General features: G+C 34.1%; 1 protein-coding gene across 4 annotated transcripts; it reads left to right on the forward strand.

Annotated features, from left to right (window-relative positions):
• Window positions 1-50,238: 50,238 nt before the first annotated feature.
• LOC134707597 (platelet endothelial aggregation receptor 1-like) lies at window positions 50,239-119,595 on the forward strand. Of its 4 annotated transcripts, none has more exons than XM_063567536.1 (7): window positions 50,239-50,551; window positions 108,290-108,360; window positions 111,307-111,408; window positions 112,534-112,677; window positions 115,529-115,625; window positions 118,442-118,551; window positions 119,467-119,595. In XM_063567536.1, exons 2-7 carry the CDS (start codon window positions 108,303-108,305, stop codon window positions 119,556-119,558), a joined length of 603 nt encoding a protein of 200 aa, XP_063423606.1. In that variant the 5' UTR covers window positions 50,239-50,551; window positions 108,290-108,302; the 3' UTR covers window positions 119,559-119,595. The 4 variants fall into 4 exon arrangements, with proteins under 4 accessions (XP_063423606.1, XP_063423597.1, XP_063423587.1 ...); XM_063567517.1 differs by lacking the exon at window positions 50,239-50,551 and adding an exon at window positions 110,146-110,204 and having other exon boundaries at window positions 108,282-108,360; XM_063567527.1 differs by lacking the exon at window positions 50,239-50,551 and having other exon boundaries at window positions 108,126-108,360.
• Window positions 119,596-120,599: the final 1,004 nt, after the last annotated feature.

Here is a 120,599-nt window from a genome sequence, read left to right on the forward strand (position 1 = left end):
CTGGTTAAAGAATCTCTACAAACAAACATAAATTTACATTCAGAAGGAATTTATTCTTGGTACTCATTTGCAGATAAAAATTTTAAAGAAATGAAAATAAATCCAGAAAATTACTCTAATAATAATGTACCTTTTAAACAATCAAAAAACATGTTAAAATGTAATATAAAAAAGTGTGTTTCAGAGGAATATGAAAAAAATACTTTAATTAAACTTTCAAAAATGGATTCCTCATCCAAACTTTGTCTTTATGGGAAATTAAAAAATAATTGTCAGTCTGAGGAATATTTAAATTGCAATAATTTTATACATAGGCAGTTACTCTCAAAATTTAGACTAAGTGATCATTCCCTAGGCATTGAATTAGGAAGGTACAGAAACATTCCAAGAGCACAAAGATTATGTAAAAAATGTGAAGTCTTAGATGACGAATATCATTTCTTTTTGTATTGTGACATTAACATATCTTTGCGTTTTAATCTTTTTGTTTATCTAAAAGACTATGTACCATTATTTCAGCATCTTGATGCATTCAATAAACTTAAAACACATTCTAAACCCCATCCCTGAACTTGTTTGTCATATTGGAGTCTTCATTAAACAGTCTTTAGAACTGAGGGAGTCAGACCCGTGTCAGGCAAGGTTATGATGGTGTTTTTTACATACATTTATAATTGAACTCTAATGTTCTATTTTTCCATATATTGTATTGTATTATTTTGTATTTCATTGTATTACATTGTATTTCATTTTATTGCATTGTATAGTATAAAATTATTGTTTCATTGTATTGCTTGACCCTCATGGGTGTAATTTTGCAATAAAGATATTATGATAAATAAATTATTTTTAGAATATTAAGTTGATAAATGGATTAGAAAAAAATCTTCCGTTCTGTCTTTTGCAAGTAAGACCCTTTTCCCTGAGTAATTTGTTTCAAAGTTGATCAACAAATACAACTAAAATCCAGGATGCGAGACATTGATGTACATGACTTTGCTTGTCTTCTTTCTTTATTGTCGTGCCTGTGACATGCGAAAGATACAGATAACAATCATACGGCGTTAGCTATTTGTATTGAGCTTGATATTTTATATGGTAATTGACTTTAACTGGAGGCTTCATACCTTGTGGCTTATACATGTATAACGAGTCTGTATTATGTCTGTTGGCCTTGACCTCATTTTCATTGTCAAGCAACTGCTTGAAAACAAATTTCTATTTTTATTATGTTAATTTCTCACTTACCTATTTGTGAACTACCGAATTGGACTATTTACCGGGTTTGTAATAACATGAGCAACAGGATGGGTGCTACATTTATATGTGGAACAGGATCAGCATACCCTTCAGGAGCACCCGAGATCAAACCCATGGTGGGATTCGTGTTGCTTAGTCATTAGTTTTCTATGTGTCTTGTGAACTATTATTTGTCTAATTTGCACAGGTCATTAGTCAATGTTAAATTTAGGAGATAACTGTATTGTATTTTAAGCTTGGCCTTCGTAAAACGTAGATTTTACTGTCGCAAATTGAGTTTACCTAGCGACGCGGAGCGGAGATAGGTAAACGGATATTTGCGACAGTAAAATCAAGTTTTACGAAGGCCAAGCTTAAAATACAATACAGTTATCTCCATTCTAATGCCACATATTAAAATAAATGTCATTTAATAAATATTTTGGCTTAAAAATGGCATAAATGAAAAAGTCCGCGAAACTGTTGCATTGTATTTAGCATCTAAAAAATGTGACGTCATGTGTTTACTCTGGATGTCAAACATGAATACTAAACATATTTTTACTTTTCGTACGCTTCAGAATGGTTTCTATATAGACTAAAAGAAGATTTTGAGGCTCAAAATGTGAATATCTTGTTTATTTTTTTAGAAATTACATGTCCCAGAATTCAAAATGGTGGCTTTCTTAGTTACGGACTGGTAGAACGTGGAATCTAACCCCTCAAAATATTTATCAACTTCCAATGAAAATTGTCGTTACAAATTAATTGCATTAGAATTAGTTTTTTTGTCTATTTCTTTTAGCAATACTAGTAGATAAAACTAGATATAGTGTATGAAATGATTTTATGATTTAAATGTCTTGTCTAGCAGAGGTCATCTGACGAGTCACCTTGACTTTATTTTTTCATGGTTCATTGGTCAATATGTAATTTTCATTGTTTTTGCTGTTTCTTGTATGAGATAAGCAATATAAAAACTATATTACGTGTGTATAATGATTGTCAGCTTAACATGTATTTCTGACTTAAATTGGTTTATCTCTAATTGACTTCATTTTCATGGATCTTTGACAATGTGTGATGTATGTGACACCTGTACTTAAACTCTTTCCTTGGTCTATCAGCATAAAATAATTCGTGGATATAAAAGCAGGCGAAACGTTTCAGCTTGAGCATTCTCGTTGCATCTTATAAGTTGTATTTGTCTGAGACATTATTGATTAGAGCTTACAGGACTGACTTTAATTGTTGAGGACCAAGAAATTTGAACAACAAGAAAGAAATAAAGAAAGGTTGTATAAAACATGTTCACGACCAAAAAAAAGTCATATTTACTTTCTATAATATTATCTACAATATGTTCAGTTACTGTTAAATTCTTGTGAAGACTCGATTCGTGTCCATTTCCAATTAAAAAAAATCAAGTGTTAGATCGATTCATAAGTAGAAAATTTGTCTGTAGTTTAGATCTTTTACACTAACCGTGATTTTGAAAGTGCTTTAGGTCAAGGACAAAAATCATTTTTTTGCAATTGAACACTCTTTTACTTGTAACGTAAAAGATGAAGAAAACCGAATAAGACTCCAATTAGTAATAGACTGAAATATCTTTTGTAGAAGTGTTACTGTTTTGTGGAGATTTAACTAACATTTCTTTTCATATTTAGAATTATGTATTTTAATTGGATTCTGCCTTACTGCCCTAAAATTTAGTCCAGCTTTTCATTCAAAATCTACTGCTGTCAAAATTCTTATGCTATATAAAAAAACCACACAAATAACAATACGAAGCAAAAGTTCTATTTTCTTCCCGTTGAATAGAAAATATTAGTGTTGGCAAAAATAAGGAATGGTGTTATAATTTGCAATGATACAACTATAATAGTTCACCAAAGTTTTAGGTAGATATACGCAATTGTAGTCGACTGTACGACCTTCATATAGAGTGAGTAAAAGTCGATATAAAAGGTTAAAACATGTGAAATATGAATATGAAACAATTCATATCAGAATATTAACTGCCTAATGTACATGTATATAACAAAACAATTTACAAACAATAAATATGACCGAAATGAACCAACCACAACCACTTGACTACAGGTTCCTGACTTGATCCAAGGTTAATGTTATAAAAATATCTTGAAACGTGTGCTTATTCTTTTAAATTACTTTGAAATTATTACTGATAACAAACTGTCATGGTATCAAAAGAATCTTTTCTATCTATAGGAGAAACGTGAACTATATTAAAGACGTCATTGCATTTCAAGTGCTACAAGAAAGTATGAAAGAGCAACAGTTTTAATATAGACGACTGCATATATATAATCTACATATTTAGTTCTATTAATAAAACAAGGAGATGTGGTATGCCTCCCAAGTTCTCAACTATCAACAACAGAACAAGGATACTATATAAATAACCATAATGTTCAACGTCAGACGTCGACAAAATCGGTTTAACCCGCCATATTTATATGCACCTCTGTCCCAAGTCGGACAAAGTCATGTTATAGATATGTCTTTGTGTAGTTCTAATAATAAAACAAGGAGATGTGGTATGCCTCCCAAGTCCCAACTAACAACAACAGAACAAGGATACTATATAAATAACCATAATGTTCAACGTCAGACGTCGACAAAATCGGTTTAACCCGCCATATTTATATGCACCTCTGTCCCAAGTCGGACAAAGTCATGTTATAGATATGTCTTTGTGTAGTTATACATTTAGTTTGATGAACGATATTCTGACATTGTGCTTTACATCTAGATGACATCTATTTTTTTTCTCGGAGCTATTCAGAACTTCTTGTATGGTGCTGACTGCTTAATATTGAAAAACTGTATTGGTGACCCCTGTCTGATAGTTTTGTATTTGTTGCTAATGTGATTGAATTTGACTGTTTTTATGACAGCTCCTTTTCCGCCTTTCACATAAATCAACAATGAAAACATCATTGCGCATGGAAAGCTGTAAAAGTCATCTTGATAAGTAGCGAAACTAATCGTCAGGAAAAAAAAACGCACTGGTTTACGCCAAAAACATTGAATAACACCAATTATGACATACAACAAATAACGACAATCAAAAATGAAAAGTCGTGGCTTGAAACAGGTACATAAAGAATGTGGTCATACAGTTCATCAAAAGAATCCTCTTTAATGTATTAATGTGTTGAAATGAAAGAATACATATAGCCATGGAGTTTTAAAATAAAATTCTTGTTTTTATCCCAAACCAACTTATGATATTTGTTGATGATTATTTTTTATTGATTGTTGATTGCTTTATGTCCAGTGGCAAATATTTCACGATGGTTCTGGACGAGAACAAGTTAACAATAAATACAACAGGTACTAGTAGGTCTTGTAATAATAGAGGCCTATCCCGATGATGATCAAGGGGAATTTCGACTTCCACTGGAAAATAAAGGTATATAAGTAAGGGACAGAAATTTTGCCATGCAACAGGAAGAGTTGTTGCAAGGGTTCTTAACATGCAGAGATCCTGTCACTCTCTTTACTCGAGGCGTTGGATTAAACCTCGATATATGCATTTTGACAGGACGAAGCTGCAAACTTGATACATCTTTCACAGCCAGACGGACGCCCCACTTTAACAAGCTTTTTACTGCCGGTCGGAACAGGACCAAGTGAGCATATTTCTATTCCCAACTCACCCTTGGGGCTTATGATGTTTGTGATAGCATAACCGAGTTTTTTTTTATTAGGTCTTGAATTTGACTACAACTTTCTGTACTTAAAAATGATTGAATTTTCAGTACTGTAAAATTACTTAAATTTTCAGTACTGAAAAATGACTGAAATTTTCAGTACTGAAAAATGACTGAAATTTTCAGTACTGAAAAATGGCTGAAATTTTCAGTACTGAAAAATGACTGAAATTTTCAGTACTGAAAAATGGCTGAAATTTTCAGTACTGAAAAATGGCTGAAATTTTTAGTACTGAAAAATGGCTGAAATTTTCAGTACTGAAAAATGACTGTAATTTTCAGCACTGTAATCAACTTTTTCCCAACATTACTGAAAATGATATAAAAATTAATGTACTGAATAGTGATGTTTCCTAAAAGTACTGTTTATATAGCGGCATTTAATGTACTGATTAGTAATGTTTCCTAAAAGTACTGTTTATATAGCGGCATTTAATTTACTGATTAGTAATGTTTCCTAAAAGTACTGTTTTTATAGCGGCATTTAATGTACATGTAAACGCTAGTCAAATTGTTGGTAGTGTAACTGAATACTGCTCCAAAAAATAAATGTGAGTTAGAAAATATGAGTGGTAGCCATGGTAACGGAAACTCTATTTTTTTGTTGTGAATCTTTCCAAAATCAGCTAAATCACTACAATTCAGAGCATGATTATGAATAGAATCAAACATTTATCATTAATTTTCATATGTAACATTGATACAACTTGGTTTAAGCTTAATTTAGTTAAGATTGCATGACAAATTTTGCCAAAAAATGCATATTTGCAACTTTTCTGAGTTTGGGATTTTTGCGAAATTCTCAAATTTTCTCCGGTGTTTTTCCAGAAAAAGGCAAACGTGTACAGCATAGTTAGCACTGTAGTTATGAAGATTGAATACTACTTTACCAAATTAAATTAAAAAAAATGTGTGACCCTTTCTTTAGTTTTAGCAATCATTTTTTTTTTCTTGAAAACGGAGTTATTATTTGCAGAATATTGCAGTTTTAGAGCTGTAATGTACCGAATTGATCCATAACTGATAAGAATATACATATAAGCATAAGATAACTCTAAATTACCATAGTTTAGAGTTGCCGACTTCAATAGTTAACATGAAAATAGATATTACCCAAAGCAACATCTATTTTGAAAATGTATCAATAGAAATTTATGTAAACAAAAAAAAATTAGAGGGTATTTATATTCAAATTGACTGCATGATTTGCTTCACTCACAGTCTTGTCTGTTCTTTCAGATGGTTCAATAATTGTAATATATAATATATGATGTAACATTAGGGTTTGAATCGAAGGTTTGAAAAAAGGGGGTTAGGTTTATTCCAAAAAAAATCAGACATGTAGATTCTTGAAAAGATAACGTTTGGTTGGAGAGCCTGATCATGAAAAGATTTTTGTTAAAATATACTAAAAACATTCATTGTTCATAAAGTATTGTGAAATTATCAAATTTAGTCGTGTGTTTTTTCCGAAAAATGGAAATATGTAAATCATAGCTGGCATTGTAGTTACAACGTTTGTATACTATCTGACCAAAATAAAAATAAAATACAGTTCGTGGGGCTCTCTTGAAGTTTATCCCCATGTTAATGAAGAGTTACTATTTGTTGAATTCTGCTGTTTCCAAACCTTAATAGAAAATACATAGACGCATTAAATTGTTAACTCTATATGGCCTGGGTAATTTTAGTTGTTTCAATTTTCAAAACTATATGGGCCAACTATTTTAGAAAAGCTATGTTATTACCACGTTGATACAGCGAGGTTACTCTTTAAAAAAATGGTTTTCATGAGAAAAAAAGTGGTAGTCTGTTGATTTAAAAGTTAATTGCATCACAGTAGTAACCAATTGTCGAAATCAACGTTATCTTGGCATGGTGTGACTGACAGTAGATGCAGTTATACAACATATTTTCTACGAAACATATGAGACAGTTTAAATTGAACATACGGTCTTCACTAATAGACAGAATGAATTGATTGCCATACAATATGTCAACTTCATTTTCTCCCCTGAGTTTTTAAAAGTTCTAAATACATTTAACAAAGGCTGTCCGTCACAAAGCAAAATGTCCCTAAAGAACAAAGATAAGTCAAATCATGACTGAAGGCAACCAATGTCGAGACTGGTACAGGGAAGTTGTTTTTAAAATATATAATGCTTTATATTTTGAAATTCAGGTACAACAGAACCAGATAGATTTTTTAAGATTATCTCATTTCATAGCGTATGACAAATAGCTAGCCTATAAAAAAAATATTCCTGGTTTCCATTGTGTTACACAAAGTAACACGAGTTGTATACATTCTACTTGTTCTTAGCTTACTTTTTCTTTGTTTGTTTTTTTAGATATAAAACAACGAAAATTGATAGAAGAAAAAAACATTCGTAAGAAGGTAGGTACTAGAATATTTATTTACGAAGGCTTGACAGGATGTCATATGTATTCAATCAACGATTAAAAACAACAATGTATTTTTTTATTGCTTCAATTGATGAGTTTGGATATCCTTTCGATAGCGTTTACCTCTTTTTCACTGTGTTGGTCAAGAACTATTTCATTATATATTGTGTTTCTGTTGTTATTTTTTATCACGTTTGACTGTTTTGTATTTATATAACATCATATTATGGACAACTGAACATTCACGAATTTAACATAACGTATTATTAACAATATATAAATACTAGTCTTTTCTTTCTCATGATCTCACAGAAAATATTCATCCAGTGTTAACAGTCCATTTGTCAATTTCCGATTTGATTCTGTTATTACACACTTTTAAACAAATTACTTCCCTTTGTCAATGGTAGACTGGTTCCATACCGGACGAAATTGGCTTTATCCAAAGCAGAGTATGATGAATTGTAAGTGATGTATTGGCGGTTTAACTAATTTTTCTTAAAAAATAATTTCTGATGTCAAAAGTATTTAGATTAACAAAACAACAAATTAATGTAATTAAAAGAATTGAAAGAATTGAAAGCCTTACATATTACTCACATTATATACAGGTAAATTTGTTCGTTCTGCTAGCTCTCCATCATAAATGAAAATTAATGTCCCTCATAACGGAGAGAACTGAAAGAGGGATCTCTAATTGCAGGGTCAATACGAGAATTGGTAAATAGCCTATTCATCAGGTGGAGTACTAAAGTGTCACATATATACGAACAAACAAAATAAGAAATCCATTAGTATCCTCTATCCTCTGAGGTAGACGTATACAGAGACATCAATCTATAAATTGTTATCCAAAAGTTATTCGGAGACAGTATCTAAAATATGTTACTTATTACATATCTTGAAGAAATTAAATCAATATCTACAAAACAATTAATAAAATTAATATTGAACAAAATAGAAAACAAAAACCAGTGTTCAACGCTAGATCATAAAACACTATTTAAAAATAAACTTATATGATTTTGAAGCTTACTTTGTAAGAAATACGATAGTTGAATCTGGGTCACAAATGTAAAAAAAACAGTTTATCTTAAAAGATTTTTAACATATCATTGGCAATTAGCTGTTGTTTCTTTAAGGTAAATCTTGAACACAGTAAGAATGATAATTAGAACTGTAACTGTGAAAACATCGTCACTTAAACAGAACACTCTAAAGAATTTCAAGAATCATTCAGAAAACAAATCGAATTAGTTGCAAAGTTAGAATTAAGAATGTGCTGATTCTATCATATAGGAGCAAAATATATAGTTTATGAACACTAAAAGCCTTCAAAATATATGCTTCTTAAACAAAAGACTCAATTTTTCTAAATTTAAAGTTAGAGTAAAGTAAAAGAAAATATCACAACAAACAAATTATTCGTGTATATGATATATTTCTAGCAATGTCGTAAACTGCAAGAAAACTTAATGATTTACACTTATTTCGCTTGGAAGAATTGTACGTTTGGATACACTATTTCTTAAATTAGAAAAATATTTCAATACAAACAATAATCAAATAATCAAAAACACTTATTGTTTAACAAAAAAAAATTGTACTTGGTGCACATTCTACTTCGATTATGACCATTATGCACTTAAATATCAATAATAAAGAATGCATTGCGACATGTTCGATTTTGTATTGTTTAATTAAAAAGACACTAATAATGACGTCCCATTTAAAACGATTTGATGAACAAAATATGAAACAGAGAGAACCGCTTTCGAGTGAAATAAAGATAATGCCTTTTTAGTATGACTTTGAAACATGTGAGTTCTACAGAATAATTTGGTTTCATATGTGTCATACCACCCATTTAAAAGTCCCTATCGTTCAACCAAATTTTTCAAATTTCCACAGCTTTCTAAATATTTTAGCTTAAGTTTAATTTCAATGAAAGTAGGTATATCATGAATCGTACATGTATCAGCTTTCTATATGCTAATTTTCAACAGATGTTTAAAGTCGTATTACAAAGAAGAGGTCTTCCAAATAGAGGTACCACTAAAAATAACCTCTGGTTTTATGGAAATCTTAAATTAGTATACTATGGAGTGCATTAATCCTCAATTTTGAATGCAAGCTCATAAACAAGAAATTTTTTGCTCAAAACGGTCTTAATATATTTCTCTTTCACCAAAAGTTTCATTTCTGCCAATTTGTTGATTATTTTAAGTTAACGTGACATCAAATGCACTATTTTTGGTCCGAGTACGCCTAGTTTCACATACGTTCTAAATTGGAGGGAGTAATTGGTGGTGTGACACCTTCATACCATTGATAACATCTACATTATTTATTTTTATGTTCTAGTTCATAACTTTAAGCGAACTTAAATTATTTACAAATTAAACTTTCAACAACTTAGTATGGGATCATGTCGCCTGATAGTCTGCAGCAAAGATTTAGTTTTATTAAAGACAAATTCAATATTCCTAATGTGCATCTGTAACTGTCTATATAGGCCGCTGCAAGTAACAAACACAAAATCCAATCTACAAAAAAACAGTTGTCACTATGTACATCTTATGAATAAAATTAAATATCTTCTTACACACATTATTATTCATATTAAAATAACACAAGAAAAAAAAATTAAGTCGGCTAACAGGGTGGGATACTTTACTGCACCAAAAGCGAACACCAAATGACAATATCCTAATTTCATACAACCGCCAAAAGTATCGAAGAAAATATTTGAACTGACCTTTATCAATTTTTATTGTCAGTTCCAACTCGACCTATGACAAATAATGAAACTATTAGATACTTTCCACATGTGTATAATTATAAACAAATACACGTGGTAATATTTACATACCGTTGTACATAACTTAATTTGATATATGATATCCATGAAAGCAACACGCTTAGACTATTGCATGGTGTCGCTATCAAAAGGCTATCCACTACACTTTCCTAAAAAATATCAATACAGTGATGAGTAGATATAATTTTGAACACATCTTACAAAAAAATAACATATGAAATATTTCAATTTGTTTTAGTGTTTTACAATTAATGAATTATATCTACACGTCCTGTAATTCAGCCACAACAGTACACGTCTGATGCTAATTGACTGTGTTCAATTCAAATAAAATAACAATGAATATGATTGTGTTGCTTATTTGTAATAAGCAATATGAAATACATGTAGTTCAAAACCATGAAAAAGCAAAGTTATGCAAACCGAAATTCCTATGTAGTACTTTGTGAGTGCAAATAGACCAATTTAGAGTTATGTCCATTCACAGTGAAGGAAGAAATGGAATCCGCATGCAATGTTGCCATGGTTTTAACTTACTAATCATTAGCTCCTATCTGAATATGGTTCCAAATAAATGTTATCTTGATTAATTTTCGAAGTTTATACGGCTAAGCTTAGCCTGATTTGCCTCAAATCTCCTTCAGACTTCCGTACTAAGCCGAGGAATTAATTTCACTTCTTTAACGTGACTTTCGAACTTTTTTTTATTAGTCTGGATTCATCTAAAGTTCACATAAATTAAAAGAAAATCTACAATATGTTTCAAAATTTTCTATTTGCTTACTCCTATACAGTTTTTGATAATTTAACATGTCTTATGTTTGAAGTAAATATATCAAATATATTAAGGAATCCATTGTAGGTGGTTACTTCGATTATGACCGTTATGCGATTAAATAGTACGAAGAATGATTACATTGCGACATCTGAAATTTTGACGTGTTTAATTGAAATGACGCTCAGATTAACATTTTCTGTAAAACTAGTTGATGCTCAAAAACATAGAAAACAGCCTTCGAGTGATTCAAGATAATAAATTTTTCAGTTTGAAACATATGAGTTCTTCATGCAGTCAATCTAATTAAAAACCGATCTCTCATCTCTCCCGTTTTCTGATCTGTCGCGTGGGAGATCTAACGAAACCCGCTTTGTGCTTCCATTTTTTCTTGGTTAATAAAAATACTTTGTTTTTATGATTTATAAATAAACTCATCATAGATACCAGGACTGAATTTTGAATATACGCCAGACGCGCGTTTCGTATACAAAAGACTAATCAGTGACGCTTGAATTCAAAAAAGTTTGACGGGCCAAATAAAGTACGCAGGCCTAGAAAGGCCAAATAAATTTGAGTACTTCTTTGAAGAGTTTTATGTTGATATACATTCCTCCTCTATCCATTTTTCGAAATCTTTGATTGTCCTAGGTTTTTTTAAGAATGATTTTAATAACCCTTTTCATCAAAAACATTTAATTTCATCGATCTGTCAGTAAGACTGTTTGTGTATTTAATTTTGTTTTTGTTGTCATTGAAACAGACGTTTGACCGTATATTTAATAATATACATCTATTGACTGGGTGTGAGGATAATAGCAAGTTTGTTGTCCCTGAGGTACCATATATTGCTCGAGGCAAAGGCGAGAGCAACAGTTGGTATGAGAAAAGACAACAAACTTGTTTTTACCCGCACAGCCAGTCTTTAGGTGTTTTATTATACTGAACAAGACAGCCATTAAGTGTTTTATATATATACCAAAATACCAAAAAACCGTTTTCTAAACGTGTATTTATATCATCTGAAAGAAAACAAAAATGTCACATAACTTTATATGCACATGATGAACTATACTTTTTTTATAATTCGTTTTGTATTAATGAATATTTCATTAATTTCAATCAAGACTAAAAATACTTGTTATAAACTTTCCGTGCTTATTAAAAATTCTAGCTAAAGTACACCAAACGCAAATTCACTTTTAATATACGGAGAGCGAACCCGTATTATGAATAATGTACTATATTTTAGATCTTTAAAAAATTCCCCATGAAGATTTTTTTTTCTTGTTTATAATTGCTTCTTGTAAGTGAAATTACAATCAACACAAACAGATCCCACCGTTTACAATATTAGAGGGAGTTTGACATTGCAAAGCATACGCAACTAAGCAGAATAGTCAATGACATCATTATCGTCCAATGAAAAATAAGCATGAAAAAGTACTGGAAAGATGATCATGGAACTATTCACCGGGGAAATAGTCTTTGAAGTTATTGACTGGCAAATGGTTTTCTGGAATGAAATAGCACAACTGTTTCAATACTTTTAAGATAGAAAAAACATACTGAGGTAAAATAACAGCTTCCGGAGCACCTGAGATCACCCCTAGTTTTTGGTGGGGTTCGTGTTGTTTATTCTTTAATTTTTTGTATGTTGTGTCATGTGTACTATTGTTTTTCTGTTTGTCTTTTTCATTTTTAGTCATGGCTTTGTCAGTTTGTTTTAGTTTTAGGAGTTTGGCTGTCCCTTTGGAATCTTTCGTCCCTCTTTTATCATATGTATGTATATACAATAAAAAGGGTCAACAGTTGCGCCTTGACAAAAACAGAATCGATGTATGATATGACGAAAGAAAAGCGCTATTGAACAACGTAGATACTCGCAAGCTAACCGGCTGCACAGATAAACAATTGAAGATAAGATGTAAGGTATAACAAATCTTACAATAGTAAAACAACATATAATTTATTTCAGTTTGATTTGTTTATAGCAATGATAAGTATATCTACACGTCTAAGTATTATATTTCTACAAAACATTATCAAAAAAAACCTTCTGAGACTGAATGAGTCACAGTGTTTTATTCAAAATAAACAAACTGTTACATAATTTTATCGAAGTATTATCTACCTGTATTAATCGGTCAGAATCATTTTGTAACCATTGCGTGTACAGATTTCTGCGTAGTACTGATTTACCGAAACGAAGGAATGCTACTACAATTTAGACCGCTAAAAAGTATAAATGAATATTCCCATCTTAATGCCTTTCATATCTTGTACTGCTGTGTCGTACTAGATAAAAACTGACAATGAAAAGTAACACCCAGCCACCAAAAGCTTGATTTTAGTCGAGCTTAGCTATATAGGTGGCCGAGTGGTCAAGCGCGCCGGTCATAGTGCATTGAGATTTGGTGCCACGACATCTCAGTAGCAATAGCTCGACTAACAGCATTAACAAAACAGATCTTACATTGTTGGGATGTTATTAAGCGTCTTGATAGCACCACAACAATGTTAGATTTTTTCTCTTTTTCGCCGAGATTCCAACTAATGCTACTGAGATATTGTGGCACCGAATCGCCTTGCACTTTGCTCGGCGCAAAAGAGCATTTGAACACATAGGCTTGATTTTTTTGGGTTTTTCAGAGGGCAAATCTTGAACAGCATTAGATGAATAATTGGAAACTCTAACTGTGAAAAAAACGTCACGTTATTTAGGGCACTCTAATGAATTTTGAAAGAAAATTCAGAAATTAAATCTTATTAGTTGGAAAGCAAGAATTTAAGTAGAAATATAATCAGAATAAAGTTACTAATTATTTCATTAATTATTTATAAGCAATTGGTGGATTTATTATCATAGGGCAAAATTTATAACTAATTAACACTAAAAGCGTTCGAAACGTATGTTTTTTTCAACCAAGGACTCAATTTTCCAAACTTGCAGTATAAGTAAAAGAAAATCGCAACAAACTAATTATTCTACTCTATGCCAATTTTTTTTCTTTTTAAGACGTATATATTTCAAACAATTTCTTAAACTGCTAGAAATCTGGTTGTTTAATGCCTGTTTTGCTAGGGAAAATCGTACATTAATATACACAACTCATCAAAATGGAAAATTCTTTCAAAAGGATATTCCAGATACAACATACCAAAGACTTAAAATAAACTGACTGTTTATAAAAAAAAAAACACATTGTACTTGGTGTATCAAATTACTTCGATTTTGACCATTATGCACTTAAATATCACAAAGAATGAATGCATCGCGACATGTTCTATTTTGATGTAATTAATTGAAATGACGTTCCATTTGAAAAGAATTGATGACAAAAATAAGGAACATGAGATAATCTCTTTCGGTTTTAGTAAGATAACAAATTTTCAGTATGACTTTGAAACATGTGAATTCTGCTGTATAAGTAAGCTTGATTACCATAGATAACATCATAAGTGTAAATAAGTTGTAATAAGTTTCTTATAAATTGTTATCTCTTTAATATGTTTGCCAAGGGTATCTGTTAATGGTAAACTTTGCGTTATATACATACATACTAAAGAAACCTGAATTAATACTTTTTAGGTGGAGCAGGATCTGCTTATCATCCGGAGCACCTGAGATCACCTCATATTTTGGTTGAGATTTGTGTTGCTTAGTCTTTAGTTTTCTGTTTCATCTGTACTTATTTGTCTGATTGTCGTTTTCATTTTAGCCATTGCATTGTCAGTTTATTTTCGATCTACGAGCTTGACTGTCCCTCTTTTGCACCTCTTTTTCAATAGATTAAGTCATTTTATATAATGTCTTAATATCGGTTAAACGAATATGTCAGTAAAGAACTCATAACACGAACAACCATCGTAAGTGTTTATCAAAGACCTTTGATAGGTTATGTCACGGTAATTGAATTTTCCAACCCGCATCATAATATTTGTATGACATGGTAGACTAGTGCGAAGGGACACAACGCTGGTAACATTAAAGAAGGCACGAAACCTAACGCTTTTTGCAAAGACGAAAGAGAAATTCTGAAATCGATATGTTTTCCGAATTATTCTAAACCAAAATCCAAGCGAATGATTGTTAAGAAGGTTAAAAATCTTTGGTCTTCGTAGATAAAAAAATATGTCTTTATGATTTCATAAATTAAGTTATTTTTATCAAACCTTCTACATATGTTTTGTGTCCGTAAACATCCTCCCTTTATACATTTTTAATTTTTCTTTTGATTTACCTCATTCCTCTAGATAATTAGTTTAATGGCCCCTTTTCATCAAATTGATTGTGTTTTGTTGATCTTTCTTTTGAATTTTGTATAAAAAGAGACGTTTAATCGTAGATTTAATAACAGCAACTTTATTTATTTATATGCAGTAAATACGATTTAATAGTCGCGCCAAAAAAAACCCTGATTTGATACATATTATCAATGAAAGCAACAAGCTATTGCATATCTTAAATACACGGAAGCAAAAAATAGCTGCACAGACATACACAAACTAAAACACTGAAGATTAGATGGACTGCATAACAAATCTTTCAAAAGTAAAATAACAAATGAATTATTTCAGTTTGATTTAGTGTTTGTTTATAATACCGATAAGTATATATACGTCCTAGTATATGTCTACAAAACAAACAAAATAAATTTCAGAAACTAGATGAGTCACTTTGCTTCATTCATGATAAACAAACTATTATATAATTGTATGGTGGTATTGCCTACCTGTATTTATCGGTATGAATCATTTTAAAGTGCACAGATTTTCCTGCGTAGTAATGATTTACCGAATCGAAGGAACGGTATTAAAACTCTGACAGCTAAGAAGTATAATTATACGAGGCTCTATAGAATGAACGTCACTTTTTGGTATCTTTTGCCTTTCTTTGTTTGTATTACCAATGTTATTTCAACTGATCGGGCGGAGCTTACGTTTTAATTAGCATGTGGACAGTCTATTTGAAGATGTGTGTGATAAGGATGATTGCCGTTATAATTAATACTGATTTCTAATCACTAATCAGTGTCATCGAAGGAATTTACAAAAGAATGACTAGACACTTCATTGATGAGTTTACCCAAAAACACCTATCTATAGATGGACTGGTTTATTATGAGCGAACAGGTTAGACTCCGCCCAGTCAAGTGAAATAAATTGAGTAATACTATCAGCTAACGATTCATCAAAATGTAAACAACATTTTGATATCAATACATTGGATGGTCAATATTAAAATGTTATCAGGATACAGGGATAATACTGTAATAGTCGACTAATATTTATTTTCGAACGTATCGATTGATTGATTGATTTATAATGCCATTTTCAGCACTATTTGATATATCGTTGCGACCGGTTTTTATAAATGGCGGAAAATAGAAAGAATAACCAATCTTTTAGATAGAAACTGGTAATCGTAGTTGATTAGCGATTGATCGCAATTCCATCGTGAAGAGCGATTTGGTGCCACGCCATATCAGCTGCAAGAGTTCGAATCCCGGCAAAATAAGAACCAAAGATTTGACTTCGCAAATTTACAGATGCAACATTGTTGAAGTGTTATTTAGGCCGTGTTCACATTGACCTAAATTCGGTGTTGTGTTATTGTAACTCACACGTTAACTAAACAGAATTGTGTTCCCATTGATAATCATGTTTTGTCTACACACAGTCGATACTAAATGTAGGCCTTTTGTAGGTTTAGTGTACACAAAACTAGTCATTTAGGACATTAGTTTAACCGTGTTGATATTTAAAGAATAAAATTGATAATTTCAACAAGTATTGATAAAGTTCTTTACAGAAATTGTTGTCTAAAATGTATAATATGTTTATTTGTTTAAAAAAAAATTAACGTACTTTATTTACCCCTGATCAAGACTCAAAGCAGCATCATTGCCAAACCAATAAGGCAGCACTCATTGATTTTCGGGGGAATTGGGGGGGGGGAGGGGATTTGCTATGGAATTTTTTGGAAAAAAAGTAGTTTCCAGGTTTTGGAGAAAAAAAAATATTTTTTTTACACTGATTTTTTTTTTTTTTTTTTACGCTCTCAGCTGCCAATATATTTCATGCTAAAATTGAAAGAAAAAAAGTGTTTTCGACTTGTCACCAAAATTTGTCGTGAAAAAATCCATACCCCCCCCCCCCCCTAATTACGAAAATTAAATAGTTGCTGTCTAATTCATTTGAACAGGTCTTCCCGAATCAACTTAACGTACATAGAAATATGCGCCACTGGTTTTTACTCAAATAACGATTCACGCATATATGCAATTACTAAAAAAAAGTGTGGAGTAAATGATATGTTTGTCTAGTATCTCAGATCCGTTAAATTACCCTTGAAATAAAAAAAAAAACATTACTCTCTTCCTTTGCCAAATACATCTTGGAGAAGAAATATCATTTGAGACAAACAGAAAAGATAAAAATGTAGTGATCCCTAATATCTAAATCCTTTTTTTCGTCTGTAAGCACGCTGCTGCAGCCTACGTTTTCTAATGCGCAATTGAGACATCTTAAGTTTATTTAAACTACTGCAAATCATCAAAAGAACATTCCCCATTTCCATTCTCAATTTTATTTCATAAAGGAGCAACCACTCAACTTCAAAATGGGGGGTGGTGGTGGGGGGCGGGCGATATCTGAATCAGAATTTTTTTAGCGCGAACTTTTAAAAAACAATCTCAATATTTTACTCTATAATTTATGAGCTTGATTCAGAATATTTATTTTCATCATCTGTGTGATCAGATTATTTTTATCCAAATGGGAATCGGAATATCTCCATCCCCCCTTTTTGAAGTCAAATGGTCGTTCCCTTAGTGCTACAAAAGTTGTCCGAAAACTTTGCATTCGGTTCTACGTAATGAACATAATTTTAAATGACATATAGTTTACAAGTGTGAAAAAATTTTATGAACATGTAATTAAACAAGGTGTATAGATGTGAACAAATTTAATGTGAAACCAGTGTCCATTACATTAAACTAATTGTAAACATGTTTACTGTACACGGCGTTTGGTGTGAACACGGCCTTAGATGAATTACATCTACATTGTTCAGCTGTTATTAAGCTTCTTAAACACCACAATAATAATATAAGATTTTTCCCTTCCTAAAATTGCTTCCTAATAGAAAGTTAAAATGTTTTAAATCACCCATGACAATTAAAGAAATAGTACTTTATGAGTTTGAATATCCCCTCGGTATTTCACCGCTCGTTCACTATATTTCTCCACAAATTCTTCGTTATTTTTGTATATCTGTTGTCCTTTCTAGATTTCGTTTTGACTGTTTTGTGTTAATATATTATCATAAGGAAGTAAGATATATATTTAGGACAACTGTACGTAGTAAAAAACTAAAACCGAGGGAAACGCATTAAATATAAGAGAACATCGACACAACACTAAAATTTACCACTCACAGAAACGGACCAAGCATCAGACGAAATCCCATAAGAAAAACAAATATAACATCAAAACCAAATCAATGAATTTGGGATAGACAAGTACCGTAACACGTCTAATGTGAATTTACACTCAAAAATAAGAGAAAAGAAACGACGCAACATTAAAATGTAACACACACAGAAACGAACAATAATATAACAATGGCCACATTCCTGACTTGGTACAGGGCATTTTCAAAGGAAAAATGGATTGTTTAACCTAGTTTCTGTGGCATGCCAAACCTCGCACTTTAATGGCAATGTTAAATATAATATTGACATGACAACATTATATTACAGGACCACAATACAAATAAATAGGAAAACGTATTAGACAAAGAAACACATGCTTAATAGATTTCAAAAAGCATCAGGTTTAAAATTCAATACGCCAAAAACGCGATTCGTCCACACAAGACTCACCAGTGACGCCCAGATATAAAAGATAAAAAAAAGTACAAAGTTGTACAGAACTGAGGATCAAAAGTTGAAAAAGGTTGTGTCAAATACGGCTATGTTTTTAAGCCAGGGATAAGACAATCCTTATTATTCAGAACAATTAATGCTATTGCAAACAGTAAATTTTATCAAATGAATATAAAAGATATACATAATGAAACTGAAGTATTTAAAACTAATTACAGAAAACAAAACCCGAATACATAATGCAAAGACCAACACAGAATAGACACACGCGACTCAGTCCAGGCCTCAACGCAATAAATCATAAAAATGACGTCACATACGAAGTGGTGAAAAGGCACAAAAATTACGTCACATTTGAATTTATGAAATTTCATAAACAGCACAAAAATGACGTAACATATGCAAAAGCTATATCTCAAAAGTAAGATAGAATTAGGATTGATTTAAGATTATAATAGAATTAAATACTGATATTACATTTAAACACAATGCATATTGCAATACTTATTAATAGCAATTAACTAAAATATACCAGTTTAACATAATGAATAATAAAAAATATAGGAGTATTAGTCTTCTTATCTACTAGTTATTTTTTTAGCAAATACTCATCATAAATAAATTTATCTATATCTACAAAACAGTTAACAAAATTAATATTAAACCAATAAAAATAAATTCAATAAGCAACGCTACATCATCAAACACGGAGTTTGAAGCCTACTATTTAGAAAATACGATAGTTTGATATAGGTCAATAATGTCAAAACAAAATTTTATCTTCCAAGGATTTTTAACATACCAATGGCAATTAGCTGTTGGTTTTTCAAGGCAAATCTGAAACTAATGAATGAATGATTAAAATTGTAATTTTGAAAACATCTTCACGTTTGCAGGACACCCTAAGGAATTTTAACAGAACATATAGAAATCAAATTACATTAGTTGCTAAGTAAGAATTTATGTAGAAAATATCCTTATACATTTTCGCATTTAACGTAAAAAAGTATAAAATTAGTGAACACTAAAAACCTTCAAAACATATTTTTTTCTTAAACCGAGGACTCATTCTTTTCAAAATTTTAAGTTAGAGTAAAACAAACAAAAATATTCATGTTGGTGACAATTCATTTTTTAACAATTTTATAATATTTTTTCAGTAATGTCGTAAACAGCAAGATGAATAATTAACCAGTTTCGCTATGGAGAATTGTACGTACAGAAACACTACTCCTTAAAATAGAAACTTATTTCAAAAGGAGATAGCTGTTACTATATATCAAAGACTCAAAAACACTAATTGTTTATAAAAAAAAACATCTCTACATAATCTGTGCACAATTTTACTTCGATTATCACCATTCTGCACTTATTTATCACGAAGCATGAATAATATCAACATGTTCGATCGTTTAACTGTTGAATTGAAAGGACGATCTTAATCAAATGTAACGTGTCGAGAGCATGGTTATTTTGTCTTATGTAGACGAAACGCGCGTCTGGCGTACTAAATTTGAATTATCATCCCGTACCTTTGATAACTATTTACACCACTGGGTCGATGCCACTGCTGGTGGACGTTTCGTTTCCGAGGATATCATCAGACCAGTAGTCAACACTTCAGTGTTGACATGAATATCAATGTTGTGGTCATATTTATAAATTTCCTGTTTACAAAACTTCAAATTTTTCGAAAAACTAAGAATTCTCATCCCAGGCATAGATAACCTTAGCCGTTTTTGGTACAACTTTTAGGAATTATGGATCCGCAATGCTACTCAACTTTGTACTTGTTTGGCTTTTTAAATATTTTGATATGAGCGTCACTGATGAGTCTTATGAAGACGAAACTCGCGTCTTTTAAATCATAATCCTGTTACCTGTGATAACTAATTATGTAATTGCAAAGAATATATGTTAATGGGAAATCATGCGTTATATATATACATACTAGAAGTAACTCGCGAGAAAACGAATATGTCCGTAATGAACATTTTCTTAGATCTCAAACAACCATTGTAAGTGTTTATCAAAGACATTTGATAGGTTCTATCACGAATATTTGAACCTTCCAACCCGTATCATAATATTTGTATGACATGGTATATGCAAAGGAACACCACTATAAAAACATTTAAAGGAGGCATACAATATAAGACCGATGGTAAACACGGAAGGGAAATTCAGAAACCAATATGTTTTCCGAACTATTTTTTAACAAAACCAAAATGATTGATAGTAACGTAGGATAACAACTTGTTGTCTTTGTAAATAAAAATATCATTTATTATGATTTATAGATTTTAGTTCTATTATCACTCCTTTTATATAAGACTTTAAATTTTTATTTTCTCATAAATCCATCCTTTATCCATCTTTCATATTCTTTTGGTTTCCTCATTCTTCGAAATAATTATATTAATGATCTCGTTTCATCAAATTAATTAGGCTTCATTGATCTGTTTTTTTAAATTTTGTTTATGTTGTCATAAACAAGAGACGTTTAACCGTAGATTTAATAACAGTATCTACATTATTTATGTAAATAGGTTTTAATAGTTGTGCCCTGAATAACACTGATTTGATGTATGATATCAATAAAAGAAACTAGTTATTGCATAACGAAGAAACTCGGAAGCAATCCCGCCGCACAGATATAAACTAAAATTGATAAAACAATTGAAGATTATATATAATTTACAAAAGTAGAACACCATCTGAATTGTTTCAAAGTGATTGAGAGTTTGTCATATTTAGAGTTTGTAAACTTATATCTTCATTTCCTGTTATTTACCCACATAATAAAAATACGCCAGATGCTAATAGATATAGGAAGAATTGGTATGAGTGCCAATGCGACAACTCTCAATCGAAGTCCCAATTCATATAAGTAAACCACTATAGTTCAATGTACGGTTATATAATTCTTTGAGCATTTTTCATTAAACTTTTGTGCCTGATTATAATAATATCTGTTTAGTATTTTTATAAATTTCTGATAAGACATTGAGAAGTTATTGAACTTAATTCTTTGAAAACGTGACGTGCGTATCATGCGCTCTTGGCGCAGCTGTTTATTCGTATTGATTCGCAGTATTGTCTGTTTGTTTCAATTGATGACTTTGAATGTCGTTTGATATCTCTCACCTCTCTATCAATGTGTTGCTCCAGAAATACTTCGATCCTTTTTTTTTATTTTATGTATGTGTGTGTCTAGCTTTCATTTTTGAATGGCGTTCATTCTGTCATTACCAACTAAGATGCATGTTTTGCCCAACTGTACATATACGAATTAAATTAAATGTATAATGAAAAAATACAGAAGTATTGGTATCGTTCTTCTCATCTTCTTACAGCAAAGATTTTTATTCATCGTATTGAGTAGTACTAAATTGTAAGACACATAAGAAGCGCATATCATTTGAGGTGAATGTATAAAACGACACCAATCTATTCATTGTTACAAAACATGTATTTGGTATTTAAATTGTGTAACATATTACACATCTCCAGTAAATTGAATTGATATCTACAAATAAAAAAAAAGATTTAACAAACAAAAAACAATTTCAGTTATCAAAGCTAGCCAAAAAATACTAAATAATTTTGAAGCTTACTTTGCAAAGAAGAGACAATATTTTATTAAAGTCTCACCTCAAACAAAACATTTTCATAATATAACAATTTCACATATAAAACAAGAGCCCCTCAAAAAAGAGTTAAGAAAGACTATAAAAATTATATATAAATTCACAAATATATAAAAACACATAAAATATAAAACATTAAACATAATTAAAATAAAAGATTATACATTTTCAGCATGTCTTTAATACATGTGAGTTCCACAGTATAAGTCGGCATCTTCTTTTACCATAGATAACATAAAAAAACTGAATACGATGTCATAAGTTTCGTGAAAATTGTTATCTCTGTTATATGTTTTCCAAGTGTATTTGTAAATGAAAAATTTCTATTATATATATATATATATATACATACTAAAAGTAACCAGCAATAATACTTTCAATAGATATTTGTGAATACAGCAGTCATTTTTTTTTATTTATTAATATCGGTTAAACGAATATGTCAGTAAAGAAGTTATTCTCATATCTCAAACAACCATCGTAAGCGTTTACCAAAGACCTTTGATAGGTTCTATCACGAAAAAAGAATCTTTCAATCCGTATCATAATATTAAAATGACACGATAGAACGGACACAACGCTCATTAGATTAAAGGAAGGCATCACATCTGACACCAATGGTAAAAACGGAAGAGAAATAAAGACAAAATGTGGTTTCCGAATTATTCTTAAACAAAACCCAAAATGTATGAGAATTACGAAGGATAACGCCTTTTTGTCTTCGTAATTAAAAATATCTTTTTTTATGATTTTATAAATTTTAGTACTTATAATCAATACTTTTACTCATTGTTGACGGCCGTACGGTGACCTGTAGTTGTCAATTTCTGAGTCATTTTGGTCTCTTGTTGAAAGTTATCTCATTGGCTATCATACCACATCTTCTTTTTTATAAGAACGTATACAATTTCCAGGGCAATATTGCGTCAGAACCGCTATTGCCTTAACAATATTTAATCGGCTTGGATTTAACTGTTTTAAGACCTCCTTCCCAAAAGAAACTTATAGTAGTTGAAACCCATATGAAATAAAAAGGACGGGTATATATATGATTATGTTTATTTGGTCTATGCCATGACAACAGTTACAGAAAAAAAACAAGTTTTGCATATGCATGTTTACCATTCATGGTATAATTCCAGCAGAAGAGATTTTTTACCTACCTCCTAATAATCATCACTTTCAAATATTTGATAAAGATAAATTCAAAAAGCGCGTTGGATTCTAGCCATGTGATCATCAGTGTGTTAAGCATATTGTGTTGGATTCCCCCTTCCCCCTTTTATTGTGACTCTCCTCGCATACTTCAAACAGCGGGATTTTCTTTTAAAAGATTTGGCTCGTAAAACAATGTTAGTCTATTAAGGTGGTACCCAACACTTTCACTAAAATTAATTTGGCTCGTTTAATTTTCATAAAATTTTGACAAAATATTTACTTTGACCCTTTATCAAACATATAAAAATTTCAAAAACTTTGAACCAACCGTTTTGTCAGAAAAAATACACTGGTTATATAGCAGTTTGACAAACACCAGTTTTGATCATTGAGAAGCTTAATATTTCTCTTACAACACAACGTTATTAAAACGTTTAGCTGACTTTACAGAGTTATCTCCCTGTAGTGTTGGGTACCACCTTAAATGTAAACTTTATATCGTCGCAGTGTCAAACTCAACGCTATCTTGGTATTTATTAAAAGAGATACGAGTATACAAGCAATTTTCTACGAAACGTATAAGACAGTTGGAGTTCAACATAAGGTTTTCAATACTAGACAGACCAAATTGATGTCCATACAATATGTCAATTTCATTTTCTCTCCTGGATTTTGAAAAATTCTTATTACATTTTAAAGAGACTGTCAGTCACAAAACCAATTTTCCCTAAAGGACAAAGAAAAGTGAAAATACGACAAATGCAGCCAATGTCGAGACTGGTTCAGGGTAATGATCTTTTAATATATGAAGTCTATCTTTGGACTAAATTCAAGTACAACAGAACCCGATAGATAGCATGTTGGAGTTTACTTTATTTAGATACGATGTTTCATTAAAGTACAATATAACATACATCTCTAGTGCATGAAACATGACCGACTTGTAAATAGATTTCTAAGAGAAACATTCATTCTGATAAAGTCTACAGCTAGATAGTCTGTTTATAAAGGCGTGACATGCTGTCATTTACATCTAAATGAACAGTGCTCTTTTGTTGTTTTTCGTGTTTTGCCATAGTTCTGTCAGTTTGTTTTCGATTTTTTAGCTTGCATATCATCTCCATATCTTTTGCATCTTTATTACCGTCTTTCTCAAGAAAAGTTTTGTTGTTTTTCTTTGTTTCTGTTATCATTTTTTTATGGCGTTTACACATACATACTGAGTGTTCATATCTTATCATGAGGAAGTACGATGTTTATTTGGGAAAAACTAAATGAATTCAACATGATATACACAGATATCATTTCTCACATGAATTTCATATGAATCTCAAATGAATCTCACAAGAAATTCGCGTGAAAGATTTCATGTCAGATTCACCTCATACAAGCTTATGCATGAAATTAAGTTGAAATGGTCATGTGAATTATACGCGAATGGTTCACATGAATTTCACATTAGTTTTACAAACAAACATAAATGATAATTTTCATGACTATAATAAAATTTGAAAATTAAGAAGATATTTGAATTACTCTTTTTTTTAAATTCACGCCATTTTTACGTGAGTTTCACGTATAAGCTCGTTTGAAATGAAATTCACTTGTAATTGATGTGAGTTTTTACTAAAGGTGTAGAAGTATTAGTTCATTTCCTTCTTATTTTCTATCAACAAGGATTTTTGAAGTGGTCATTCACCAGATGAAGTATAAACATTATCACATATAGAAACAAACGGACAAACGACACTTAATCTATCGATTTTTTACCCAAAAATTAGTTCTGTTTTAGTATTTAAGGTAGATAGGGTGTCTTCCTGCATCTTAGATTTAAAAATACCAGAAAGCAAGGTCTAGATCTTTAATAGAATTTGTAAATTTTTAGAGAAGTAGGTAATTCATGTGTAGGAACTTCTACTGCGATATAGAAAATGACATGTTTTATCATATTTATGGTTGTATTTTACACAAAAAAAAACAGAAAACTTTTGTTTGATCATATGTTTTCCCAACCTTGCCACATAAGGGGAGGCTACTCAAATACCAGGGCATATTATTCAGATTAAGGTATTTTTACAATAGAATGCGTTAGGAATTTACCTATTTTATAATGTAGCAAGAAAACTGGTCTGGTGACCCTATTGTTTCTTTTTCTTAACTGAAAGCACACTATTAAAGCCATTTTCTCATATGTTATCTCAAAATTCAATGGTGTAGACTACGCTTTATTGCAGAAAATTGGGTTTTCCATGCATAATTTATACAAAATTTTGAACACCGTGTAGCGTGAAAAAAAGCCCGGTGACCCATTCTTTTTATTATTATTTTTTGAATAAGCATGATATAAACTACATTTTGGCAAATTATCAAAAAATATAATTTAGACACCCCATCTACCTAAAGATATGTAACTTTACGTCACAGTGCCTAAATTGTACCGGGACTTCCCAAATTGTACCGACTTCCAAAATTGCACCTGCTGAACAAATATAGCTGCGGAAATCTAACGAGATCTATTTAAAACTAAAATATTTGTATTTGTATGAAGTGACATTATAACATATTTAAGCATAAGTAAATATATTTAAATATGAATAAAACGTTTACAGTTTATCTCAACAGATGTATTTACTGTAAATGTAAAATCTAATGAAATGTTGTCATGCGACGTTCAGAAAAAATTAACAAATAAAATATGTTACAAACATTCATTACTTATAAAAAAAAGAAAGAATAGAAAGCATTGACTAATGTTAAATTGTTCTAAATATTTGAAGAATAAGAAAAAAAACATCTGTTATTTGATTTTTAAGGATGTGAATTTAAACATGGAGGCAATTTTGGTACTCCCCATTACCGAATCATTGATCATTTGAAGGTCAATTGAGATGCATTTTTGCATGATTTGATATGAATTCAAAATTTAATAGGTGTTCTTATAAATAAAATTAAGATAAATCTACAAAATAAAACCATAATGGGTACTTTTGTTTGGAGCACAAAAAACATCTGTAAAAAGAGTCAAAATATGTGCAATTTGGATACTCTCAAGTTATACATTTTTAAGGAAAAAAAGAAGGCCAAGTACTGAAAAGTTAAATCACAAAAATCCTGCACTCCGAAGAAAATTCAAAACGAAAATTCCCTTATCATATGTAACACAAAAACAACAAAATCAGTAATCAACGTTAAACCAACAAACACGTGATAAACTAAATGATTTTGAAGCTTACTTTGCAGGAAAAATGATAGTTTTTATATAAAAGGCATAAAAGACAAATGTTTAAATTAATCAAAGTTCCGTTTATGTTCAAGGATTTTTAACATATCGATTGCAATTAGTTGGTGTTGGTTTTGTTTAGATAAACCTGGAACATATTAAGATGAATAATTAGAACTGTAACTGTGAAGTCATTGTCACGTCAATACGACACTCTGAGGACTATTGACAGCAAGTTTAGAAAACTTATCAAATTAGTTGCAAAGTAGAGCTATTATGAGAATAAGATTAATCAAAAGCGTTAATTATTTCCCTTAACGTTTTCATGCAATCTGTGGATTACATCTCATATAAGCAAAATGTATAAACACTAAGAGCCTTCGAAACTATGTTTCTAAAAACTATAAAAAACAGTTTTCCAAATTTGCAGTTAAAGTAAAAGACATATCACCCAAAAAGAAAAATCGATTTTGAGACAATTCATTTTTTATTTCAGAAGTAAATATTCCAGCACTGTCGTAAACTGCCATAATACTTAATGTTTTACGCTTGTCGTTTAGGATAATTGGAAGTAATAATAATAATAATAATTATAAATAGCATAACACGATATAAAAGAAATAAAGAAGAAAAGTGACATATCGGCAGCATAGATAATATAGATCTGGGTTTTCAAGCATGACTGAAAAGTTATTAATTGTCAAATGCGCGTCCGGTGCATAAACCAATGAAATCGTTATGTTATTTCTGTAGGATCTTCATTTTCTCATTTATGAATCTGATATTTCTAATTTATAAGGAATTACATTATAAAAAAATAAGATATATTTAAGACACTATGAAGATCAATTTTGTTAATTCGTTGATCCGTCTATTTGGCAATTGTTAACGACAGTCACCAGGGTTTTATGTTTTTTTATGTTTTCGATTGAGACTTGTTTATATTTTTCGTTTCGTCTTGTTTTATTTATGCCTTCGGTTTTATATGATCTGTTCATACTATTTCGACTCAAATTCAAGTGTCTATTCTTAATTGAGTTAAATCAAAAAGCCTTCCAAATACCGTTTCGATTCCAAACATCACTGAAGGGACATTAATTGTCAAAATGCAGATATGGTGTACAATTGTATAGCCTCATAATAGCGGTATACCATTTTGGACGCAAGTTTATTGTTTTCAGTTTGGCAATTGATTTTAAAATAATAAGATCCATTTTGTTATATCTTTGATCCGTTTATTCAGCAATCGCCAAAGGCAGTCAGCAGGGTTAGAGAACATTAGTTGTTTGACCTGCTAGTCAAATGCGTTTTGCAAAAATATACTTTTTCACTTTTTTTTTCTTTTGAGAAATGTTGTTTGCGCTGTATCTACTAAATAAAGGCAACAGTAGTATACCGCTGTTCAAAACTCATAAATCCATGGACAAAAAACAAAATCGGGGTATCAAACTAAAACCGAGGGAAACGCATTAAATATAAGAGAACAACGAGATATCACCGAAACGTAACACACACAGAAACGGACCAAGCATCAGACAAAACACCACGAGAATAACAAATATAACATGAAAACCAAATACATGAATTTGGGATAGACAAGTACCGTGCCACGTCTTATCTCAATATCTCAAAAATAAGAGAAAACACAAACGACTCAACGTTAAAATGCACACACACATAAACGAACAATAATATAACAATGGCCATCTTCCTGACTTGGTACAGGACACTTTTAAAGGGGAATAAAAGTGGTGGGTTGAACCTGGTTTTGTGGCATGCCAAACCTCGCACTTTAATGGCAAAGTTAAATATAACATTGAGATGACAACATAATATTACAGGACTACAATACAAATAAATAGGAGAACATATTAGACAAAGAAAAACATGATTAATAGATAACAAAAAGCATCAGGTTTAAAATTCAATACGCCAAAAACGCGCCTTGTCCACACAAAAATCAACAGTGACGCCCAGATATAAAAGATCGAAAGTAAAAAAAGTACAAAAAAGTTGTACAGCACTGAAGATCAAAAGTTGAAAAGGTTTTGCCAAATACGGCATTGTTTATATGCCCGGGATAAGAACATCCTAATTATATAGAACAATTCATGCTATTACAAACAGTAAATTTTAACAAATGAATATGAAAGAGATATACATAATGAAACTGAAGTATTAACTAATTACAGAAAACTGAACCCGAATACATAATGCTATTAAAGTTTAACACAGAATAGACACAACCGAATCAGTCCAGGCGTCAAAGTAATTAAAAAAAATGTGACGTCACATACGATGGCGAAACGGCACAAACGTTATGGCACATTTGAATTTATAATTTATGAAATTTAGAAACAGCATGACGTCACATATGAAAAACTATCAAAGTGAGATAGAATTAGGATTGATTTAAGATTATATTAGAACTAAATACTGATAATTCATTTAAACAAAATGCATATAACAATACTTATTAATAGCAATTAACTGTAATATATATATATATATATATATATATGTCCAGTTTGTTATGAATCCAACTTCAAACGTAAATAATCGTTCAAAATTTAATCTATAATACTAAAATTACGAGGTCCAATTTTTCAGCCGTCATCACGTAAAAACGACGAATCAAAGAATTCAACTTTATATATAACTAATATAGTACAAATGTGTAGATTAAAAACTACACCACTCTATCTCCTTTTGTTTTCCAAGTAATTAATATTGCCAATAATTAAGAAGTTCCGTATCGAGTCCGATACCGATTCCAATAGTATATTCACCTGTTACCTATTACCTTATCGATACGTTCCTCATCTGGCAGGCGCACCACCAAACGGTGTATTTAGGACTATGCTATTTACACGGGTCATAATCACAGGGTTGACACTACTAAATTCTAACAACCATTGTCAAATTATTACCTATTGTAGTATTTTAATCAGTTAGACTTTCTAAGATAACAAAACGAATACTAATCACAGTTCCAGTTCGACGGGTTCACACAGAAAGATTTGAAAGCAGAGAAAACTGTGTATCTTATAATCAGCATGACTTAATCAGATGACCATTATAATACTGAAATAAGGCTTGCGCATAGTTACATACTTTAATGCAGTCACGGACCCGCGATATAACGGGTGTGTTCTAGTATAATTAATAAAGGCGGTGATTAATTTTTCTATCCGTAACACCTAAATATAATAAAAAGACGACTACACATTTGACAAAATCCGATGAGAATTACAAATATAACATTAAACATGTAAACTAAATACATGAATTTGGGATAAACAAGTACAGAAACACGTCTTATAGTAATGCGAATTCACATTCAGCAAAACAGTCACAATCGGGAATAAGTCACGTTTGGTAATTAAAAGATTAGACGACATAATGACAAACCATAATCTACCATGTGGTAAAAATGTCCTTAGCTAGTTTGGTTAAAGAGACATCATATGGATCCACCAATTCGTGATGGTGTCCATAAAATTTACGGAATGTCAATTTTAATCTGTCCTCTTCATAACTTTGTTGGAGCAGTTTCTGCGTAAGGAGCACACTCCTGTATATGAAGTCCATATAGTGTGGACAAGCACGTGAATAACGTATCAATTGTGATATGTAAACACCATACGAAGGGGCAGAGGGTATATTACTGCTGAGAAATGGGAAATTGATAATTGGGAAGTTGAAATCGTCCCGTTTATCATAGATTTTCGTGTGAAGTCGTCCATCTACGTCAATACTGAGGAAAAGATCAAGGTATGAAGCAGTCCTTCTAGTATCAGTAGTATCCTTAATTTCAAGCTCACTGGGATAAATTAGATGTAAGTATTGGCTGAAGTATGGGTTGTTCAATGATAAAACATCCTTAATATATCGGAAAGTAAAATTAAAGAATTTCGCAAGGTGCTTTTTCTTTTTGTCTTTTAGAAGGTTCTGAATAAATTCTGCTTCATACGAATACAAAAACAAATCAGCCAGCAGGGCTGCACAATTAGTACCCATTGGAATACCGACTGTCTGTTGAAATATAAATCCTCCAAACTCAACAAATATATTGTCGATCAAAAAGTCCAGCATTTTAATAATATCATCTTCAGTATATTTTCTGGAAGATTCAGTGTGATTCTTCACAAAATATGAATTATTGTATCCCAAAACAAGAAATTTGTATCTACGATTCCCATTTTTATAGAAAAAGCTCTGTTTAATGAGTTGGTGAAGTCGATCTTTCAACTGAGCATGGGGAATATTAGTATATAGCGTAGAAAAATCAAAAGTTTTTTATGTTGCTGCAAAATTGCAAAGATTGTGATCAAAGGTTAAGCAGTAGATCTTTCGAATTTTTGAGAATACACATCTTGTTAACACCACTGGTAGAATATATCTCCTCACAATATTTTTGAAGCCCATCTTTAACTGTAGAAAGAATAGTAGTCAATACTTTAGAAAGATGTTTAGTCGAACATTTTTAAGACCCAGCTATGTATCGTTCTTTACATGGAGTTTTGTGTAATTTAGGTATCCAATATAATGAGGGCAAGTTTTCTTCGTTTTCTTTGATGTTGATACCAAAAGAAAGAAGGACAGATTAATTTCCGTTACAAAACATTTGTTTTGCATGCAAACGTACCGACGCAATCATACGTTTGAACTATGTTTTCAGTTTTAACAGTTGCGTCCTAAATAAAACTGATTTGATGTATGATCCTGATGAAATCAATGAAAGTAACACACAATTGTATAACGTAGCTTCTCGGAATCAAACCCGCCGCAAAGACATAAAATACATTAAAACAGTTAAAGATTATATGTAATTTATCACAAATCTTACAAATGTACAACATCTTTTTTTTCTGAATTGTTTCAATTTGATTAAGTATTTATGTGTAAAATAATATCTACACGCCCTGTTATTTAATTTAATAAAAAAAATACGTCAGAGGCTATATAACAGTATTTTAATTCAAAATAAACTTACTCAGTAAGGAATTGTGTTGCGGATTTGAAATAAGCAATGTTAGGCACACCGAAATTCCCTGTATGGCACTGAGTGACTGAAACTAAGACAGATTGAAAAGTAAATAAACATAAAAACGAAATATATGATGGTGTAACAGTGCTCAAGGGTTACTTTATTCAAATATTTTAGATTGATAATCCCCCCCCCCAAAAAAAAAAAGATGCAGATAATTTCAGTCAATGTTATCTGATTTCCAACGATGGGTTCTAGTTTTAGCCTTTACAATGTTTTAAAGGACGATAGGGATGTGGTCCCTACTCCATACTGCTAGAGTAATCATTCGTTTTCCAACAACAAAAATGTAAAATACAGATTGTTTACACATTGTTTAATAAAATGAGAACGTGCACCCTTTCTAGGGCGATATTGCTTCAAAATCGTTATTTCCTAAACAATTTGAATCTGTCCTAAGTCAGGAATCTGATGTTCAGTGGTTGTCGTTAGTAGATGTGGTTCTTACGCGTCTCTATTTTCTTGTTTTTTATATAGATTATACCGTTCGTTTTCCCGTTTGAATCCTTTTAGACTATTCTTTTTTTAGGGGGAGCCCAGGCTCCGTTTTGAAGTCTGGCCTATAATTTCCGTTACAAATTGTGACTTAGATGGAGAGTTGTCTCATTGGAACTCATATCACACCTTCTTATTTCTTGTAAATCATCTGGTCTTTATCTTTATGGGACTCTCTTCCCCAAAATGAGCTATTGTGTTTTAAATCACCTGTAACAGGAGACGGTTTAACCTCAGTATTTTTCTATGTATTAAATATCTTTCTTTTATTATCTGTGGTTTTTTTTTGTTAAAGTCAGCTATAATGTTAACTCAGCCTCTAAAGCTACTGGTATTTCTACATTGTAATGACGAGTTCCCTTTTATCGTGTGTCTAAATCAACAATACCGTTAATACGTGTGTCTACTCTTCGAACACACCTTTACCTTTAAGTACACCGACCAATCAATACTTGACATTGACCTCAATATCTCTAAGTTAACTAAAAATTCACCTGTAATCGGACAATTATATTAAATCAAGCGTAATTGGTCTTATGGTTCGGAAATAATTAATTCCCGAAACACAAGTCTACTTGATATTTCCGACTATAAATTGTATAAAACCGTCTGTTAACCTTATGTAAAGGTTCGAACCACTGGGCCCTGAGTCTCCTTGGCTGAAGAGATCGAGATAAGTAAGTTTATATAATTTAATAAGGTCTCTCAAAATATCAACAGATGTAAATAATATTGCAATAACAATACAAGTATCAAAGTCACATAAAATATTACATTGTAAAATAATGTAAAAGCTCCTATCAAAAATGTAAAATGAATATTAAGTTTCGGCTTCTAAACAAATGGCATTTTACCGTAAATACCCTAAACTGTTAAACTCTATCGTAATCTCATTAAATCTTAAATTCAAACCCCCCAAAATATAAAAGCTTCTTTACTCAATTCTTACTAGAACACGCTATGGACTAAAACCTGACAAAATAAAGCAACGAAGTATCACCCTAAGAAATAAAGCATATCGGTTTTATTCAAACCAAGTTGCAGTGTCTTATTCAGACATCGGGGTATAATACACCCGTAAGCCCTTAATAATAAAGATAAACAACGGCGGTTTTATTCAAACCAAATGTCGATTATGTCTTATACAGACCTTGGCTTTATACGATCAAGCGGCCGAATTATATATATATGGAAGTGTTTAACGACCTTGACTGGCTTTTCAGCCCTTGCATGGTCGGCTCGGTGCCCGAAGACGTTTGGTGAGCTTTATCATATTTTGTTGCCGTGGGTCAGGAACAAGTAGTGGAGGTCGCAATATGGAGGCCGCCATCTTGGTTTTGGTGAGTTGTTTTTGGTTTTGTTGACTATTTTAGATTTTACTTCTTCACAACGGCTGCTTTCAGGGCCAGTTTGGTCAGCTTGGCAGCCCGCTAACCTCGATGATGGAGTACTGTTAGATGATCTCGGACGTAGTTCAAAAGATGACAGGAAGCATTATCAGGACCAAAGCCGTGAGGCAGTGAAATGTAGGTCGTATCACCCAACAGCCTAGGATACAGCCCTCGGACGTTAATCGACATAACACTCCCCATGATACAATGGTTTTGGAGTGCATGTTAACGCGGGTACGCCAACTACTACGTCTATCTGTACGGCATGGATTGGTTTCTGTCATCTTAAGTAGTAAGTCGTTGATATCTAACTGTAAACCCTCATCGAAGATAGCGGGTAAAGGAGAGCTGGCTTAGCACGTCCGTTCAGCTGTAATGACTGAGACGCGGCCGAATTAATAAAATATCTACTTTATATACTAATTACAGGTGAAGAAATAACAACTTTAACCAACCGCGTACTTCGATACAAACTTGTATATAAAGGTGCACTCGAATATATTTTAATCCAAACAACTATTGATTACTACCGAGAAGAAAAGAAAAGCTTTTAATCATTTTCTTATGTAAAACACCGAGAACCCTTAGTGATTAACCAGTAGAAATCAACTACACTTTTTAGTTTACCTTGGATACGAACATGTAAGTAAAATAATAACAATGAAAATGAATTGTAAATTGAAATAAACCATCTAACATATAATTTTAGATATATAAAAACCGATTCCGCTACACACCTATCACAGTTGACAGAAGAGTACTTTCAGATGCTTACGTATATTCGGTCTATTTACTAACAACAGTAGCAGAAAACATTTTTTTTTCATATTGAATGTACACCATTAATGATATAAATTCAACAGATGAGATTTTTTCTTACCCCTTGATGAATTTAAAACACTTTCAAATATTCGACTTTCATCGTTCCTTATGAAGGTAAAACAAAAAACGCGATTCGGACGTATAAACTTTGTAACATAATGTTTTTATTTTTTTACATTCTGGTTTACTTTGATTATTTAAAAATTGTTAAATCTATATGGGTCAATCTATTTAGGATGATATGTGAGCACCAGTGTGATAAACATTGGATTGGATTTTTTTCGGTCTATAGTGACATCTCTCAGCACACTTGGAACAGTGAGATTTCCCTTTTAAAGATTTGGTTTCATGAAGAAACTTTGGCAAATATATCATCAATAATTTGTTGTTGATTTTACACAAGAGTTCCAAAGGGTGAAGTTGAAATCATCCCTTCGTAAATTTACGGACGCCGTCACGAGTTCGTTATTGAATAACCGTTTCACAAATGATATCGGATATGTTCCTAACGTCGCAACTACAATCTTCTTCCCTTAAATAAATGTGACCTACCGATTTAGACTATTTACCGGATTTGTTATAACATTAGCAACACGAAGGGTGCCACATGTGGAACAGGATCTGCTTACCCTTCCGGAGCATTTTCATTTTAGCCATGGCGTTGTCAGTTTATTTTTGATTTATGAGTGTGTCCCTCTTTTTTCTCCCTCTTTTGCACCTTTGGCGGTTTGTTGATTTAAAACTAAAATGCATCGTAGTGTTACCAATTGTCGAAATTTAGCGTTAGCAAGGTATAACTTAAAGTAGATAAGGAGTTAAATACAAAATGTAATCCTGGTATCTATGATGAGTCTATTTACTATGAAACACATACGACAGTTAAAGTTGAACATAAGGTCTTCAATTAAATACAACATGAATTGATGTCCATTTAAACATGTCAATGTATGTTTCTCCCCCGAGTTTTTAAAAGTCTTAATACATTTTACAGAGACTGTCCGTCAACACGATATGACTAAAGGCAACTAATGTTGAGACTCGTGCAGAGCAATTATCTTTAAATATATAATGATGTCTAAATCCAAGTACAACATAACCAGATAGATTATGATTGTATATTTAATTTCCTAGTACATGGTAAATGGCTAGTCTGTAAATAGATTTCTGGTTTCATACAGCAACACGAGTTGTTAAAATTCGACTTGAACTTGCCTTATTTTCTTTCTTTTTTTTTAAATTGAAATAACAATTAACAAGAATGTGTCCTCAGTACACGAATGCCCCACTAGCACTATCATCTTCCATGTTCAGTGAACGTGAAATTGAGATAAAAACTCTAATTTGGCATTAAAATTAGAAAGATCATATCATAGGGAACAAGTGTACTAAGTTTGACGTCGATTGGACTTCAACTTCATCAAAAACTACCTTGACCAAAAACTTTAACCTGAAGCGGGACAGACGGACGAACAAACGGACGGACGGACGGTTAGAGGTAATACAGTATACCCCCCTTTTTTCAAAGCGGGGGTATAAAAATTAAACATAAATTTACATATATATAAACACACATATAATATATAATATTGTAAGAATATGATAAACATTTTCTTTTTAAAGATTTTATATGGGATTACAAGACAAATATCAAATCTTCAAGAATTTTTAACATAGCAATTGCAATTAGCTTTTGTTGGGTTTTTTTAAGCAAATCTGGAATATAGTTAGATGGATAATTAGAACTGTATTGGTGAAGTCATTGTCACGTTAACATGTCACTCTAAGGAATTGTAAGAGGAAATTCAGAAAAACAAACTAAATTAGTTGCAACGTAAGAATTTGAGTAGAGCTATAATAAGAACAAAGTTACTCATTTAACGTTAATTATTTCCCTAAACATTTTCATGCAATTTGTGGATTTCATCTCTTAGGAACTAAATGTTTAATTAATGAACATTAATAGCCTTCGTAACAAACTGTTCTGAAACCAAAAACTAAATTTTTAAATTCGCAGTTAAAATAGAATAAAAATCACAAATTTTAAAAGGAACTTGTTGGTACAATAAACTTAACAGTCATAGACTGAAACATTAATTGTTTAAGTGTAAAGATATGAGAAATGGGAAGTTGACAATGTTGTAGCTGCAACTATCAGATTTATAATTTCTCTTAATTCAAGACATCTCTTATTGAGGCAAAGTCAAGAAGGGGTTTCAAGTATGAGGCTTAACTTTTAGATGTTGTGGTTTTTCAAGTTCACTTAAATATATAAAATTCAAACTCTCACTCGAACGCGGGTTATTAAGTGACATGTCATCATAAATTGGTTTGGGGAGGGTTATTTGTTGTTGTTATTTTTATAATCTAATGTAGTGTGGAAACCACTATTAGCTTAGCGGTCCTGCTTTCAAATAAAAACAGACACAAACAAAAAAACACCAAAAAACGAGCAACAGTCCTAAAACAAAAACGAAGAAAACTAGAGATTGTGGAAGTAGAACTGCACCAAAAAACTAGGTAAATTTTGTGATCCGGAGTGATAGGCAGATCATGATGGCGTCCAAAATTACGCAATGTTTTTTCATTGTGTGTTTTACTCTTAGAATATAGTATTTCGATTGGCAACAGAGGGGGTTCGTGCTGACATAAAGCCTGTTTCACTTCATCCCATTGCATGGTTCACGACTGTTTCGTTCAAAGTTGAAACATTTTTTAAACCGTCGCCCTTATCTTTGTCCCAAGAAGTAACATAACTAACTGGTGAAATGCTATGTTATTACAACATTTAGAAATCTATTTGATAAGATAAATTGTTTTCGTAGGGCAACAACAGTGTAGGGGAAGTAAGCACTAGAATGTTTACAAATCGTTTGATTATTAATATTGTTATATGGTGCTGAAGTGTGGGGTTAAGAAAACAATGATATTATTGAATCTTTGCATATAGAATTTTGCAAGTATATTTTGAACATTAAAATATGAACCAAATTGTATTGTTTATGGAGAGCTTTGTAGAGTACCTATGTCTATTTGTATTAAATCCAGAATGGTTTGTTTTTGGGAACGTATTTTAAATAGTAAAATAAAAGAGAAAATATCTCGCACTTTATAAGAAATTTTATATACTTGACGAAGGTGATGTGTATCACTCTATATGGTAATCATGTATCAAAGAAAAAAATTGTACTTAAATGTGGTAATAACCATTTGTGGAATAACCAAACTGTAGAAAGAAATGATATCCTGTCAAGACAAGTTAAACAGTTTCCAGGTGAAAATTTTTTGGACAATTTAAAAGCACAAATATTTAACTCACCTAAGTACGGGGCGCCGAATGGGACTCTTGTGGTTTTGTACAAAATTCAATTCTGTCATAACAAAATCATTTTTGTCTTACAAAACTATGTGCTACAGACTTGTTTTGTGAGAACTTCAATTTTGTGATGACAAAAATTCATTTGTGTAGACAAAATTCATTTTTGTAGACAAAATTCATATTTGTCATGACGAAAGTCAATTTTGTCAAAAAGGTATGCAAATATAAAGATATGTGCATACAAAATTGACTTTTGTTACCTGATATGGAAATTAAATCACAAAAGTCAATTGTGTGAGGTAAGATTCATTTTGTGAGACAAAATTGACTTTTGTGAGACAAAATTGACTTTTGTGAGACAAAATTAACTTTTGTGAGACAAAATTGACTTTTGTGAGACAAAATTCAATTTTGTCAATTTTGTTGAGACAAAAGTAAATTTTGTTAATTTTGTTGAGACAAAAATCAATTTAGTCAATTTTGTCAATTTTGTTGAGACAAAAGTCAATTTTTGTGACGACAAAATTCAATTTTGTTACAACAAAATTGTTTTTTATGAGACAAAATTGACTTTCGTGAGACAAAAATCAATTTTGTCAATTTTGTTGAGACAAAATTCAATTTTGTTGAGACAAAATTCAATTTTGTCAATTTTGTCTCACATTGGTCAATTTTGTCTCACAAAAGTCAATTTTAGTGATCGTATGGGTAAATTTTGTCTCACAAAAGTCAATTTTGTTGAGACAAAAGTCAATTTTGTCAATTTTGTTGAGACACAACTTCAATTTTGTTGAGACAAAAGTCAATTTTGTCTCACAAAAGTCAATTTTGTCTCACAAAAGTCAATTTTGTCTCACAAAAGTCAATTTTGTCTCACAAAAGTCAATTTTGTCTCACAAAAGTCAATTTTGTCTCACAAAAGTCAATTTTGTCTCACAAAAGTCAATTTTGTCTCACAAAAGTCGATTTTGTATGCAAATTAGTTCACAGAAACCAAAGTAAACTAATTTGAATACAAAATTGACTTTTGTCGCCCAATTTTCAAATTAGGTAACAAAAGTCAAGTCTGTGTAACAAAAATGAATATTGTCATGACAAAAGTGACTTTTGTCCGCTGATAGATAATTTTGTATGACAAAATTTTAAATTTGTAGTATGATACAAATTTTGTTAAACTGAACTCATTTTTGTTGAACAAAAGTCACTTTTGTCCGTACAAAATTGAAATTTGAGTACAAAACCATAAGAGTCCCATTCGGCGCCCCGTACTAAGAGTATTGATTACATAATTTATGAGACTGAATTTGGTTGTGAGAAACATTTCTCTGTTCTCCCACCTGATTTGATGTATAATATTATTAGATTTATATGTGGAAGTCACAAGTTGCCAATTGAGGCTGGTAGATATTGTTTCTATTGATAGATTTGAAAGAATTTGTGATCTATGTGATAAGGAACAACTAGGTGACGAGTTTCATTACATATATAATTGTAACTTTTTTAGTGCTGGAAGACATAAATTCATACCTGTTCATATCTATAGCAACAGTAACATTATCAGTATGTCTGAGTTTATGAATAGTCATGATAAATATACACTTATACGCTTGGCAAAATTTCAAAGTTTCATAGTAAAATCTTCAATATTTCATGCGTGTTGACATCACAAAAGAATAATTATGTATGATAATCTAAATATCATTTATATTATATACTTCCAACACATTTAACCGGATATATCAAAGGAGAGACGAAAGACTACCAAACAGATATTCCTACAACCGAGTTAAATTGACAATGCCATGACAAAAAACGAAATATGGGATAAAGCATATTATTATGTTAAGGTACGGTGGTGATGTTTACCGTATCTTTTGAATCAATAATAAATCATAGCAAAATGGGGTTAACAAACCTCCAAACCATCCATGAGTGATCTTTCTGTAATGAGTAATGAGTAGTACCTAAATTAAATCTATTCACATCCTTGAAAATCGAATAAAAGATGTTTTGTTTTATTTCTTCAAATATTTGAACAATTTTACATAAGTCCATGCTTACTATTATTATTTTTAGAAATGGATGCTTGTAACATATTTCATTTCCTCATTTCTTAATTATTTATTTTTTTAATATAATACTTTATATGGACGTTGCATGTCGATGTTCTGTAGATTTTACTTTTTTCTGTTGATATATACTGTAAACGTTTTGAGTATATGCTATCTAGTGAAAGGCGTGTATAATGTCAAATCATAATGATACCAATTGTTTAATCTCAAAAACACTAGTAGATTTCCGATGCTTTTATCGATAAATAGGTTTAGTTTGATGTAATAGACTTAGACTTTGGCTTGTCATGTTTACGTGTTTTTAATTCAAGTAATAACTGCGTGAATTATTTATGTAAATGTATATTTTATTATTTTAAAGTCGATTTGAAAAAAATCCATAGAGCGTGTGATTGTATATTTAAGTATACGACACCAATAAAGGTTTTGTCGTTACCTAGAAGCTGAGTATTGCTATTTCATTTTAGTGTTGTAACAAAACTGATGTTTCAAGTTCGAATCCGGCACTCGACTAAAATATAATTGACTATAATATAGGATTGTAAGTTTTCCTAGTAAAGGTCGGTGGTTCTCTCCTCGCATTTCGGCTTCCACCACAAACAAACACTCACCGCCACTTAATAGCACAATAGTTATCAAAAGTACCAGGATTATAATTTTATACGCCAGACGCGCGTTTCGTCTACATAAAACTCATCAATGACGCTCAGATCAAAATAGTAAAAAAGCCAAACAAATACAAAGTTGAAGAGCATTGATAGTGCTGAAAATAAATAAACCCATCATAGATAACAGGACTAATTCTGTATAAAAGCCAGACGCACGTTTCATCTACAAAAGACTCATTAGAGACGCTCGAATCCAAAAAAAATTAAAAAGGCCAAATAAAGTACGAAGTTGAAGAGCAGTGAGGACCAAAATTCCTATAAGTTTTGCCAAATACAGCTAAAGTAATCTATGCCTGACGTAGAAAAGCCTTAGTATTTAAAAAAAAAATTTTTTGTAAACAGTTAATTTATATATATATATATATAACCATATCAATGACAATTCGTGTCAGAACAAAAGTGCTGACTGCTGAAAGAGTGTAAAACACTAAAAAGTAAAATCACAAAAATACTGAACTTAGAGGAAAATCAATTCGGAAAGTCCATAATCACATGGCAAAATCAAATAACAAAACGCATCAAAAACGAATGGACAAGAACTGTCATATTCCTGACTTGGTACAGGCATTTTCAAATGTAGAAAATGGTGGATTACACCTGGTTCTATAGCGCTAACCTCTCACTTTAATGACAGTCTCATCAAATTCCGTTATATTTACATTGATGCGTTAAATAATCAGACACAATAAATAAAATAGTCAAAATATGGGTACATCAGTCATCATCGTATAACAATATAACAATTTTAAAGGGAACAATTTAACAGAACACAAAAACATCTACTATCTACGAACACATTTGAGTGTCTGACGTCAGAAAATTTTATATGACACATAAATTTGTCGTTCAATGTGCATACAAACAATTTCAAAATTTACATAGGCAATGGTAGCATACAGGGTTAAAAAATCAAAAGTATGTAAGAATAAATTTCAAAAATAGACCGAGATTTAAACTACTCCAAAAGTTAAATATAGAATTTATAAGGATCCACAAATAGTTAATTCCGCTACGTGATTGAATGATTTTGACGTTTGTGGTTCAACGTATATTGTAATTCAGAATAGAAATAAATCATAATGACATATAATAGAACAATATCATACTGACGGGATCTTTTCAAGTACAGAGTCACGATATAAGAACAAAAGAAATACAAAAATTCGCATATACAAAACAAACCACAAAAAAATGAAAGCCAATACAAACACATTGACGAGATGCATAAGTACCGAGCCACGTAAAACGGATATCACATAAAACCATTCAACAGTAAAATACTAATAATAGAACAAAGACAAATGAAAGAACTATAAAACACGTTGTTAAGATGATAAACAACATCAGTACGCAGAATCTATACATCAAGACCATCGTGTATTATTTGAGAATATTTATCAACAAGGTGACTTGGTACCTTCCGATGCTATCAATCAATCAATGTAACAAATATGCGTCCAATCCTGATACTTGTAGATTTTGCTAAGATGGATTTCTTTTCAAATATATGTCTATTAAGGATAAGCAATCTTTTTCATTTCATATATCAACGTAAGCCTCTTTGTAAAATTTAAGAAAGAAAAGAAAATTAATGCTTTACATTGGCGTTTTACAATTTTGCAATAATTTGTTTGACTACTAATCGATTTTTTAACCAAGTCATTGCATGGCATAAATATATTATCATTCATCCTTTTCCTGGTGTTAATTAAATTTATTTTAATGAGAACCCAAATATATTTGACAAGTAATGAATGAAATATTCAGTTTCTGCATCAAATTAAAGCTTCTGCAAGATAATTTACATATAACTGATTAAATAATAATAATTTCTAGGTGTTAAAAGAAAATATCTTGTTTTGCTTTTAGATGTGTTTCAAACAACTTAATAAAATCCAGCTCAAGTTTTGCAAATTGTTATCCGTAAAAAGTAATGTAATTGCAGTAATATAAACAAATGCATGTCTCGAAATTTTACCATTTGATATATGAAGTCAACAGACGAAAGTTTAAAAAAGAAAATTAGAAGTTGCGGTATTTTTGCCCATGACATACCTTTTCACCAGATATCAAATGAGATCTTATTTAACTATACAAAAATAAATATGTTTTTTCGTCAAGACTATGGGTAGTATTTTCGTCCAACAAATTGTTTTGGAATAAATGTGTTTGTTATATAGTTTGTAAATTATTAGTAGTGAATACAGGTTAATTGTATATGTAATATGGTCATAGACAGTTAATCGTGTTCTTTCAGCTATCCGTGGTGATATCGATGCAAAATGTAACAGTCATGGTTGCAAAAGCTTAATGACACCTTTAAGCTAAATGACGTCTCGTCATTGATGTCAGTCACTGTAACAAAGGCTTTATCAAACCACTAATCTGTATCACTATGACGTAATACCACATAATGTATATGAAATGGCTTTTTTCAATATCTCATACCGTATTAACCCTCAGTCAATATAATCACTCGAGCAGAGCTCTTGGGATTGTATTGGTGTCTCGAATAGATACGGATGTGATATTAAAAAAATATATGATATTCTCGATTTATTTCCGATGCAAAGACCACTACCAAAATATGCTATCTTTAATAATATGACAACTGTATTGTAACTATATCCTTTCTGAATAGAGGGGAATGTCAACATATTTGTGCTGTGTAAAGAATATTACCATAAAGGATCAGTTGACTGTTCGTAAAACCTAAAGAAGTAAAGTAAAGAATAAAAACGACTTACGTAAAACCAAAATGGCAGCCTCTTGCTTAACCAAGTTTTTGACAACAATATATCCAAATGCTCAACTAACGCCCCAAAGGCACTAACTAACTCAACCTTGTGAGGATTTTATCGCAAGTCAAGGTTGTTTAACACTATCGAAGTACAAATAAGTCAATATGACTTAAATCGCAAAACAACTCATTACAGTCTTAGAACAATAACCTTTTTAAATAACAATTTCACCAAATGTTGCGTTTTATGCTATTATCGGGAAAGCTTTGAAAAATAGAGTAATTTTTAGTTTAAACATATTTATTTATAGTGGATTGGGAAACAAGTTTTGCAACTTATATTAATCCCTTTCTACTGTGCAGGTGCGAGTGCTGCCTTGTAGCGGCATTTGCCTACTCTTTTTCGAAATCTACAAGGGTTTCTTTAACGTGCAAGAGATATGGCTCTCTCTTAACACGGTTCAGCCATTTATCGTTCCAGTCCGACGGACTATCATCGTTTCCTCAAGACCATACTCGCAAATGGTGTCAAGGGACAGCCGAAAATTGAATTTCTGAAATTTTCATCCCAAACGGGAATCGAACCAGAAACCTTTGTGTTAGTAGTTTGGTGCACTAACCACTACACCACGGATCTCTTTTTGAAAGCCAAAATCATCAAAAAGGCAAAGTCTTAAATTAAACATGACCACAATTGTTAAAAACAGCTTTCAACTTTAAAACTATAAAAGATAGAAATTTAAAAATAAAAGCAATAATGATCCACAAAAGTACTGTAAGACGACTCCTTATAGGAGTTATCACTTTTAATTGACGATTTTATCAATGATTTCCCATAGCCAGAAATTAGTAGTGGTTTTGCAAATTAAAATTCATAATATGCAAATGAGAATTGTACCACGTAATAGTAGTTTGAACTGGACTGGCTTGATAGGCTTGAAATCATTAAAATCTTTAAAACACGGATATTATAAGTTGCCCGTCACAGAGTCCTTATTTACAAATCACTTTGATATTTCCGTAAAGTTGTCAGGCGGTCAAAATCAAAACAATGAACGCGAATTAGTGAATTTTTCGTGCTTTCGTGAGTTTATTCTTCTTGAAATAGTGACATTTTAATTTTACGTGGGAACCTAAAGTTCAACGACTACACATACAAGGTTTGGACTTGCTTATTCTTTGGAAATTCAAGTTTCAAATTTCACCCCGGCAACCTGTTTTTCTAATGACCTTGTAAGCCAATTTTCAACACGAAGTTTGCCAATTTGACGTTTCAGCCATTTTAGCCTGTATTTTATACTGCAATGTTAAAAGCCTCTCGCTTCGATTTTTAAAATAGCTCAGGAACCTGCATGTTTGCAACCACAGTCATTAGGTTTCGTTTAAATGGTGTATATTGTTGTGTATATTCATTTTCTGCCCCGGCAACCTGTCTATCATTTAAATTAATATTAAAACATTCATTTTTCCAAAATTCCCTATCATTTTAATGTAATTTCTGTGACCCGTATCCGATTTCTTTAGTATAATATTCAAATAAACAAATCGGCGTTGATTTCTGGATATGCTTTTTTTAGGCTATTATCTCTGAGAGAAATGTAGTATCAGCTATCACTAAGACAAAATCTACAAATAAGTCAGTTTGATTTATTTAATTCCCTGAAACTGCGATGTTTACTCCCTTTATTTTAGTTATATTCTTGAGAGTATTATTTTGTAGTCTTTTTGAAGAACTACTGATCTTTTACGACGATTTTCACCAATAAATTAACAGGTAATGTAATAACCGGATTACGATGGTAAAATGTTTACTTCTGTATAAATCCGCTTTTCGAATACAGGTATTTTTATAATAGAATAATTTGCATAACAGCGTAGACAACCGCGATACTTATGTTGATATAGATTCCACAACTGCAATAAGTGTATTGCGATATTTCTTCCCTCGAGACAGTTAAATATTTGAAGCGCGAGGCTTGTCGAGCTTTTTAAATAATTGAATTTTAACTGTTGAAGGTGAAGAAATATCGTAATACACGAACTACAGTGGTGGAATCTGTTTTCTCTAATGATTGTTATCCTTCTTTTTCAAAGATTTGAGGAAAGAAGTGTCCTTTTGATGTGACGTCATCAGACAATGTCGCCTTTTTCATGACGTCACAATTAGAAAATTCAGAAGAAAAAATATTCAACGTCACAATCAAATTCCAACTAATCATTTGCCGAGAACAGATTTTTCACTAGTGGGGAGAAATATTTTTCTCACAACGGTCAGGAAATTTGAAAATAGCACAAAAATTAGAGAAGTAATAATACTGAATCATTTACCTTGAACTTATTTGTCATCGGCTATCGATAATAGTTATCAAAGGTACCAGGATTATAATTTAGTACGCCAAACGCGCATTTCGTCTACATAAGACTCATCAGTGACGCTCATATCAAAATAGGTATAACCCAAACAAATACAAAGTTGAAGAGCATTGAGGATCCAAAATTCCGAAAAGTTGTGCCAAATACGGCTAAGGTTATATATGACTGGGAGAAGAAAATCCTTAGTTTTTCGAAAAATTCAAAGTTTTGTAAACAGGAAATTTATAAAAATGACCACATAATTGATATTTATGTCAACACCGAAGTGCTGACTACTGGGCTGGTGATACCCTCGGGGACGAAACGTCCACCAGCAGAGGCATCGACCCAGTGGTGTTAATAGTTATCAAAGGTACCAGGATCATAATTTAGTACGCCAGACGCGCGTTTCGTCTTCATAAGACTCATCAGTGACGCTCATATCAAAATAGTTATAACCCAAACAAATACAAAGTTGAAGAGCATTGAGGATCCAAAATTCCCAAAAGTTGTGCCAAATACGGCTAAGGTAATCTATGTCTGGGATAAGAAAATCCTTAGTTTATCGAAAAATTCAAAGTTTTGTAAACAGGAAATAAAGAGGATTTTGCGCACGCTCAGTTTATCAGAGGCCTCCCAAAGTTCATTTAAATAGCAGTAAAAAGTAATGTTCATGGCGGTTCACAAAGAGAAAAAGGGAGTTTAAGTATGTAACATTGTATTGTAGTCCTGTAATGTTGTGTTGTCATTTTTTTTTAATGTTTTATTTCACATGGCCATAAAGAGGGAGGTTTGGCATGACACAAAAACAGGTTCAACCCACAATTTCTTTTCTTTTAAAAACTGTTCTGTACCAAGTCAGAAATATGGTCATTGTTTTATTTTAGTTCGTTTCTGTGTGTGTTACATTTTAACGTTGAGTTTCTTTTATGTCGTTTGATTCCTCTTATATTTGAGTGTGCATTCACATTTTTATAAGACGTGTCACGGTACTTTTTTATCCCAAATTCATGTATTTAGTTTTGATGTTATATTTGTAATTCTCATCGGATTTTGTCTAATACTTAGTTCGTTTCTGTGTATGTTACATTTTAATGATGTGTCGTCATTTTCTTAAATCTATTGCGTTTCCCTTGGTTTTAGTTTGTGACCCAGATTTTTTTTTTTCTATCGATTTATGAGTTTTGAACATCGGTATACTACTGTTGCCTTTATCTAAATCAACACACACAGTTTAGTCCTCTGTTAGGTATTCGTATTATTAGATTGAGGCATTTAGAACCTTTGTCGACCCCAAAGCTTAAATGTTTATTAAACGTACGAAATGAATTGGGATTCACAGACATCTAATCTGAACCAGTCATTTGATGAATTTATTGATAACATGAGAGCGCCAAGAAAATGTCTTGTCCACACTGTTATGGAAATGATTAAATCATAAACTTCATTTGGAATGATTTTTTTATTAATGTAAGATTTTCCATTTGAACCTTTTTGACACAACAATGCGACTTAAAATATTTCAAAAAAAATGACAGGATTCTGCCTTCAAGTATTATAGACGTTATTAACCACATTGTAAAGAAGTCTAATCGATGTTAATGTACATATGAAAACTGATGACCTATCCAGCTGTTCTCTAACTGGATGTTTTTATTGCAAAATATCATATGAAATATAAATGTGTGATATGATTGCTAATGAAAAAAACACTACACCTTAGATCATTTGACCATAAAGTAATCCACAGGTCATCACACGGCCTTCAACAATGAACAAAACCAATATTAAATAGTATTAAAAGCATGTAGAATCCCGCAATTACTAATTTAAAACAATTCAGAAGGGAAATCTAGCAGCCCGATAGTTGTACACAAAATTAAAATAATTTGATATACAGTTACAAATCTGCGACAACCACTGAATTACAGGCACATACAAGTACATGTGATTTGTTTCGTGTATGAAAGAAAATTTACAATGAAAGTAATCATACATTATAAAAATCTATTGGAATACCATAAAACAGGTTATATTTTGTGATGACCTATACTGCTCTATTCTCCTATTTCACGGGGGATAAACTTTCGCCGTTTTCTAATGTTGTTGTTTTTGTTTCTATACGAAAAGATATAAATGTTATATATTTGTACGTTGATTTTTTGAAAAATAAATCGATCCTTTTTTCGAAAATAAGTCGTTAACAGTTAATTTAAGAAATTAGCATAATGGAAATACGCATGTATTATATTAACAAAACATGGGGATAATATATATTAATGCGTTTCATTATCATTAATTAAAATTGTTTTATTTTGCAGTATGATTGCCAAATCAAGTAAGAATAATGTCTTTGACTCATGAGTGCGTATAGATACCTGTTCACTTAGAGTCTCTGGTTTTAAAGTGCTGATGGTTTAAATCTTTGAGATACATTATTGATTCGTTAGAAGATATCGATTGAAGAAATATATAACATCAAAAAGATTTAGCATAAGTAAATTCGATTCAAATATTTAAAGCAAAACCGATAAAGAAAGTTCGGTTTAATTTTGTGAAAATTGTATATGCCTTTCCTTCGAAGTGAAACGATTCAGAGTTTGATAACTGTATTCAGCATGGAAAAGATGACAGTTACTGCTTGACTTCCTTGAACGACCTGGTATCCTAGTACATGTACCTTTATAAAAAGTAAACCTTAAGGCAGAAAGGTAGATCGCTTCATGAATTGTTGAAAAGCAAATGTTTGCATTATAAATCAATCATTGAGTTGCATTTGTCATCCAGCATCGATTTAATGGTAAAGTTAATCTAAAAAGGATGCAGTGACTATATAGCCGTTGGTACTGTTTTATGTAGTTATTATTAGGTTTCAAAAGCTTTTTAATGGCACAAAATATAACGGCAACATGCAGTTTTGTATATCTCCAACTGACAGATGTTAAAAATACAAATTGTAATAAAAACTTAACATTCTGAAATATACTTGTAATCAATGGTTTTTAATTGGATCTTTTTTCCCAAAGAACATAAATTTTTCGTGTCATTGCATCTTCTTTGAAAATTTACACTGTACAACTCTCGATGATTTTGATCAATCAAGTACAGAGAATTAGATAGCTGGTTCATCATTGATTTACCTGTTACAAATATATACGTAGTCGATCAATTCAAACTAGACTAGACATTCAATAGGTTTTTCTGCCCAAAGAAAAAAAAATTGGGATAAAAGATAGAATTATTACAACCCGTTCAATTTTATCTAGAATTCCTGTGGTTTAAAAATGTTTCATAAAAATGAAGCGAAATGACGATAATACATGTGACTGTGATATTATTACAGTTTTTCATTCTAGATGTTCATGATAAGATTATACCACGTTCTTATTTCAACGTAGGCGTTTGTCATGAAAGCTGGTATTTCTGTACACAAATAAATAAAAGTAAACTATTTTAGCACAAGATATGTTAGCACATGATATCCTAGGCCATCTCAAACGTAGAAACAGTAATGGATGAAGTACAGTTCTATGGATATATCTTAAAATCTAGTAATATTCTTTACCATTTGAAGGCTAAAGCAAAAAAAAAAATATTATAACACGAAAATACAGTCTACGACATTAGAATTTATATTTTTGTTAGGGGTTAATAAAAAAAATGTTACATATTTCTCAAGTGTTTGGTAGCCGGCTAAACCGACACAGTATGTTTGGTTGTGTTCTATAATTGCTTACATCCAATTCCTTTGAACTTTGGTGGATTGTTGTCTCATTTTCAATCAAACTACTTCTCCTTAGGACAGATAGGGCGAGATATAGAGGCATAATCATGGTTTGGTATCGGTTAGTCAACACGTTTCTTAATTTTCTTACTTTATTTAATATTATAATTCTTGTAATCTGAGATCGGTGCACCTGAGATCACCCCCAGTTTTTGCAGGGGTTCGTATTGCTTATTTTAGATTTTTTTTGTGTTTTGTGTACTATTGTTTGTCTGTTTGTCTTTTTCTTTTTTAACCATGGCGTTGTCAATTTATTTTCTTATCTATGAGTTTGGCTGTACCTCTGTTATCATTTGCCCCTCTATTGTAATTAACATGTAACAGGCATTTGACGTAGTGTATGCAATGACGTGATTTTCCTTATAGAAGACATAATTTATAAATGTGGAATAATATATTTTTCATAATTGATATGCGGCAGAGGTCAGGCAACACCATTAGAGAATGACACTTGCTAATAATCTCTATAAAAGTTCCTTAACTTCTAATTAGTATCCCCTCTGCGCCTTCAGAAATAATCACTCAATATTGTTAATGTCTGCTTATTCTGGTGAAACAAATCACTTTCTGATATCATTTCTACCCCGATATTATGGCATCAATATCAATAGAAAATCAATAATTTTTACCTTATGTAAAACAAATCTCCGTTCCCATTACTTAGAAATCACATAAACAGGTGCAAGACTTCATTTTAATGTGTTCAAACGATGGAAAAAAAATAATAGGAATTTTACGTATAATGTGAAATAATTATGATATAGGTTTGATTTGGATGAATTATTTAAACACCCGAGGACAGACACCCGAGAAAGTCTTTTTCAACCAGATTGATATTTGATGCTGATGTCTTCATTATATTATAAGTACTGAGAAATATGAAATGTGAATGACGTTAATTTCTCTTCAAGGATTTTGGAAATGTATTTTAAGGTTTACATGGAAAGGAAGTTTAGGGTATGTACTGATAAGTCGATTTGTGTTTTTCTAAAGCAGACAGCTAAATCAATGTTTACACACTGAATTAGTATTAATTCAATCATTCTTTTACAAATCCACATACATATTGAACAAGGAAGCTTATTTATATTTACCGAAGTAGAAAATATAATAATATTCTGTCAAGTCTTTGTAACCTCTTATTTGAAAGGAGGGACTGAAATACTGCAAATAAACTTGCATACAAGTATTATAAGTATTTACTGTGACAAAGTTGCATTATGATTACGCAGCCTACAAAATTTAGTGTGTATTCGTAAAAAAACGAAACGGCTCCATCATTTAGTCTATATTTATAACAGGGGAACAGAATATTTCTTTTTTTAACATTTAACTCGATTTTTAACGTTAAATTCAAACTTCAACAAAGTAAAATAAGCCCATCGAATAATTATGCTATTATGGTCATAATGAAATTTGTTGGTGGTGCGGGATTCCACTTGTCTTAAAACCAATCAGCTCTAGGTAAGTAAATCTTTCTTTTTTTATTCGTCATATTGAAAAAACATATTGTCGTCTGATATGTACTTCATACGTGTTTCTCGTTTCACGTTTTTCGTTTTTGTTACCCCGACTTTGTTTTTTGTCCATGTATTTACGAGTTTTGAACAGCGGTATACTACTGTTGCCTTAATTTATATAGATTAGGCCGTTGACGGTGATTTTTGCTGTTTGAATTGTTTTACACTTGTAATTTTTGGTGCTCTTTATAGCTTGCTGTTCGGTGTGAGCATAGGCTCCGTGTTAAAAGCCGTACCTTAACCTATAATGGTTTACTTTTATAATTTGTTACTTGGATGGAGAGTTGTCTCATTGGCAATCATACCCCAGCTTCCTATATCTACCTACAATAATAAATAAAACGAGGTATCCAGTATGCAAATAAATTGTATTCTTTTGATTCATGTGGATTGATTTATTTTCGTGGGGACCAACTTTCGTGCATGTTCGTTGATATATAGTTTCGTGATTTTGCCGAATTCTACATACAGGCCTAAGGAAAATTTGTTATTCGTTGGAACATTTAGATTCGTGGTTCACCTGAATCTGAACCTGAACCTGAATCCATGAAATCCACGTAAATTGGTATCGAACGAATAATAATGAATCCACAGTAATAAAACAGCACCAATTTACTCTTAGTCTGGCATATAAATTTGTATATTGCTAACTCTCAAAGCATATATATGAAGCACTAAGACATATAACAAAAGAATAATTATAAAAATATGCATCTATAAATATTCAGTAAATTATTTCAATGAAATAAAATATTTAAACTGAAATAAAAGCTCTTTATTTAGCGTAAAGATACATGAAAAATATATCCAAGATTACCTGCAGACCGATCCACTTTAGAACTAAACAAGACCTCTAAAATGTGGTATTTCCAAATTGTAACTTTATCTTTAAGAATATTTGGTGCATTTAAGGCAGTAGACCAAGGTTAAGGGAAATTACTCTTAAAATCATCAGAACGTTTGTGTCAACCATTTTCATAAATATATTCGTAGCTTCTAGGTTACATAGATGATTTTCAAACGGTTTCAGGTAAGGGCTTAAAATACATTAATGAAACTTGACTTTTGCAAACGCATTACTGATTTAAAGAGTTATCTCCCTGAACTAAGGTCTACTTCCTAAATGTACTTTCCTTATAACTTGTGGACACTATACATGGGAAATCTAGAAGACCAGAACAGAGAGAAAACTGTATTTTGTTAGGACACAAAAACACATGAATCGTCAGTCATGTTTCTCCTTCTTTGGTTTGAATTAAAAGTAGCACGCCCCAAAACTTTGAACATAAGGAAAAAGTCAACTTAACCTTATGATAAAATCCCATTACGTATAGTACTGCTAAAATTATACTATGAACAAATGATAGTAATTGGTGGAAGTGATTTTGTACTTAGAAATGTAGATGGCAGCTAAGGCGACTACCATTTGATTTTCTATTTGCTATGAAGGCAGTAAAATTTCGAAAATATGTATCGTTGCCTATATTTAACTGGGGGTCCTGTCCCACCGAGAATATTAAATCATTGTCGCTGACATTAGTGTGTTGTAAGAAGGGTCAATTCTTTTTCAACCTCTACATATGAATGGGTGCCTTAGTCAATGTGGCAAACACATTTGAATAATATCCTAAACACAGTTGATTTCTTATTTTAGATAAACATGACCTTAAATAATTTCAGTGACTATTCGTTTTAATAGACTGTCCCTGTTTTATGCTCTAAAACTTCTTTTAGAATGCAAATCCCGTGGAAACATTTGTCTTTATCCTTTGTATAACTTTTTCTATTTTTGCCTATTTTAATGTTGAACTACTTTTTCTTTAATTTATTTATTTTCGTTCTAGAGACCATTGATAAAAGTGTCTGGTTTCATATTCTTTAAACAAGGACTGTTTGTATTCGAAAGTTGATTATTAAAATCATTGCTTAATATTTGTACATTGTGCTTACTTTGGATTTTGTTTAAATATTCTCAGTTCTTTAAAATATATCTTATTGCATGATTACATTTAATAATATTGGGAGGGGTGTAAAATTATTGTATATGAGCTTTAAAACCAGGAATAAAAGACATACTCGTTTAAATGACAGATTTTTAAAAGTTACTGAAAGGTAAGGGGGTTCAGAACATATCTATTTTTACTTCTTGCATTAGTAATTATGATTAGATATATTGATTTGTAAATTAACTAGATTGAAGACGTATCAATTAGTATATGTAAGTTTAAATCGGGCTATATTAGAAACATCGGTTGCTTAACAGAAGGTTCGGGAACCAGGCAGAAGCTAGCGAACAATAGCTAGCGAACAATAAGCCAGCGAACAATAAGGCGATATATCGAGAAACCAAAAAACAGAATAAGACAACAACGGCCGTTAAATAAAAAAGTATTCAAAAAGGCAGAAAATCAGTTAAAATATAGCAATTTTAACTCAATTTTGAAATGGTTTTTATCCAATCCATTGATTTAACAAGTCGCATTACTTTTTAGGCTAATATTCAGTACCACAATAACTCTGCATCTATCAACGGATTATTTGTAGGTGTAGGGCCACCAATGCACCCACTTCAATTTAGAACGTATGTAAAAGTAGTCCTACCCTGTAAATTATAGCACCTTTTATGTCATTGTTTAATTTAGAGCTCAAAATTTGAAAAAAATGTCAAAAAATTAGGGGGGTCGGCCTATTCCAGGGCTTCTAGAGAAAAATAATGAGGGGTGTCACGGGGAATGACTATATAGGTCTTGTAGAGGAGAAACAGGCGCTTCTTTTGCGCTAGGTATCGAAGGGCGCTATGTTCAAAAATCTAAAACTAGGGCTCAAAATTTGAAAAAAATGTCAAAAAATTAGGGGGGTCGGCCTATTCTAGGACTTCTAGAGAAAAATAATGAGGGGTGTCACGGGGAATGACTATATAGGTCTTGTAGAGGAGAAACAGGCGCTTCTTTTGCGCTAGGTATCGAAGGGCGCTATGTTCAAAAATCTGAAACTAGGGCTCAAAATTTGAAAAAAATGTCAAAAAATTAGGGGGGTCGGCCTATTCTAGGACTTCTAGAGAAAAATAATGAGGGGTGTCACGGGGAATGACTATATAGGTCTTGTAGAGGAGAAACAGGCGCTTCTTTTGCGCTAGGTATCGAAGGGCGCTATGATCAAAAATCTGAAACTAGGGCTCAAAATTTGAAAAAAATGTCAAAAAATTAGGGGGGTCGGCCTATTCTAGGACTTCTAGAGAAAAATAATAAGGGGTGTCACGGGGTATGACTATATAGGTCTTGTAGAGGAGAAACAGGCGCTTCTTTTGCGCAAGGTATCGAAGGGCGCTATGTTCAAAAATCTGAAACTAGAGCTCAAAATTCGAAAAAATTGTCCAAAAATGGGGGTAGGGTTGGCCTATTCCTGGAGTTCTAGAGAAAAATAATGAGGGGTGTCACGGGGAATGACTATATAGGTATTGTAAAGGAGAAACAGGCGCTTCTTTTGCGCTAGGTATCAAAGGGCGCTATGTTCAAAAATCTGAAACTAGGGCTCAAAATTTGAAAAAAAATGTAAAAAAAATGGGGGTAGGGTCAGCCTATTCCTGGAGTTCTAGAAAAAAATAATGGGGGGTGTCACGGGGTATGACTATATAGGTCATGTAGAGGAGAAACAGGCGCTTCTTTTGCGCTAGGTATCGAAGGGCGCTATGTTCAAAAATCTGAAACTAGAGCTCAAAATTTGAAAAAAATGTCAAAAAATTAGGGGGGTCGGCCTATTCCAGGGCTTCTAGAGAAAAATAATGATGGGTGTCACGGGGAATGACTATATAGGTCTTGTAGAGGAGAAACAGGCGCTTCTTTTGCGTTAGGTATCGAAGGGCGCTATGTTCAAAAATCTAAAACTAGGGCTCAAAATTTGAAAAAAATGTCAAAAAATTAGGGGGGTCGGCCTATTCTAGGACTTCTAGAGAAAAATAATGAGGGGTGTCACGGGGAATGACTATATAGGTCTTGTAGAGGAGAAACAGGCGCTTCTTTTGCGCTAGGTATCGAAGGGCGCTATGTTCAAAAATCTGAAACTAGGGCTCAAAATTTGAAAAAAATGTCAAAAAATTAGGGGGGTCGGCCTATTCCAGGGCTTCTAGAGAAAAATAATGATGGGTGTCACGGGGAATGACTATATAGGTCTTGTAGAGGAGAAACAGGCGCTTCTTTTGCGTTAGGTATCGAAGGGCGCTATGTTCAAAAATCTAAAACTAGGGCTCAAAATTTGAAAAAAATGTCAAAAAATTAGGGGGGTCGGCCTATTCTAGGACTTCTAGAGAAAAATAATGAGGGGTGTCACGGGGAATGACTATATAGGTCTTGTAGAGGAGAAACAGGCGCTTCTTTTGCGCTAGGTATCGAAGGGCGCTATGTTCAAAAATCTGAAACTAGGGCTCAAAATTTGAAAAAAATGTCAAAAAATTAGGGGGGTCGGCCTATTCCAGGGCGTCTAGAGAAAAATAATGAGGGGTGTCACGGGGAATGACTATATAGGTCTTATAGAGGAGAAACAGGGCGCTTCTTTTGCGCTAGGTATCGAAGGGCGCTATGTTCAAAAATCTGAAACTAGAGCTCAAAATTTGAAAAAAATGTCAAAAAATTAGGGGGGTCGGCCTATTCCAGGGCTTCTAGAGAAAAATAATGAGGGGTGTCACGGGGAATGACTTTTTAGGTCTTGTAGAGGAGAAACAGGCGCTTCTTTTGCGCTAGGTATCGAAGGGCGCTATGTTCAAAAATCTAAAACTAGGGCTCAAAATTTGAAAAAAATGTCAAAAAATTAGGGGGGTCGGCCTATTCCAGGGCTTCTAGAGAAAAATAATGAGGGGTGTCACGGGGAATGACTTTTTAGGTCTTGTAGAGGAGAAACAGGCGCTTCTTTTGCGCTAGGTATCGAAGGGCGCTATGTTCAAAAATCTAAAACTAGGGCTCAAAATTTGAAAAAAATGTCAAAAAATTAGGGGGGTCGGCCTATTCTAGGACTTCTAGAGAAAAATAATGAGGGGTGTCACGGGGAATGACTATATAGGTCTTGTAGAGGAGAAACAGGCGCTTCTTTTGCGCTAGGTATCGAAGGGCGCTATGTTCAAAAATCTGAAACTAGGGCTCAAAATTTGAAAAAAATGTCAAAAAATTAGGGGGGTCGGCCTATTCCAGGGCGTCTAGAGAAAAATAATGAGGGGTGTCACGGGGAATGACTATATAGGTCTTATAGAGGAGAAACAGGGCGCTTCTTTTGCGCTAGGTATCGAAGGGCGCTATGTTCAAAAATCTGAAACTAGAGCTTAAAATTTGAAAAAAATGTCAAAAAATTAGGGGGGTCGGCCTATTCCAGGGCTTCTAGAGAAAAATAATGAGGGGTGTCACGGGGAATGACTATATAGGTCTTGTAGAGGAGAAACAGGCGCTTCTTTTGCGCTAGGTATCGAAGGGCGCTATGTTCAAAAATCTAAAACTAGGGCTCAAAATTTGAAAAAAATGTCAAAAAATTAGGGGGGTCGGCCTATTCTAGGACTTCTAGAGAAAAATAATGAGGGGTGTCACGGGGAATGACTATATAGGTCTTGTAGAGGAGAAACAGGCGCTTCTTTTGCGCTAGGTATCGAAGGGCGCTATGTTCAAAAATCTGAAACTAGGGCTCAAAATTTGAAAAAAATGTCAAAAAATTAGGGGGGTCGGCCTATTCTAGGACTTCTAGAGAAAAATAATGAGGGGTGTCACGGGGAATGACTATATAGGTCTTGTAGAGGAGAAACAGGCGCTTCTTTTGCGCTAGGTATCGAAGGGCGCTATGATCAAAAATCTGAAACTAGGGCTCAAAATTTGAAAAAAATGTCAAAAAATTAGGGGGGTCGGCCTATTCTAGGACTTCTAGAGAAAAATAATAAGGGGTGTCACGGGGTATGACTATATAGGTCTTGTAGAGGAGAAACAGGCGCTTCTTTTGCGCAAGGTATCGAAGGGCGCTATGTTCAAAAATCTGAAACTAGAGCTCAAAATTCGAAAAAATTGTCCAAAAATGGGGGTAGGGTTGGCCTATTCCTGGAGTTCTAGAGAAAAATAATGAGGGGTGTCACGGGGAATGACTATATAGGTATTGTAAAGGAGAAACAGGCGCTTCTTTTGCGCTAGGTATCAAAGGGCGCTATGTTCAAAAATCTGAAACTAGGGCTCAAAATTTGAAAAAAAATGTAAAAAAAATGGGGGTAGGGTCAGCCTATTCCTGGAGTTCTAGAAAAAAATAATGGGGGGTGTCACGGGGTATGACTATATAGGTCATGTAGAGGAGAAACAGGCGCTTCTTTTGCGCTAGGTATCGAAGGGCGCTATGTTCAAAAATCTGAAACTAGAGCTCAAAATTTGAAAAAAATGTCAAAAAATTAGGGGGGTCGGCCTATTCCAGGGCTTCTAGAGAAAAATAATGATGGGTGTCACGGGGAATGACTATATAGGTCTTGTAGAGGAGAAACAGGCGCTTCTTTTGCGTTAGGTATCGAAGGGCGCTATGTTCAAAAATCTAAAACTAGGGCTCAAAATTTGAAAAAAATGTCAAAAAATTAGGGGGGTCGGCCTATTCTAGGACTTCTAGAGAAAAATAATGAGGGGTGTCACGGGGAATGACTATATAGGTCTTGTAGAGGAGAAACAGGCGCTTCTTTTGCGCTAGGTATCGAAGGGCGCTATGTTCAAAAATCTGAAACTAGGGCTCAAAATTTGAAAAAAATGTCAAAAAATTAGGGGGGTCGGCCTATTCCAGGGCTTCTAGAGAAAAATAATGATGGGTGTCACGGGGAATGACTATATAGGTCTTGTAGAGGAGAAACAGGCGCTTCTTTTGCGTTAGGTATCGAAGGGCGCTATGTTCAAAAATCTAAAACTAGGGCTCAAAATTTGAAAAAAATGTCAAAAAATTAGGGGGGTCGGCCTATTCTAGGACTTCTAGAGAAAAATAATGAGGGGTGTCACGGGGAATGACTATATAGGTCTTGTAGAGGAGAAACAGGCGCTTCTTTTGCGCTAGGTATCGAAGGGCGCTATGTTCAAAAATCTGAAACTAGGGCTCAAAATTTGAAAAAAATGTCAAAAAATTAGGGGGGTCGGCCTATTCCAGGGCGTCTAGAGAAAAATAATGAGGGGTGTCACGGGGAATGACTATATAGGTCTTATAGAGGAGAAACAGGGCGCTTCTTTTGCGCTAGGTATCGAAGGGCGCTATGTTCAAAAATCTGAAACTAGAGCTCAAAATTTGAAAAAAATGTCAAAAAATTAGGGGGGTCGGCCTATTCCAGGGCTTCTAGAGAAAAATAATGAGGGGTGTCACGGGGAATGACTTTTTAGGTCTTGTAGAGGAGAAACAGGCGCTTCTTTTGCGCTAGGTATCGAAGGGCGCTATGTTCAAAAATCTAAAACTAGGGCTCAAAATTTGAAAAAAATGTCAAAAAATTAGGGGGGTCGGCCTATTCCAGGGCTTCTAGAGAAAAATAATGAGGGGTGTCACGGGGAATGACTTTTTAGGTCTTGTAGAGGAGAAACAGGCGCTTCTTTTGCGCTAGGTATCGAAGGGCGCTATGTTCAAAAATCTAAAACTAGGGCTCAAAATTTGAAAAAAATGTCAAAAAATTAGGGGGGTCGGCCTATTCTAGGACTTCTAGAGAAAAATAATGAGGGGTGTCACGGGGAATGACTATATAGGTCTTGTAGAGGAGAAACAGGCGCTTCTTTTGCGCTAGGTATCGAAGGGCGCTATGTTCAAAAATCTGAAACTAGGGCTCAAAATTTGAAAAAAATGTCAAAAAATTAGGGGGGTCGGCCTATTCCAGGGCGTCTAGAGAAAAATAATGAGGGGTGTCACGGGGAATGACTATATAGGTCTTATAGAGGAGAAACAGGGCGCTTCTTTTGCGCTAGGTATCGAAGGGCGCTATGTTCAAAAATCTGAAACTAGAGCTTAAAATTTGAAAAAAATGTCAAAAAATTAGGGGGGTCGGCCTATTCCAGGGCTTCTAGAGAAAAATAATGAGGGGTGTCACGGGGAATGACTATATAGGTCTTGTAGAGGAGAAACAGGCGCTTCTTTTGCGCTAGGTATCGAAGGGCGCTATGTTCAAAAATCTAAAACTAGGGCTCAAAATTTGAAAAAAATGTCAAAAAATTAGGGGGGTCGGCCTATTCTAGGACTTCTAGAGAAAAATAATGAGGGGTGTCACGGGGAATGACTATATAGGTCTTGTAGAGGAGAAACAGGCGCTTCTTTTGCGCTAGGTATCGAAGGGCGCTATGTTCAAAAATCTGAAACTAGGGCTCAAAATTTGAAAAAAATGTCAAAAAATTAGGGGGGTCGGCCTATTCTAGGACTTCTAGAGAAAAATAATGAGGGGTGTCACGGGGAATGACTATATAGGTCTTGTAGAGGAGAAACAGGCGCTTCTTTTGCGCTAGGTATCGAAGGGCGCTATGATCAAAAATCTGAAACTAGGGCTCAAAATTTGAAAAAAATGTCAAAAAATTAGGGGGGTCGGCCTATTCTAGGACTTCTAGAGAAAAATAATAAGGGGTGTCACGGGGTATGACTATATAGGTCTTGTAGAGGAGAAACAGGCGCTTCTTTTGCGCAAGGTATCGAAGGGCGCTATGTTCAAAAATCTGAAACTAGAGCTCAAAATTCGAAAAAATTGTCCAAAAATGGGGGTAGGGTTGGCCTATTCCTGGAGTTCTAGAGAAAAATAATGAGGGGTGTCACGGGGAATGACTATATAGGTATTGTAAAGGAGAAACAGGCGCTTCTTTTGCGCTAGGTATCAAAGGGCGCTATGTTCAAAAATCTGAAACTAGGGCTCAAAATTTGAAAAAAATGTAAAAAAAATGGGGGTAGGGTCAGCCTATTCCTGGAGTTCTAGAAAAAAATAATGGGGGGTGTCACGGGGTATGACTATATAGGTCATGTAGAGGAGAAACAGGCGCTTCTTTTGCGCTAGGTATCGAAGGGCGCTATGTTCAAAAATCTGAAACTAGAGCTCAAAATTTGAAAAAAATGTCAAAAAATTAGGGGGGTCGGCCTATTCCAGGGCTTCTAGAGAAAAATAATGATGGGTGTCACGGGGAATGACTATATAGGTCTTGTAGAGGAGAAACAGGCGCTTCTTTTGCGTTAGGTATCGAAGGGCGCTATGTTCAAAAATCTAAAACTAGGGCTCAAAATTTGAAAAAAATGTCAAAAAATTAGGGGGGTCGGCCTATTCTAGGACTTCTAGAGAAAAATAATGAGGGGTGTCACGGGGAATGACTATATAGGTCTTGTAGAGGAGAAACAGGCGCTTCTTTTGCGCTAGGTATCGAAGGGCGCTATGTTCAAAAATCTGAAACTAGGGCTCAAAATTTGAAAAAAATGTCAAAAAATTAGGGGGGTCGGCCTATTCCAGGGCTTCTAGAGAAAAATAATGATGGGTGTCACGGGGAATGACTATATAGGTCTTGTAGAGGAGAAACAGGCGCTTCTTTTGCGTTAGGTATCGAAGGGCGCTATGTTCAAAAATCTAAAACTAGGGCTCAAAATTTGAAAAAAATGTCAAAAAATTAGGGGGGTCGGCCTATTCTAGGACTTCTAGAGAAAAATAATGAGGGGTGTCACGGGGAATGACTATATAGGTCTTGTAGAGGAGAAACAGGCGCTTCTTTTGCGCTAGGTATCGAAGGGCGCTATGTTCAAAAATCTGAAACTAGGGCTCAAAATTTGAAAAAAATGTCAAAAAATTAGGGGGGTCGGCCTATTCCAGGGCGTCTAGAGAAAAATAATGAGGGGTGTCACGGGGAATGACTATATAGGTCTTATAGAGGAGAAACAGGGCGCTTCTTTTGCGCTAGGTATCGAAGGGCGCTATGTTCAAAAATCTGAAACTAGAGCTCAAAATTTGAAAAAAATGTCAAAAAATTAGGGGGGTCGGCCTATTCCAGGGCTTCTAGAGAAAAATAATGAGGGGTGTCACGGGGAATGACTTTTTAGGTCTTGTAGAGGAGAAACAGGCGCTTCTTTTGCGCTAGGTATCGAAGGGCGCTATGTTCAAAAATCTAAAACTAGGGCTCAAAATTTGAAAAAAATGTCAAAAAATTAGGGGGGTCGGCCTATTCCAGGGCTTCTAGAGAAAAATAATGAGGGGTGTCACGGGGAATGACTTTTTAGGTCTTGTAGAGGAGAAACAGGCGCTTCTTTTGCGCTAGGTATCGAAGGGCGCTATGTTCAAAAATCTAAAACTAGGGCTCAAAATTTGAAAAAAATGTCAAAAAATTAGGGGGGTCGGCCTATTCTAGGACTTCTAGAGAAAAATAATGAGGGGTGTCACGGGGAATGACTATATAGGTCTTGTAGAGGAGAAACAGGCGCTTCTTTTGCGCTAGGTATCGAAGGGCGCTATGTTCAAAAATCTGAAACTAGGGCTCAAAATTTGAAAAAAATGTCAAAAAATTAGGGGGGTCGGCCTATTCCAGGGCGTCTAGAGAAAAATAATGAGGGGTGTCACGGGGAATGACTATATAGGTCTTATAGAGGAGAAACAGGGCGCTTCTTTTGCGCTAGGTATCGAAGGGCGCTATGTTCAAAAATCTGAAACTAGAGCTTAAAATTTGAAAAAAATGTCAAAAAATTAGGGGGGTCGGCCTATTCTAGGACTTCTAGAGAAAAATAATGAGGGGTGTCACGGGGTATGACTATATAGGTCTTGTAGAGGAGAAACAGGCGCTTCTTTTGCGCAAGGTATCGAAGGGCGCTATGTTCAAAAATCTGAAACTAGAGCTCAAAATTCGAAAAAATTGTCCAAAAATGGGGGTAGGGTTGGCCTATTCCTGGAGTTCTAGAGAAAAATAATGAGGGGTGTCACGGGGAATGACTATATAGGTATTGTAGAGGAGAAACAGGCGCTTCTTTTGCGCTAGGTATCAAAGGGAGCTATGTTCAAAAATCTGAAACTAGGGCTCAAAATTTGAAAAAAATGTAAAAAAAATGGGGGTAGGGTCAGCCTATTCCTGGAGTTCTAGAAAAAAATAATGGGGGGTGTCACGGGGTATGACTATATAGGTCATGTAGAGGAGAAACAGGCGCTTCTTTTGCGCTAGGTATCGAAGGGCGCTATGTTCAAAAATCTGAAACTAGAGCTCAAAATTTGAAAAAAATGTCAAAAAATTAGGGGGGTCGGCCTATTCCAGGGCTTCTAGAGAAAAATAATGATGGGTGTCACGGGGAATGACTATATAGGTCTTGTAGAGGAGAAACAGGCGTTTCTTTTGCGCTAGGTATTGAAGGGCGCTATGTTAAAAAATCTGAAACTAGAGCTCAAAATTTGAAAAAGATGTCAAAAATTTGGGGGTCAGCCAGCAGCGGCATAACGCAAAAAAACTCATCATAAATACCAGACGCGCGTTTCATCTACAAAAGACTCATTAGTGACGCTCGAATCAAAATAATGGTTGAAAGGCCAAAATAAAGGACGAATTTGAAGAGCATTGAGAACATAACATTCCTAGCAGTTTTGCCAAATACAGGTAAGGCAGTCTATTCCTGGTGTAGAAAAACCTTATTTTTTTTCAAAATATTCAAAGCGGTGTTAATTTATAAGATTATATCAATGATAAGCCAAGTCAACACAAGTGCTGACTACTGGGCTGGTGATACCCTCGGGGAAATAAATCTCTACCAGCAGTGGCATCGACTCAGTGGTTGCATTTTAAGTTTTAACTCGTCATAGATACCAGTATTTTAATTTTATATTTACGCCAGACGCGCATTTCGTCTACAATATATCAGTGAATGTCCTGTGAAGGGAAAACAGGCGAACCGTTTGCGTAAGTCTTCAAATGGTGCTATGTTCAATTTTGTCGAAAGGAACTTAAAAAATTTAATGAAAAACTCAACTATCAGACAAGAACGCGAAAACCAAAAAAAACCAACATATGATAGTCAGCAAAGACTAATTTTCAATTTCTTGTCATAAAAAGTCATAATTTCCCCATCCGAATAACATGATAAAAGAGTTTGTAAAATGTGTTATGTAAATACTGATAAAAAAATGCTGATCTGGCTGTGAAGGTTATGTCGAACAGAAAACAACGAAGATGAAAGAACTTTAGTGCGAATGCCAGATGGTATATAACCAAATTGGAATTGAAATTAAAAAAACACTCTTTATTTTTTTCTGATATAATTTGTTAAAATTGAACTAGTTAAACACTATTTAAATATCACCGGAGTTTGATCAATAATTATCGACTCGATAAGTTCTTATCTGCACATGCAGCTACTGTACCCGTACACAGCAAAAAATGTGTTTCATCCTCATTGTTTTCAACACTTTAAATAACCAAGTTTATAAAGTTGTGTGATTGACACCTTGAAATTGGTCCTCCACAACTCTTAACCGCAGCAAGATGGCAGATTATCAGCATGATAAGAGGCAGGAATGTCGCGGTGACAATTGCACGTATTGTCGGTCATCACTTTTCCACTATAAGTCGTTTAGATAAAAAAAAAAAAATGAGGCAATACACGATATAAAAGACTATCCGAGATCAAAAAGACCCCCTATGCCACCTGCTAGGGAAAATCAAGCATGATAAAGCTTAGTCAGTAAGAAACCCATTGCATACAATACAATCCTAAAAAGAGAGGACTGGGCATACAGGAGCCTTTTAACAATAATTTTTCGAGATTGAATCAACCCTTGTGGTTATTGTGCGACCATTTCAGGGACGTTTGCTTACGAACAGACACACAGTTATCCGTATCCAATGTAGTGCAGAGCTCGCCAAAATTGGAAATTAGCATCGTGGAGGAAAATCCATTGTTCAAATTGAATTCGGTTCATCTTCCTTGGCCAGATCTTAGCCCGGATTTGAACCATATCGAGCATATTTGGGACACTATTGGGCGGAAAGTGCACAAAAAGACACACCAGTGCAAACACATCATGAAATAAACAATGCCCTTCATCAGAAATGGTTGCTGCTACCTTAACAACATATTAGCCGATTTATTGCAGGAATCAGAATACGGTGAAATGCGGTAATCCGTTTGATTGGAGGCTGCGCACAAAGTACTAATTCTTTGGCGTATAACGACCAACCATGATGCGAACAGTCATCTGAAGATTAATTTTGAAATACCTGACATTGTAAAGTTCGACTACAGTACAAGTTGAAAATGCATTTTTTGTACAAAAGACACTACATTTTGTTATTAAAATTGTGGTTGCCAATGTTATCATAAACTATGTTTCAATAATATCATACACATATGTTATTATATTTCATCCAAAAAAATAGGCTGATTTTTCAAGTTTTAAAAAATCAAGGTGTTGCAATACTTTTTTCTATGTGTATATATAATACAGCCGTGCGTAAGATGGGTTAATTAGGGTGGTTAACTTAACGTCTTTTTGAAATAAGTCACTCGCCTATTGCAAATAAGCAGTCGATGCTCAACATTAGAATACAACGACTCGCAACTATGTAAGTTAAAGAACAAGGGTTGTTAACTATGCACTATATAACCGACTTCATCTAGTCAGCCGATTAACAAACCTCATCTTCACAAAAGTACAAATCGGTCTAGGTGTCTCTATAGAAAAGTTTGTTAAACGGATAAAATATTTCGACTTAAATTCGAGAAACGATGCTTGATCGTTGTTCGTTTGAGTGAAACTTGGATTACAGTTCTGTTTCAACAGAATAAAGAATTCACGTTTATTCTTCGCATCATTTATGTCATACCATATGCAAGTCAAGTATTTTCATAAAACTATGGACGGAAAAGATTACCGAATTCAACAACAAAGAGATCAAAGTACTATGTATAAAACACTGCGTTGATGTCTACTCTATCGATCCCGCAAGATTTGAGGAAACTCGAGTGTTTCTCGACCACTGAGATCATACCATGATGGGGAAGATGAAAAAATACTTTAAAGCCAAAAATATTCGCACTTGCGTGATTAGTACTTTAGATGATCTCATTAACCAACAAAAGCACCACCAAACAGGAATCGACTTAGGACATATGGCCGCAACTTATAAGAAATATGAAAGATAATAAGTTGAAGTGTAACTTGTATGCAGACATACTAACTATACAGCAGGGTCAGTTCCGCGTGATTACCAATTCCAGAATTTTAACAATGAGGAAAAACAGGGTTCCCGAACTTCTGAATACCTCGTATCGCATCTATAATCGTATAATTGGGGTGATGTAAATGATCTCTTGGAGGAATGGAAAGGTATTCTCAGTCATTCATTTCTTGGTTCAAACAATAAGACATGGAGTCACAACCTCTATTTTCAAACACAAAGGTTCGTGATTTTATCTCCGTTTCTGGGAGACAATTTCAGGGACCAAATTGTCGGCTCTTCCTTCACACCATTTGCGAGTATTGTCTTCTGGAACAACGATAGTCTGTCAGAAGGATACGCGACTGATCACGTGTTAAAAGAGAGCAATACCACTTGCACGTAAAAGACAACTTGTTAGCTTCCAAAAAAGCAGGCTAATGGCGCTGCAAGGCAGCACTCGCACAATAAAAGTAGAAAGGGGTATGATTAATTTAACTCATAATAACTTGTTTCCAAATACACTTAAAATAACTATGCTTAAACTAACATATCTAGAAGGTCTATATTCTTGTTGATTCTCCAGGACTGTAAAGGTTATGAGAATGTAAAGGTTACTACTAGTAACCAATGATTCAGCGGTTTTCTCTGATAAATCAGAGTAACTACTATGAATATATGATGCATTCTATTAAACAAGAGATGTCGACGTGCATCAATTTAAATGGCGTGCCGGTGATATTGAGAGGAGTGACTTGCGAGTAGACATTGTTTGTAGTTGAAATTATAATATGTATTTGTGTATTAGAGGTAGTAACATTGCTACCTAAAAAAACGATAGTATTGACGGGTAAGTTATAACTAGATGATTGTGAGGATTGAATAAAAAAAATCTAATTTGACGGATTTCTTAATCTGAACGAACATTTACTGATTTGTTTCCTAAATCTCTTCCACCACCTTTTTATACCAGAAATCTTCTGCAATTTTATCATGATGACCTATATAAATATCACTTTTTTGTGAGTATGAATCTAAAATTCCTCAATTTTTATATCGAAACTATCTAGTTATGTATCAAAAATTCTTCTGAAGTCTTGTAAGTGCTCGTTCATTTCCGGAACAAATGGCTTTAAGCTTTGTATTACTTTTCCTTTCTTAAAATAGAAATAAAGGACTTCTTAACTATGTGAGAGACGTATTATTCATAGAAAGATGTCAAAGTGACGTGACATTACATTGAGTGCGGCACATAGTAAACGCCATGTGTGTGGTATTTACGAGAGGTATGAGTATGATGCAACGTATTACCCTAAATTTTTAAGGTTTCGATATCTACTCTAGTTTGTCTCAACACATCTCACTCCGTAAATCTATTCAATTTCTCTTTCTTGTTCTTCTTGTTTTGCTTACCAAACATTCATCACCTGGATCTCAGCTGTCGTTTTATTTTCGTGAAGTTAACAAATCAATGGTTCTGCATGTTTGAATTTGTGGTCATACTTGTCCAGCTTGTTCATTATTTTTTCTCATGTTCTTTTATTGCTGCATCATATTCTATTTGCATCCATTTTATATCCGTTTCATACGTGCTTTTGAATGAACCAACATTTCATTACAGCATCCGAAATGGCCCTCAGAGCTTTCATGATGGTGATATTGTGGTCATTCATGTTCCAGTATCTGAAGAAACTACACTTGATCGTCCCTTTTTATCAATGACCCTTTCTGTTGTTATTTTCCCTGAAAAGTGTTATTCAAGTTGGATGACCGTTTCCGATGGATTTGGGCTCTTTTTGGTGAGTCGTCCAAGTTCGTCCCAAAAGATGTCCCATTGGCGATAATCTGAAGACATTACTGGCCACGGCAACACTCGAATGCGATTATTCTCCAAAACTCATTAAAATGTGTTTACAACGGGCGTTTTCTGTTATAAATGTAGTTTAACGATGCCTTCGGAGAAACGGGAGAACTAGTGGAGCCAGAATTTCGTTTCTATACCTTTTTGCATTTAGGTTTCATTCACTAATTGTCAGATCGGGGCGTTCCTGGTAGGTTATCCATTTCATACCATTAATTCGCCACCCTAAAGCCAATTTGTTTCCTGTACGCACGCATCAAAAAAAGCATGTCTCTGCCGTCGATAAATGTCAAGTTGAATTTCGATTCAGCGGTAAAAAGGATTTGTCTCCATGTTAGTCTATATGTCATCGAAACCGAACCCCCCTTATTTAACTCGCGACATCCTTCAATTCTGCGTAAGGATAGGTCACTTCAACGAACGACGAGCTCTTAGACTGCCTTAAATAAAGTCGGTTACAAACTGTTTGCGCATATAGCCTATTTTTGTTTCTTCCATGAGTTTCTCCAAATCGATTATGGAGATGAATAATGCGGATTTGCCAATCTTCACACAACCTCGTTTCACGTGAGTTGCAACCTCGGGGACGTTAAAATGTTGTACCAGTATCTCTAAGACGAGTCTTTAGCGCCTTTCAAAGTCATTCTAGACATTGAATAGTGCTCGATACATTTAATGATCAAAAGGAAAACTCAGTTCCATCTCTATAAAGGTAAATGATTGAAAAAAAATGCGTATTTGTTTGAAATCGGAAAATGGAGTAAAGTTATCTACGAATTTAAAAAAAAAAACTAAATGATCAGGAATAAATTATTCAGGTCATTAGTTTTAATCGTGAAAATATTACAAACTAATATATTAAATATATTTTACTTAAAAAGTAATTTTTCTTTTTTTATATATACACATGGAAAAAAGTATTGCAAAATATTGATTTTTTAAAACTTGAATAATCAGCCTTTTATTTTTGACGGAATAAGATAAAATATTTGTAAAATAATATTGAAACATAGTTTATGAAAATAATGGCATTTTAACGAACAAAAAATGATTGAAAAAAAAATATTTATCTAACCACAATTCTAAAAACAAAATGAGGTGTTTTTTTTGTACAAAAAACTGCATTTTACCACTTTTACTGTAGTCGAACTTTACAATGTCAGACATTTCAAAATTAATCTTAAGATGATTGTTCACATCATGGTTAATCGTTATACGCCAAAAAAAATAGTACTTTGTGCGCAGTCTCCATTTAAACGGTCAATCGCCTATTAACGTCTTATGATTTCTGCCATAAATCGACTAATTTGTTGCTTAGGTAGCAGCAACCATTTCTGATGAAGGGCATTGTTTATTTCATCACGTGTTTGGACTGGGGTGTCCTTTTGTGCACTTTCCGCCCAATAGTGTCCCAAATATGCTCGATATGGTTCAAATCCGGGCTACGATCTGGTCAAGGAAAATGGATTTTCCTCCACGATACTTATTTCCAATTTTGGAGAGCTCTGCACTACATTGGATACGGATAACTGTGTGTCTGTTCGTAAGCAAACGTCCCTGAAATGGTCTTATCGCACAATAACCAGAAGGGATGATTCAATCTCGAACAATTATTGTTAAAAGGCTCCTGTATGCCCAGTCCTCTCTTTTTATGGTTGTATTGTATGCAATGGGTTTCTTTCTGACTAAGCTTCATCATGCTTGATTTTCCCTAGCAGGTGGCATAGGGGGTCTTTTTGATCTCGGATAGTCTTTCATATCGTGTATTGCCTGATTTTTATTCTCTAAACGACTAATAGTGGAAAAGTGATGACCGACAATACGTGCAGTTGTCAGAGCGACATTCCTGCCTCTCTCATGCTGATAATCTGCCATCTTGCTGCGGTTAAGAGTTGTGGAGGACCTATTTCAAGGTGTCAATCACACAACTTTATAAACTTGGTTATTTAAAGTGTTGAAAACAATGAGGATGAAACACATGTTTTGCTGTGTACGGGTGCAGTAGCTGCATGTGCAGATAAGAACTTATCGAGTCGATAATTATTGATCAAACTCCGGTGATATTTAAATAGTGTTTAACTAGTTCAATTTTAACAAATTATATCAGAAAAAAATAAAGAGTGTTTTTTTTAATTTCAATTCCAATTTGGTTATATACCATCTGGCATTCGCACTAAAGTTCTTTCATCTTCGTTGTTTTCTTTTCGACATAACCTTCACAGCCAGTAATCAGCATTTTTTTTATCAGTATTTACATAACACATTTTACAAACTCTTTTATCATGTTATTCGGATGGGGGAATTATGACTTTTTATGACAAGAAATTGAAAATTAGTCTTTGCTGACTATCATATGTTTTTTTTTTTGGTTTTCGCGTTCTTGTCTGACAGTTGAGTTTTTCATTAAATTTTTTAAGTTCCTTTCGACAAAATTGAACATAGCACCATTCGAAATGCGCATCTGGTGCAACAAAATTGGTACCGTTGATTTTATTACTACCACTGGGTCGATGCCTCTGCTGGTGGACTATTAGTCCCCGAGGGTATCACCAGCCCAGTAGCCAGTACTTCGGTACTGGCATGAAAATACGGATTTTTTGTGTTATTAAAATTTGCTGTTACAAAATATTAGAAATTATTATAAATTAAGGAATGTATCTCCCTCATGCAAAGCTCTGATTCCTTTCACGAATTTGGTTATTCTTTTTGGACCTTTTGAAATATAGCTCTTCATCTTTTATATATGCTTTGGATTTCAAATATTTTGGCCACGAGCATCACTGAAGAGACATGTATTGTCGAAATGCGCATCTGGTGCAACAAAATTGGTACCGTTGATTTTATTGAAGACTTACGCAAACGGTTCGCCTGTTTTCCCTTCACAGGACATTCACTGATATATTGTAGACGAAATGCGCGACTGGCGTAAATATAAAATTAAAATACTGGTATCTATATATGATGAGTTAAAACTTAAAATGCAACCACTGAGTCGATGCCACTGCTGGTAGAGATTCATTTCCCCGAGGGTATCACCAGCCCAGTAGTCAGCACTTGTGTTGACTTGGCTAACCATTGATATAATCTTATAAATTAACACCGCTTTGAATTTTTGAAAAAAATAAGGTTTTTCTACACCAGGAATAGACTGCCTTACCTGTAATTGGCAAAACTGCTAGGAATGTTATATTCTCAATGCTCTTCAAATTCGTCCTTTATTTTGGCCTTTCAACCATTATTTTGATTCGAGCGTCACTAATGAGTCATTTGTAGATGAAACGCGCGTCTGGTATTTATGATGAGATTTTTTGTGTTATGCCGCTGCCGGCTGACCCCCCTAATTTTTGACATCTTTTTCCAATTTTAAGCTCTAGTTTCAGATTTTTGAACATAGCGCCCTTCAATACCTAGCGCAAAAGAAACGCCTGTTTCTCCTCTACAAGACCTATATAGTCATTCCCCGTGACATTCCTCTATATTTTTCTCTAAATCTCCTGGAATAAACCGACCCTACCCCAATTTTTTGGACAAATTTTTCGAATTTTGAGCTCTAGTTTCAGATTTTTGAACATAGCGCCCTTCGATACCTAGCGCAAAAGAAGCGCCTGTTTCTCCTCTTCAATACCTATATAGCCATACCCCTTGACACCCCTCATTATTTTTCTCTAGAAGCCCTGGAATAGGCCGACCCCCCTAATTTTTTGACATTTTTTTCAAATTTTGAGCTCTAGTTTCAGATTTTTGAACATAGCGCCCTTCGATACCTAGCGCAAAAGAAGCGCCTGTTTCTCCTCTACAAGACCTATATAGTCATTCCCGTGACACCCCTCATTATTTTTCTCTAGACGCCCTGGAAAAGGCCGACCCCCCTAATTTTTTGACATTTTTTTCAAATTTTGGGCTCTAGTTTCAGATTTTTGAACATAGCGCCCTTCGATACCTAGCGCAAAAGAAGCGCCTGTTTCTCCTCTTCAAGACATATATAGTCATACCCCGTGACACCCCTCATTATTTTTCTCTAGAAGTCCTAGAATAGGCCGACCCCCCTAATTTTTTGACATTTTTTTCAAATTTTGAGCCCTAGTTTCAGATTTTTGAACATAGCGCCCTTCGATACCTTGCGCAAAAGAAGCGCCTGTTTCTCCTCTACAAGACCTATATAGTCATTCTCCGTGACACCCCTCATTATTTTTCTCTAGAAGCCCTGGAATAGGCCGACCCCCCTAATTTTTCGACATTTTTTTCAAATTTTGAACCCTAGTTTCAGATTTTTGAACATAGCGCCCTTCGATACCTAGCGCAAAAGAAGCGCCTGTTTCTCCTCTACAAGACCTATATAGTCATTCCTTTGACACCCCTCATTATTTGTCTCTAGAAGCCCTGGAATAGGCCGACCCCCCTAATTTTTTGACATTTTTTTCAAATTTTGAGCTCTAGTTTCAGATTTTTGAACATAGCGCCCTTCGATACCTAGCGCAAAAGAAGCGCCTGTTTCTCCTCTACAATACCTATATAGTCATACCCCGTGACACCCCTCATTATTTTTCTCTAGAACTCCAGGAATAGGCTGACCCTACCCCAATTTTTTTTACATTTTTTTCAAATTTTGAGCCCTAGTTTCAGATTTTTGAACATAGCGCCCTTCGATACCTAGCGCAAAAGAAGCGCCTGTTTCTCCTCTACAAGACCTATATAGTCATATCCCGTGACACCCCCCATTATTTTTCTCTAGAACTCCTGGAAAAGGCCAACCCCACCCCCATTTTTTGGACAATTTTTTCGAATTTTGAGCTCTAGTTTCAGATTTTTGAACATAGCGCCCTTCGATACCTTGCGCAAAAGAAGCGCCTGTTTCTCCTCTTCAAGACCTATATAGTCATACCCCGTGACACCCCTCATTATTTTTCTCTAGAAGTCCTAGAATAGGCCGACCCCCTAATTTTTTGACATTTTTTTCAAATTTTGAGCCCTAGTTTCAGATTTTTTAACATAGCGCCCTTCGATACCTAGCGCAAAAGAAGCGCCTGTTTCTCCTCTACAAGACCTATATAGTCATTCCCCGTGACACCCCTCATTATTTTTCTCTAGAAGTCCTAGAATAGGCTGACCCCCCTAATTTTTTGACATTTTTTTCAAATTTTGAACCCTAGTTTCAGATTTTTGAACATAGCGCCCTTCGATACCTAGCGTAAAAGAAGCGCCTGTTTCTCCTCTACAAGACCTATATAGTCATTTCCCGTGACACCCCTCATTTTTTTCTCTAGAAGCCCTGGAATAGGCCGACCCCCCTAATTTTTTGACATTTTTTTCAAATTTTGAACCCTAGTTTCAGATTTTTGAACATAGCGCCCTTCGATACCTAGCGCAAAAGAAGCGCCTGTTTCTCCTCTACAAGACCTATATAGTCATTTCCCGTGACACCCCTCATTATTTTTCTCTAGAAGCCCTGGAATAGGCCGACCCCCCTAATTTTTTGACATTTTTTTCAAATTTTGAGCTCTAGTTTCAGATTTTTGAACATAGCGCCCTTCGATACCTAGTGCAAAAGAAGCGCCTGTTTCTCCTCTACAAGACCTATATAGTCATACTCCGTGACACCCCTCATTATTTTTCTCTAGAACTCCAGGAATAGGCTGACCCTACCCCAATTTTTTTTACATTTTTTTCAAATTTTGAGCCCTAGTTTCAGATTTTTGAACATAGCGCCCTTCGATACCTAGCGCAAAAGAAGCGCCTGTTTCTCCTCTACAAGACCTATATAGTCATATCCCGTGACACCCCCCATTATTTTTCTCTAGAACTCCTGGAAAAGGCCAACCCCACCCCCATTTTTTGGACAATTTTTTCGAATTTTGAGCTCTAGTTTCAGATTTTTGAACATAGCGCCCTTCGATACCTTGCGCAAAAGAAGCGCCTGTTTCTCCTCTTCAAGACCTTTATAGTCATACCCCGTGACACCCCTCATTATTTTTCTCTAGAAGTCCTAGAATAGGCTGACCCCCCTAATTTTTTGACATTTTTTCAAATTTTGAACCCTAGTTTCAGATTTTTGAACATAGCGCCCTTCGATACCTAGCGCAAAAGAAGCGCCTGTTTCTCCTCTACAAGACCTATATAGTCATTCCCCGTGACACCCCTCATTATTTTTCTCTATAAGCCCTGGAATAGGCCGACCCCCCTAATTTTTTGACATTTTTTTCAAATTTTGAGCTCTAGTTTCAGATTTTTGAACATAGCGCCCTTCGATACCTAGCGCAAAAGAAGCGCCTGTTTCTCCTCTACAATACCTATATAGTCATACCCCGTGACACCCCTCATTATTTTTCTCTAGAACTCCAGGAATAGGCTGACCCTACCCCAATTTTTTTTACATTTTTTTCAAATTTTGAGCCCTAGTTTCAGATTTTTGAACATAGCGCCCTTCGATACCTAGCGCAAAAGAAGCGCCTGTTTCTCGTCTACAAGACCTATATAGTCATATCCCGTGACACCCCCCATTATTTTTCTCTAGAACTCCTGGAAAAGGCCAACCCCACCCCCATTTTTGGGACAATTTTTTCGAATTTTGAGCTCTAGTTTCAGATTTTTGAACATAGCGCCCTTCGATACCTTGCGCAAAAGAAGCGCCTGTTTCTCCTCTTCAAGACCTATATAGTCATACCCCGTGACACCCCTCATTATTTTTCTCTAGAAGTCCTAGAATAGGCCGACCCCCCTAATTTTTTGACATTTTTTTCAAATTTTAAGCCCTAGTTTCAGATTTTTGAACATAGCGCCCTTCGATACCTAGCGCAAAAGAAGCGCCTGTTTCTCCTCTACAAGACCTATATAGTCATTCCCCGTGACACCCCTCATTATTTTTCTCTAGAAGTCCTAGAATAGGCTGACCCCCCTAATTTTTTGACATTTTTTTCAAATTTTGAACCCTAGTTTCAGATTTTTGAACATAGCGCCCTTCGATACCTAGCGTAAAAGAAGCGCCTGTTTCTCCTCTACAAGACCTATATAGTCATTCCCCGTGACACCCCTCATTTTTTTTCTCTAGAAGCCCTGGAATAGGCCGATCCCCCTAATTTTTTGACATTTTTTTCAAATTTTGAACCCTAGTTTCAGATTTTTGAACATAGCGCCCTTCGATACCTAGCGCAAAAGAAGCGCCTGTTTCTCCTCTACAAGACCTATATAGTCATTCCCCGTGACACCCCTCATTATTTTTCTCTAGAAGCCCTGGAATAGGCCGACCCCCCTAATTTTTTGACATTTTTTTCAAATTTTGAGCTCTAGTTTCAGATTTTTTAACATAGCACCCTTCGATACCTAGCGCAAAAGAAGCGCCTGTTTCTCCTCTACAATACCTATATAGTCATACCCCGTGACACCCCTCATTATTTTTCTCTAGAACTCCAGGAATAGGCTGACCTACCCCAATTGTTTTTACATTTTTTTCAAATTTTGAGCCCTAGTTTCAGATTTTTGAATATAGCGCCCTTCGATACCTAGCGCAAAAGAAGCGCCTGTTTCTCCTCTACAAGACCTATATAGTCATATCCCGTGACACCCCCCATTATTTTTCTCTAGAACTCCTGGAAAAGGCCAACCCCACCCCCATTTTTTGGACAATTTTTTCGAATTTTGAGCTCTAGTTTCAGATTTTTGAACATAGCGCCCTTCGATACCTTGCGCAAAAGAAGCGCCTGTTTCTCATCTTCAAGACCTTTATAGTCATACCCCGTGACACCCCTCATTATTTTTCTCTAGAAGTCCTAGAATAGGCCGACCCCCCTAATTTTTTGACATTTTTTTCAAATTTTGAGCCCTAGTTTCAGATTTTTGAACATAGCGCCCTTCGATACCTAGCGCAAAAGAAGCGCCGGTTTCTCCTCTACAAGACCTATATAGTCATTCCCCGTGACACCCCTCATTATTTTTCTCTAGAAGTCCTAGAATAGGCTGACCCCCCTAATTTTTTGACATTTTTTCAAATTTTGAACCCTAGTTTCAGATTTTTGAACATAGCGCCCTTCGATACCTAGCGCAAAAGAAGCGCCTGTTTCTCCTCTACAAGACCTATATAGTCATTCCCCGTGACACCCCTCATTATTTTTCTCTAGAACTCCAGGAATAGGCTGACCCTACCCCAATTTTTTTTACATTTTTTTCAAATTTTGAGCTCTAGTTTCAGATTTTTGAACATAGCGCCCTTCGATACCTAGCGCAAAAGAAGCGCCTGTTTTTCCTCTACAATACCTATATAGTCATACCCCGTGACACCCCTCATTATTTTTCTCTAGAACTCCAGGAATAGGCTGACCCTACCCCAATTTTTTTTACATTTTTTTCAAATTTTGAGCCCTAGTTTCAGATTTTTGAACATAGCGCCCTTCGATACCTAGCGCAAAAGAAGCGCCTGTTTCTCCTCTACAAGACCTATATAGTCATATCCCGTGACACCCCCCATTATTTTTCTCTAGAACTCCTGGAAAAGGCCAACCCCACCCCCATTTTTTGGACAATTTTTTCGAATTTTGAGCTCTAGTTTCAGATTTTTGAACATAGCGCCCTTCGATACCTTGCGCAAAAGAAGCGCCTGTTTCTCCTCTTCAAGACCTATATAGTCATACCCCGTGACACCCCTCATTATTTTTCTCTAGAAGTCCTAGAATAGGCCGACCCCCCTAATTTTTTGACATTTTTTTCAAATTTTGAGCCCTAGTTTCAGATTTTTGAACATAGCGCCCTTCGATACCTAGCGCAAAAGAAGCGCCTGTTTCTCCTCTACAAGACCTATATAGTCATTCCCCGTGACACCCCTCATTATTTTTCTCTAGAAGTCCTAGAATAGGCTGACCCCCCTAATTTTTTGACATTTTTTTCAAATTTTGAACCCTAGCTTCAGATTTTTGAACATAGCGCCCTTCGATACCTAGCGCAAAAGAAGCGCCTGTTTCTCCTCTACAAGACCTTCATAGTCATTCCCCGTGACACCCCTCATTATTTTTCTCTAGAAGTCCTAGAATAGGCTGACCCCCCTAATTTTTTGACATTTTTTTCAAATTTTGAACCCTAGTTTCAGATTTTTGAACATAGCGCCCTTCGATACCTAGCGCAAAAGAAGCGCCTGTTTCTCCTCTACAAGACCTATATAGTCATTCCCCGTGACACCCCTCATTATTTTTCTCTAGAAGCCCTGGAATAGGCCGACCCCCCTAATTTTTTGACATTTTTTTCAAATTTTGAGCTCTAGTTTCAGATTTTTGAACATAGCGCCTTTCGATACCTAGCGCAAAAGAAGCGCCTGTTTCTCCTCTACAATACCTATATAGTCATACCCCGTGACACCCCTCATTATTTTTCTCTAGAACTCCAGGAATAGGCTGACCCTACCCCAATTTTTTTTACATTTTTTTCAAATTTTGAGCCCTAGTTTCAGATTTTTGAACATAGCGCCCTTCGATACCTAGCGCAAAAGAAGCGCCTGTTTCTCCTCTACAAGACCTATATAGTCATATCCCGTGACACCCCCCATTATTTTTCTCTAGAACTCCTGGAAAAGGCCAACCCCACCCCCATTTTTTGGACAATTTTTTCGAATTTTGAGCTCTAGTTTCAGATTTTTGAACATAGCGCCCTTCGTTACCTTGCGCAAAAGAAGCGCCTGTTTCTCCTCTTCAAGACCTATATAGTCATACCCCGTGACACCCCTCATTATTTTTCTCTAGAAGTCCTAGAATAGGCCGACCCCCCTAATTTTTTGACATTTTTTTCAAATTTTGAGCCCTAGCTTCAGATTTTTGAACATAGCGCCCTTCGATACCTAGCGCAAAAGAAGCGCCTGTTTCTCCTCTACAAGACCTTTATAGTCATTCCCCGTGACACCCCTCATTATTTTTCTCTAGAAGTCCTAGAATAGGCTGACCCCCCTAATTTTTTGACATTTTTTTCAAATTTTGAACCCTAGTTTCAGATTTTTGAACATAGCGCCCTTCGATACCTAGCGCAAAAGAAGCGCCTGTTTCTCCTCTACAAGACCTATATAGTCATTCCCCGTGACACCCCTCATTATTTTTCTCTAGAAGTCCTAGAATAGGCTGACCCCCCTAATTTTTTGACATTTTTTTCAAATTTTGAACCCTAGTTTCAGATTTTTGAACATAGCGCCCTTCGATACCTAGCGTAAAAGAAGCGCCTGTTTCTCCTCTACAAGACCTATATAGTCATTTCCCGTGACACCCCTCATTTTTTTCTCTAGAAGCCCTGGAATAGGCCGACCCCCCTAATTTTTTGACATTTTTTTCAAATTTTGAACCCTAGTTTCAGATTTTTGAACATAGCGCCCTTCGATACCTAGCGCAAAAGAAGCGCCTGTTTCTCCTCTACAAGACCTATATAGTCATTTCCCGTGACACCCCTCATTATTTTTCTCTAGAAGCCCTGGAATAGGCCGACCCCCCTAATTTTTTGACATTTTTTTCAAATTTTGAGCTCTAGTTTCAGATTTTTGAACATAGCGCCCTTCGATACCTAGTGCAAAAGAAGCGCCTGTTTCTCCTCTACAAGACCTATATAGTCATACTCCGTGACACCCCTCATTATTTTTCTCTAGAACTCCAGGAATAGGCTGACCCTACCCCAATTTTTTTTACATTTTTTTCAAATTTTGAGCCCTAGTTTCAGATTTTTGAACATAGCGCCCTTCGATACCTAGCGCAAAAGAAGCGCCTGTTTCTCCTCTACAAGACCTATATAGTCATATCCCGTGACACCCCCCATTATTTTTCTCTAGAACTCCTGGAAAAGGCCAACCCCACCCCCATTTTTTGGACAATTTTTTCGAATTTTGAGCTCTAGTTTCAGATTTTTGAACATAGCGCCCTTCGATACCTTGCGCAAAAGAAGCGCCTGTTTCTCCTCTTCAAGACCTTTATAGTCATACCCCGTGACACCCCTCATTATTTTTCTCTAGAAGTCCTAGAATAGGCTGACCCCCCTAATTTTTTGACATTTTTTCAAATTTTGAACCCTAGTTTCAGATTTTTGAACATAGCGCCCTTCGATACCTAGCGCAAAAGAAGCGCCTGTTTCTCCTCTACAAGACCTATATAGTCATTCCCCGTGACACCCCTCATTATTTTTCTCTATAAGCCCTGGAATAGGCCGACCCCCCTAATTTTTTGACATTTTTTTCAAATTTTGAGCTCTAGTTTCAGATTTTTGAACATAGCGCCCTTCGATACCTAGCGCAAAAGAAGCGCCTGTTTCTCCTCTACAATACCTATATAGTCATACCCCGTGACACCCCTCATTATTTTTCTCTAGAACTCCAGGAATAGGCTGACCCTACCCCAATTTTTTTTACATTTTTTTCAAATTTTGAGCCCTAGTTTCAGATTTTTGAACATAGCGCCCTTCGATACCTAGCGCAAAAGAAGCGCCTGTTTCTCGTCTACAAGACCTATATAGTCATATCCCGTGACACCCCCCATTATTTTTCTCTAGAACTCCTGGAAAAGGCCAACCCCACCCCCATTTTTGGGACAATTTTTTCGAATTTTGAGCTCTAGTTTCAGATTTTTGAACATAGCGCCCTTCGATACCTTGCGCAAAAGAAGCGCCTGTTTCTCCTCTTCAAGACCTATATAGTCATACCCCGTGACACCCCTCATTATTTTTCTCTAGAAGTCCTAGAATAGGCCGACCCCCCTAATTTTTTGACATTTTTTTCAAATTTTAAGCCCTAGTTTCAGATTTTTGAACATAGCGCCCTTCGATACCTAGCGCAAAAGAAGCGCCTGTTTCTCCTCTACAAGACCTATATAGTCATTCCCCGTGACACCCCTCATTATTTTTCTCTAGAAGTCCTAGAATAGGCTGACCCCCCTAATTTTTTGACATTTTTTTCAAATTTTGAACCCTAGTTTCAGATTTTTGAACATAGCGCCCTTCGATACCTAGCGTAAAAGAAGCGCCTGTTTCTCCTCTACAAGACCTATATAGTCATTCCCCGTGACACCCCTCATTTTTTTTCTCTAGAAGCCCTGGAATAGGCCGATCCCCCTAATTTTTTGACATTTTTTTCAAATTTTGAACCCTAGTTTCAGATTTTTGAACATAGCGCCCTTCGATACCTAGCGCAAAAGAAGCGCCTGTTTCTCCTCTACAAGACCTATATAGTCATTCCCCGTGACACCCCTCATTATTTTTCTCTAGAAGCCCTGGAATAGGCCGACCCCCCTAATTTTTTGACATTTTTTTCAAATTTTGAGCTCTAGTTTCAGATTTTTTAACATAGCACCCTTCGATACCTAGCGCAAAAGAAGCGCCTGTTTCTCCTCTACAATACCTATATAGTCATACCCCGTGACACCCCTCATTATTTTTCTCTAGAACTCCAGGAATAGGCTGACCTACCCCAATTGTTTTTACATTTTTTTCAAATTTTGAGCCCTAGTTTCAGATTTTTGAATATAGCGCCCTTCGATACCTAGCGCAAAAGAAGCGCCTGTTTCTCCTCTACAAGACCTATATAGTCATATCCCGTGACACCCCCCATTATTTTTCTCTAGAACTCCTGGAAAAGGCCAACCCCACCCCCATTTTTTGGACAATTTTTTCGAATTTTGAGCTCTAGTTTCAGATTTTTGAACATAGCGCCCTTCGATACCTTGCGCAAAAGAAGCGCCTGTTTCTCATCTTCAAGACCTTTATAGTCATACCCCGTGACACCCCTCATTATTTTTCTCTAGAAGTCCTAGAATAGGCCGACCCCCCTAATTTTTTGACATTTTTTTCAAATTTTGAGCCCTAGTTTCAGATTTTTGAACATAGCGCCCTTCGATACCTAGCGCAAAAGAAGCGCCGGTTTCTCCTCTACAAGACCTATATAGTCATTCCCCGTGACACCCCTCATTATTTTTCTCTAGAAGTCCTAGAATAGGCTGACCCCCCTAATTTTTTGACATTTTTTCAAATTTTGAACCCTAGTTTCAGATTTTTGAACATAGCGCCCTTCGATACCTAGCGCAAAAGAAGCGCCTGTTTCTCCTCTACAAGACCTATATAGTCATTCCCCGTGACACCCCTCATTATTTTTCTCTAGAACTCCAGGAATAGGCTGACCCTACCCCAATTTTTTTTACATTTTTTTCAAATTTTGAGCTCTAGTTTCAGATTTTTGAACATAGCGCCCTTCGATACCTAGCGCAAAAGAAGCGCCTGTTTTTCCTCTACAATACCTATATAGTCATACCCCGTGACACCCCTCATTATTTTTCTCTAGAACTCCAGGAATAGGCTGACCCTACCCCAATTTTTTTTACATTTTTTTCAAATTTTGAGCCCTAGTTTCAGATTTTTGAACATAGCGCCCTTCGATACCTAGCGCAAAAGAAGCGCCTGTTTCTCCTCTACAAGACCTATATAGTCATATCCCGTGACACCCCCCATTATTTTTCTCTAGAACTCCTGGAAAAGGCCAACCCCACCCCCATTTTTTGGACAATTTTTTCGAATTTTGAGCTCTAGTTTCAGATTTTTGAACATAGCGCCCTTCGATACCTTGCGCAAAAGAAGCGCCTGTTTCTCCTCTTCAAGACCTATATAGTCATACCCCGTGACACCCCTCATTATTTTTCTCTAGAAGTCCTAGAATAGGCCGACCCCCCTAATTTTTTGACATTTTTTTCAAATTTTGAGCCCTAGTTTCAGATTTTTGAACATAGCGCCCTTCGATACCTAGCGCAAAAGAAGCGCCTGTTTCTCCTCTACAAGACCTATATAGTCATTCCCCGTGACACCCCTCATTATTTTTCTCTAGAAGTCCTAGAATAGGCTGACCCCCCTAATTTTTTGACATTTTTTTCAAATTTTGAACCCTAGCTTCAGATTTTTGAACATAGCGCCCTTCGATACCTAGCGCAAAAGAAGCGCCTGTTTCTCCTCTACAAGACCTTCATAGTCATTCCCCGTGACACCCCTCATTATTTTTCTCTAGAAGTCCTAGAATAGGCTGACCCCCCTAATTTTTTGACATTTTTTTCAAATTTTGAACCCTAGTTTCAGATTTTTGAACATAGCGCCCTTCGATACCTAGCGCAAAAGAAGCGCCTGTTTCTCCTCTACAAGACCTATATAGTCATTCCCCGTGACACCCCTCATTATTTTTCTCTAGAAGCCCTGGAATAGGCCGACCCCCCTAATTTTTTGACATTTTTTTCAAATTTTGAGCTCTAGTTTCAGATTTTTGAACATAGCGCCTTTCGATACCTAGCGCAAAAGAAGCGCCTGTTTCTCCTCTACAATACCTATATAGTCATACCCCGTGACACCCCTCATTATTTTTCTCTAGAACTCCAGGAATAGGCTGACCCTACCCCAATTTTTTTTACATTTTTTTCAAATTTTGAGCCCTAGTTTCAGATTTTTGAACATAGCGCCCTTCGATACCTAGCGCAAAAGAAGCGCCTGTTTCTCCTCTACAAGACCTATATAGTCATATCCCGTGACACCCCCCATTATTTTTCTCTAGAACTCCTGGAAAAGGCCAACCCCACCCCCATTTTTTGGACAATTTTTTCGAATTTTGAGCTCTAGTTTCAGATTTTTGAACATAGCGCCCTTCGTTACCTTGCGCAAAAGAAGCGCCTGTTTCTCCTCTTCAAGACCTATATAGTCATACCCCGTGACACCCCTCATTATTTTTCTCTAGAAGTCCTAGAATAGGCCGACCCCCCTAATTTTTTGACATTTTTTTCAAATTTTGAGCCCTAGCTTCAGATTTTTGAACATAGCGCCCTTCGATACCTAGCGCAAAAGAAGCGCCTGTTTCTCCTCTACAAGACCTTTATAGTCATTCCCCGTGACACCCCTCATTATTTTTCTCTAGAAGTCCTAGAATAGGCTGACCCCCCTAATTTTTTGACATTTTTTTCAAATTTTGAACCCTAGTTTCAGATTTTTGAACATAGCGCCCTTCGATACCTAGCGCAAAAGAAGCGCCTGTTTCTCCTCTACAAGACCTATATAGTCATTCCCCGTGACACCCCTCATTATTTTTCTCTAGAAGCCCTGGAATAGGCCGACCCCCCTAATTTTTTGACATTTTTTTCAAATTTTGAGCTCTAGTTTCAGATTTTTGAACATAGCGCCTTTCGATACCTAGCGCAAAAGAAGCGCCTGTTTCTCCTCTACAATACCTATATAGTCATACCCCGTGACACCCCTCATTATTTTTCTCTAGAACTCCAGGAATAGGCTGACCCTACCCCAATTTTTTTTACATTTTTTTCAAATTTTGAGCCCTAGTTTCAGATGTTTGAACATAGCGCCCTTCGATACCTAGCGCAAAAGAAGCGCCTGTTTCTCCTCTACAAGACCTATATAGTCATATCCCGTGACACCCCCCATTATTTTTCTCTAGAACTCCTGGAAAAGGCCAACCCCACCCCCATTTTTTGGACAATTTTTTCGAATTTTGAGCTCTAGTTTCAGATTTTTGAACATAGCGCCCTTCGATACCTTGCGCAAAAGAAGCGCCTGTTTCTCCTCTTCAAGACCTATATAGTCATACCCCATGACACCCCTCATTATTTTTCTCTAGAAGTCCTAGAATAGGCCGACCCCCCCAATTTTTTGACATTTTTTTCAAATTTTGAGCCCTAGTTTCAGATTTTTGAACATAGCGCCCTTCGATACCAAGCGCAAAAGAAGCGCCTGTTTCTCCTCTACAAGACCTATATAGTCATTCCCCGTGACACCCCTCATTATTTTTCTCTAGAAGTCCTAGAATAGGCTGACCCCCCTAATTTTTTGACATTTTTTTCAAATTTTGAACCCTAGTTTCAGATTTTTGAACATAGCGCCCTTCGATACCTAGCGCAAAAGAAGCGCCTGTTTCTCCTCTACAAGACCTATATAGTCATTCTCCGTGACACCCCTCATTATTTTTCTCTAGAAGTCCTAGAATAGGCTGACCCCCCTAATTTTTTGACATTTTTTTCAAATTTTGAACCCTAGTTTCAGATTTTTGAACATAGCGCCCTTCGATACCTAGCGCAAAAGAAGCGCCTGTTTCTCCTCTACAAGACCTATATAGTCATTCCCCGTGACACCCCTCATTATTTTTCTCTAGAAGCCCTGGAATAGGCCGACCCCCCTAATTTTTTAACATTTTTTTCAAATTTTGAGCTCTAGTTTCAGATTTTTGAACATAGCGCCCTTCGATACCTAGCGCAAAAGAAGCGCCTGTTTCTCCTCTACATGACCTATATAGTCATACCCCGTGACACCCCCCATTATTTTTTTCTAGAACTCCAGGAATAGGCTGACCCTACCCCCATTTTTTTTACATTTTTTTTCAAATTTTGAGCCCTAGTTTCAGATTTTTGAACATAGCGCCCTTTGATACCTAGCGCAAAAGAAGCGCCTGTTTCTCCTTTACAATACCTATATAGTCATTCCCCGTGACACCCCTCATTATTTTTCTCTAGAACTCCAGGAATAGGCCAACCCTACCCCCATTTTTGGACAATTTTTTCGAATTTTGAGCTCTAGTTTCAGATTTTTGAACATAGCGCCCTTCGATACCTTGCGCAAAAGAAGCGCCTGTTTCTCCTCTACAAGACCTATATAGTCATACCCCGTGACACCCCTTATTATTTTTCTCTAGAAGTCCTAGAATAGGCCGACCCCCCTAATTTTTTGACATTTTTTTCAAATTTTGAGCCCTAGTTTCAGATTTTTGATCATAGCGCCCTTCGATACCTAGCGCAAAAGAAGCGCCTGTTTCTCCTCTACAAGACCTATATAGTCATTCCCCGTGACACCCCTCATTATTTTTCTCTAGAAGTCCTAGAATAGGCCGACCCCCCTAATTTTTTGACATTTTTTTCAAATTTTGAGCCCTAGTTTCAGATTTTTGAACATAGCGCCCTTCGATACCTAGCGCAAAAGAAGCGCCTGTTTCTCCTCTACAAGACCTATATAGTCATTCCCCGTGACACCCCTCATTATTTTTCTCTAGAAGTCCTAGAATAGGCTGACCCCCCTAATTTTTTGACATTTTTTTCAAATTTTGAGCCCTAGTTTTAGATTTTTGAACATAGCGCCCTTCGATACCTAGCGCAAAAGAAGCGCCTGTTTCTCCTCTACAAGACCTATATAGTCATTCCCCGTGACACCCCTCATTATTTTTCTCTAGAAGCCCTGGAATAGGCCGACCCCCCTAATTTTTTGACATTTTTTTCAAATTTTGAGCTCTAAATTAAACAATGACATAAAAGGTGCTATAATTTACAGGGTAGGACTACTTTTACATACGTTCTAAATTGAAGTGGGTGCATTGGTGGCCCTACACCTACAAATAATCCGTTGATAGATGCAGAGTTATTGTGGTACTGAATATTAGCCTAAAAAGTAATGCGACTTGTTAAATCAATGGATTGGATAAAAACCATTTCAAAATTGAGTTAAAATTGCTATATTTTAACTGATTTTCTGCCTTTTTGAATACTTTTTTATTTAACGGCCGTTGTTGTCTTATTCTGTTTTTTGGTTTCTCGATATATCGCCTTATTGTTCGCTGGCTTATTGTTCGCTAGCTATTGTTCGCTAGCTTCTGCCTGGTGGTTCGGGAGGTCAATGTCCTTTCTTTACAAAATATTCTAGCGGAAGCGACTATATATCACAATAAAATATTTTTATACAAGTTCTTTTTTTCGATATATATGAAAAGCATTTGTCACCTACATGTAATAATGAAAGAACATATTGCATACAAATCTGACCATCAAAAGAACTTTATTATTTGATATCATAATAGAAATTAGCGTGTATGGAAACGAGAAATGTGTCAAGGAGAAAACAACCCGACCAAAGTCCAGAAAAGGCAATATACCTATTGTGTACAATTATCATACGGGTTTGACGAGGTAGGCATATTTGAATTGTTTACAATCTGTTTCTATAGTCTTTTAAAGTAAAACGCTGCTGTAAAAATAACATTGTTGAATATTATATACTGGTTTAACCTCGAATTATAATATAAAGCTTAACATTGAAATTCAGAATTTTTTTAATAGGGACAAAAAAAACACAAAACAACTGACTTCAGTAGGTGCAAAACATTTTGAATCTTGAAGATGAATATTCATAAATTCCATTGAAGAATATTCACGGAATGATAAATATAAAGCGTTGATATATCTCTCTGGTCAGCTAAAAGAAATCCCGAGAATAATCTTATTTATATTTTTCTATTATATTTTGGTAATATATAGCTACTGTTTTCGCATTTCTAGAAAACAAAATAAATGTACAAAATGAAATGTCTTTCAATTGAGTCATCAAGTGTTCTCTGACACCCATTAAATTTCCACCTAAAACCCTGACGACAGATTTTGACTTTTATCATTAAACCGCATTAGTTTAAAAAAAAAATCAAAAGTTCAAGTATGGATCGTAAAAAAATGCAATGTGTATTAAATTAACGGGTATCATTTCTACAATGGTCTCGCTGTTCTCAACTGAAAAAATAATAAAGGTGTCATACCACCAATTAAAAGTCCCTATCTGTTCAACCAAATTTTGCAATTTTCACAGCTTTCTAAATATTTTACCTTAAGTTTAACTTCATAGAAACTAGGTATATCCTGAATTGTACAGGTGTCACCTTTCTGCATGCCAATTTTCAGCATACATTCAAAATCATATAAGAAGAGAGCTTCCGAAAGGAGGTACCACTAAAAATAACCCCTGGTTTTCTGGAAATCTTAAATTAGTATACCATGGAGCGCATTAATCCTCAATTTTAAATGCAAACTCATAGACAGGTAAAATTTGGCTCAAAATGGTCTTAATATATTTCTCTTTCAACAAAAGTTTCATTTCTGCAAATTTGTTGGTTAGTTTAGGTGAACAATGACATCAAATGCACTATTTCTGGTCTGAGTAGGCTCTTTCACATACGTTCTAAATTCGAGGGAGTAATTGGTGGTATGACACCTAAAGGGCAACGCATTTACACGTAATACGGAGATAATTCTGACGACGTAGACATATGCCTGTTACAACAGAAGGAATATAGGAAAATTTTAATATATCACGTTAGAAGCATAGAAAATCCTCTTATACTTAACAAATACACTGATATACAGACATGCATGTATCTTTGAGATGACCCTAGTACTTTAACCAGGGAATGTGGTTTAACGGCATCAAACTGAAAGGCTAATATCTAAAACAGAGTTTTTCAATCGCAAGCAGTATTCGGTTCGTTATACAGGACAAAAAAACACTACAATACAAATAGAAATGATCGAACAACACTTACTCCAGTACGGAGACTAAATGGTGCAGAAGATTTACTGAGCATCACTGGACCATGCCATGTTTCAAATTGGCATTTTATAACGAAAACAGTGAAAAACTAGAATGTGTCCATAGTACATAAATGCCCCACTCGCACTTCATTTTCCATATTCAGTGGACCGTGAAATTTGGGTCAAAACTTTAATTTGGCATTGAAATTAGAAAGAACATATCATAGGACACATGTATACTACTGTGAGTTTAAAGTTGATAGGACTTTAACTTCATCAAAAACTACCTCGAAAAAACTTTAACCAAAAACTTAAACCTGATTTTAGCACCTGATCTTAGCACTTTCATTTCTATGTACATTGGACCGTGAAATTTGGTTAAAAACTGTAATTTGACATTAAAATTAAGATAATATCATTGGGAACATGTGTACTAAGTTTCCGGACGAAAGGACGAACAAACGAACGGACGGACGCACATACCAGAAAACATAATGCCATCTACTATCGTAGTTGGGGCATACAAAATTAGGAACTAAACAATTAAAATTGTAAGTATATGTCAGCGAAAACTTGTGACCAGAAACGTGAAGTCTGCTAGATCGTGCATGGTGGTGGGCATATTTTAAGTTCCCTATCTCAGAATGAAAATCTAATTAATGAATGAACTACTAAGATTTGTACCAGACTCAAGCTGGCAGTCTTTTGCGAATTGAATAGATGACAAGACATCAAGCCATTTTCTCAATTTTTAAAAGATATATTATTCTGCTGATCAAAAGCAAACGTTCTTTTGTTGCTGAAATGAACTTAGCACTAATTGCTCCCACTTAATTATAAGTTAATAGCAGACGAGTTCTTGTATCATTCATTATTAATCCAAGTCTATGGCTAAACTCAGTAAGGATCCGTCAAAATTCGATTCAGTAGAGAATTATAACACTTACGATGACCTTGATGGGATTTTTGCTTTAATTAATTAAGAATTCCCATTTTGATAAAGCTAATATTATAATAAACAACTACAACTGACCATCTTTGTCATTTGATTTTTGGTGGAGAGTTGTCTTATTGGAAATCATTACACATTTTCTTAATTTTATTTTTTCGAGATTTTTGATATTATATAAAGTTCGCATAAGAGAAACCGCATTTAAAAAAAATTGATAAAAGAGATGATTTTTCATTTCGTTGTTTAGACGGCTTTCTTTCTGTGGTTCCCTTTTATTGTGTGTACAAATAAAAAATAAAAAATGTGATATGATTGTCATTGAGACTGACAACTCTCCACAAGAGACAAAATAACATGCATACTTCCCAACGCGTTCTTAGTACTTCGGTACTGGCCTGAAAATACGGATTTTTTTGTGTTATTAAATTTGCTGTTACAAAATATTAGAAATTATTATAAATTAAGGAATGTATCTCCCTCATGCAAAGCTCTGATTCCTTTCTAGAATTTGACCATACTTTTTGGACCTTTTGGATTATAGCTCTTCATCCTTTATATAAGCTTCGGATTTCAAATACTTTGGCCACGAGCATCACTGAAGAGACATGTTTTGTCGAAATGCGCATCTGGTGCAACAAAATCGGTACCGTTGATTTTATTAAACCTGTTTCTGTTTAACTCGACGTTTTTTAAAAATTTCAATTAACTTAATTGCATGTAGAACTGATAATCCGCTAAAATTTAACTTAAATTTGTCGAAGAATTTGAAGTGACAATTAGGTATACATATAAATGTTTTATCTATTTATTTATATTCTTGAGACAACTTTCCGATATTCTGTCTGTATTGAAAAGGCTATGCAAGGGTTACACTATATTAATTTATATATTTTACGTTTTGAACTAAGCCCAACACAATTTTTATACATACACCTAAAACGTCTAGTTAACACATGGCATGAGTAAAATCTCTTTGTTCTTACTGTTGTATAATCTGGATAATGCACCGCTAAGGTGTGCATTAACTACCTCAGATATACTGCACAGTTCAAATCTATTTTTACCTTTAGGGGCGGTTCCTAGATTTTGAAGGGGCGTTATTCTATAAAATTAAAAAAGATATCGCCGAGTGTAGCGAGACCAAGAACAATATTAACAATATTGAGCTAAAACACGATACTTTGTCCAATACTAGGGTGACGTCTGTTTGCCCCCCCCCCCCTTCCGGAATCAACCATCTGCCTTGAAATTACAACAAAGTTGAACTTTGTACAAACATCGTAGTTTCAAAGTAGGAATCTTCGTCGTTCGGGTTAATAAGGGTCACCTGAGCTGTGCAGATTAACTTCTATATACCGACTTGCTTGGTGAATAACTATAACATAATGCAGCGATCACACGTCACTTCGGTGGTGATGATGGAAGTATTTAACGACATTGATTGGCTATACAGGCATTGTATCATACATGTATGTATTTATACTTCCTTGATTTAAAATTTATGCATCCCATATGTGTTGTAAGATAAAAACACATGTATGCCAAATTGTAATTACATATATGGAGTGTAACTATGCAGGATGAATAAATACACGGACACGCGAAGTTTATTCTAGTTATATAGAACTGTTATATCTGTGGTATAAGGGGGAGGTCTTGAAATCAAAGATCTCTTCTGTTTCAGGACTAAGATAACTAAGATTATTATACCTTACATATATTTTAAACAATTCTATTGGGTAAAACGTTATCACGTGACATGGAATAATTCAGTTGCGCCCTCATTGAAATAATCTTCTCGTGTTGACAATTTTGGATATTCACCTTTTCAACGGGCCATAATTGTATATTGTCAATTGCCAATTAATCCAACGTAAATATGTTAAAGAGATTTTCTAGAGGTGACCATGCATGCACATTATAGGTACATGTACATAGGATGTGGACATTTACATCTTTGTAAGGCAAACCTTTAGTTTTGGTATTTTTGGGCATATAGTTCATAGATTGTATTCTATTGATTTATTCTCCAAGAAGGTTAAGCCTTTTCTAATTTGTTTTATTGGTATTAAATTTGTATGACTTAAGATTACAGAAAGTGAAGAGATCGATGTTTGCTTTGTAATATGACGGTTCAAGATTTTTAAACCGTTAGTTTTCATTTTACATCGGGCATTAAGAAGTTTGTTTTGTAAAGTTTTAATCATATACCTTAAGCTAGATTCACACTGCCGATCAGATCAACTCGATCAAGCCCGATCAAGACAAAGTACGTGATCGGGAGACTGGTCTGATTCAATCGACAAGGATGTTCGGGATAGTCTACCTTACTCGTCATCGATCTGACTTTCTACCCGAGAGTTTTTGAAATGTCAAAAACAATCGAGAAGGACCGAAAAGCATGCCACTCGAGAAGAGATCGAGAATTCGTCTGGTAGCGGTCGAATTGATCGGGAAAGAAGCGTGAAGAGATCAAGTTCGGTCGGAATACAACAAATTTACCGATCAGTACTCGATCATTTCGACCTTTGCTCGACTAAAGTCCGATTATTTCCAGATTAACTCGACCAATGATCGATCTCTTCCAGATCACTACGACTTCTATATTTATTTTATCCCAGACCAACTCGACCAATACCCGATCTCTTCGCGACCCCATTCGACCACTCTTCGATCTCTACTTGCCAATACACGAGAACACATGCCTGCTACACGATTCTCTAAAAATGTGTGTAGAACTCATTAACTCTCATAACTCTGTCTCCGCAAAAATATATTGGCAACATCATATTTGACTGTACAAAAATTCCTCTATGTACAGTACGTGTCTTTACTTTTGCAAGTAGAGGTAACATTTTAAAAGAGAGATAAAAGACACCAAAGGAACAATCCAACTCAAAGGTCGAAAACAAAGCGACTCAGTCATAGCAAAAAAAAAACGACGAGAAGACAAACAGCGGGCCACATAACATAGAAAACTTAAAACTTAGCAACACGTAACCCAACAAAACCTGGAATGAAGTCAGGTGTTCCGTAAGGGAAGAATATCCTGCAATTTTGGCACCGGCGGATTTTTCAAATACGAATTTCAAAGTAATTGAGCAATAACATTCATTATTAGACTGCTGACGACTAAGTTATCTTTCGAAGTTGGTTATAAAAGCATCGATCAAGTTTATATTTACCTGTTTTATGGGATATTTTCTGTGTTATCTGTCCGTATTTTTCGTTTGTGTAGAAATGTTTTTAATAATATAAAAAAAATATGTAGAAAGCTCTTCACAGAACATCAAATGACATAGAATTGATTAATAACAACTATAGGTCACATTACTGTTTGCATTCGAACTTTTTTACGTAATTTCACACAAAAAGGAGACGAAAGACAAATATTTGTTTTTATTTGGTGCGAATTTCGTTCTTACACTAGCGATACAAACAGTTCAGCGTGCACATGTTTTGATCATTTGTTTCTAACATGCTTTCGCAAAGTTTGCATAAAGCTTTTCCCCCGCGTAATTAGTTCAAATAACATCAAAGTGTGCTTGCGTTTTTGACAGTTCAAACAGGGTCAGCAAACTCCGATGAAACGATGCATTTGTTTCTACTAATGTTACGTTAAACAAACTATAACAAATGGCACTCAACGTTTACTAAACTTTGGTTAGAAAGAAATGCACTCTTGATCTCTTGATAGATATATGTAAAGTTGTAAACAGTTTCAGATAAGGTATCACTCCAGAGGATTGAAATTCTACTTTGGGTAAAATTTTGGGGTAGTATATTACGTCTTTGCCCTAGCTCTTTTTGCAATATGCTTAAGCAAATACATGGAGGTTGTTGCCATACAGAAAAAAAGTAAATAAGTATATTTCAACATTCAAATACTGGATTTTAAATCTTTGAAAAATACTGATTACATACTTATGCACATATATTACACAAACATTATGCTTTATTTGTAAGAAAGCAAGGAAAGGGAGATGGTAAAGTTTATGTATATTGCTATCTTACATAAGTACTAATCCAGTGATAAATCTCATTTTGTGGTGTCATTTCAAAAAAAGAGCAATACAACTATCATTACATATAAGTGTCCACTACGAGGATGTTTTATAAGCATTTCGGACCTTCTACTGAATATAACCAAATATACGGAAAATGTGTCCATGGGACATTGATAATACCCCATGCAGCTATCATATATAACATTATAAATGGTAATTTCTCAAGAACGGCCACCCAAATTTGCTTTTGAACTGTGTTTTATGGTATTACAGCATTCTGTATACGGCGTTTCATAAAAAATTGGTTGAGGAAAAGGAAAAATAAAATCAGAGAACGGAAACTAATATTGTTTGGACGTACGCACATACGTACGGACGGACAAGGGTAACACGTAATGCTCACTTCGAAGCGGCGTAGAATAAAAGTTTCGGACGTTTTTATACTAAAATTGTGCATACGCGATTATCCATACGACCCATATACGATCAGGTCGATATGGTCTGGTCAACATCAGACTGAGATCGCGGTGAAAAAGTTGATTGGTCTAGCTAGTCGAGTAAAGATCGTGAATGGATCGGAATTATCAAATACGTATTCATTTTGTTGTCGGGGTGGAGTCCTGATGGGGTCGTAAATTGTCGAGTAAAGGTCGTGTACAGTCGGATGGCGGTCGGGTAGAAGTCGTAAACAGGCCCGATCAAGATTTTGGTTGAGCTTGGTCGTGGAAATTTTGACAATCGGGTTCATCGAGTTGATCGGATCGGCAGTGTGAACATAGCTTTAACGATCTATGGTGTCCAGTCGATCAACATGGAAAAGTCTCAATCAAATATCAGGCCAGTCAATTTCAAACCTTGAATTACAACTGAAATGTAAAATATCTACCATTTAACCCTTGGTTCACAACGGAAAAGTTTCAAATAATTTACCCAGCCTATTCAATTAAATTCTATAGGATCACAACGGAAATGTTGTCAACGTCAGAAGCGAACATTCGTATTAGTTTATTTGATAACATCGAATGACGTTTGTTGTCTTTAGCATTTTTAACTTTTTTTTTCTTATTTAGGAAGAACAAAAGCCAATGTAAATTTAAATCTAAATTAGTCAAATTACAAAATAGAAAATAATTGTTTCATATAAGGTACCGTGCACGAACTTTGTAGAATTTTTCAATATAATAAGTTGGCGTGTCTGAACTTTTGGACACTGTAAATAGTTAAATGATGGATAAACATTTTAATTACACTAATCAAAGAAACCGTCATTGTCTTTTATAGAATTGATCTTTCTGGAATTTGACATTTAAATCCTATTTTACTGAGGAAATAGTGTACTTATCTTTCCAATAGATCAAATTCTAAGACTTTTTCGTTTTAAAGAATTGATTCTAGGAATTTAAAACTTTGTCTACAAAAAATCTTACAATTCTTCATGTTTGCATGAGAAAAAGTAACAAAAAGCGAAATTTTTATCAATGATGCCATAACGTCAATGACGTAATTTGGCATTTGATATTTTAATCCGAATTCGTAGATTATTGTGGTAGGAAAAATGATTGTTAATTATTTGTACAATTTCTTAAACATCACTGACATCGTTTGACAAGAATAATTATTTTTTTCATTTAGCGACAAAAAAGGATATAGCAAAGACTTGATTAAATTTTCCCAGTCAAATTAAGTTTCGTAGTTACTGACACATGAAAACATACTTCCATTCAATTCTGAATAACTTTTATAACGTTAATGAAGACATTTTTGTTATCAAGTCATCTATCGTTATTTCCGTCTAACAAAATGGTCAACCAGTATAAAAGCGGAGGTTCTAACATTACCTGTTTCATCCATAATAGATAAACGTAGTTTTGCTTCAAACCGATCAGAAGAAATCGTTACTTCGTATATTTATTTAGTAACTTCTAATTGATATTTTGTTAGCAACAGCTGATATCGGTTTGTCTTAATAGATAATAACGACAAGTTAATGAGTCATTATTGTTAATCAATAATAAACAATCACGTCAAGTAGAACAGGTATACGGGTTTTCTTGCATTTTTTTTTTTAAAGAAGTCAAGGAGACACTGCATGACATTGGGTCTTTAAGTATGAACTATTTGAAATGTCAGACTAAATGCCTTTTTGAAGAATGGTACATTTTTATAAATGTTTTCGTGTGGACGAAAATATCGTCGATATTTGGTACGTCAGTCTAGTCTTCTTTCAAGATTCGGAACGGGTATCGATAGTAGAGCAGGGCCTGTCGAGCACAGAGTTCATCCCCGATTTTTGCTCGGGTTCGTTTGGATCAATGTTTAGTTTTCTTACCATCTTTTTTTTTTTGGCCTTGGTCTATTTACTTGTCCTTATGGAATCTTTTCCCATATTTTTTATAACAACGATTTACTTTCTTCCAGATCGATAACTAACATTATTCTGACCAAATATAAAACATACTTCTATCAGTTGAAATTATTTATGAACTAAAAAAAGGTATCTTCGAAAGAGAAAAGACGTAGGATAAAATTTACTCGTGCAAGATAACGCGACTGTACACAATTACAGCACAGACCACTAATATATAAGATTATCGGTTATTCGTATCTTTTCCCTTTGATCTTACTGCCTAATACTTTCGATGTACTGGCTGTATCACTGAAGATATAAGGCATTGGGTGACGTCATAATTACCGATAAACAGAATAATAGGTAGTTTCGTTTTTCATACCGACTATATCATGTGGAATATCTTAACTCGCCCTTACGGGCTCGTCAAGATATTCCACATAATAAAGTCAGTATCAAAAACGAAACTATCCATGTATAGAACAAATGATTTAATCATAAAAATATCACTTACAAGTGATAAATGATATATTGAGCCAATTATATATATGCATTGTATCACTCGTCATTTGTAAATCAATTTCGATGACAAGATAGAACTTCAGGCTTAGTGTGATTGTAAATTCTATATATTAGTTATTCTAAACGATTTAACTGCATATTATCTTTTATTGATTTAAAGTGTTTTTGGGTTTGACTCGTATGTTACTTTTGTTTTCATCGTCACGGCAAAAATACTGAATTTAGTTCTAATCATATAGGCTTTTTAGAAGAAAATCATCTTGGGCATTGCTACCTCAATATACTTGTACTTGAAAATACGGATAATTTACAACAAACAAGACTGATTTTCAGTTAAAGAGGTTATATTCTTAGCCACTTGCAGACTTTTACCAAAAATGTAGCAAATGAGTCCTTGTGTTAGATACTTTTAGGCTAAGTTTCTGCTTCTTATATTGGTATTCAGAATCACCATCACCTTCTACATGTTCACTCACTTCACAGACTGATTGATTGTTAACTTGGACTTCACCCGTCATGCATGCATGCAATATTTATTTACAGGCTTTCAATTAGCAACAATCAATACACTTTGATGAAGTATAACATAATCTCAATTTTAATACATGTATTTCTCAATACATAAAAACGAAATTGCACAACCCGACGTCATCATATAATCTACTGTCTCCGAGTGAGTACGTGTGAGGTAAAAGCTTTACTTGAAGGACCTATTCACCAAATGTTACTTCTACTTTAAAAAGAACATAACATTTTACTTGACAGTTTGAGCAGTAATCGATCAATCGAGCAATCAAAACTTGAAAAATATTTTCTTTCTTATCTAAATTATATCATCTTTCTCATTGGTCTATATTCCACTGTCTCATTGGTCTATACATGTACTCCACTGTCTCCGTGGTTTATTCTCCACTGTCTTATTGGTTTATACTCCACTGTTTCCTTAGTTTATTCTCCACTGTCTCATTGGTTTATTCTCCACTGTCTCATTGATTTATTCGCCACTGTCTCATTGGTTTATACTCCACTGTCTCATTGGTTTATTCTCCACTGTCTCCTTAGTTTATTCTCCACTGTCTCATTGATTTATTCGCCACTGTCTTATTGGTTTATACTCCACTGTTTCCTTAGTTTATTCTCCACTGTCTCATTGGTTTATTCTCCACTGTCTCATTGATTTATTCGCCACTGTCTCATTGGTTTATACTCCACTGTCTCATTGGTTTATTCTCCACTGTCTCCTTAGTTTATTCTCCACTGTCTCATTGGTTTATTCTCCACTGTCTTCATAGTTTATTCTCCACTGTCTCCTTAGTTTATTCTTCACTGTCTCATTGATTTATTCTCCACTGTCTCCTTAGTTTATTCTCCACTGTTTCATTGGTAAATACTCAACTGTCTCATTGATACATACTCCACTGTCTCATTGGTTTATACTCCACTGTCTCCGTGGTTTATACTCCACTGTCTCATTGGTATATACTTCACTATCTCATTGGTCTATATTCCATTGTCTCATTGGTCTATACTTCATTGTATCATTGGTCTTTACTCCACTGTCTCATTGGTATATACTGAACTGTCTCATTGGTCTATATTCCATTGTCTCATTGGTTTATACTTCATTGTATCATTGGTCTTTACTCCATTGTCCCTTTGGTCTACGCTGATTCATTTGTTTATCTCCACTATCTCCGTGTTTTATACTCCACTGTCTCCGTGGTTTATGCTCCACCGTCACCGTGGTTTATACTTCACTGTCTCATTTGTATATACTGCATTGTTTCAAGAGTTTATACTGCACTGTCTCATTGGTATATACTCCACTGTCTCATTGGTATATAGTTCATTATCTCATTTATCTATACTCGACTGTCTCCTTGGTTTATACTCCACTGTCTCATTGGTATATATTGCACTGGTTCATTGGTGTATACTTCACTGTCTCATTTTAATATACTGCATTGTTTCGGGGGTTTATACTGCACTGTCTCATTGGTATATACTGCACTGGTTCATTGGAGTATACTCCACTGTCTCATTGGTTTATACTCCACTGTCTCTGTGGTTTATATTCCACTGTGTCATTGGTCTATACTCCACTGTCTCATTGGTATATACTCCACTGTCTCATAGGTATATACTTCACTGTCTCATTGGTTCACTCTCCACTGTCTCATTGGTTCATTCTATCTCCACTGTCTCATTGGTTCATTCTATCTCCACTGTCTCATTGGTTCATACCCACTGTCTCATTGGTTCATTCTCCACTGTCTCATTGGTTCATTCTCCACTGTCTCATTGGTTCATTCTCCACTGTCTCATTGGTTTACACTTCACTGTCTCATTTGTATATACTGCATTGTTTCAAGAGTTTATACTGCACTGTCTCATTGGTCTATACTCCACTGTCTCATTGGTATATAGTTCATTGTCTCATTTATCTATACTCGACTGTCTCCTTGGTTTATACTCCACTGTCTCATTGGTATATATTGCACTGGTTCATTGGTGTATACTCCACTGTCTCATTTTAATATACTGCATTGTTTCAGGGATTTATACTGCACTGTCTCATTGGTATATACTGCACTGGTTCGTTGGTGTATACTCCACTGTCACATTGGTTTATACTCCACTGTCTCATAGGTATATACTTCACTGTCTCATTGGTTCACTCTCCACTGTCTCATTGGTTCATTCTATCTCCACTGTCTCATTGGTTCATTCTATCTCCACTGTCTCATTGGTTCATTCTATCTCCACTGTCTCATTGGTTCATACCCACTGTCTCATTGGTTCATACCCACTGTCTCATTGGTTCATTCTCCACTGTCTCATTGGTTCATTCTCCACTGTCTCATTGGTATTTACTCCACTGTCCATTTGATGCATATACTACATCTCCTTGTGTTCAGATTTTACTATATTAAGATTAAATGTGGCATTTAGACGAAAGTGAAACCTTTTTTATCGATGTAAATGAACCGGTGAAAAGGTCGCAAACGTGTTAGTTTTCCAATCTCCACATGCATAGATGTTAAAGACTAATTATTTGATGATGTTATTGATGTTCGATTTCTCAATCACGACTATCGGAAACAGGTACATCCGGTGTTTTCGATTCTGTGACAGTGGACAGGCAGGTGTATTGTAAATTAAATGAGAACATTCAATATTGACTTTAATAATATATTTGTAACGATTAAGACGTTTGTTTTACTTCAAGGATTTTTTTCTGTGTTCTAAGATATCATGTTCAGTAGAACGTTGTTCGCTTGAAGAAACAACATTGTCAAATTGATTAACTTCATTATGATCCAGGGTAAATCACATATCCCTGCTCATCATTAGAAAACTTCCAGAAAATAATATCATATTAAGATATAGAATACTAGCGCATGTGTTTAGCAAAAAGTTACTGAATTGAAATCTGAGGGGGGAGGGAGACGGGAAAAAAAATATATAAGAGAGCAACCATTTAATTTCATTTTGTAGACGAAACGCGCGTCTGGCGTTTATACTAAATTAAGACCTGGTATCTATGATGTGTTTATTTACTACCACTGAGTCGATGCCCCTGCTGGTAGAGATATATTTCACCGAGGGTATCACCAGCCCAGTAGTCATGAATTATCATTGATATGGTTAATATATTTATAAATTAACTGTTTACAAAATTTAGAAATTTTGAAATACTAAGGCTTTTCTACCTCAGGCATAGATAACCTTGGCTATATTGGCAAAACGTTTAGGAATTTTGGTCCTCAATGCTCTTCAATTTCGCATTTTAAAATTTTCGATTCGAGCGTCACTGATGAGTCTTTTGTAGACGAAACGCGCGTCTGGCGTATATACAAAATTTAGTCCTGGTATCTATGAAGAGTTTATTTTCATAGTCGCACTATAAGGTATGGGGAAATCTGGATTTAAACTCCTTTCATGCTCTAACTTAATTAATAAAATTACATACATGTTTAATAAAAATTAACATCTCTTTTATTGAAATTATTCATTTTAAATTCACAGTGATACCTTCAACATGAATTATACAATTTGATGTAAGTTGTAGAGATATCTGAGGCGATAAACGAAAAATTTAACTCTTTATATTTCAATAATTATGAGTTTTATATCTCTATAACGGTAAATAAGGACTTCATAACGATGAATCAAACTTAATGAGAAATCTTTCTTTGCTGTACAGGCAGACGAATGTTATATAAAGGTATATAGGAGGGAACTGAGACGGGTGCCTGTGTTTCTTTAAAGTTGACAATGATCCATTTGCATCTTCTTATGGTGTTTACATTTGTTTATTGTTTGCTTCGATCGTTTGGATTTACATTAATATAATATCTTCATTATTCTGAAAATTATAAATGCAATATTTTGATTATATATAAAAAAAAATGGTAATTTGTTTTGGTAGACACTAATTTATTTTTTCAATAACGAAGTTTGATTACACATTTGGGATGTAAATGTAATTAAGACGTATTATATATGAAGGTTACATACTTATGCATCGTACTATATAAAAAAAAAAAAAAAAAAAACTCATGATAATAAAAAAAATGTTGATGTACAGTATACATGGTATAGTTGTCGTGGTTATACCATTGAGTTCAAATCTTAATAGCAGGTGGGGAAATATTTTATGAGCTTATTAAGGCTATACACTTATAATAAATTTGTCTCGGCTTTTTTCTCAGATTTTATTGCAACATTGTAAATGTAAATAGTTATCAAAGGTACCAGGCTTATAATTTGATACGCCAGACGCTCGTTTAGCATCTAACATCTACATGGAGGTAAAAAGGTTGAAATCAACCTAAAGGAAATAATATTTTGCTATATTTTGGTCTTCTATAATACAAACGTCAAACATAAGTGAATTAGTCCATTGAAATAGTATATTCCTACAATTCAAAGAGTTAATGAATATATATCCAAAAATAGCTCCGGAATCTCGTCAGCGCTTTTTGTTTGTTTATTGAAAAATTTTTAAACTGACTGAATTATGAAAAAAACATTTAAACAACTTCAATCAAAACAGATATTTCATTCAGCAGACGGATTTTGATTTGATTTGATTATATTGTCCAAAGGAGAAAACTATGTAATGAATTGTCAATGCTTTTAAAATTGGCATACGAATTTGATTCGATTTTGTTTCAGAAAAACGGACCATATTTTGCTTTTCTTGTCTTAGGTAATAAAGCATTTTGTCAATACTGCCGTTAAATTTCAATCAATAAGCCTAATTATGATCTTTTCCAAGGATGCATTGGAAATCATTTTATATTATCAGATAAATCAAATCCTACCAACAAAAAGCACTTCGAGGGATTTGAAAATAATTAATATTTGAGGATATACCAAGTGAACTATTAACAATAAAATCTAGCCAGCGATATACGTTTTTTCAAAAACAAAGCCATTTATAAAATGATTATTTCTAACAAAAAAGGAAACACAGCACGATATTATGTTTTCAGTTAAAGACAACCGTTGAAAAAAATTAAATAATAGCAAGACAGCCAATCAATGTGTACTTACGGGCTTAGCTTTCTACGTTCGCTACATCTTCGTGGCAATACTATTCTTCTTCTTCTGAATACGGTAGTAGACTCTTAGGTAGAAATATAAAACTTCCCGTCTAACTGAGCACGTTTGACAGCTCATTTCCTCATTCAAATGTTAAAGTATATGTGAGCACCACTGGTCGGTCTTATGTAGACGTAATAGTCGAAGGGTTGATATTGGGTCTGAACATAATAAGTTATATGGTTCACTACTGACCCCTACCCTATAGAGGGTGAATAAAATCCATAGGGTATTCGGCCGGATCTGTTCATTGCTGACACACTGTTAAATCAGCTTTAATCTACCATTTTCTGCATTAAAAAAAATGCCTGTACCAAGTCAAAAGTATGACAATTGTTTTCCATCCGTTCGGGGTGTTTTAACATTGATTTGTGCGAATTGCTAAGGTTTTTAATTTTCCCTAGAGTTCAGTATTTTTGTTTTTTTAATTTTTAAATCAGACCTAGCTATTTAAAAATACAGAAAATCCACACTTACTTTAATAATATAAACGTCCCAATTATAGTGCACCAGATGCACATTTCGACAATTAATGTGTCGTTAGTGATTGTCGAGTCCAAAATATTCGAATATCAAAATATATTTCAAATGTTGAATAGAATATAAAACTAGATAGAACCTATAATATAGCCAAATCCGGACAAGAAGCTTTGTAAAAGGGAGATATATTCCTTAATTTAATATAATTTCCAAAATTTTAACCAAATGATATCCGTCTTTTAATGCAAGTACCATTATATAAAAGCTGAAGATTTGATAAAATAAAAGGACATTTTAGCATAGGCAAATCTGGGCAAGGAATCAGGAGATTGACATGAGGGAGATAAATTCCATAACGATTTCCAAAATTTTGTTACAGCAAATTTTAATCAGACAATAACTTGCTCTTAATGGCAGTGTCATAGTAGTTTCTGCAGAGTTAATGATATCAATGGGAACTACCTGCCCACCAACAGAGGTGTGGACCAATTGTAATAATGACACTATCATGTGTTATTGAACCAGGCAATTGTTGTCTCTTCATTTTAGGAAAGTTTTTGGTCCTCAATTGCTCTTCAATTTCGTACTATATTTGTTTTTTTTTAATTTTTTTTATTCGAGAATTATTGATTAGTCTATTGTGTACGAAACGCGCGTCTTTCGCAAATACAAAATTACAATCCTGTTACCTATGATGTGTTTATATAGTGAGGAAAGAGGCCAACATTTTGAAAATCCAAAAGATTATATACACGTTGAGGGAGATTTCCTTGTCTTGAATGGCGTTTCAAAATTTTACAAAAGATGAAGTGTTGGTGGAAATTGGTTGGAAAGTAAAAGTTCACCAAAGTAGGCATTTATAGTTTTGCCATTCTATTGTCGCCAATCTGTAAACTACTGATTTGCTAATTGAGACCATCTATAACGTTATTGGGTTCACCAACTATTGTGAGCAGAACGATTAATGCCAGTTAGAACGGATTTAACATTTTGATATAGATTATAACTCTATACTGAAGTGCTTATCTTAATATCCAATGAATAATCGAACAAAATTGTCATGACAAAGAGTCATTAATCTGATTAGTTTAAAGTACACAAATCATATTCTGTAGACAATTGTTTACATTTTACCTTGAACCTTTAATAATGCTAAGCTGACTCTTTTCCCTTGGTATGATAAAACAAATGGGGAGAAATTTTTAAGTTCTAAACATCGAATTATTTTTTTTTCGAAATAAAACCTAGTGCATTTAAAGCACGCAAAAACAATCATAAAATAATCGGAAAAATTTATTGGAAGTAATATTAATTAGTGTAAAAAGATAGATGGTATTTTGTATCGATCAGACACGACAACGATATGATGATTATAGAAGATGTTTTCATTTTGCAAAATATACAATTTGATTGTCATTGATTGTACTCTCCATACATTTTTTTTCCAGAACAGACACATTAACAGAATGATAATTGAACTTTTAGACAGCGGTCGTGTGAAATACAATTTTTTAATTCTTACAGGCTCTTCATTTACACTTATCCTATACCGAATAAAATATAAGCGTTATACGCTATAGATTCTGATTAGCCTGTTTGCTTGCCTGGCTTATTTAAGGTGGTACACAACACCTTGATTAAAATTATTTGGCTCGAATAATTTTCATAAAATTTTGACAAAGTATTTACTTTGACTCTTTGACAAAAATTTCAAAAAATTTGAACCAACCAATTTATCAGAAAAATTACACTGTTTACATAGCAGTTTGACAAACACTAATTTTGATCATTGAGAAGCCTAAAATTCCCTTAACACCACAACGTAAAAAACGTTAAGCTGATTTTACAGAATTATCTCCCTGTAGTGGCAGGTACCACCTTAACTTCTCAATCTTGTACAAGTGTTATTTTGGGGCACATGAGATTACCGCCGGTATTTCAAGTGTTTGGGTTCATGCTGTTCATTCCTTAGTTTTTCTATGGTATGTTAATTGTGTACTGTTTGTTTTTCAGTCTTTTGCTGGGTTTTTTTTTTCAATGGCAGTGTCAGTTTGTTTTCGAATTATGATTTTGTTTTTACATTCTCTAAGATGTATATAAATGAATCAAAAACTCTGGTGGCGTTTGACGTGGCGGTCCCATCAATTTTCAATTATGAGTGACTGGGAAGGCAAAGTTTGAAAGCTGTTGGGTTCGTCAACCGCAGTTTTGAAATGATATCATAACGCAGTTATTTCAAAAAGTCAGTAGCAATTGGTTATTTTTTATTTTCTTTTTGGCAAATGTTCAATGTTTTAATAACGAGTCGATTGGTTGGATTCTCAAAATGGATCAACAATCTAGGATTTCCCCACTACAAACGGAAAATGGACGGAATAGAAAAAAGTAAAATCACAAAAATACTCAACTTAGAGGAAAATCAATTCGGAAAGTCCATAATCACATGGCAAAATCAAATAACAAAACGTATCAAAAACGAATGGACAAGAACTGTCATATTCCTGACTTGGTACAGGCATTTTCAAATGTAGAAAATGGTGGTTTAAACCTGGTTCTCTAGCACTAACCCTCTAACTTTAATGACAGTCTCATCCAATATCGATGGATATAAGTTAAACCTTGCCCTTTGAACCTGGTTAGATAAAATAATAAATTCGATAGTATAGTAAAGATGCTTTTTCAAAAGACCTTTTGAAAAGTGTTAGTTTATGGAAGTACCAGTAACTTTCTAATTTATGGTCCTTCATTCCTAAACAATTTATTCTCATATATATATATAATATGATATTTAAGCTACTTAGACATCTTTCTACCAAAAAAAACCAACAACTTATTTAATTCTGATAAAAGAAAATAGCTTCGCTTGAGAGGTTTAATTGAGAAAATATTTTCTGTGGACCAATATCTTCTGAACAGTAGGTCCATCCCTTAAAGAGCGTGTTAAATGAATTTATCTTACCTCCTATACATTTCTACGAATATCTATTTGGTTAAAGCGTTCTCATATATATCGTAGTAGGTCACTGGCACACTGTGTACAAATAGTCACTTCAAACTTTGAGATACTGTCAAAGTGGCAATAATCCGTCCAAAGAGCGTACAACAATTAACCGAAGGACACCAATGGGTATTCAAAGGAGCTAGAAAAACCCATACCCGGAAGTAGGCCTCAACTGGCCACTAAATAAAAATTGCAACAACAAAGTAACACCTTTTTTTATAATAAAGACCAACAAAACCAAAGATGCCAAAACAATGTTGTGTTTCAGATCAAGCGACCAATGGTTCAAAAGTGCAATTTTGAAGAAAAAAATCGAAACGTTAAGAGGGCATATAGACCTGATCCTTTCCGTCAGGTGTAGAGAATAACATTCATGATTTTCGATAGCGTATCAATTTTCTACAACACCAATATTTTTTTTTTATTAACTCATTATACAATGTACTTCCAAGCACTGCAGTATGTATATTTCATACAAGAATAGTAATATCTATATGCATAAAAAAAACTGTTCACAATATCGACAAAGTATATTATTATACTTTGATATCTTTCAAGTTTACTAGGTTTGAGCAACTTTGGTATTTTGATCCCTAGAAAAGGAGCAAATTTAGAAGAAATAACTATCAGCCATTTTTTCTTATCATTACGTCATTTTAACATTCCACTATACCCCGTTCAAACTCAATACGCCAATCCATCCACACACATTATTGTGGTATTGAAAACTATTATTAATTAAAATCATTTCATTATGTTTCCAAGCACTCCAATATGTATATTTTATATTAATAAAATAGTAATATCATATTTATAAGGTTAAGATAATAAAATACATTATTACTTTTTTTCAATGCGTATGTTTATATCTGCAAGGGAGTTAATATAGTCATCATGATGGTACAGACAATAATCATTTTGCCTTTGTTTTAATGATCATTCATCACGCTATTCTCTACCAAAATAGATGATTAAGGAACTCCTTGTTTTATCCCTTATCGATAAGACTGATCTATGTATAATTTAAAACCTAAAAACGTAGTATGACGTAAAACTGGTTCTAAAACATTCGATAACTTTCAGGAACATTTGGTGGAGAAAAAAACTAAAAAAAATAACGTTTTATCCTAAATGAAAACATATAGCAGGAATTAATGTACCGAATGAAGCGAGGCGAAATATACCAAAGGAACAGTCAAACATAAGTCGAAAATAAACTGCCAGCGCCATTACAAAATAGAAAATGACAAAACAACAGTATATTAAACACAACATAGAAAAACACGAACCCCACAAAAAAAAAGTGATGTTCTTAAATCAAAGTGCTCTGGTAGGGTAATCGACTATTTTATACTTAGGGGGTAACTAGAGCTTTCTATATTGTAAAGTTGTCTGTATGTTATTGAAGAATTTTTGGTTCCTCCGTTGCGTTTGTTGTTAAAAAATGATTAAAGCGATGAGAGATTTATGACCCAACAAAAACATACACATACGAAGTGAACTTATGAACATGAGGAATGTAGGAGCTTTATGTCTATAAACACATACGTATACAATTAGCAAACATATAAACTAAAGCAATGAGAGATATTAATGGACAAACATAAACACATGTAAACGATTAGCGAACAAAAATAGTTTCTAAAAAATAATTAAACTTTGGGCATCCAGAGTTTACAGAATGTACAACCTGAGTCTTAGCATGGCCAGTACGGGTCTTCAGATTGAGAATAAAGAAGCTTTAGAAATAATCGTCAATTAAGAATCTGGTGGTCGCCATTTGTTCTGAATATACATGTATTCATGGTATATTAGAGCTGTCATCATAATTATGTTAAAATGATAAACGGCAGACATCTTCATGAACCTTGGTCATTGGTGTGTATAGACAAAATTCTTGTTTTATTTGTCATTGTATAAATGATCCATCACCATTGATGTGTACATGTATATGTGGATCCCTTTTTTTTTTTTTACAGCAGATGACCGTGAAAACGCTTTGAACCCCATCTTTCTCTGTCGATATCTAAATGTTTCTTGAGTTGGTTATCTTGTCTGTAGATGAACCCCATCTTTCTCTGTCGATATTTTAATGTTTCTTGAGTTGGTTATCTTGTCTGTAGATGAATCCCTTTCTTTCTCTGTCGATATCTTAATGTTTCTTGAGTTGGTTATCTTGTCTGTAGATGAACCCCTTTCTTTCTCTGTCGATATCTTAATGTTCCTTGAGTTGGTTATCTTGTCTGTAGATGAATCCCTTTCTTTCTCTGTCGATATCTTAATGTTCCTTGGGATGGTTATCTTGTCTGTAGATGAATCCCTTTCTTTCTCTGTCGATATCTTAATGTTTCTTGAGTTGGTTATTTTGTCTGTAGATGAATCTCTTTCTTTCTCTGTCGATATCTTAATGTTCCTTGAGTTGGTTATCCTGTCTGTAGATGAATCCCTTTCTTTCTCTGTCGATATCTTAATATTTCTTGAGTTGGTTATCTTGTCTGTAGATGAATCCCTTTCTTTCTTTGTCGATATCTAAATGTTCCTTGAGTTGGTAATCCTGTCTGTAGATGAATCTCTTTCTTTCTCTGTCGATATCTAAATGTTTCTTGAGTTGGTTATCTTGTCTGTAGATGAATCCCTTTCTTTCTTTGTCGATATCTTAATGTTTCTTGAGTTGGTTATCTTGTCTGTAGATGAATCTCTTTCTTTCTCTGTCGATATCTAAACGTTTCTTGAGTTGGTTATCTTGTCTGTAGATGAATCTCTTTCTTTCTCTGTCGATATCTAAACGTTTCTTGGGTTGGTTATCTTGTCTGTAGATGAATCTCTTTCTTTCTCTGTCGATATCTAAATGTTCCTTGAGTTGGTTATCCTGTCTGTAGATGAATCCCTTTCTTTCTCTGTCGATATCTTAATGTTTCTTGAGTTGGTTATCTTGTCTGTAGATGAATCCCTTTCTTTCTCTGTCGATATCTAAATGTTCCTTGAGTTGGTTATCCTGTCTGTAGATGAATCCCTTTCTTTCTCTGTCGATTTCTTAATGTTCCTTGAGTTGGTTATCCTGTCTGTAGATAAATCCCTTTCTTTCTCTGTCGATATCTTAATGTTTCTTGAGTTGGTTATCTTGTCTGAAGATGAATCTCTTTCTTTCTCTGTCGATATCTAAATGTTTCTTGAGTTGGTTATCTTGTCTGTAGATGAATCTCCTTCTTTCTCTGTCGATATCTAAATGTTCCTTGAGATGGTTATCTTGTCTGTAGATGAATCCCTTTCTTTCTCTGTCGATATCATAACTTTTCTTATTAATTGATGTGTATGAATCTTCTTTCTTTCGTTGCTTTTAAAAATCAAAAACTTTGTTCTTGATGTACTAATAGATGAATCCCTTTCTTTCTTTGTTGTTATCTAAATGCTTATTGGTAATAATTGATGTTGAAAAATCCCTTTCTTTCTTATGTACAAAGAAATATAAACTAAATAGTTGTGTTAGGATTGAATGACAAGATAATCAAATATTCTTGATATGTTTATGAATCCATTTAATAGAACATTACATTAATTAAAAGGATTTTGAAAATCACAATTTAATATCAATCAAAGGTAATCTTCAGATCGTTTAGCCGTATGAGAGATAACAGATGAAACTGATGGATGAAAATGAATTGATTTTGCGTGTGGAATGTATATTTCCCTTACAGATCATTTTTAATTATCTATTTACATTGATTTTAATTCCTTTAAAGTATACTTTTATCCTACCATATAATTAATCGAAGAAGTCATATAATTTTAGTGATGAGCAAATTAGATTTTACCTTGCATACGAATTTACACACTGTGCGTATTACGTGGAGCATTTTTCAAGCATTGGTTCCTGCTTGACTCGCTCGAAGTGTTCTCATGTAACGCCGTAATTGTGAAGGACCGTTAGGGTCATAATTTATTTTGTTACACGTACCCCCTAGTCTGTAAGGATTACATTACTTAAAAAATTATGAAAGTATACGTCTTCTACTGTGCTATACTATACAATTATAACCTTTGCAAGAGGTTGACATAAAAATTATATTGACCTGAAAGAAGTATATTGACTGAGGACGAACTCCTAGGTCGATAAATCCTGTATTGAAATACATAAGATGTAAACAAACCGTGGCAAAATACACATAAAAAATAATTTAAATAACAGCTTATATATATTTTTAATGTCAAAGTGACAATATTATATCTATAAAGTTCCAACAAAATTGAATGATCGAAAAAAAGGAAATATAACGCAATGACAGAAATTGATAATATAACAATTAACGCCTTTGAAGGAGGTCAATACAGGATATATATCGACCTATATCTAGTAAATAATCATGCTTATGAATATGGTTGAAAAAATGAGAATGGAAATGTGGAATGTGTCAAATAGACAACAACTCGACCAGAGAACAGACAACAGCAGAAGGTCACAAATTGGTCTTCAATGCAGCGAGAAATTCCCGCAACCGGAGGTGTCCTTCAACTGGCCCCTAAACAAATATATGTTTCTGATATAATTATTGAATCAAAGTAATTCCTATAGTATCTATAGTGCTAGTTTCCTCATTAACAAGTGTTTATTTTACCATTATACGTCATGACTCTTGGTAATACATATATCAATATTAACAAGGACATTAAGACCAAATATTAGTAGATAATTATTGATCTCTAATTACACAATGTGTCAGTAATTATGTTGCTGAAGCAATGATTACAACTGCACATAATTAATGGCATCTGTTTGCAGATTGCTAATTATTATTATATTGTTGTCCAATTTCCCCAGATAAAACAGTAAATCAAAGTCCTTGATTAGTTTGTCTTTAAGGACAGTAATTGTTACTGACTGTATGTGATGTTGAAACTTATGTTAGCTTAGTATGAAAAATTCATTACATTTTGATTGAAGTAAAAGGAAAAGTTTATCTAAATTCATTTCAGTAGTCAATGACTGATGCCAAACCATAATGTGATTATACTCATCCTATGGGGAACATGGATTACAGTTCATGGTAAGAGTTTGTCAAATATAATATTCCCGCGTTTTGTTAGATTTTTTGCTGAACCAATCCATATTAATGCATGTTTGTCCATTAAATATTTATCCTGCAATCAGCCAACAATGGTACAAATAACAGATATACAAATGAAATTTTGCTTTTTTTGTACATGTACAAATAAAGTCTCTGGTTAATCGATTCCATGTTGAGCAAGCGACCGGTATATCTTTCTGGGTAACAGTTCATTTTGGTTTCCTCTTCGCGGTCCGCGTTCCAGCTACTTAGTATGTCGATTTCTTGGAAAAAAACAGATTAAATGATTTGGATGTAAACAACAAAATTCCCGGGGGGGGGGGATTTGCAGGATAAAAACAATACAAATACATTGCCGGATGTATGAAATGTATTTGTACTTGCTACGATACAGAAGAAAAACTCTGCGAGCCTCACTTTTCGTCCTGTTTAAAGCTCTGCGAGCCTAACTTTTCGTCCTATTTAAAGCTCTGCTAGCCTCATTTTCCGTCCTGTTTAAAGCTCTGCGAGCCTCGTATTTCGTTCTGTTTCTAAAGCTCTACAAATAAATTACATATTTTCCGGCAATGTACATTTGTTGTATAAATGTTATGAACATACATATATGGTAAGTGATGTTTTTTAAGTAAAAATATCTGTTTTGTTCCGGAAATGAAATAATTACACGAATTTCCTGGTCTTTTTACGCTACTGACAAGCACAGCGTCGACAATTGAATTAATGGAAATATATTATACATTGATATTAAATTTGTCATATAAATACCTTTCGGTGAATTTCATGATAATTGAAGATCCTCTCTGCATGTAAGGTGACAGATTCGACATTTTTATAATATTCCAATAACCCACATTACAATTTGTGAAACATATTAACATTTCAGAATATATCAGAAAACAACCGAAAAAGGCGCAGGAATATTTTGCATTTCAACGCAAATAGATAAAATCGTCAATGCTATCAGATTCATTTGAAATTCTTAATCTTTGGAAAAGTAAAGCACATGCATATACTATGCCTTTTTATTGTTATAGCAGTCATGTTAAATAGGGGCATACTTTCATAATTTATGTAAAAATGGGTTGGAAAAAATGGGAAAACATCACTCGAAACAGACCAATTGCTTGTAAAACATGTAAAGAATTTCCTGTAATTTCAAACTATTTCCATCTCTATTCATGCAACAAAAATCTGCCCTTATTCAATATGGCTAGAAATTCTGCAATAACCGTTAAGTGGTCTATTACAGTTACTTTTTCGTGTCAGAGTTACAGTTAAATTTATATATAGTTATTCTCAATAAACCATTATTATGACAAGGTATAGAGAAGTAGTAGAAGAAACAGTTATTCACACTTTATATATTCAATGTTATATTGTATCATTCATTTCATGTTCATTCAAGTTTAATCTAGTCACATGTTCATATGCCTGTCCCAAGTCAGGGTCCTCGTTAGTGATTTTTGTCTTTTGTAGAATTTGGAATTTAAGACATGACTAAGATAATAGTTTTTTTTTCTAGACTCGGGTAAATTAAGAGCTTGGGATATAATATATAAAAAAATGTAAAAGGTTTTTTTTTTTCCTAAAAGATTATTCATATTGAAAAAAAAAATATGTTAAAGCAGAGGACACAAAAATATTCTGAATCCAGGCTATGCACAAATCTAACTGAAACCATAAAGTTAATGTTAAATGGTTGCTCCCTTACTTGGACTAGGAACAATCATGTGAACGTATGGCTAGGTCAAACTAGTTTTGTAGTAATCAACCATCCTCCATTTCATCAAGATCATTGGACTTACAAAGGTTTACAGAAAAAGGTACAATACAAAACTATTCAAAAAATCTGAATTATTTTATATCGATATTACGATAAAAAACACATGTAAAATTAAAAAAGAACAAATAAGAAATTCAATTTGATTTGCATTCAACTATGCTCCCTTACTATAACACTAATACCGTGTTTGTTTTTTCCATATGAAACCCTTGCTTACACTTTAGTATATTTTAAAGATGTGGTTGGTGGGATTTTTTTTTCTATTGGAAATTCAAAAATCAATAGGACAACAATAGAAAACAGGTGTATAATGGTGTAAGGTCTAACGTTGAGCACGATGCTCCTACAACACGACGTTACACCACCACGACGTCAAAGAGAGTTTTCTGAAACTTTTGACGTACATTTATTCAATTTGCAAGTTTGATTTGCTATTTTTTATGTAGATGGTTGATTCTAAATCTGTCATATTTGATTTTGTAATGTCTTCTTACAATGAATTTATTTATCTCAAGTTGTGGATTAAATAATTTCTACCCTTAATTCACCTTAAAATGTTGTATTGTCGTAAGTAATGAACTTGAAGGAAGGAAAAATGTCCATGGCACCTCAAATTTAGTCAAAGTAAGGGGACAAATAAATAAAGGGTAAAAAAAACAGCACTGTAAGCAAACTTCAACAATTTATATTGATCCTAAATCGGCTTCCGTAACCACATCTTTTCAGAACAAAAAAAAACAGTAATGAAAAACAAGCAAAATACAATTATCAGATAGCAATTGAGTGCTTTGGTAAAGTCACCATAGCTTTATGAGAGCAACATTAACAACTTGTAAAAACTGTATTGGGAAACATGATTTTAAGTCCGTTTCGTATCATAATTCCATATCATCTTAGAAAAAAAGACATATTTTCTAAGACTTATCCTACCGTTTTATGAAAATTTGCTGCAAACCAAAGTTTAATAGGAAAATAATGAAACAAATGAAAATATAATTTTCCATTCATTATTGTAAGTATTTTATGTTTTCTAATTACCGTCCATAAATATACTATTTGCATAAAGTTCATCAAAGTAACTAGTTTTCATCTCCGGCACTTTTTCTTTTTACCCCAAGTATTATGTTGTTATGTTCTTTCAGCCATGACTGACTATTCAGAGCAGCCAGAAAACCAAACTCTGATTGGAAAAATATCTGGACGTACATGTCATCCTGGGTGGACTGGGCTTAACTGCACTAAAGGTTTGTACTCCAAATGCAAATAAAATTGAGAATTGAAATGGGGAATTTGTCAAAGGGACAACAACCCGACCATAGAATAGACAACAGAAGGCCACGAATAGGTCTACAATGCAGCGAGAAATTCCCGCAACCGGAGGTGTCCTTCAGCTGACCCCTAAATATATATATATACTAGTTCAGTGATAATGGAAGTCATACTAAACTCCAAACTATACACAAGAAACAAAATTAAAAATAGTACAAGACTAATAAAGACCAGAGGCTCATCTACGCGTATGATCTTTGAAGATGAATGTTTATCTGGGCGACGGTGACCCAGTGATACTTAAATATTAACTACTTTATAATGTTATTCTATAACCCATACCATATTCCATTTGAAATCATGTATAGTTTCTGTTGTTTTTGCCTATCTTGTTTGACTCAAAAGTGTAGTAGTAGGAACAATTTGTACTTTATTTTTTTCACTCATAGGAACACAAAAAGAGTGTGAAAAAAATCATGGAAATTTGCCTACCTCATTTTAACTTTTGAAATTTGCAAAAGTGTTAAGCTTTTTTTCAACACCTCTTTATACGGAGATTTTAAATATTCAACTCCCCCCTAAAGTTTTATGTATCATATTTCCTTTATTTTATTACTTATTATATACACTTCTCAATTGTTTAGTAACAGTGTGTTCAACAGTAAGAAAATATTAAGAAGATGGGGTATGAATGCTTATGAGATAGTTATTCACCGAATTTATTTTAAGGTTTTGAAGCAGTAAATACAGAATCTATTTCAAATGATTGTCCATGTTGTGGTAAAAAGAGTAAACAACACGTTTTTCATATCACGCTTCCGAAGCGTTTTTTGGATTAACCTTCATCAGGAATATTTGAAAGGAAAGGATGTATAAGAACCGAAAAGGTAAAGATCTTGAGACAACAAGTTTTTTGGACCTAAAAGAAATTAGCCAAATCCATCTAAGTGTCACTGTGCCTGGGGGTGTTGAATTCTAAGATTCTACATATTTCAAATTCATTAACGGAAATCTTAGATTTGTTTGTTATAAATCGCATCAGTACCAAAGTACTGACTGCTGCGATAATGATGATAAATATTGGATATTTCCTATTTCAGAATGTCCAGAAGGGTCGTATGGAATGAACTGTGCCTTTAATTGTAGTATTCATTGTGTATATAAAATGTGTAATCCAAAGTCTGGTAATTGTACCTATGGATGTGAATATGGATGGAGTGGAGTGTTTTGCGACGACGATATTCGTAAGTACCCCTGTACTGATAAAAGAAATCCCCGCCTCACAATTAAAACTACAATTCGTTCTTTATACTAGTTTAACGTGCGAGTTCATACAAGACAATTTTATCCCAATTATATTCCAAAATATTTATGAAACACCTACTGAAGCTATCGTAGAAAGATCGTCCAGAGTCTATGAAAATAATAAAAAAAAAAAAAAAAAACACAATAAATTTCATTCATCTATATCGCTTTTCTGACTCTAACTTTATCAGGACGATTAAAAATAAATATTTAAAAGCTACGAATGTATAAGAAATGAAATACTACCATGACTAGCTATATGACAACAAGATATAATAGCCAAATTCATTTAGGTCAACTTTGCTGGAGGGAGATGAAACATAAGCTTCTATATAGCGTCTAAATTTCAAAAACGTACAATTTAAGAAAGAATTGTTATAAATCATACCAATAACGAATGAATGACTACTATGGTGACGATAGCCTTGGGGACTAAAAGATTGTAAACAAATGAAAATCTGGTAAAACATGATTTATTTATTACTTGTTACTGGCTTTGAACCACTTTTTAGTAACTGCGAGTACTATTTGAACTAGCTTTCAGTAACTGCGAGTACTATTTGAACTAGCTTTCAGTAACTGCGAGTACTATTTGAACTAGCTTTCAGTAACTGCGAGTACTATTTGAACTAGCTTTCAGTAACTGCGAGTACTATTTGAACTAGCTTTCAGTAACTGCGAGTACTATTTGAACTAGCTTTCAGTAACTGCGAGTACTATTTGAACTAGCTTTCAGTAACTGCGAGTACTATTTGAACTAGCTTTCAGTAACTGCGAGTACTATTTGAACTAGCTTTCAGTAACTGCGAGTACTATTTGAACTAGCTTTCAGTAACTGCGAGTACTATTTGAACTAGCTTTCAGTAACTATGAGTACTATTTGAACTAGCTTTCAGTAACTGCGAGTACTATTTGAACTAGCTTTCAGTAACTATGAGTACTATTTGAACTGCGAGTGTTGTTAGAACTAGCTTTCAGTAACTATGAGTACTATTTGAACTAGCTTTCAGTAACTATGAGTACTATTTGAACTGCGAGTGTTGTTAGAAGTGTTGTTAGAACTAGCTGTAGGTAACTGCGAATACCATTTGAACTACTTTCAGTAACTGCGAGTACTATAATTAGAACTAGCTTTCAGTAACTGCGAGTACTATTAGAACTAGCTTTCAGTAACTGCTAGTTCTATTAGAACTAGTATTCAGTAACTGCGAATACTATCAGGACTAGCTTTTAGTAACTGAGTACTATTATTTCTAGCTTTCAGTAACTGCGAGTACTATTATATTGGTAATAATTGTCTTTTGTGTATTTTATGTTAGTTAAAAGTTTTTAGTGTTTTTTACCGATCTGATAATATATAAAGTCATTTCCAACATATTTCCACATTTTGTGCCTATGTCGTGCTATTACACCGAGAAACGGTTTGGCTCTTATTAAAGTTCAACCCCTCCTCATGATATGTGTACTTTTCCGTGGTCAGAAAACTGTAATTCAATGGTTGTCCACGTTATTTGCTGTCAAATTGCTTTAACCGTTATTGTTTTGTCCTAATTATGACCAAAAAAATGTCTTTTCGTCAAAACTTCTGAACCAATAGCAACAAAAGACCTTTAGGATTTATCTATTATAAAAAGATTCTCCAGTCAACAAACATGACCGCCATGGCTAGAAATAGAACACACACGTAAAATATATTATGTGTCATACCTTAAAAGACATAATAGGTAGATAAATTCGACGGAACAAAATGCTTAGAATATCAAGTCAATACATTATATCTACAAAAATGCGAATATGATCGAAACTATTGGATGATTGCTTAAAGGGTTATTACCCATTCATTACTATTTCTGACTATATTTTTATTTATTTTGCCTAATATCTCAAAAACTATAAACATATATGTATAAATTGTAGCAGCAAAAATTATCAAACTTACAATTTAAACCATAAAAAGACTCCTTTTGAAGTTATTTTTGACAAACGTGAAAGATTACCAATTTAAGCTCCTGTGAACCTTTTGTTTTCGTTTGATTTGTTTCACATTTTATCATGTCGGGGCATTTCATAGCTTAATATACGATACGAGGCTTGCTTATTGTTGAAGGCTTGATTGTGACCTTTAGATACTTCAATCAACATTGTTTTGGTAATTTTTTCATTGGTAATAATTCAACATCTCCTTCTTTAATTTTCTTTTTTATTTATAAAATATCCGTAGGTGGAATCAAACTTTCGGAATAAATCTCTATATTTGTGATATAATTCAGTTTTACTAATTGATGTTTATTTGCTTGCTCCGAAAGTTTAGAAATATTACGTAAATCTATATAGAAATTTGAGATGTCACTGCAATCCCGCATATATCAAACCAAGCGATAAATGTGCGATCCATAAGGAGGAACCTATGGAACATCACCACCAAAGAAGGAAAAAAAGGGACCATTAACAACCGGAAATGAGAGTAATCCTTTTCTCATTACTTTATCATGAACAATACCATGACTGAGACTTTCTAAAATCAAGGTCTGAAAAAGGAAATTGGTCCCAATCGATGCTTGATTAAGTAAGAAAGAACGTCTACGTAGACTTGAAAAATTGGAAACTTGAAATTTTTATTTTTATTTTTCTGGAGAAAATAGCTTTGACGTCTATTACAAACACCCACGTACCTGATGTGAAAAATATGTATGTTACAACAGATAAATTGTTTATGGTTACATTCAAAGAACAAATAGTATTATCAAAGCAAATTAATCATTAACTATTGGATTTTTTTCTATTTTTCAGTTACGCCAGAAGAATTAAAAGAACAAGCTATTATTATGTTTTTCGAATTTATTGGTGGTATAATGGGGTTCTACCTTCTACAAATTGGTATAATAAAGTATGTTTTATCAGCCTATAACGCAAACAGGTGCCATGGCTATATACAGTGAAACCTGGCTAAACCGAATCCTGCATAAACCGAAAACCTATATAAACCAAAAATATTATTAAGCACCGTCATATCGAACAGTATGCGTTGTGAATCTAATAAAAACGAACATTGGCCAAAACCAAACAAAATCTAAAGTCCCGAAGAGGTTCGGTTTAAACAGGTTTCACTGTATTTTATTTTATTGCGCATGTACTGATTTTGTGTCATGGATAGTCTAGATACCCCATATCCTTTGTTTTTATACTATATTGTACTAAAAGATGACTGCTAAATCGCGGTACACTTTGCAAAGTGTTGAAACATAGATTTTAAATTTCGCAGGCAGAATATCGACTGAGCATGCGCGAAAGCGTACGAGACACGGGTCGATATCGACCTACGAAATTTGATAATTTCTCAAAAAAAACGTCTTTTTCTCGAAATCAAAGATTGTTTCAAAATCAAACTGAGGAATTACAAAACACTACATTATACGTCATATCACAAATATTTCTGACTTTCAATGGCTTCAGAGGAGTTGCGGCTCATTGCAATCGGCATCTTCCTTAACATGGTAGTATAGGTGATACTGCTGGGTGGTCGAAAGATAATTCCAAAGGAATTTTCAAACTCGTAAGTCAAATATAACTGCAAATGAAATAACAAAAAGACAGACAACCGTGCACAAACACAACACAACACAACTCAGAGAACTAAAGACGTAACACAACACAGACGGAACTAAAGACTTAACACACACACAATACCACAAAAATTTCAAAAATAGGCTGATTTCATGTGCTCTGGAAGGGCAGTCTTTTGCAACCACACATCCAATCATCACTAAACATATGTAAATTATGTCACTTACAGATGGAGGGAAAAACTAAAATTGATTTTTATAATGGATATGACATTGAGAGGTCATACCGGTGTAATATGCTGCCGCAGAAATTACACTTACGCCCAAAGTTTAAAAATTATGAATGTGTTTCGTCAAAAATTAAGAGAATCATCCATACGTGGCCAATGTATAATCTGGATATAACTTTATGCTAAATTTGTGGCTTTTGGTGCTGAACGTTGTCACATATAGAGCTTGGATAGCATGTCTGTTATTGCCTCTTACTACACTTTATCAAAACTTTTCATAATCTTAAAAACAAATAATGAAATGTGGTATGTAAGCAATTATAGCCGACCGTATGACCTTAAAACAATGAGAAGAGCCCATACTGTATAGTCGGCTTTAAAAGGCCACGGCATGAAACATATGAAACAAATTAATTGAGAAAACTTACGATCAAATTGCAAAACAATTTACGAAAAACAAATATGGCAGACATTACCTATTGACAACTACATACTCCCGACAAAGAACAGACACATAAGAATGTTGCGGTGTCAACATGTTTGTGTGTGCATTTAATCAATATAATTCATTATGATTCGCATTTTGTAATCTGCATTTGATCAGAAGCATTTGGGGGATTTCCATTTGAAATGCATATCTTATTTCAAATCAAAAGGAAATACGAGGTCAAATATTTGGATGACCAAAAATACACACATACACAATAAGCTAAAATTGAGAAGGGAAATGGGGAATATGTCAAAGAGACAACAACACGACCAAAGAAGCCGAAAGTCACCAATGGGTCTTCGACGTAGCGAGAAAATCCCGCAACCTGAGGTAGTCCTCAGCTGGCCACTAAATAAAATTGTGTACTAGTTCAGTGAAAATGTACAATACACTAAACTCCAAAACATATAATTTAAATAAAATTTATAGAAAAAAACATACAAAACTATCATAGGCCACAGATTTCTGACATGGGACAGGTGCAAAAATGCGGCGGGGTTAAACATGTTTCGTGAGATCTCTCAACCCCTCCAATATACCTATAACCAACATAGATTAAAGAAACACATAGCAATATGCACAGTGCACTCATTTTAAAGAAGTCCGCGTCCGATGTCAGAATAGGTAACAAAAGAAACTAAAAGCATAATGACAATGATACATAAATTAACAAAGGACTACTAGAAGTTACTGACATACCAGGTCCAGATCTCAATCAAACTGTTTGAAAGATATAATACTCTTCATCATATGAACATCAAGAAAAATCCCTTTTAGATGTGCAACAGGGGGCGTTATTACTGTTTATCATCAACTTGCGATCGTAGCATTGAAAATATAAAATACAAGATTGACTAATGAATTTTAGTCCATATACTGGATTCATTAATGTTCGTGGGTACCAATTTTCGTGGATAAAGTAAAACTTGTATGTTCATGGATATTTCATCTCGTGGTTTTGCCGAGGTCTGCATACAAGTCTGTAGAAAACTAACCGTTCGTTGTACATGTGATTTCGTAGTTTACCTGTACCCACGAAATCCACGGAAATTGGTATGTTTTGCTGTATCGCAATTATAGTGTAGTTAACTAGTTATGTCTGTTCGTGTTCCTCGACCACTTTTGTACTTTAACGGAACTGTAAACAACTGTCGTACAAGTGGGAGTTTTAGGTAGCTTTAAAATCAGGTGCAACTCACCATTTTCTTTTGAAAAATTAATGCTTGTACAAAATTAGGAGTATTACAGTTGTTTTCTCTTGGTTACGTTGGTTTGTATTGTCGAGCGTTTTTTTTTTGTAAGGTTTCAATGAATTTATACCTGCGAGTTTGGTATATTTGGTTTTACTTTAATTGTATGCATATATATTTTTTTTAAATGGTATCAAAATGATTACACATTTAATATTTTATAATTTCAGATATCGTTCATTGCACTTAGGGTGTTGTTGTTGCTGTATATACTGTCCATGCAATCGAGATAAGCTGGAACGGAAGAGAAGATTAATGAGAAAGTTAAAGGAACAACAAGGTATCCATTAGATATATTTTGTCTATTTTAACCTTCCACGCCAAAGGCGAAATCAGGTATTGTAACCGCTCGTATGTCCGTTCGGAAACCCATTGATAGGAAATTTATGTCAATGTTTTTCATGATGGCTTCTATGAAAGAGGATGGTGAAATATTTGGTCTGTAGCCTTATGATACTAGTAGTGAGTCGTAACGAGCAAGCATTTTTTTACATCCGCCATGTAGCCACTTCCTGCTTGCCGATAGTGTACAAAAAACACTCATTGTACAAGGAAAATTTTCGTTAATTTTTTTATTTATTTTTTGCTATTAATTTGTATTTGGTGAGCGTCTTGATAGTGCTAAGTTGTAGCCAGTAAGCAATTTTCACATAACCCATATAGCCACTTCCAGTTTGTCGATAGTTGGAAATTTAACAACACTCATTGCACATGGAAAAGTTAAGAAAATACCGGTATTTTTTGCCATATATTTATCTGATCCATTGGTGATTTTTTTTAAAATGGGACAAATAAAATTTACTCATAAGCAAGCCAAGCGTCATTTAAAAAAAGACGGGTCCATGTATATTTGTTCCAGCTAATGATAAAAATTACTCGACAAGACATATTTAACGTCGCGAAAAATAACATTTCACGTCAGCAGCGTGTTTACCTCTCCTGTAACTGTATTGTTTGTCTTTAAACACCAATCAATCAATCAACATGACAAAATGTTGACAACAACAAAAATAGTATAAAAAAGAAGATGTGGTATGATTGCCAATGAGACAACTATCCACAAAAGACCAAAATGACACAGACATTAACAACTATAGGCCACCGTACGGCCTTCAACAATGAGCAAAGCCCATACCGCATAGTCAGCTATAAAAGGTTCATCGCTTTTCATGTGTTTTGAATTTTCTCTTTTCAGAATCAACATTTATTGTGGAGATGGAACCACTTAAGGTTCAATGTAATAACAAGAACTCCTCATCAAGTCAACGTATTGTACATGTTGTATGATAAATGTCCGTGTTCTTGTTAAGTGTACTTATGTTTCTATGCAATATTATATGTTATTTATAAAATACTCATTTTATTTCATAATAAAACATGTTTTTGTTATTGTGTTCATTGAAATCAAGTAAAAGTAAACTATAGAATATAAAATAGAAACAGGAATGTGTCAAAAAGACATCATGTGCATTATAGTCTGCACTATGTCAAGAACCAGTTATTGAGATAAGAGCCTACATTGTCTCAAGAACCAGTTATTGAGATAAGAGCATACATTGTGTCAAGAACCAGTTATTGCGATAAGAGCCTACATTGTGTCAAGAACCAGTTATTGCGATAAGAGCCTTCGCTGTGTCAAGAACCAGTTATTGTGATAAGAGCCTACATTGTCTCAAGAACCAGTTATTGAGATAAGAGCATACATTGTGCCAAGAACCAGTTATATTGCAATAAGAGCCTACATTGTCTCAAGAACCAGTTATTGCAATAAGAGCCTACATTGTCTCAAGAACCAGTTATTGAGATAAGAGCCTACATTATGCCAAGAACCAGTTATTGCGATAAGAGCTACATTGTCTCAAGAACCAGTTATTGCGATAAGAGCCTACATTGTCTCAAGAACCAGTTATTGAGATAAGAGCCTACATTGTGTCAAGAACTAGTTATTAAAGATAAGAGCCTACACTGTGTCGAGAACCAGTTATTGCGATAAGAGCCTACACTGTGTCAAGAACCAGTGATTGAGATAAGAGCCTACATTGTGTCAAGAACCAGTTATTGCGATAAGAGCCTACATTGTCTCAAGAACCAGTTATTGCGATAAGAGCCTATATTGTCTCAAGAACCAGTTATTAAGATAAGAGCCTACATTGTGTCAAGAACCAGTTATTGCGATAAGAGCCTTCATTGTCTCAAGAACCAGTTATTGAGATAAGAGCCTACATTGTGTCAAGAACTAGTTATTAAAGATAAGAGCCTATACTGTGTCGAGAACCAGTTATTCCGATAAGAGCCTACACTGTGTCAAGAATCAGTAATTGAGATAAG

Source organism: Mytilus trossulus, chromosome 1 (assembly GCF_036588685.1).
Source record: "Mytilus trossulus isolate FHL-02 chromosome 1, PNRI_Mtr1.1.1.hap1, whole genome shotgun sequence".
In the NCBI taxonomy this organism is placed as follows: domain Eukaryota; kingdom Metazoa; phylum Mollusca; class Bivalvia; order Mytilida; family Mytilidae; genus Mytilus; species Mytilus trossulus.

What these genes read in the sequence shown, in the direction of transcription:
- LOC134707597 (XM_063567517.1), top strand. Translation starts at nt 108,335, where the DNA reads ATGGGGAACATGGATTACAGTTCATG. An exon ending in AACATGGATTACAGTTCATG is followed by an intron (nt 108,361 to 110,145) that starts GTAAGAGTTTGT and finishes CTAGTTTTGTAG; the next exon opens with TAATCAACCATCCTCCATTT. An exon ending in AAAGTTAAAGGAACAACAAG is followed by an intron (nt 118,552 to 119,466) that starts GTATCCATTAGA and finishes TTCTCTTTTCAG; the next exon opens with AATCAACATTTATTGTGGAG.